General features: G+C 41.6%; 1 gene segment (V, D, J or C); it reads left to right on the top strand.

The window, feature by feature from the left end:
• Positions 1–58,428: 58,428 nt before the first annotated feature.
• On the top strand, positions 58,429–137,771 carry LOC144321269 (immunoglobulin heavy variable 3-23-like). The segment is given in 2 exon segments: positions 58,429–58,540; positions 137,350–137,771. Coding segments are annotated over 2 exon segments (453 nt in total).
• Positions 137,772–144,179: the final 6,408 nt, after the last annotated feature.

The raw sequence follows: 144,179 nt of genomic DNA, 5'->3' as shown, positions 1-144,179 counted from the left end.
CAGTCTCTTCAATAAATGGTGCTGGGAATATTGGACATGCACATGCAGAAGAATGAAGATAGAACACTCTCTTGCACCCTACACAAGGATAAACTCAAAATGAATGAAAGATATAAATGTGAGACAAGATTCCATCAAAACCCTAGGGGAGAACACAGTCAACAACCTTTTTGAACTCGGCCACAGTAACTTCCTGCAAGATACACCCACGAAGACAAAAGAAACGAAAGCAAAAATGAACTATTGGGACTTCATCAAGATAAGAAGCTTTTACACAGCAAAGGATTCAGTCAACAAAACTAACAGGCATCCCACAGAATGGGATATGATATTTGCAAATGACATATCAGATAAAGGGCTAGTTTCCAAGATCTATAAAGAACTTATTAAACTCAACACCAAAGAAGCAAACAATCCAATCCTGAAATGGGCAAAAGACATGAACAGAAATCTCACAGAGGAAGACATAGACATGGCCAACATGCACCTGAGAAAATGCTCTGCATCACTTGCCATCAGGGAAATACAAATCAAAACCACAATGAGATACCACCTCACACTAGTGAGAATGGGGAAAATTAACAAGGCAGGAAACAACAAATGTTGGAGAGGATGTGGAGAAAAGGGAACCCTCATACACTGTTGGTGGGAATGTGAACTGGTGCAGCCACTCTGGAAAACTGTGTGGAGGTTCCTCAAACAGTTAAAAATATACCTGCCCTACGACCCAGCAATTGCATTGTTGGGGATTTACCCCAAAGATACAAATGCAATGAAACTCCGGGACACCTGCACCCCGATGTTTATAGCAGCAATGGCCACGATAGCCAAACTGTGGAAGGAGCCTCGGTGTCCAACGAAAGATGAATGCATAAAGAAGATGTGGTTTATGTATACAATGGAATATTACTCAGCTATTAGAAATGACAAATACCCACCATTTGCTTCAACGTGGATGGAACTGGAGGGTATTATGCTGAGTGAAGTAAGTCAATCGGAGAAGGACAAACATTATATGTTCTCATTCATTTGGGGAATATAAATAATAGTGAAAGGGAATATAAGGGAAGGGGGAAGAAATGTGTGGGAAATATCAGAAAGGGAGACAGAACGTAAAGACTGCTAACTCTGGGAAAAGAACTAAGGGTGGTAGAAGGGGAGGAGGGCGGGGGGTGGGAGTGAATGGGTGACGGGCACTGGGGGTTATTCTGTATGTTAGTAAATTGAACACCAATAGAAAATAAATTAAAAAAATAAAAGAACTGATTAAACTCAACACCAAAGAAAAAACAATCCAATCCTGAAATGGGGAAATGACATTAAGAGAAAACTCACAGAGGAAGACATAGACATGGCCAACATGCACATGAGAAAATGCTCTGCATCAATTGCCATCAGAGAAATACAAATCAAAACCACAATGAGATAACACCTCACACCAGTGAGAATGGGGAACATTAACAAGCAGGAAACCACAAATGTTGGAGAGGATGCGGAGAAAAGGGAACCCCCTTACACTCTTGGTGGGAATGTGAACTGGTGCAGCCACTCTGGAAAACTGTGTGGATTTCCTCAAAGAGTTAAAAATAGACCTGTTCTATGACCCTGCAATTGCCCTGTTTGGGATTTACGCCAAAGATACAGATGCAATGAAACGCCAGGACACCTGCACCCCGATGTTTCTAGCAATGTCCACAATAGCCAAACTGTGGAAGGAGCCTCAGTGTCCATCGAAAGATGAATGGATAAAGAAGATGTGGTTTATGTATACAGTGGAATATTACTCAGCCATTAGAAACGACAAATACCCACCATTTGCTTCAACTTGGATGGAACTCGAGGGTATTATGCTGAGTGAAGTAAGTCAATCGGAGAAGGACAAACAGTGTATGTTCTCATTCATTTGGTGAATATAAATAATAGTGAAAGGGAATATAAGGGAAGGGAGAAGAAACGTGTGGGAAATATCAGAAAGGGTGACAGAACATAAAGACTCCTAACTCTGGGAAACAAACTAGGGGTGGTGGAAGGGGAGGATGGCGAGGGCTGGGGTGAATGTGTGAATGGGAATGTGAGGGGGGCACTTGACAGGATGAGCACTGGGTTTTATTCTGTATGTTGGTAAATTGAACACCAATTAAAAATAAATTTAGTAAAAAGAAAGAAAGAAAAAGAAAGAGAAGAAAGAAAGAAGATGAAAGAAAGAAAGAAAGAAAGGAAGAAAGAAAGAAAGAAAGAAAGAAAGAAAGAAAGAAAGAAAGAAAGAAAGAAAGAGATTCATCTATGAAGGCAAGACAAACAAGAGCAAAATTGAATTATTGCATCTCCATCTAGATAAAAAGCTTTTGCACATCAATAAAACAGTCAACAAAACTAAAATACAACCTACAGAATGGGAGCAGATATTTTCAAATTATCTATCAGATAAAGGGCTAGTATCCAAGATCTATAAAGAACTTATTAAACTCAATAGCAAAGAACAAAAGAATCTGAGTAGGCTCAGAAGGGTCAGTGAACTATAGAAAAAAAATAAACCTATTATTTCTATAAAAGAATTCTGTAGAAAAAAGAAAATCAAGGACTGGATGCAATTTATAATTACACCAGAAATCATCAGGTAATGAGGAAAATCCTAACCAAAGAGCCATGGTTGTATGGTCTGAACATTCCAGAATTAGAAGAATGAATATTGATAAAATATCTGTGCTACCAAAAGCCAGTGACATATTCAAAGCTATCTGTATTTAAATATCACCAGAATTTTTCAGAGAGCTAAAGAAAAGAATCAGAAAAATTTTAGGGAACCAAAAGAGCTCAAATAGCCAAAGCAATCCTGAAAAAGTAAAGCAAGGCTGTAGACATCCTGATTCTGGTTGTCAAGGTAAATTACAACGTTGTGATAATCAGTACTCTATGGCACTGGCACAAATACAGAAGTATAGATAAATAGAAAAGTTTGAGATCCCAGAAATGGAACCTGAAGTCTGTGGTCATAAATCCTGACAAAGAAGGAAAGCATATCCAATGGAATAAAAAGAAAGTCTCTTGAACAAATGGCATTGGGAATATTGGAGACCCACATGCAGAAGAATGAAAGGGGTCACTTTTCTTACATCATTCACAGCAATGGACTCAAAGTTGATGAAAGATCTAAATGAGTTGGGAAACCATCAGAATCCTCAGGAAAACACAGGCAGCATCTTTTCTACCTCATCTATAACCACTTCTAGACGTGTCTCCAGAGGCAAAGGAAAGAAAAGGAAAATGAAGCATGGGGACTTCATCAAGGAAAGAGCATTTTCACAGCAAAGGAATCACTCAGTCTAATTGAAAGGCAACCTACAGAATGGGAGAAGATATTTGGAAATGTCTTTTCAGATTAAAGGTTCGAATTCCTATCTAAAATGAATGTATCAAGCTCAACAGCCACCAGTATCTCCAATGAGAATAGAGCAGAAGTTGTGAAAAGACTTCCTATCTCCCTTTCTGATATTTCCTACGCATTAAAGATTCCTAACTCTGGGAAATGAACTAGGGGTGGTGGAAGGGGAGGAGGGTGGGGGGTGGGGTGAATGTGTGATGGGCACTGAGGGGGGCACTTGACGGGACGAGCACCGGGTGTTATTCTGTATGTTGGCATATTGAACACCAATAAAAAATAAATTTATAAAGAAAAGACTTCCTATCCTGTCCTGAGATCCCACATCACACCGTATATTAGGGAGCTCATCCTCATGCAAAATGAAATTCATTTGCTCTCACAGATTTGCCATATATCAAACAAAATATTAGAAGAAAGTATCTGACAGAAAAGAAGGAAAACATCAATGCCCCTAAGTCGAAGATTACCATATAAATGTTGCAATAATAAAATAAAAGATTTTAAAATCATTCAACAGGAATAAAATAATTTGTTTACATATACATAGTCAACGAGGAAAATCATTCCAAAAAAAAAACAGTTAAAGGTAGGTAATGAACTCAGGGAAAATTCAGGATATCAAATCAAATTAGACCATAAAATTAATTTCTACACACTAACAACCAAATTTCTGTATAAAATATACAAAACATTCCCCTTTACACTGGTAACAAAAATAAATATTTATGATTACACTTCTTTAAGGAGCGAAAATCCATTTAAAAGTGAACTATATTAATGAGAGACTTTCAAAATGACACAGAAATGCAAAGATAAATACGCTGATGGATTAGAACATCATAAATTCACTGTGCCATCAAAAGAATGTCATCTACTGTTGTGAAGTAATGCTTGTATATAACTTGTAAAGAATTGAATCAAAGACTGGAGCTGACTATATACTCAGAGGACATGCAAATAAGGCCCTCCCAACACTGATTAAATCAGCCCAGCCCTGACCCTAAAGCTGGAGAGGAGCCCCAGCCCCAGGATCCCCAGGTGGACACATTCAGTGCTCATGACACAACACAGACAAACTACCATGGAGTCTGTGCTCAGTTGGGTTTTCCTTGTCGCTATTTTAAAATGTAATTCATGGAGAACAAGGGACCTTGAGTCTGTGAGTGGAGGTGAGTGAGAGAAACGGGATGTGGGACAGTTTCCTGACAAGGATGTTTTGTGTCTGTAGGCGTCCAGAGTATGGTGCATCTGGTGGAGTCTGCGGGAGACGTGGTGAAGCCTAGGAGGTCCCTGAGACTCTCCTGTGTGGGCTCTGGATTCACCTTCAGTAGCTACAGCATGTGGTGGGCCCGTGAGGCTCCCGGGATGGGGCTATAAGGGGTCGCAGGTATTAGATATGATGGAAGTAGCACAAGCTACGCAGACGCTCTGAAGGGCCGATTCATCTCCAGAGACAATGCCAAAAACACACTGTATCTGTAGAAGAACAGCCTGAGAGCCGAGGGAGGACACGGCCGTGTATTACTGTGCGAGGGACACAGTGAGGGGACCTCAGTGCGAACCCAGACACAAACCTCCCGGTCGAAGGGGATCCGGACCACCAGGGAGTGCACACTCCTCACCACTTTTGTCTTCAAGGCCCAGGAGCAGGTGCAGAGGGAGGTTCTGGGCAGGTTTCCTGTCAGATCTGGGCTTCCTCTCCAAGGAGAGTTTCACCCAGGGAGCCCCTCTGAACACTTGATTGTGTGTTTACCTATTTAGCCTTTCTTAGAGACTTAGAATTCCACTATAGCACTTGCACTTACTTGTACTTAACTTTCCCTGACCCGAAGCATTGATCAATTACAAATAACTCCATTCATATCATCTGAACATTTTAATGAGTCGTATTGGCACTCTCTTTGGATCACAGGATCCCACAATAACTGTTATCTTGCACATCACGGTATTCAGTAATCTCCATTCAACACAAGAGAAAAGAGACATTCTAAAAAAATGTTAATAATGGCCTGGAAGTGAGAAAAATTCTCAGCATGACATGGTAGGGAGGTGAACTCTGAGGTCACACACACACACACACACACACAATCATGAGAGTATAAGGTTTAAATACCTTAGCCTTCATATCTGATGAGAGCCATGCAGGCCTCTCATCAAGTCATAAATGCCTGGACGGTGCCTGGGAGGTCACTAGCTTAGGGTGTGTGTTGTGAGTCAGTGGTGGGGACAGGATCCTGCTCCATGGCATTTGGGGAGGAGGTGGGGCCCCAGAGGAGCACTTAGGTCAGGAGGTGTAGCCTTTTTTTCTTTTCTTTTTTTTTTTTTTGAGGTGTAGCCTTATTATTCAATCAGGGCCCTAATACACGAGGACTGGGAAAGCCCTCTGCATCCTGGCCCCATGTGAGTTGATGGGGAATGGACGGGCTAGGACATGGGTGCTCTCCAGCCACCACATGTGTCTGCACCTGGACATCAGACGTCCCAGTTTCCAGATCTGTGAGAATGAGTGTCTGTGGTTTGATCCACCCAGTCCATGTACGATGTTTCAGGAGTTGGGACAGGCTAAAGTCATTTTCTTTGTTTAAATTGAATTTACCAATGTTTACTACATACTCAGTGCTCATCACATCATGTGCCCTCCTTAACTCCAATCACCCAGATCCCCCATCCCCCACCCCCTCCCTTCCAGCGACCCTCAGTGTTTTATCCCCAGAGTTAAGGGTCTCTCATGATTTGTCTTCTTCTGTAGTATTACCCAACTAAGTTTCACTCCTTCCTTTATGGGCTCTTTCAATATTTCCTATATTCCACATATGAGTGAGACCATATCATTGCCTTTCTGTGATTAATTTCTCTCAACATAATACCTCCAGTTCCACCCATGTTGAAGGAAATGTTATTTCATGTTTTTCATCATTTCTGACAGCTGTGCAATATCCTATTGTATATATAAACCACATATTTTGTATATTTTTATTGGAGCTCAATTTGCCAACATATACAATAACAGCCAGTACTCATTCCACCAATTGCCCACCTCAGTTCCTGTCATCCAGGGACTGCAAGTCCCGGACCATCTCCCATTCCACTCTCCTTGTTTTTTTTTTTCTTCTCGCATAGTTAAGAGTTTCTCATGTACCGTCACTGTCTCTGATAATTCCCACTCATTCTATCTCTTTTCCCCTTTATTCCCTTGCACTATTTCTTATGTTCTTTTTATGAGTGAAACTATATAATGTTTGTCCTTCTCTGAACCACTTACTTTATTAACATAATACCTTCCATGTCCATCCACATTGAAGTAAATGGTGGGTATTCATGGTTTCTAATGGCTGAGTAATGTCCCATTGTATATATAAACCACATCTTCTCTATGCATTCATCTGGCAATGGACATTGAAACTCCTTCCGCAGTTTCTTTATCCACTCTTCTGTAGAAGGGCTTCCTGATTCCTCCCACAGTTTGACTATTGTGGACATTGCTGCTGTGAATATTGGGTTGAAGAGATCGCTTAATTTCATTCAATTTGCATATTTGGGGTAACTACCCTGTAGTGTAGTGGCTCCATCATAGAGTGGCTCTATTCTCACATTTTCAGGACATTCCATTCTGTTTTCTGGAGTGGCTGAACAAGCCTGCATTCCCACAAAAAGTGAAAGAGAAAGTTCTACTTTCTGGATATCCTCACTTATATTTATTGTTTCCGGCCTTGTTACTTTATCCATTCTGAGTTGTATAAGTGAGAACTTAGTGTGGTTTTTATTTGTATTTCCCCGATGACAAGTCACGTGGATCACTTTTCTCATCTGCTTGTTGGCCATGTGTAGGTCTTCTTTGGAGAAATGGCTGTTTTTGCATTCTCTCCATTTCTTGAGTGGATTGTTTGTTTTTTGGGTGCTGACTTTGTTAAGGAAATATCTTGTCCTATTCTGTACGTTGCCTTTCATTTTGTCGCCTGTTGCATTGTTGTACAGATTCTACTTTGATGAAGTCTTAATAGTTTACTTTCCCTATGTTTCCCTGTTGTTTCCTAAGCCTTTTGAGAGGTGTCTTGATAGCAGTCACTGCAGCTGAGGACAAAAAGTTGCTACCTGAATTCTCCTCTTGGATTTTGATGGATTAGTGTCTCAGATTTTGGTACTTCATCCATTTTGAGATTGTGTTTGTTTTTGGTGTAGCTGAATGGTTCACATTCATTCTTATGCAGGTGGCTGTCCAATTTTTTTCAAATCCATATATTAATGGGATTTTTTTTAATTGGATATTTTTTCTTGCTTCTTGAGGAGTAGTTGACCATAGAGTTGAGGGTCCATTTCTGCATTCTCTGCTCTGTTCCATTGATCTATGTTTTGTTTTTCCCAATACCAGGCTATTTTGATGATAAAGACTTTATAATAGAGCTTGTCTGCAAATATTGATTTGCCCAGCAGCTGTAGGATGTTTCTTGGCCCAAATGTTTCTACCTATTTGGCAACTTAGGAAAGGAATTGAAGAAGACACAAAGTGATGGAAACCCTTCCGTGCATACGGATTTGAACAATGAATATTGTCAGGGCACCTGTGTTGCTCAGAGGTTGAGTGTCTTCAATTGGCTCAGGTTATGATCCTGGGTTCCTGGGATGGTGTCTTGTATCAGGCTTTTGGAAGGGAGCCTGTTTCTCCCTCTGCCTATGTCTCTACCTCCATCTATGTGACTCTCCTGAAAAAATAAATATTTTTCAAAAAAGAAAAATAATTATTGTGAAAATCTCTATGCTTCCCAGAACCTTCTACATATTCAAACAATCTTTATCAAAACATCCTGGACATTTTTTTTGCAGTGTATGAACATATAATCCTAAGATTTTTATGGCACACAGAGAGATATTAGGGACACATTGATGCTCTGGCATTGCCCTACTGTATTTGTTTTGAAAAGTATCCGTTAGCCTCCCTCATCCAGTGAAGGGTGCATTTCTCAGCAGGACTAGAACTAACCTGTTGCAAACCATAGGTATCTGTCAAAAAGTCACAGTGGACACACAGGAGAATAATGATACAAGAGAGTCAGAGATTCTCAGACACTTTGGAACTTCATTTTAAGGATGTTCTTTTATAACATTTCCAGAAGATGAGGATGTGATGACCTTGTGGGATTTTTGTCTCACCATAACCTTACAGGGTTGTGTTGTACTGATGGCTGTGACATATGTGCCTTGTCACTTATGAACATTTGGTGCCCTGTGTCCTCGTTTCAAACCCACCTGCATCTGTGCATCTCCCTCTGGACATGAGATCAGATTCCCTTTAGGATTTCCTCAATGAAACCCCCCAAGGGACCTACGTGACTTATTTACTCTTTATCATTGTATTTAAATGCAATCATTTTTGTCATGGGATACGCAACAACCAGGTCATGTCAATATCTAAGAGCCCTACCATCCTATTCCATAGTCTACCTGTGAACTTACATAGCAGTGAAGGTGTTTCAGGGAAAGTAAGTCCACTCATGGTCAGCAAGCAGGGGAGCAGCTCCGAATGCCCAGATGCAATGCAATAGTTGGCTTTGCCAATTTCACTAATATAAACACACAGCAGCTGTACTGAAACATGCACACTCAGAACATAACATGAGAGAATGGAGCAAGGGATGGAGCACACAGTTCCTCTGGCAGTGTGCAGCCCCTGGTCCTGAAATGCGCTTGGATGAATCTGTAAATTAAGAGTGCAGTTTGCAATGGATTGCTATAGTTTGCTATTGTTTTTTTTTCCTCTGTAGATGCTCACACCCTACCTTATTGAGGCCTGTTTTGGGGGTTTTGTGACTCTCTTCCTGGTTGTATCAGAGAGCTGTTCTGAACATGGCCTCCTACCTCTAGCCTGAGGTTGAATATTTGCACCCCCTCTCTTCAGGGAGCCCTCACAGGAGAGCCATCAAGCCCTTTCTGTCCTCAGTTTACACCTGAACCCCAAGTTCACCCTGCCTGTGTTTAAGCTGGCTTATCTTAGGCACATGAATGAGTCTCTAAATGTCAATATGAGGTATATGAGGGATTTCTGTGGTGTGGACCTGGGATGTTGCTCAGAGCAAGGGTCTCAGGGTCTCTTATTTTCTGCCTGCTGGTCTCAGGATAGAGGTCACAGGACCAAACAGGGTTCAGATTATGGAAACACAAATCACAATGCCTCCACTCAGACATAAGGTTTACCCGTCTCCAGAATCCTGTTCTTCTTAACCATCTATCACATGGTGCCACTTTTTCTTTGTAGGACTCAGGAGGACCGCACATCCTGGAAATTTCCCCACTTTGCCACTTGAGCACCATCATACCAGGTTCGTTCCACACAGGACCAGAATTCTTTTATTTATTTATTTTTTATTGGTGTTCAATTTGCCAACATACAGAATAACACCCAGTACTCATCCCATCAAGTGCCTACCTCAGTGCCCATCACCCAGTCACCCCCACTCCCACCCACTTCCTTTTCTACAACCCCTTGTTTGTTTCCCAGGGTTAGGAGTCTTCATATTCTGTCTCCCTTTCTGATATTTCCCACTCATTTTTTCTCCTTTCCCATTTATTCCCTTTCACTATTTTTTATATTTTCAAAATGAATGAGACCATATAATGTTTGTCCTTCTCTGATTGACTTATTTCACGCAGCATAATACCCTATAGTTCCATCCATGTTGAAGAAATTGGTGGCTATTTGTCGTTTCTAATGGCTGAGTAATATCCCATTGTATACATAGACCGCATCTTCTTTATCCATTCATCTTTTGATGGACACTGAGACTCCTTCCACAGTTTGGTTATTGTGGATATTGCTGCTATAAATATCGGGGTGCACGTGCAGGACCAGAATTCTAAAGATTCACACATTCCTCTCTTGTCCTTAAAATCCTTGACAGTAGCTTTTGCAAGCAACCTCCCTCCTACTGTCATCCCCATGGTCGACTCTCCCCTAAGTCAACACCTCACAGTTCCAACACTCCAAAACATGCTCAGTATCCTTTTATAAGATTCTATTTGCTTATTCATGAGAAACACACACACAGACCGAGAGAGAGAGATGTTCGGTATTCTTTTACGAGTCTTGCTGTTTTTATTCTTTCATCTCTGATCAATTTCTTCGATGTTTGAAATGATTCAATAACCATCCATCTGTTCCAGGGATGTGACAAGCCCTGAGTCCCCCAATCTTCTGACATCTTAACTCTTTCCTCCCATATGTTCTTATACTAATTCTTTCTGATTTATATGTTAGAGGTCCACTTTGAACTCTGTTAATTTGCTTCAGAACTTCCTAAACTTATTTCCCCCCAACTCTGATTCTGGATCCTATGGACTTATTTTTGTTTGTACAAGCCCATTGAATATTGTACAATTATTATATTATGTTGCAGGAAGTACATGTAGACATATGTGGTCCAGACATATATCGTCATCCAACAAGTGACATAAAGAGCAATGCACCTCCTAGCAGTGAGATGAGGCTTCTAAGAGGGCAGGTAGTGTCCCCAGGGACTAGAATTGCAGGAATATTATAGGCAAGACTCCATGTCTTTCTGAAGTGGACACAGGTGCCTTTTGGTTGGTGGGCTCTGCTGGCAGTCTTCCTGCTGCATATGATCCATTCAAAGTTGGAAAGTATTAGATTTGGAGATAGAACAGAAGTCGTGTGCACAGCCACAGGGTCAGGGGGACTGATCTGAGAAAACCAAAATTAAGGTTAATTAGAGCCACAGATTTAAATTGAATTCAAACTGAATTTCCTGCCACATTTGTTTTTTTTTTTTCATTTTTTTTTCTGCTCAATAGAATTTTTTTTTATTGGTGTTCAATTTACTAACATACAGAATAACCCCCAGTGCCCGTCACACATTCACTCCCACCCCCCGCCCTCCTCCCCTTCCAACATCCTGCCACATTTGTTATCAAAAATACCTGATAAATCTGTAGAAGTGTTCAAGGGTAGATATTTTTCTTCTCTTAGATGGATTATACTATTTGAATGTAAAGGAATTCATCAAAAACTTATAGTGGAAAGGCAGCATTATACTGTTCATTTAGGAGGGATAAGAAAATTAGGAATATAGGCTATACAATGGAAAATGTTCTTCCTGACACCAGTTTTTATATCCCAAACTCTGCATGAATGCAGCTCATTCTGCATCAGATAAGCTTATTAAAGCCATTACAGAAAATCACCGATTTGACTGGAGTGGAACACAGTGACTGAGTTGATAGAGAGTTACAAATCCAACTGCATTACCTGAAACGCTCTCAAATTCAGCTACATTCTAAATTTAGCAAAATCATGATCCTCAATACAGGAGGAGTCCATATTTCTAAGGAACCGTGCCAGTCTGTCATTCAGGTATTTCAAGAGGGCCAGTAAGTCCTGTGGAGAGGAGCACAGGCCAATATTCTGACTCACTGAAATGTGTAAAAGGACATATGAGAAACCCTCTACCATTTAAGGGGTAGGATAAAATCACTCTATGGGGACACATGACACGTAAAATCCAAGATTTATGTGCAAAAAACATTACAAAGTACTATGTGGACACAAAGTCTGAAGTCTGGAATATTACTTCATAAAAACATAGTTTCTCAAAGCAGTCAATATGAACACACAAAGGCAGTCACAACAGTTTGACAAGTAAGGCAAGAGGAGAACAGTTAGGACTTGAGATCAAGGAGTTATCAGGTAACATTTAAAACATGGTGTGGTGAAAAATGTCACTAAACAGTTATGAAAACTAAAGGAAAAAAGGTGGAGGAGGTCCTTTCATTGATCCTTCAGGTGTAGATATCAGATCATTGTGTGTGACCTCTACCATCCCCATGTTGAAACCTAAGGCCCATGAGATGGGAGGAGGAGGTGGGGCCTTGGGGAGCACTTAAGTCAGCAGATCAATCCCCAGGATGGGATCAGCAACCTTACCCACCAGGACTAGGAAATCTCCCTGCCTCCTGCCCCATGTGAGGTGACAGGGAAAGGACAGGCTAGGACGTGGGTGGTCTCCAGACACTGCATGTGCGTGCACCTGGACCTCAGATGTTACAGACTCCAGAAATATGGTAAATGAAGGTCTTTCTTTTGATTTGCCAAATCCATTTAGATGTTACAGCAGCCAGCACAGGCTAAAGTTTATTATTATTATTATTATTATTAATTATTTTTGTTATTATTATTAAATTTAATTAAATTTTCCAAAATTTACTATATACCCAGTGCTCATCACATCACGTACCCTCCTTAATACCCATCACCCAGTTACCCCATCCCCACCACAACCTCCATTCCAGTGACCCTCAGTTTAATTACCAGAGTTAAGGGACTCTCATGGTTTACCTTCCTCTCTAGTATTACCCTGGTCAGTTCCACTCCTTCCCTTTTGGTCTCTTTCAATATTTCTTATATTCCACATATGACTGAGGCCATATCATTGCCTATCAGTGATTGGTTTATTTTCCTCAGTGTAATACCTCAAGTTCCAACCATATGGACTTGAATTTTCCTTCATATTATACATAATTTCTAGCGGCTTAATTATACTTCAATTTATATATAAACCATATCTTCTTTATCGTTTTTCCTGTCGAGGCACACCATGATTCCTCCCAGTTTAATTATTGTGGACATTGCTGCTGTGAACATTGTGGTGCAGGTGACCCTTCACTTAACTATATCTGTGTGTCTGAAGCAAATACCCAGGATAGCAATGACTGGTTCATAGGGTGGCTCTTTTCTCAGTTTTAGAGGAAATTTGATTCCGTTATCTGAAAAGCCTGCACCAGCTTTCATTCCTACCAACAGTGCAAGAGTTCTCCCTTTCTCCACATCCTCTGCAATATTTGTTATTTCCAGCCATGTTAGTGTATCCATTCTGAGTTGTAGAAGGGGTATCTCCTTGAGATTTTCCTTTGTATTTCCCTGATGACAATTCATGTGGATCATTTTTCTCAGCTGCCTGTTGTCCGTGTGTAGGTCTTCTTTGGGGCAATGTCTGTAAATGTATTTTACCAATTTCTTGGCTGGATTGCTTGATTTTTTACCATGAATTTGTTATGCAAATATCTTCTTCTATTCTGTAAGTTGCCTCTCATTATATTGACTACTCCATTGCTGTGCAGATTTTATCTTGAAGAAGTCCCAGTAGTTCATTTTCTCCTCTGTTTTCTATGCCTTAGATGTATTGCCATTAACCGCTGTATTTCAGGTCAAAAGTTGCTGCCTGTATTTTCCTTTATGATTTTGACGAGTTACTGCCTCAGATTTTAGTCTTTCATTCATATTGAGTTTATCTTTGTGTCTGCAGTAGGAGAATAGTCTACATTCATGCATCTGCAAGTGCAGTCCAAGTTTTTAGCACTATTTATTGATGAGTCTGTGTGTTTTACATTGTGCATTCTTTCTTGATTCTGGAGGATTAGTTGATCATAGATTTGATTGTCCACTTCTGGCTTCTCTACTCGGTTCCATTCATCTATGTGCTGTTTTGTGCCAGTACCAGCTTGTCTTGATGATAAAGACTCAGTAAAACAGCTTGACCACAAACATTGTGATGCCACTGCTGTGGCACTTTGATTTTTTCCAACATTTTTCTACCTAATCAGCATTTTAAGAAATAAACTGAGGAAGACACAATGAGATGGAAAGTGATTGCATGCTATGGATTAGAAGAATAACTATTGTTGGGACACCTGTGTTCCTCAGTGATTGAGTGTCTGCCTTTGGCTCAGGTCAAACTCAGGGTCTGTGGATGGATCTCACAGCGGGCTCCCAGCAGGGATCCCACTTCTCCCCCTGACTATGTCTCTGCATCCCTCTAGGTGTCTCTCATGAATAAGAAAGTTATGAAATACTTTTTAAAAACAGAACTATTTTGACAATATATGCTACCCGAAATATTCTATACAGTCAATGCAATCTTTATCAAAACATCGTAGACTTTCTATACAGAGTTGAGACACACAGTCTTAGAGATGTATGGCTACCAAAGATTCTAGTGACACATGAACCCAACGCTGATACTCTTGCAACTTCAGACTGCATTTGTTGTGTCAAGAACCTTTTAAGCTCCCTCAGCCAGTCAAAGGTGTATTGCTCACATATTCCTTCCTGGAGTTAGGACTAAGCTGTTGTCAATCATAGAGATAACCCATGAGAAGATTCTCTTCTCTGAACCAGGAGAGGTGAACCATCCTCAGCAGCAGAACCGTCTGTAGGGCCCAGAAGGCTGTGCAAACATCCCATGTCAGTTCCTCACTAATTCACTGACTCAAACCCATTATCCTGGCCTTATATCTCCAAAACCCACGTCCTGTTGTGTAAGAAGCACAAGGGCTGCCTACTTTGATCATTGCGTGTTGTGTTCCAGGGAGCTCATGCACATGCAACATGAAATACATCTCCACTTAGGTCTGTCATATGTCTACAGAGTAATTAGTCCAGAAAAATAACCAGGTAGAAGAGAAGGAAACACTTACTGGGGCAACGACTGGAATTCCAATCCAGGACCTTTAGGAAACAAAGAATAAAAGATATTTAAATCCATAGATACAGAAAACAATACTTGTATCCATATGACATGATCTGTTGCAGGAACAAACCTGACAAGATCCAAAACCAAACCCTTAATTAATGAAGAACTTCAGGGAATCTATAAGATAAAAATCAACATACAAAATAAATCCAAGTATCCACACAGTAACAACTCATTATTTATAATTTATAATTTAAAGATTTCATTTAGTTACTCATGAGACAGACAGAGACAGAGACACAGGCAGAGAGAGAAGTCTGGGAGCCCCACATGGGACTTGATCTCTGGACTCCAGGATCACTCCCAGAGCAGAGGGCATATCTCAACCGCTGAGCCCCCCAGGCATCCATAACAATAGAGAATTTAAAAGGCAATTAGCAAAACCTTATTACATTGACACCGATGTTAAGAATATACTATGTAGGATTAAATATTCTGAAGGAGGCAAAATACTGTCCAATAACAGTACCTACATTGATGAAAGATTTTTAAAAAGTCATAAGGAAATGAAAAGGTATTTTTTCATAGATTTTAACACTTCATAATGTCACAAGACATTAGACAGTGGCCTACAGATGAAAGCAATCCTTGTTAATAACTTGTAAAGAACCAAATATAGGTATGGTGCTGATTATTTATTCAAAGGACATGCAAATAGGACCCTCCCTCCACTGATTAAATCATCCCAGGCCCAACCCTGCAGCTGGGAGAGGAGCCCCAGCCTGAGGATCCCCAGGTGATCCCATTCAGTGCTCATGACACAACACAGACAAACCACCATGGAATCTGTGCTCGGATGGATTTTCCTTGCCACTATTTTAAAAGGTAATTCATGGAGAACCAGAAACCTTGAGTCTGTGAGTGGAGGTGAGTGAGAGAAATAGGGGATGTGGGACAGTTTCCTGACCAGGATGTCTTGTGTCTGCAGGTGTCCAGGGTGAGGTGTAGCTGGTGGAGTCTGGGGGAGACCTGGTGAAGCCTGGGGGGTCCCTGAGACTCTCCTGTGTGGGCTCTGGATTCACCTTCAGTAGCTACTGGATGAGCTGGGTCCGCCAGGCTCCAGGGAAGGGGCTATAGTGGGTTGCAGAAATTAGCGGTAGTGGAAGTAGCACAAACTATGCAGACGCTGTGAAGGGCCGATTCATCATCTCCAGAGACAATGCCAAGAACACGCTGTATCTGCAGATGAACAGCCTGAGAGCCGAGGACACGGCCATGTATTACTGTGCAAGGGACACAGTGAGGCGACCTCAGTGTGAGCCCAGACACAAACCTCCCTGCAGAAGCTGCAGAAGGGGATCAGGACCACCAGGGAGTGCAAACTCCTCACTTTTGTCTCAAGGCCCAGGAGCAGGTGCAGAGGGGTGTTCTGGGCAGGTTTCCTGTCAATGCCTGGGCTTTCTCTCCATGGAGCAGTTTCCCCCTGGGAGCCTCTCTGGGCACAGGATTCTGTTCTTACCTATTCAGTCTGTGATTTAGATACAGTTCTTTTCTTTTCTTTTCCTTTTCTTTCTTTTCTTTTCTTTTCCTTTTCTTTCTTTCTTTTCTTTTCTTTCTTTTCTTTTCTTTTCTTCTTTTCTTTTTTTCTTCTTTCCTTTCCTCTTTTCTTTTTTTTTCTCTTTGTTTTTGGTAAAAATTATCCTTACATGCACAGAAGAGAAATTTGCTTAGATTTGCTTACTATTTTTCCTAAACATCGATTAATTAGAAATTCCTCCAAGAAAACTCAATTCTCTGTAAGAGTCACAGCTACAGATGCTGAGCATGACACAACCATCCAGGTCCATGGAAAATATTTTTAGCAGCAGCATAAATTCCTTGCTAGACATGAGGCTACAGAGGCTTCAACAATCAACAGTAGAGAAGAAAAATTTCTGAAGGGGTCCCTGTCTTGAACCACTCACTCAGTATCAATATTTGTGACAACCTGGGCAAGCTGAAGAACCCCAACCAGGACATATTGTGGTTGTGGCATCTGAAGAAAACACAAATGTACACACACACACACACACACACACACACGCACAAGAACGTTTAAAACCTTTATGCTGACATCATGTCTGTTGAGAAAAGTTTAGGCCACTCAGAAAGTAATAAGTGCTTGAATGGAGCCAAGGGAGGATAGAGGCTCAGGGTGTGTGTTGTGGGTCAATGGTGGGGATGGGGTCCTGGTTCAGTATTGGCTTGTGAAGGGTCAGTATTCCCCTGCATCAAATAAGAGAGAATCTGTGGGTTATTTTTGATTTCCCATGTTTGAGGTAGGAGGAGAAGAGGGAGGATTGGAGATCAAGGATCTAGAAGATAACGGACAATGGATGTGATGTGAGCAATAATTACAATCTATATTCCTGCATTTGTTGTCTTTGTCCTTATTTCCCTTTTCTTTTCAGTCCTTATTTTATATAATTGCTTTTTTAAGAGTTTATTTATTTATTCATGAGAAACACAGAGAGGAGAGAGAGAGGCAGAGACACAGGCAGAGGGAGAAGCAGGCTCCATGCAGGGAGCCCAACGTGGGACTTGGTCCTGTGTCTCCAGGATCAGGCCCTGGGCTGAGGGTGGTGCTAAACTGCTGAACCCCCCAGCTGCCCTATTTTCTATAGTTATATCTTATCTATCTCTGACTGAGTTCTCTCCTTCATCACCCGTCATATTGATCACCTCCATTGGGTTGGCATTTTGGTTATAGTATTTTTAATTTGGCCTGATTTGATTTTACTTGACGGTCTCAGTAGAAAAGAAGCCTCTCTTGTCTTCTCTGTAGTCTTATTTCCTTTTCCCAAATCCTGCTAGTGTTCTTTCAATCATGGTTTTAAATTCCAAATTACACATCTTACTGATATCTACATTTAGTATATTCCTTCCCTTGATATTCACATCTTGTTCAATCTCAGTAAATTCATTCCTTATTTCATTTTTGTCCCATAAAGTATAAAGAGAAGAAAGACAAAAATCAAAAAAACGAAGATCCTGGGTTTGTTTTGTTCTGCCTCTTGAAGGAATATATATCAGAAAATAAGTTAAAATAAAAATAAAATACATTAGCTTGAAAATATAAATAGCAACTCTGGGAAATTAACAAGGGGTAGTGGAAGGGGAGGTGGGCAGGGGGAAGGGATGAATGGGTGACGGGCACTGAGGAGGGCATCTGAAGGGATGAGCCCTGGGTATTACAATATATGCTGGCAAATCAAAGTCCAATAAAAATTATACAAAAATATATCAATAAATCAATGAGAAAAAAGAAAATAGAGATAGTAAGTATATATAGTACATTTATTAAAATAAATACATAAACCAAGAACAAAATAATGGTAATAAAGGAAAAAGAAATAAGTGAAATTAAATAATAAAATAACCAATGGAGAATAAAAGTGGAGCAGAAGCTAGAAATTGATTCATTGCCGTTTGGCTGCTTATTCCTTTCGAGAATTGCAATATTATTATAATATTTTGCCAGAAGTAATTGTAGACATATGTTGTCCATACACATAAGCGCATCCAATGTGTGACATAGGGAAAACCTCATCTCCTGGCAACGAGACTGGGGCTTCAAGGAGGGCAGGGATGCTCCCCAAGGACTAGAATTGCAGGAACACTATTAGTGGTACTCCATGTCTCTGTGCAGTGGAGACAGGTGCCATTTGGGTAGTGTGCCCTGCTGACAGTCTTCTTGATACATATGATCCATTTGGGGATGGAAAATGAAGGATCTGGAGACATTACAGAAATGTACTCTTTTTGCAGGGTTATGGGGACTATTCTGATAAAGAAAAATTGAGGTTGAAGAGCCACAAACTCTGATTGAATTGAAACTGTATTTTCCCACTGCTTTTGTTGTAAAAAGTACCTGATAAACCCTGCAAAGAGGTTCAAGGGTAGTATATGTTTTTATGTTTATTTTTATTTTCTTCTATTGGATTGAATTTAATAGTTGAAAGATATAGACCTTGTCCCCAAATCACCGTGGAAAGCTGTCTTACACTGTTAGATTTAACGGGATATGATACAGGAATACATTTGAAAGGAGAGAATGCAATAGGGCAGAGTCTATTATTGAAGGCAATATTTCTACATTTAAGGATTCCATAAGTACCACATCTCAGGGAGACAGAGATGCTTCATGAGTCCCTTTTCCATAAGCCAGTTGTTACCAGAAGGTATATCTATGAAAAATGGAACTCATACATTTCTGAGAGTTTTTATAATGTTACCATAAGGATACTGCTTTGACTCCCTTTCTAGAAGACTGTGGAGGTATGACCATGCGGTAATTGATTCTGAGTCACACCGTGCACAGCTGTCCCACCATGACTTCTATCAGCTGTGTTCACTTCCTACTGAGTGTAAAAGGTGGTACAACAAAGGATGGAAACACACTTCAAATATATTTTCATCTGCACTCCAATGTTTATAGCAGCAATGTCCACAATAGCCAAACTGTGGAAGGAGACTCGGTGTCCATCAAAAGAGGAATGGATAAAGAAGATGTGGTCTATGTATACAATGGAATATTCCTCAGCCATTAGAAACGACAAACACCCACCATTTGCTTCGACGTGGATGGAACTGGAGGGTATTATGCTGAGTGAAGTAAATCAGCCAGAGAAGGACAAATATTATATGGTCTCATTCATTTGAGGAATATAAAATATAGTGAAAGGGAGTATAGGGGAGAGAATATGACTTGTTTTGTAATCAGGTTTAAATTCTCCAATATTTTTCTCTTTTCCTGCCTTAACTAAAATATTATACCAATTCATCATTTTTAAGCTTCTTTCCTCTTATATATTCATATTTCTAAAATTACATGTCTTAAATATATTTTTCACTTTTTGAATCTCCTAAACATGTTCAGTTTAATTTTGGTAGATATGCAAGATATGAATTTCTGGATTTTGAGGTTCTTTTGGATATTTTTTTCTCTTTCATTTTGTTTTACATGGTGGAAGTCAGTGTCTTCTAACACATGAAAAAACTCACACAGAATCAAGTGAAACACCATGTTGGTTCATTCTGTGAGACTATATTCTATCTTCCTTTCCATTCTGTCCCCCCTTTTAACTTGTTTGTGTTTCTATGCTCAAAGATGGGTTTTCATATAAGTATTGTTGGTTTATATAACGTTGGGATTGAGCATCTTCTAAGTTACAGAACAAAATATACTCAAAACCAAGAGGATCAAACATTAGGTCCCCCCAGGTAGATTATAATCTATCTCCACCACCACTTCTTCACCTCCGCCATTCACACGACACCCTTTAACTTTCTGTCTTCTTTGTTTTAGGCTTTTGGGTTTTTTCATTACTATTCTTTTTTAAAATTGGTTTTCCCCTTTAGCGGACCTTTTGTTTTATTGTCTTCTTTTCTTCTTTTTCTTATATTTTCTGGTATGTGACTTCCTCAGAATCATCTACGGTGTAAATTACTTAGGACATGGTTGATATTTTTGACTTGGGCCACTCATACAGCCTCTCTGAACTGGACAAAATGACTAGAAGGAAGAATCCACGACAAGGAAACAACCGGAAGCAGTACTCTCTGACACAGAGTTACCAGACCATGGATTTAAATGTGATGAAAGAATTTCAATTCATATATTGTTTGTCCTTCTTCGAGTTACTTCACTCAGCATAATACCCTCCAGTTCCAACCACATCAAAGCAAATGGTGGGCACATTCTCTCTCAGTTTCCTTGTGTCCTGGAAGTTCTTTATCTCTCTTCTATTCTGAATGACAGCCTTATTGGATAAAGAATTTTTGGATGCATGGTCTTTTCATTTACTCCCCTGAATATAACATCCTGCTCTGTCTGACCTGCCACGTTTCTGTGAAGAGGTCTGATGCCAGGCAGACACTCCTACCCCTGAAGGTTAAGAACCTCCTGCCTCAAGCAGCTCTCATTATTTTCTCTTTATGCCTGAAATTTGCATTTTTCTCAATTAAATGATGATATGTTGATCTATTTTTATTAATTTTGAGAAGAGTCCACTCTACTTCTTGGACTCAAATGCCTGTTCCCTTCCCCTGATTAGAGAATTGTTCATCAGATTGACTTAAATATACCTTCTGGCCCTTTATTTTCTTCTCCATCAGGGATCCCAAAATTCTAATATTTTGTTCATTTTATGACATCACTGATTTCTCAAAGCCTCCTCTCATGGTCCATTAGTTGTGTTTCTCTCTTTTCCTTAGCTTCCATCCTTTCTATCACTTTGATTTCTATGTCACATTGTCTCTCTTCTGCCTCAGTTACCCTAGCTGTTAGAGCATCCAGTTTAGACTGCATCTCAGAATATTTTTCCTTGTGGCCTGATTATGTCTTATTGCTGCACTGAGATTTTCTACTGTCCTTTATGCCTCTTCCAAATATAGGTAGCATCTTTATACCTGTTCTCTTAAATTCCATCTCTGATATTTTTACTTTATCCATATCAACTAATTCTGCAGCAGAGAGCATTATCTCAGGTTCTTTCTTTTGTTGTGAATTCTTCCTATCCAGAGAAAATGGTTGCACAAGTGGGCACAATCAAAAATATCAACCACGACCTAAGCAAAATGCACACTAGAGAAATCAGAAGGGGTCAGAAATCGAGAAGAAAAGAAAAAAAGAAAAGAAAAGAAAAGAAAAGAAAAGAAAAGAAAAGAAAAGAAAAGAAAAGAAAAAGAATGAGGACATAAGAAAAGGTAAAGAGAAAAGAAGAATAAAAGATAGAAATGAAGGTGAAGAGAGAATACAATCTCATAGGGTAGACAAACAGGTTGATCTACTTGGTCCTAAGTGTATTTTGGTCTGTGTGTTATAAGACATTAAATTCCAAAACCATAAAGATTTGAAAACTTATATTTATACAAATACAAAGTTGAATAGAGAAAGGAAGACAAAAATGAACAGGTACTTATAAAATGTAAATGGAAACATGAAATGGAAAAAAAAGCCTCAAAACCAAAGAGTAAGTAAAATAAGAAATTAGATGAAAAGAGAGGGAACAAAAGTAATGGAAAATTTTAAACTGAAGGATAGGTGAACCTTGGGAAAAATTCTCAAGTTCTATAAGTATTTCCCCCACCACTGGAGTTTTGTGATCCTATCATTTCCATCAGCGTGCTTGTCACCTGTCTTCCAGGTGGCCTTCTGGGAAGGGATCTGTTGTGCCGATTCTCACGTGTCTTTCCCTGCGTGGAGCTGCACAGCCCTTGCCTGGGGGCCGGCCTCCGTGCAAGCTCTTTCTGTCGCTCTCTGTGACCTTTGTTCCCTGGGGGATTCCAGCACCTCTTTTGAGGAGGAAAACAAAACGGTGGCACCTGGATCTCCAGTTGCAGAGTTGAGAGATTGCTGTCCCCTCTCCTTAGTAAACACTTAAGGATGAGTGGTCTTCACTGTTGTGTGGCCTAACTCTGCAGACTACTGTGGATGAGCCCACACCTATGGTCTGTGGGAAGGCAGAGGGTCCCCATGTGTGCATTTTGCAGGGCCCCAACATGGAGATTGGTCACCTAATCCAGCATGCACCTGATCTACCCCTCTGGGGAAATGTAGAGGGTCATCTCCGTAATGTCCATTACAGGGTCCCCACACTGAAAGCAGTCTCTGGGTCATGGGCGCACCCATCTGCCCCTCCCAGGGAAAGGTGGAGGGTCCCCCAACCCTGTCCCTTACAGGACTCCAACACAGCCTGGTCACCCCATCCATGGGCAGCTCCAGGTATAAGGCCACCGGAGATGAGAACACCGTCCTGGGCTTGCCAACCTTGTTTCCCAGCTCTAATCCTGGGAACGCCACTGTGTCAGGCAGCCCTGTACCCTCTGTGACTTCTGGTTTCTTGAGACCACACTGTACCAACTCGGATTCTGATCTCTTTCACCCCTTGAGCACCTTTCAGGCCGGGACATCTCTCACTGGGAAGATTTAAAAAGGTTCCCATTTTACACTCAGAGGCTCTATCACTTTCCAGATTATGGAGCCAGCTGATGAAGTCCCCCATTTAACTTTTTAAAAAATTTTTTAAATAAATTTATTTTTTCTTGGTGTTCAATTTACTAACATACAGAATAACACCCAGTACTCATCCTGTCAAGTGCCCTCCCAGTGCCTGTCACACATTCACCCCCACCTCACGACCTACTTCCCTTCCACCACCCCTATTTCGCCTCCGAGGGTGAGAAGTCTCTATGCTCTGTCTCCCTTTCTGATATTTCCCACACATTTCTTCTCCCTTCCCTTATATTCCCTTTCACTATCATTTATATTCCCCAAATGAATGAGAACATACACTGTTTGTCCTTCTCTGATTGACTTACTTCACTCAGCATAATATGCTCCAGTTCCATTCATGTTGAAGCAAATGGTGGGTATTTGTCATTTCTAATGGCTGAGTAATACTCCATTGTATACATAAACCATATCTTCTTTATCCATTCATCTTTTGATGGACACCAAGGCTCCTTCCACAGTTGGGGTATTGTGGACATTGCTGCTAGAAACATCGGAGGCAGGTGTCCCGGCATTTCATTGCATCGGAAAATTTGGGGTAAATCCCAAACAATGCAATTCCTGGGTCGTTGGGCAGGTCTATTTTTAACTCTATGAGGAACCTCCACACAGTTTTCCAGAGTGGCTGCACCAGTTCACATTCCCACCAACAGCGCAAGAGGGTTCCCTTTTCTACGCATCCTCTCCAACATTTGTTTCCTGCCTTGTTAATTTTCCCTATTCTCCCTGGTGTGAGGTGGTATCTCATTGTGGTTTTGATTGGTATTTCTCTGATGGCAAGTTATGCAGAGGATATTCTCATGTGCATGTTGGCCATGTCTATGTCTTCCTCTGTGAGATTTCTCTTCATGTCTTTTGCCCATTTCATGATTTGATTGTTTGTTTCTTTGGTGTTGAGTTTAAGAAGTTCTTTATAGATCTTGGAAACTAGCCCTTTATCTGATATGTCATTTGCAAATATCTTCTCCCATTCTGTAGGTTGTCTTTGAGTTTTGTTGACTGTATCCTTTGCTGTGCAAAAGCTTCTTATCTTGATGAAGTCCCAATAGTTCATTTTTGCTTTTGTTTCTTTTGCCTTCGTGGATGTATCTTGCAAGAAGTTACTGTGGCCAAGTTCAAAATGGGTGTTGCCTGTGTTCTCCTCTATGAATTTGATGGAATCTTGCCTCACATTTAGATCTCTCATCCATTTTGAGTTTATCTTTGTGTATGGTGCAAGAGAGTTGTCTAGTTTCATTCTTATGCATGTGGATGTCCAATTTTCCCAGCACCATTTATTGAAGAGGCTGCCTTCCTTCCAATGGATATTCCTTCCTCCTTTATCAAATATTAGTTGACCATAAAGTTCAAGATCCACTTCTGGGTTCTCTATTCTGTTCCATTGATCTATGTGTCTGTTTTTGTGCCAGTACCACACTGTCTTGATGACCACAGATTTGTAATACAACCTGAAATCTGGCATTGTGATGCCCCCAGCTATGGTTTCCTTTCGTAAACTTTCCCTGGCTATTCGGGCTCTTTTCTTATTCCACACAAATCTCAAAATAATTTTTTCCAACTCTCTGAAGAAAGTCCATGGTATATTGATAGGGATTGCATTAAACGTGTAAATTGCCCTGGGTAACATTGACATTTTCACAATAGTAATTCTGCCAATCCATGAGCATGGAATATTTTTCCATCTCTTTGTGTCTTCCTCAATTTATTTCAGAAGTGTTCTATAGTTTTTAGGGTAAAGATCCTTTACCTCTTTGGTTTGGTTTATTCCTAGGTATCTTATGCATTTGGGTGCATTTGTAATTGGGATTGACTCCTCAATTTCTCTTTCTTCAGTCTCATTGTTAGTGTATGGAAATGCCATTGATTTCTGGGCATTGATTTTGTATCTTGCCACACTGCCAAATTGCTGTATGAGTTCTAGCAATCTTGGGGTGGAGGCTTTTGGGATTTCTATGTAGAGTATCATGTCATCGGTGAAGAGGGAGATTTTGACTTCTTCTTTGCCAATTTGAATGCCTTTAATGTCTTTTTGTTGTCTGATTGCTGAGGCTAGGACATCCAGTACTATGTTGAATAGCAGTGGTGAGAGTGGACATCCCTGTCTTGTTCCTGATTTTAGGGGAAAGGCTCCCAGTGCTTCCCCTTTGAGAATGATATTTGCTGTGGGCTTTTCATAGACGGCTTTTAAGATGTTGAGGAATGTTCACTCTATCCCTACACTCTGGAGAGTTTTGATATGGAATGGATGCTGTATTTTGTCAAATGCTTTCTCTGCATCTAATGACAGGATCATATTGTTCTTGGTTTTTCTCTTGCTGATATGATGAATCACATTGATTGTTTTACCAGTGTTGAACCAGCCTTGTGTCCCTGGGATAAATCCTACATGGCGATGGTGAATAATTTTCTTAATGTACTATTGGATCCTATTGGCTAGTATCTTGTTGAGAATTTTTGCATCCATATTCATCAGGGATATTGGTCTGTAATTCTCCTTTTTGGTGGGGTCTTTGTCTGGTTTTGGAATTAAGGTGATGCTGGCCTCATAGAACGAATTTGGAAGTACTCCATCTCTTTCTATCTTTCTGAACAGCTTTAGTAGAATAGGTATGGTTTCATCTTTAAACGTTTGATAGAATTCCCCTAGGAAGCCATCTGGCCCTGGACACTTGTGTCTTGGGAGGTTTTTGATGACTGCTTCAATTTCCTCCCTGGTTATTGGCCTCCTCAGGTTTTCTATTTCTTCCTGTTCCCGTTTTGGTAGTTTGTGGCTTTCCAGGAATGCGTCCATTTCTTCTATATTGCCTAATTTATTGGCATATAGCTATTCATAATACGTTTTTTTTTTAAATTTTTTTTAATTTCTATTTATTTATGATAGTCACAGAGAGAGAGAGACAGAGGCAGAGACACAGGCAGAGGGAGAAGCAGGCTCCATGCACCGGGAGCCCGACGTGGGATTCGATCCCGGGTCTCCAGGATCGCGCCCTGGGCCAAAGGCAGGCGCCAAACCGCTGCGCCACCCAGGGATCCCTCATAATACGTTTTTAAAATAGTTTGTATTTCCTTTGTGTTGGTAGTGATCTCTCCTTTCTTTTTTTTTTTGATCTCTCCTTTCTTATTCATGATTTTACTTATTTAAGTCTTCTCTCTCTTCTTTTTAATAAAGCTGGCTAATGGTTTATCTATCTTATTAATTCGTTCAAAGAACCAACTCCTGGTTCTGTTGATCTGTTCCACAGATCTTCTGGTCTCGATTTCGTTGAGTTCTGTTCGAATCTTAATTAACTCTCTTGTTCTGCTGGGTGTAGGATCTATTTGCTGTTTTTTCTCTAGCTTCTTCAGGTGTAAGATTAGCTTTTGTATTTGAGTTCTTTCCAGTTTTTGAATGGATGCTTGTATTGCCATGTATTTCCCCCTAGGACTGCTTTTGCTGCATCCCAAAGATTTTGATCGGTTGTATCTTCATTTTCATTAGTTTCCATGAAACTTTTTAATTCTTCCTTAATTTCCTGGTTGACCCTTTCATCTTTTAGCAGGATGGTCCTTAACCTCCACGTGTTTGAGGTCCTTCCAAACTTCTTGTTGTGATTTAGTTCTAATTTCAAGGCATAATGGTCTGAGAATATGCAGGGGACGATCCCAATCTTTTGGTATCTGTTCAGACCCGATCTGTAACCCAGTATGTGGTCTATTCTGGAGAAAGTTCCATGTGTACTTGAGAAGAATGTGTATTCAGTTGAGTTTGGATGTAAAGTTCTGTAGATATCTGTGAAAGCCATCTGGTCCAGTGTATCATTTAAAGCTCTCGTTTCTTTGGAGATGTTGTGCTTAGAAGACCTATCGAGTGTAGAAAGAGCTAGATTGAAGTCACCAAGTATAAGTGTATTATTATCTAAGTTTGCCTTAACTTTGGTTACTAATTGATTGATATATTTGGCAGCTCCCGCATTCGGGGCATATATATTGAGGATTGTTAAGTCCTCTTGTTGGATAGATCCTTTAAGTATAATATAGTGTCCCTCTTCATCTCTCACTACAGTCTTTGGGGTAAATTTTAGTTTATCTGATATAAGGATGGCTACCCCTGCTTTCTTTTGAGGACCATTCGAATGGTAAATGGTTCTCCAACCTTTTATTTTCAGGCTGTAGGTGTCCTTCTGTCTAAAATGAGTCTCTTGTAGACAGCAAATAGATGGGTCCTGCTTTTTTATCCAGTCTGAAACCCTGCGCCTTTTGATGGGGTCATTAAGCCCGTTCACGTTCAGAGTTACTATTGAAAGATATGAGTTTAGTGTCATCATGATATCTTCAGTCCTTGTTTTTGTGGATTTTTGCACTGAACTTCTTCTTAAAGGGGAATTTTAATAGTCCCCCTTAAAATTTCTTGCAGAGTTGGTTTGGAGGTCAGTTCATATTCTTTCAGGTCCTGCGTGTCTTGGAAGCTCTTTATCTCTCCTTCCATTTTGAATGAGAGCCTTGCTGGATAAAGTATTCTTGGTTGCATGTTCTTCTCATTTAGGACCCTGAATATATCCTGCCAGCCTTTTCTGGCTTTCCAGGTCTCTGCTGAGAGGTCTGCTGTTACCATAATATTCCTCTCCATAAAAGTCAGGGATTTCTTGTCTCTTGCTGCTTTAAGGATCTTCTCTTTATCTTTGGAATTTGCAAGCTTCACTATTAAATGTCGAGGTGTTGAACGGTTTTAATTGATTTTAGGGGGGATCTCTCTCCTTCCTGGATCTGAATGCCTCTTTCCCTTCCCAGATTAGAAAAGTTTTCAGCTATGATTTGTTCAAATACATATTCTGGGTCTCTGTCCCTTTCGGCGCTCTCGGGAACCCCAATTATACGTAGGTTTTTCTTCCTCAGGCTGTCGTTTATTTCCCTTAATCTATCTTCATGGTCTTTTAATTGTGTGTCTCTTTTGTCCTCAGTTTCCTCTTTGCCATCAACTTGTCTTCTATGTCACTCACTCTTTCTTCCACGTCATTAACCCTTGTCGTTAGGACTTCTAGTTTGCATTGAATCTCATTCAATTGATTTTAATTAATTTCTGCCTGATTAGATCTAAATTCTGCCATCATGAAGTCTCTTGTGTCCTTTATGCTTTTTTTTCTAGAGCCACCAGTAGCTGTATAATAGTGCTTCTTAATAGGCTTTCTGACATTGAATTGTAATCCAGGTTTTGTAACTCTGTGGGAGAGAGGACTGTTTCTGATTCTTTATTTTCAGGTGAGGTTTTCCTTGTAGTCATTTTGCTCATTGCAGAGTGGCCAAAAATAAGTTGTATTGGGAAAAGGAGAAAAAAGACACGAGAGAAAGAAGAAGAGAAAAGAGAAAAAGAAAAAAGAAAAAAGGAAGAAAAAAGAGAAGAGAAAGAGAAAGAAAAAGAAAGAAAGGAAAAAGGGTGGGGGAAGCAAACAAATCAAAAAGCAAAAAAAAAAAAAAAAAACACGGGGGAGTATCTTCTGATTCTGAATACTTTAAGTCCCTTGACTTCCCCAGGACCTTGTCCGTCTAGCTGGTCTTCTGGGGGAGGGGTCTGTTGTGCTGATTTTCAGGTGTTAGCACTTGGGGGAGCTGCTCTGCCCCTTGCCTGGTGCAGTGCTCAGTGGGGGTTGTTTACCCCGTGAGGTCCCAGGAGGAACAGCCCCAGTGGTGGCGGCCAGCTCTGGAGCCCTGGATTCAGCCCCTGCAGTAACTATGGAACTCTCCGTCTGCAGGGCCTGGATGCTCTGGGGGCGGGGCCACTGATCTGCTCATTTCGGGGCAGGAGCATCCTTGTGGTCCTATGCCATCCAGGCCTCTGACTGTCCTGGGGGAGGTCGGATCCTGGGCTTTGTCCCGGCGCCCAGTGCTCCCAGGCCTGGGCTGTTGGATTAGCGCTCCCAGCCGTGTAGCTCCCTCTATGGAGCCGGCGCCTGAGACCCTCGGAGCTGTTCCTGGAGCCACACAGCCCCCTCCGTGCGGAGCCTCTTCCTCTGCCAGAGCCACGCAGCCCTCTCCGTGGGGAGCCTCTTCTTCTGCCAGAGCCATCTCCTAGCTGCCCCCGGGGCTGCACACCCCCTTCCGCGGAGCCACCGCCCAAGCCCCTCCGAGTTGCTCCGGGTCCCGCCGTGCACGCTGCAGCCATTTAGGGAGCTCGGCACACTCTCCTGGGCATGCAGGTGTCTGTTAGTGTCCCAGGGAGCCTGAGAGCACCCCACCCTCCTGCATCCTGCTCTAACTCCCTGCGGGCGCCTTTCTGCCCAGGAAGATTGGTGCAGCTCCTGCTTCTCCGGGAGGGGGCTCTCCTGTCCTGTGCACACTCGCCCCGGCCTTAGCCTTGCTCCTCGTGGGGCTCCTCCCCCCTGGACACCGTTTGTTTATTTATTTCTTTTTCCCCGTCTTCCTACCTTGATAGAAGCGTGAACTCTTCTCACTGTAGCGTTCCAGCTGTTCTCTCTTTAAATCTCAGGCCAAATTCATAGATTTTCAGGATAATTTGAAGGTTATCTAGGTAATTTGGTGGGGACAGGTGATTTGGGGACCCTACTTTTCCCCCATCTTGCCCTTCCTCTTAACTTTCAATAATTGTTTGGGATTCACTGCTGTGCACCTCCTACCTTGAGGAAAGTGGAAACTTTTCTACTTGTAGAATTTTGGCAATTCTTTTCTTACATATCAGGATGAATTCAAGGGAGTTAGATGATTTAATAGCAGAATAGCTGAATTCAATGGATCAGTTGAAGTGAGCTCCTCTACATTTCCACAATCTTGCTTCCTGCCCCTTATAGTAAATATTTTTAGATGTCTGGAAATAAAGAATTAAATACATATATTTTGAGAAATCATAATCCAAAATGTTGGTATTTAACAATTTTAAAATTTGGAAAATATATATTTAATTTAAATATAGAAGCATAAATATATATTTTGGCAATATATCCATGGGTAAATATATAGCCCGTGTATTAAACATTTTAATAAATTGTTCTTTAAATAATTCCTAAATACTCTAATTTAACAATAGACAGTATATCAATCTTTTGAATAATCATTGTTGACTTGAATATTTCAACATTAGATAAACTTTTAATTTTTCATGAAATATGTACTCATTTTATTAGACCATTCCTAAGTCAAATCATTTCTATACGTGCTTCATGATTGTAGTATCCTGAGATTCTCATCTGCCCTCCTGCTTCTGCATGACTATAGTAATTGCTCCAAGGTCAATAGAACCAGGCTTCCCTCATACCTGTTCAAGGACTAGAGATCTATTTCTTCATGAATCTGGTGATGTCTTCAGGATCCCATAGTTCCTCATTATTGTCACCAGTCTCTTGTCCCAAACACAAAATATTATAATTCAGAGCCTAACTTGTGTCTCAGGCCTTTCCATGTGTTACGTCTTGTTTCAATTACTTTAAACTATAGGAGAACCCAGTTTCTCCATGTACAAGTCATGTTTCTCCAGAGAAACAGAGCCCATAACCCATTGGCTCACATGACTGAATAAACAGACAAGGCCCAGGATCTATGATCACAAGGTAGGGGCCCTGGAAAGCCAGTAGACTAATTCTCATCTGATTCTACATGGCTGTCTAGTCTGTGAACCTGGGGACCTGATGGTGTAACTCTCAGTCCTGGGGCAGGACGAGACCAATAATCCAACACAAATGTGAATGCAGGAAGGAACAATGATGGAATTGTTCCTCCCTCTGCCTTGTATTCTATTCAGAATCCTAATGGGTTGGATGATGCCAAGTCACATGGAGACAAGGAATGTACATACTGATCTGTTTGGCAATCATCATCCCAGATGTCCACAGAAACAACCACTACTCTGGGCACCCATGGCCTAGCCTCAGACACGTAGTTAACCATCACAGGTCAAGCTCCTCTAAATATGTATGTCCACGTGTACCTCCATAAATCATACTCATGTGTAAAGGAAGAAAATAACATGGTCATAATGTCACCTTATATGTGAGAGCGTTCTGAACAAAATCCAACTACACCAACCCCTTCTCCAGTTGAGGAGGTGAGGCTCCTGATTGATTTTTATTTGCCTCCTTGAAGTTCCCTAGATGAAATATTATGGTGTAAGAATTAGAATTGTTAAATGAAATAAAGTCTATCTGATATGTCATTTGCAAATATCTTCTCCCGTTCTGTAGGTTATCTTTTAGTTTTGTTGACTGTATCCTTTGCTGTGCAAAAGCTTCTTATCTTGATCAAGATCTATAAAGAACTTATTAAACTCAACACCAAAGAAACAAACAATCCAATCATGAAATGGGCAAAAGACATGAAGAGAAATCTCACAAAGGAAGACATAGACATGGCCAACATGCACATGAGAAAATGCTCTGCATCACTTGCCATCAGGGAAATACAAATCAAAACCACAATGAGAACCACCTCACACCAGTGAGAATGGGGAAAATTAACAAGGCGGCAGGAAGCCACAAATGTTGGAGAGGATGCAGAGAAAAGGGTACCCTCTTACACTGTTGGTGGGAATGTGAACTGGTGCAGCCACTCTGGAAAACTGTGTGGAAGTTCCTCAAATAGTTAAAAATAGACCTGTCCTATGACCCAGCAATTGCACTTTTGGGGATTTACCCTAAAGATTCAGATGCAATGAAACACCAGGACACCTGCACCCCGATGTTTCTAGCAGCAATGTCCACAATATCCCAAATGTGGAAGGAGCCTCAGTGACCATCGAAAGATGAATGGATAAAGAAGCTGTGGTTTATGTATACAATGGAATATTACTCAGCCATTAGAAATGACAAATACCCACCATTTTCTTCAACGTGGATGAAACTGGATGGTATTTTGCTGAGTGAAGTAAGTCAATCAGAGAAGGACAAACAGTGTATGTTCTCATTCATTTGGGGAATATAAATAATAGTGAAAGGGAATATAAGGGAAGGGAGAAGAAATGTGTGGGAAATATCAGAAAGGGAGACAGAGTATAAAGACTCCTAACTCTGTGAAATGAACTGGGGGTAGTGGAAGGGGAGGAGGGCGGGAGTTTGGAGTGAATGAGTGATGGGCACTGAGGGGGGCACTTGACGGGATGAGCACTTGGTGTTATTCTGTATGTTTGTAAATTGAACACCAATAAAAATAAATTTATTATAAAAATAAAATAAAATAAAGTCTATATATCATATGTTAAATGAAAAAGAAAGGGCAGCCCTGGTGGTGCAGCAGTTTGGTGCTGCCTGCAGCCCGGGGCGTGATCCTGGGGACCCTGGTTAGAGTCCTACATCGGGCTCCCTGCGTGGAGCCTGCTTCTCCCCCTGCCTGTGTCTCTGCCTCTCATTCTCTCTCTGTGTCTCTATGAATAAATAAATAAAAATCTTTTTAAAAAATGACAAAAAAAATAGAGGGAAGAAAACAAACAAAAAAACATATTCACAGAAAAAATAAGGAAATATGCATGATAACTACAGTCCTCATTCTGTAACATCATGAGAATAAAAGCTGCTGTGTGCACCTACCTTGTTCAACTGCCAAATATATATTCTCTTCTGTCAGTTTGCCCTAGAGTTTGTCCCATACATTTCCTGACAAGATTACTAAACGCTTAATCCCCAATCATCTTAACTTACTCATATATGGGTAGAGGAAATTCTGTTCCATACATCCAGGTGTTTCTGGGTGGTGGAGAATGTGGTGAGATTCGTAAGTACCACATTTAAGTATTGAATGAATATCATGCATAACCCTCTATGAACCAGGCTCACCTTCATTCTTGCTCAGAGAACTAACTGTAGGACTATCCTCATGAGACCACAGGTGCAGGTTGAGAGAGAAAATATAGGGGAGCACGACTGGGGACCATGGGCATTTGGAAACTACATCATGTGACATGCTGTGTCTTCAGGATCTCCTCAGACCCCATCTCTTCTCTCCTTCGATGAAAGAGTATCACTGTGCATGACAAATATTATGGCTTAATTATTCAAATAACACAATGATTTGTGTTTTTATGTTTATTTTTTGTGTATTTTTATTGGACTTCAATTTGCCAACATATATGATAACACCCAGTGCTCATCCTGTCAAGTGCTGTCAAGGGTCTTTTTGAGTCCATACAAATCTTAATATTATTGGTTCCAACTTCTGAAGAAAGTCCAAGGTATTTTGATAGTGATTGCATTGAACGTGTATATTGCCCTAGGTAGCATTGAGATTTTCACAATATTAATTCTTCCAATCCTTGAGCATGGAATAATTTTCCATCTCTGTGTGTCTTCCTCAACTTTCTTCAGAAGTGTTCTATTGTTTTTAGGGTATAGATCCATTACCTTTTTTGTTAGGTTTATTCCTAGGTACCTTATGCTTTTGGGTGCAATTGTAAATGGGATTGATTCATTATTTCTCTTTCTTCAGTCTCATTGATAGTGTATAGAAATGTCACTGATTTCTGGGCATTGAGTTTGTATCCTGCCACACTGCCGAATTGTTGTAGGAGTTCTAGAAATCTTGGGGTGGAGTATGCAAGGAGAGACAGTTTGACTTCTTCTTTGCCAGTTTGAATTCCTTTAATAACTTTTTGTTGCCTGATGGCTGAGCCTAGGACTTCTAGTACTATGTTGAATAGCAGTGTGGTGAGAGTGGACATCACTGTCGTGTTCCTGATCTTAGAGAAAAGTCTCCTAGTGTTTCCCCATTGAGAATGATACTTGCTGTGTGCTTTGGGTAGATGACTTTTAAGATGCTGAGGAATATTCCCTCTATCCCTACACTCTGAAGATATTTTTCTTATTTTTATATATTTTATTGCAGTTCAATTTGCCAGCATATAGCATAACACTTGGTACTCATCCCGTCAAGAGCCCCCTCAGTGCCTGTCGCTCAGTCATCTCCACCCCCCCTGACCACCTCTCTTTCCACCATCCCTTGTAAGTTTCCCAGAATTAGGAGTCTCTCATGGTCTGTCACCCTCACTGTTATTTCCCACTCATTTTCTCTCCTTTCCCCTCTAATCCCTTTCACTATTTTTTATATTCCCCAAATGAATGAAACCAAATAATATTTCTCCTTTTCTGATTGACATACTTCACTCAGCATAATACCCTCAGGTCCATCTACGTTGAAGCAAATAGTGGGTATTCTTCGTTTATAATGGCTGAGTAATATCCCATTGTATGCAGATACCACATCTTCTTTATCCATTCATCTTTTGATGGACACAGAAGCTCCTTCCACAGTTTGGCTATTGTGGACATTGCTGCTATAAACATTGGGGTGCAGGTGTCTCTATCTCCCACTTCATCTGTATCTTTGGGATAAGTCCCCAGTAGTGCAAATGCTGGGGGGTAGGGTAGCTCTATTTTTAACTCTTTGAGGAACCTCCACACAGTTTTCCAGAGTGGCTGCTCCAGTTCACATTCCCACCAACAGTGCAAGAGCGTTCCCCTGTCTTCATATCCACTCAAACATTAGTTGTTTTCTCAGGAATGGATGATGTATTGTGTCAAATGATTTCTCTGCATCTATGAAGAAGATCATACGGTTCTTGTTTTTTTTCTCTTGTTTATGTTATCGATCATGTTGATTGTTTTACAAATATTGAACCAATGTTGCATCATGGTGATAAATCCTATTTCATCATGAAGAAAAATCCACTTAATATACTGTTGGAGGCTATTGGCTAATAATTTGTTGAGAATTTTTACTTCCATGTACAAACAAAATCCTAGAGGAGAACACAGGCAACACCCTTTTTGAATTTGGCCACAGCAACTTCTTGCAAGATACATCTATGAAGGCAAGGAAAATAAAAGCATAAATGAACTTTTGGGACTTAACCAGGATAAAATGCTTCTGAAGCAAGAGAAACAGTCAACAAAACTCAAAGACAACCTACGGAATGGGATACTATATTGCAAATGACATTTCAGATAAATGACTAGTATCCAAGATCTATAAAAACTAATTAAACAAAACAGAAAAGAAACAAACAATCCAATCATGAAATGAGCAAAAGACATGAACAGGGCAGTCCAGGTGGCTCAGTGGTTTAGTGACACTTTCACCACAGGGCGTGATCCTAGAGACCCAGGCACAAGTCCCACATCAGACTCCCTGCATGGATCCTGCTTCTCCCTCTGCCTGTGTCTCTGCCTCTCTCTCTCACCTCTCTGTGTTTCTAATGAATATGTAAATAAATAATCATTTTTAAAAAGGACATGAACAGAAATTTAATAGAGAAATACATACACATGGCCAACCAGCACATGAGAAAATGCTCCACATCCCTTGCCATCAGGGAATTACAAATCAAAACCACAATGAGGTCCCACCTCACACCAGTGAGAATGGTGAACATTAACAAGACAGGAAACAACACATGTTGGAGAGGATGTGGAGAAAGGGGAACCATCTTGCACTGTTGGGGATGTGAATTGGTGCAGCCACTCTGGAAAACTGTGTGGAGGTTCCTCAAAAGGTTAAAAATAGATCTGCCCTATGACCCAGAAATTGCACTGCTGGGGATTTACCCCAAATATACGGATTTTTGTGAAATGGCAGAACAGCTGCACCCCAATGTTCATAGCAACTATGTCCACAATAGCCAAACTGTGGAAGGAGGCTTGGTGTCCATCGAAAGATGATGGATAAAGGAGATGTGATCTATGTATGTAATGGAATATTACTCAGCCATTAGAAATGTCGAATACAGGGATCCCTGGGTGGCGCAGCGGTTTGGCGCCTGCCTTTGGCCCAGGGCACGATCCTGGAGACCCGGGATCGAATCCCACGTCGGGCTCCCGGTGCATGGAGCCTGCTTCTCCCTCTGCCTGTGTCTCTGCCTCTCTCTCTCTCTCACTGTGTGCCTATCATAAATAAATAAATAAAAAAAAGAAATGTCGAATACACCATTTGCTTCAATGTAGTTGGAACTGGAGGGCATTATGCTGAGTGAAGTAAGTCAATCAGAGATGGACAATCATCATATGGTTTCACTAATATGGGGAATATAAGAAATAGTGAAAGGGATTATAAGGGAATGGAGGGAAAATGAGTGGGAAATATCAGAGAGGGAGACAGAACACGAGAGTCTCCTAACTCTGGGATATGAACAATGGGTAGTGGAAGGGGAAGTGAGTGGGAGGATGATGTGACTGGAAGATGGGCATTGAGAGGGGCAATTGATGGGATGAGCACTTGGTGTTTTACTATATGTTAGCAAATCAAACTCCAATAAAAATATACAAAAATAACAAGCATAAAAAATCCAAGATCAGATTACTTTATCTATGAATTCTACCAAATATCTTAAGAAGAATTAAGGCCAAAACATCTCTAAACCTTCCAATCAATTAAAATGGTTCATGATCAAATTCATTTAAGGAGGCCAGGATGACTCTGATGCAAGTCAAGGACCCTACAGGAAGGGACTCATGCACAATATCTCAGATACACATAAACACAAAAATCCTGGCATCCTGAATGCAACAGCACATGGAATGGATCATACAAGATGACCTAGAGAAAACCAGCCCTGGCATGCAAGGATCCTTCAATATACCCAGATCATAAATGGGGCCCACTATAGTAACAGAGCGAACAATTGGATGTACATCATCCTTTCCTTTGATGCCTACAACCATTTAACAAAATCCAATAGACTTTTATCTTCAAAACATCTTAACACTCAAGGCAGAAGAAGATTTTTGTCAACAAAATAGTGGTGATTTCCAAAAAAGCCACACCAACATCATATCTGACAGTGAAAAACTGAAGCCTGCCAGTCAAATCAATAGCCAGGCAAGGATGCTGATTCCCACCATGAGTATTCAACATGGTATCATGAAGGACAATAACCTGGACACCACAAACATGTCAGCTGGTACCCTAGGTTATTTTGAATAAGAGTCACCTGGTAACACCCAGAGGAGGCACACTGAGCCTCCTATATCTCTGTGATGGCAGGAAATAAATCACACATTGGATGTTCTTGTCTCTGTACCAGGAGGTGAGAATCATCCTCAGCACCGGAATAGGGAACTTAGGGCCCAGAAGGCTAGACCAACATCCCTTGTCATTTCCCTCACTAACTTACTGACCTAAACCCAAATCATCTCTTTAACTATCACCAAAACCAATGTCTTCTTGTCTAAGAGCCACAACAACTGCCTACTTTGGTCGTTTTCTGGATGTAGTATCCTAGGTATCCCATACACTTGCAAAATGAAGTACATTTCCCCCTAGATCTGTCTTATTTCTACTGAGTTGGTAGACCAGACAAAAAACCCAGGAGAAGAGAATGAAAATCTTTCTCCCACAACAATGGGAAGATCTAGACAGGAAATTTAGGGAATGATAGAAGGGTACTTACATCAAAATAGAGGAAAAATTATTTTTTTCCATATGACATTATTTCTATAAGGTCAAACTCTACAAACAAATTCTTAGACAAATGAATTATTTTAGGGAATAAAGAAATACAAGAAACATGGAAAATAAAGCCATGTTTCCACACATTAATGTGCTATCATATAAAAAGAAATTAAAAATAATCCCACTGACACTGGCATTAAAAATAAAGTATTTAGGATTAAACATCAGGATGAAGGCAAACAGGTTATTCTGTATGTTGGTAAATTGAACACCAATAAAAAATTAATTTATTAAAAAAAAGGATGAAGGCAAAACACTGAATACAAAAATTACCTACATTGATGGGAGATTTTTATTTTTTTATTTATTATTTTCTTAATTAGAGGCTTTTCAAAAGACATAAAGAGATGAGAAGGAAAATCTGTTCACAGATTAGCACACTTCATATAGTCACAAAACATTACATACTGTTGCCTGCAGATATAAAGCAATCCTTGTTAATAACACTTAAAGGATCATATCTAATTCTAGTTCTCATTGTATACTCAGATGATATGCAAACAGGGCCCTCTCTCCACTGATTAAACCAATTCATTCCCAACCCTGCAGCTGGGAGAGAAGCCCCAGCCACAGGATCCCCAGGTGACCCCATTCGGGGATCAGGGCAGAACACAGACAACTCACCATGGAGTCTTTGCTCACGTGGGTTTAACTTCTGGCAATTTTAAAAGGTAATTCATGGAGAACAAGAGACCTTGAGTCTGTGAGTGCAGGCGAGTGAGAGAAACAGGGGATGTGGGACAGTATTCTGACCAGGATGTCTTGTGTCTGCAGGTGTCCACATGAGGTGCAGCTGGTGGAGCCTGGGGGAGAACTGGTGAAGCCTGGGGCGTCCCTGAGACTCTCCTGTGTGGTCCCTGGATTCACCTTCAGTAGCTACAACATGGGCTGGGCTCACCAGCCTCCAGGGAAGGGGATGCAGTGGGTCGCAGGTTTTAACAGCGGTGGAAGTAGCACAAGCTACACAGATGCTGTGAAGGGTGAATTCACCATCTCCAGAGACAATGTCAAGAACACGCTGTATCTGCAGATGAACAGCCTGAGATCCGAGGACACGGCCGTGTATTACTGTGTGAAGGACACAGTGAGGGGACCTCAGTGTGAGCCCAGATACAAACCTCCCTGTAGAAGAGGATCAGGACCACCAGGGGGTGCACACTCCTCACCACTTCTGTCTTGAAGGCCCAGGAGCAGGTGCAGTTGGAGGTTCTGGGCAGGCTTCCTGTCAGGGTCTTGGGCTTCCTCTCCAAGGAGCAGTTTCCCCCTGGTAGCCTCTCTGAACAAAGGAATTTGTGCTTAACTATGCAAGGACTTATTCAGAAACTTAGTTTATATAGGAAAACAACTACTTTATATGCACAAGAGACAGAGTTGCTTATATCTATTAAATATTTTGCCTAAATATGAATAATATACAAATAACTCCATGTACCTCATTTTCTTGTCAGATCAGCAATGCAAGAGAGGTGGGCAGTGGGATGGGTGACATGGTGACAGGAACTAAGGGGGGCACCTGAAGTGTGGAGCACTGGGTGTTATACTATATTTTGGCAAATCTAACTCCAATAAAAAATATACATAAAAAAACAACCCAAGCACTAAAAAATAAACCTGACTTCTGGATAAATGAGAACAATGATTAAAGAGAAGCAGAAAAATTTATGAAGTGATAATAAACTTGGATCAAGGAATTGCCCAGACTCTCAAGTGCAAGCTGTCCTTTTACCAAGGTCACCAGCTGGTTCAGAAGGTCAAGTGTACACTGTGTACTCAGAGACCAGAGGCTTCTACTGGATCCATGAGGTTCCTCAGGGCGAGAAGCTGGATTGGTGGACATTCCACCTGCAGGGAATAACTCATGGATCCTTCAGCTGCTGGCGTCATCTCAATGGGTGTGTCTTCTACCATCCCTGTGGTGAAACCTAATGTCCAGGTGATGGGAGGAGGAGGTGGGGCCTTCGGGGAGCACTTAGGTCAGGAGATTTAGTCCCATTGTGAGACCTAGTCCTTTATACACCAGTACTGGGAAAGCTCCTTCACCCCGGGCCCATGTGAGGTGACAGGGAATTGAGGCTTAAGACATGGGCATTCTCCAGGCATCATATCTTCCTGCAGCTGGACCTCAGATCCCTAGACTCAAGAACTGTGGGAATGAGTGTCTATTGTTTAATCCGCTCTGTCTATGAAGTTCTTCCAGCCTGGGGCACAGGCTAAGACATTAGTGGCACATGAACCCAAACACTGATGCTTTGGTGTTTCCAGGAGTGATGACTGTGATGACCCTGAGGGATTTGAGTGCCATCATCTCCTTATGGAGTTGTGTCATACTGACTACTGTGAGTTGTGTGCCTCAGCTACTTTTAGCATTTGACTTTTAACTTTATATACAATCCCTTTTGTAAAGGGTCCTTGCACCATCCAGGTAACAGGACCTGGTGACGACAATATCTAACAGCTCTGCCATCCTATCCCATAGTTTACACATTAATGCAGCTGAGAGTGCAGTTGTGTCAGAAAGTTAAGTCCACCCATTATAACTCAGCCAGTGTGCCAGCCCCAAATGAACTTAACATGAGGAGTGGCCCAGCTTTGTCCAAAATCAGCATGATTTGTGCATTTATCTCCTTTTCCCATACTTGCACATCCAGGACTTTAATCATGAGAGGATGAAGGAGAGCGAGGAGCACAGAGGTTCCATAACACATTGGAGGCCCAGGACCTAGGTGGAGGTTTGATGAACGTGTAAGCAGACTTTGGGGCAGAAGGTTGTTCTACCTGCAACACAACCCTCCCTCCTGACTGTGTCCAGGATCCTGGTCAGCCCTTTGAAGACATTTTCCTCATGGGAGCAAGAGGAGCCAGGGCTTTTTGAATGAGATCCCAGAGAGAACATAGACATCTGAAAGGTCACTTCAGACCCTGCTCTCAGGAAATCCCCAGGAACTAGGACTCAGCTTCCCCTTTCCCAATTTCATAAAAAGTCGCGTCATATGTGCACGACCTCAGCTTGGAAATAGATGGTGCCCAGCCCTCATGTATATGCCTTTTGGTCCTCCTCACCTAGGACTTACCAATTTTCTTCATTTCTTACATTTTCTTACATCACTTCCATGGATACATGACGTCATGGACTCAACCTTCTGCACTGAGGTCCCAGCTGTCCTGAGAGCCAGGTACCATGGAAACTAGAGCAACACTTACAATCATAATAACACCTACGGTCAAGCTGAAAGGATCATTTACTCACCCGGGGCACATATGGTTCTTGGGAGGAACACTCTCAACTTAGTTTGAAAGGGTAGGGCCATTGGCCCCTTCCCACACGACAGGAGACACGGAGCCCCAACAACGCAGGCATTTCCATGGTTACTAGCTCCAAGATGAGCCCCCATCACCTTGCAGTCCCTAATTCCACATGGGAAGTACGAGGATAAGGGGGCATCTGGACATGTGCTTATGTGCTCCATCTAACCATCCTGGTTCTTCACTTTTTGTTCTTCATCCTCTGTGCTCCTCATGGACAGGTCCCTGCATGTGCTCTGATGATTTCATGAATTATAAATCTTTTACAAGGAAGTCATTCATCCCTGTTGCATATTTTATCATTCTCTCTCCCTCCTCTGCTTATGCCCCTCACCTCCAAGACTTGAGCACATACGTTAGTAGAGGAAAGAGTCTCAAAGCATTAAAACTAGCAAGCTCATGTTGTTTGACTTTCTATGTCTCAGAGAAATCCTGATATGATTTAGAGTTTTATTGTTGATGTATCAATTCTGTATTCATTGATCCTTATCTGGACATTTTTTGTACTCTAATATTAGCAGGTACACACATAATTAGCAATGATGGACTACCCATTTAAACTTTGCACTGAGGTGAGGGACTCAGCCTAAGGAAACAGGTTACATTCCTGTTTCTCTGAACACCCACAGATTTCTGCTGGCAGAGCTGATCATTTCCTCTTGTCCTCATGTATAGACAATGGTCCCTCAGTGGTGACCATTTCTCTCATGTTCCAGCTCCACTTGGAAGGCAAGAAAGCCCTCAATCCTGCACCCAGCTCTGCACCAGTTACAGAACACAGCTTTCTCACTGTATGTCTTGTGTTCAAGGAATGATACCAGCCCTCTGGAGTCCCCTGTGTAGGTTCCAGCTGAGACCCAGTCCCTCTAAATCACAGGCATTTACTCATGAGAATATTTGATGCCCCTCTGTACACAGGACCAACACACCAGTGTCTCAAAAGGGATTAGAGTTGAGGGGCTACAGAATGCCCATCTGTCTGAGGAGGAGAATGAAAGGGTTCAGGGAAAAAGTGACACCCCCTGAGGACAGGTCTCTCAAGATTCATACCAACCCCAGGTCCCTATGTCATGGACCTCGGACATTCCTTCCTTTTCATAGGGGTCTTGGCCAATACTTCTATCTGGTCGTGGTCTGCTGGCTTAACAGGAATGTCTATGAGGGTTCTGGCAGAAGCACAGAATCCAGGAGGACCTGCTGCCTGAGGTGCAAGGAGCAGGTGTCAGGAAGAGGGGCAATCAGCAGGAAGGAGTCCCATGAATGTACAGAACCAGAGCTTTTGGGCAAAGAGTTGTCATTAAGAAGCTGTGGCGACTCTCAGAGAGCTGACCCAATTCACCTTCCCTTCTTCTGTCCCACCCACCAGGCAACCTGGAGCATCTCCTGAGTCACCTGACACCGTGCAGCTAGTTATGCTCCTCCAATTATCAGAGTCACCACTTCCACAATCATGGGGTCACCACGCCCTCAGCTGTAGGCCAGAGATGGTCAATGCATGACGGCTCCTGCCCCTCCTCTCCTCCAGGACTATGTTTACACTTGGTGGTGTCCACCCTAAAGCACAGCAGTCAGCAAAGCCCAGAGTCCTTGCACTGACCGTGTCTCCTGTATGATGGGAATGAAACCAGTGTCTGGCCCAGGTCGGAGGGGACACACACCTGAACACATTAATATGCTATTTGCACAGCCCAATTGAACAGAACTGTGAGAACAACCTGGACAATCATACACTGTAGCAGTGACCAGAGTTCTCCCAGGTCCCAAAGCACTGCTCACCATGAAGAAGGCACAAGGGGACCATAAACACACAATATCAAGCTCTAGTGTGGAGGTATTGCATCCAAACCAGAAGCAGATTCTTCTCCTCCACTCTGGTTTTTATGTGCAGCTCTTCTCTTCTTGAAACCTGACATACACATGAGCCCCTCTGCACAGGTGAGACAGGAACTGATCTCCAAGAGGGAAACCCCCACTTCAGAGATCCTCCCCTGTCACTCAGGTAGGGGACACTGATCCAACATTCAGCAGTTCAGGAACCCTATTTCTGCATGATACCATTTATTTGCATCTGAGGAGCCTTCCCTGTCCAGTGATGTCCATGACCTCAAATCGTGGCCCTGGCTGTTCCTTCTGGCAAAGGGGATGTCCACAGCATTGATGTTTACTGAGACCTCCCTGTGGGTATGAGGCACAGTTCTGGAAGCAATGACATGGTGTGTCAGCCTGGGAATTATCATCTGAGGGGCAGGGCTGAGCCCTCGTATCCACAGACTTGCAGGACCCCAGGCATTGGGAGGACAGACAAACCCAACATGCACACACTTCCCTATATCTGCTTGAATCATATTTTCTTTAGTTGTGTTGACTTGAAACAAGCCACACACCCAGGCCCAGGGTCCAGGTGGAGGACAATGCCCATGAGCTGGATGCAGGGAAAAGGGCACAATGGGATCCTGACTCCAAATATCAGCTACAGTGTGTGTGTGTGTGTGTGTGTGTGTGTGTGTGTGTGTGTATCTTATTGGACAATGGAGTTGCAGTGCCCTGTGAGATGCATATGTCTTCATGAGAAGATAGATGTGACCTTTAGTAACCTAAAGGATATAAGGGGTTCTCCAAAGCCCTGAAAGTTCCTGGCCTCATGGTGAGTGTGGACTGTGAGTGCATCTGGGGCTACAGGGAAGTGTCTCCACCAGAATTTCAGAGGTGCTTTGCTTGGGGTCTCCCTGCAGACTGTGCATAGCTAGGAACCCAGATCACTATTGCAGGACATGTTAACTGAGCACATGGTGTCATGGGAGGAACTCTCTGAAGGCACAACACAGCATTTTGGGGGCAGAAAGATTTCCCTCATTCCCTTTTAGGTTTTTACGATAGGTTAAAAATTACTTGGACATAAGACAAACAGGAGAAAAATAGTATTAATCTTGCATGTATAGCAGCTTGTAAAATATAAAGACACAGAAATGTGAGCAAAGTAGAAAGGACTTACATCTATATAAAGGGTGGGGATTGGATGGCATGACAACAGATAGAAATGTGGATTGGAATATTTTTCCATCTCTTTGTGTCTTCCTCAATTTCTTTCAGAAGTGTTCTATAGTTTTGAGGGTATAGATCCCTTACATCTTTGGTTAGGTTAATTTCTAGGTATCTTATGCTTTTCGGTGCAATTGTAAATGGGATTGACTCCTTAATTTCTCTTTCTTCAGTCTCATTGTTAGTGTATAGAAATGCCATTGATTTCTGGGCATTGATTTTGTATCCTGCCACGCTACCGAATTGCTGTATGAGTTCTAGCAATCTTGGGGTGGAGACTTTTGGGTTTTCTATGTAGAGTATCATGTCATCAGCGAAGAGGGAGAGTTTGACTTCTTCTTTGCCAATTTGAATGCCTTTAATGTCTTTTTGTTGTCTGATTGCTGAGGCTAGGACTTCCAGTACTATGTTGAACAGCAGTGGTGAGAGTGGACATCCCTGTCTTGTTCCTGATCTTAGGGGAAAGGCTCCCAGTGCTTCGCCATTGAGAATGATATTTGCTGTGGGCTTTTCATAGATGGCTTTTAAGATGTCGAGGAATGTTCCCTCTATCCCTACACTCTGAAGAGTTTTGATCAGGAATGGATGCTGTATTTTCCATGCTCATGTATTGGCAGAATTAATATTGTGAAAATGTCAATGTTACAAGGGGCAATATACACGTTTAATGCAATCGCTATCAAAATACCATGGACTTTCTTCAGAGAGTTAGAACAAATTATTTTAAGATTTGAGTGGAATCAGAAAAGACCCCGAAAAGCCAGGGGAATTTTATTTTATTTTTTTTTAATTTTTTTATTTTGTTTATGATAGTCATACAGAGAGAGAGAGAGAGAGAGAGAGAGAGAGGCAGAGACATAGGCAGAGGGAGAAGCAAGCTCCATGCACCGGGAGCCTGACGTGGGATTCGATCCTGGGTCTCCAGGATCGCGCCCTGGGCCAAAGGCAGGCGCCAAACCGCTGCGCCACCCAGGGATCCCGCCAGGGGAATTTTAAAAAAGAAAACCATATCTGGGGGCATCACAATGCCAGATTTCAGGTTGTACTACAAAGCTGTGGTCATCAAGACAGTGTGGTACTGGCACAAAAACAGACACATAGATCAGTGGAACAGAATAGAGAATCCAGAAGTGGACCCTGAACTTCATGGTCAACTAATATTCGATAAAGGAGGAAAGACTATCCATTGGAAGAAAGACAGTCTCTTCAATAAATGGTGCTGGGAAAATTGGACATCCACATGCAGAAGAATGAAACTAGACCACTCTCTTTCACCATACACAAAGATAAACTCAAAATGGATTAAAGATCTAAATGTGAGACAAGATTCCATCAAAATCCTAGAGAAGAACACAGGCAACACCCTTTTTGAACTCGGCCATAGTAACTTCTTGCAAGATACATTCACGAAGGCAAAAGAAACAAAAGCAAAAAATGAACTATTTGGACTTCATCAAGATAAGAAGCTTTTGTTGACTGCAATTGCACTGTTGGGGATTTACCCCAAAGATACAAATGCAATGAAACGCCGGGACACCTGCACCCCAATGTTTATAGCAGCAATGGCCACGATAGCCAAACTGTGGAAGGAGCCTCGGTGTCCAACGAAAGATGAATGGATAAAGAAGATGTGGTTTATGTATACAATGGAATATTGCTCAGCTATTAGAAATGACAAATACCCACCATTTGCTTCAACGTGGATGGAACTGGAGGGTATTATGCTGAGTGAAGTAAGTCAGTCGGAGAAGGACAAACATTATATGTTCTCATTCATTTGGGGAATATAAATAATAGTGAAAGGGAATATAAGGGAAGGGAGAAGAAATGTGTGGGAAATATCAGAAAGGGAGACAGAACGTAAAGACTGCTAACTCTGGGAAACGAACTAGGGGTGGTAGAAGGGGAGGAGGGTGGGGGGTGGGAGTGAATGGGTGACGGGCACTGGGTGTTATTCTGTATGTTAGTAAATTGAACACCAATAAAAAATAAATTAAAAAAAAAGATAAGAAGCTTTTGTACAGCAAAGGACACAGTCAACAAAACTAAAAGACAACCTACAGAATGGGAGAAGATATTTGCAAATGACATATCAGATAAAGGGCTAGTTTCCAAGATCTATAAACAACTTATTAAACTCAACACCAAAGAAACAAACAATCCAATCATGAAATGGGCAAAAGACATGAAGAGAAATCTCACAGAGGAAGACATAGACATGGCCAACATGCATATGAGAAAATGCTCTGCATCACTTGCCATCAGGGAAATACAAATCAAAACCACAATGAAATACCACCTCACACCAGTGACAATGGGGCAAATTAACAAGGCAGGAAACAACAAATGTTGGAGAGGATGCGGAGAAAAGGGAACCCTCTTACACTGTTGGTGGGACTGTGAACTGGTGCAGCCACTCTGGAAAACTGTGTGGAGGTTCCTCAAACAGTTAAAAATAGACCTGCACTACGACCCAGCAATTGCACTGTTGGGGATTTACCCCAAAGATACAAATGCAATGAAACGCCGGGACACCTGCAGCCCAATGTTTATAGCAGCAATGGCCACGATAGCCTAACTGTGGAAGGAGTCTCGGTGTCCAACGAAAGATGAATGGATAAAGAAGATGTGGTTTATGTATACAATGGAATATTACTCAGCTATTAGAAATGACAAATACCCACCATTTGCTTCAACGTGGATGGAACTGGAGGGTACTATGCTGAGTGAAGTAACTCAGTCGGAGAAGGACAAACATTATATGTTCTCATTCATTTGGGGAATATAAATAATAGTAAAAGGGAATATAAGGGAAGGGAGAAGAAATGTGTGGGAAATATCAGAAAGGGGACAGAACATAAAGACTGCTAACTCTGGGAAACGAACTAGGGGTGGTAGAAGGGGAGGAGGGCGGGGGGTGGGAGTGAATGGGTGACGGGCACTTGGGGTTATTCTGTATGTTAGTAAATTGAACACCAATTAAAAATAAATTAAAAAAAAGCACAGAAATGTGAAGATAAATACGTTGATGGTTTAGAACATCATAAATCCACTGTGCCACCAAAAGAAAGTGATGTACGGTTGTGAAGTAATGCTTGCATATAACTTGTAAAGAATTGAATCTAAGACTAGAGCTGACTATATAGTCAGAGGACATGCAAATTGGGCGCTCCATATACTGATTAAACCAGCCCAGCCCTGACCCTCAATCTGCAGAGGAGCCCCAGCCCCAGGATCCCCAGGTGACACCATTCCGTGCTCAGGGCACAACACAGACATACCACCATGGAGTCTGTGCTCAGCTGGGTTTTCCTTGTCACTATTTTAAAAGGTAATTCATGGAGAACAAGGGACCTTGAGTATGTGAGTGCAGGTGAGTGAAAGAAACAGGGGATGCGGGACCATTTCCTGACCAGGATGTCTTATGTCTGCAGGTGTCCAGGGCGAGGTGCAGCTGGTGGAGTCTGGGGGAGACCTTGTGAAGCCTGAGGGGTCCCTGAGACTCTCCTGTGTGGCCTCTGGATTCACCTTCAGTAGCTTCTACATGAGCTGGTTCTGCCAGGCTCCAGGGAAGGGGCTACAGTGGGTTGCAGAAATTAGCAGTAGTGGAAGTAGCACAAGCTACGCAGACACTGTGAAGGGCCGATTCACCATCTCCAGAGATAATGCCAAGAACACGCTGTATCTGCAGATGAACAGCCTGATAGCCGAGGACATGGCCGTATATTACTGTGCAAGGTACACAGTGAGGGGACCTCAGTGTGTGTCCAGACACTCACTTCCCTGTAGAAGGGGATCAGTACCACCAGGGGGTGCGCACTCCTCACCACTTTTGTCTTGAAGGCCTAGGAGCAGGTGCAGATGGACATTCTTGGCAGGTTTCCTCTAGGGGTCTGGGCTTCCTCTCCATGGAGCAGTTTCCCCCAAGGAGTCTCTCTGAACACTTGATTGTGTGTTTACCGATTTAGTCTCTTTCTTAGAGACTTAGAATTCAAATATAGCACTTTCACTTCCTTGTACTTAACTCTTCCTGACCCAAAGTATTAATCAATTACAAATAACTCCATTCATGTCATCTGAACCTTTTCATGAGTCGTTTTGGCACTCTCTTTGGATCACAGGACTTCATGATAACTGTTGTCTTGCACATCACGGTATTCAATAATCTCCATTCAACACAAGAGAAAAGAGACATTCTACAAAAATGTTAATAATGGCCTGGGAGTGAGAAAAATTCCCAGCATGACATGGTAGGGAGGTGGACTCTGAGGTCACCCACAGACATACAATCACGAGAGTGTAAGCTTTAATTAAATACCTTCACCTTTATATCTGATGAGAGCAAGGCAGGCCTCTCATCACGTCATAAATGCCTGGATGATGCCAGGGAGGTCACTAGCTTAGGTGTGTGTTGTGGGTCAGTGTTGGGGACAGGATCTTGCTCCATGGGATTTGGGGAGGCGGAAGTGCCCCAGGGGAGCACTAAGGTCAGAAGGTGTAGCCTCATGATTCGATCAGGGCCCTAATACACCAGGCCTGGGAAAGCTCCTTGCAACCTGGCCGCATGTGAGGTGATGTGGAAAGGACGGGCTAGGACGTGGGTGCTCTCCAGACACCACATCAGTCTGCACCTGGACCTCAGACGTCCCAGATTCCAGATCTGTGAGAATGAGTGTCTGTTGTTTGATCCATCCAGTCCATGTACGATGTTCCAGGAGTTGGGACAGGCTAAAGTCATTTTTTTCTTTGTTTAAATTGAATTTACCAAAATTTACTACACACTCAGTGCTCATCACATCAAGTGCCCTCCTTAACTACAATCACCAAGTTCCCCCATCCCCCACCCCCTCCCTTCCAGCGGCCCTCAGTGTCTTTCCTCAGAGTTAAGGGTCTCTCATGATTTTTCTTCTTCTGTAGTATTACCCAACTAAGTTTCACTCCTTCCTTTATGGTCTCTTTCAATATTTCCTATATTCCACATATGAATGAAACCATATCATTGCCTTTCTGTGATTAATTTCTCTCAACATAATACCTCCAGTTCCACCCATGTTGAAGGAAATGTTATTTCATGTTATTCATCATTTCTGACAGCTGTGTAATATCCCATTGTATATATAAACCACATTTTGGGTATAATTTTATTAGAGTTTGATTTGTCAACATATATTATAACAGCCAGTACTCATTCTTTAAATTGTCCCCCTTAGCTCCTGTCATCCAGGGACCCCAACTCCCAGACCATCTCCCCTACCACTCTCCTTGTTTTCTTTTTATTTTCCCCATAGTTAGGAGTTTCTCATGTACTGTCACTGTCTCTGATAATTCCCACTCATTCTATCCCCTTTCCCCTTTACTCCCTTCCACTATTTCTTATATTCTTTGTATGAGTGAAACCATACAATGTTTGTCCTTCTCTGAATCACTTACTTCAGTCAGCATAATACACTCCACGTCCATCCACGTCGAAGCAAATGGTGGGTATTCATCTTTTCTAATGGCTGAGTAATGTCCCAGTGTATATATAGACCATATGTCCTTTATCTATTCATCTGTTGATGGACATTGAAGCTCCTTCTGCAGTTTCTTTATTGACTCTTCTGTAGAAGGGCATCATGATTCCTCCCACATTTGATTATTGTGGACATTGCTGCAGTGAACAGTGGGGTGAAGAGGTCTCTATATTTCATTACATTTGTGTATTTTGGGTAAATACCCTGTAGTGTAATGACTGAATCATAGGGTGGCTTTATTCTCACTTTTTCAGGACATTCCATTCTGTTTTCTGGGGTGGCTGAACAAGCCTGCATTCCCACAAAAAGTGAAAGAGAAAGTTCCACATTCTGGATATCCTCGCTTATATTTATTGTTTCTGGCCTTGTTACTTTATCCATTCTGAGTTGTATAAGTGGGATCTTAATGTGGTTTTCATTTGTATTTCCCTGATGACAAGTCCTGTGGATCACTTTTCTCATCTGCCTGTTGGCCATGTGTAGGTCTTCTTTGGAGAAATGTCTTTTTGTTCATTCTCTCCATTTCTTGACTGAATTGTTTGTTTTGTTGGGTGCTGACTTTGTTAAGGAAATATCTTGTCCTATTCTGTAGGTTGCCTTTTATTTTGTTGCCTGTTGCATTGTTGTACAGATTCTACCTTGAATAAGTCCTAATAGTTTAATTTCCCTATGTTTCCCTGTTGTTTCCTATGCCTTTTGAGAGGTGCCTTGATAGCAGTCACTGCAGCTGAGGTCAAAAAGTAGCTACCAAAAAAAAAGAAAAAAAAAGTTGCTACCTGAATTCTCCTCTAGGAGTTTGATGGATTAGTGTCTCAGATTTTGGTACTTCATCCACTTTGAGTTTATGCTTGTGTTTGGTGTAGCTGAATGGTCAATTCATTCTTATGCAGGTGGCTGTACAATTTTTTTCAGATCCATTTATTGATGAGACTTTTTTTCATTTGATATTTTTTCTTACTTATTGAGGAGGAGTTGCCCATAGACTTGAGGGTCCATTTCTGCATATTGTGCTCTGTTCCATTGATCTATGTGTTGTTTTTGCCATACCAGGCTATCTTGATGATAAAGACTTTATAATAGAGCTTCTCTGCAAATATTGTTTTGCCCTACAGCTGTAGGATTTTTTTTTGCCAAAATGTTTCTACCTATTTGGCTATCTATGAAAGGAATTGAAGAAGACACAAAGAGATGTAAAACCTTCCATGCTTATGGATTAGAGCAATGAATAATGTCAGGGCACCTGTGTTGTTCAGAGTTTGAGTGCTTGCAATTGGCTCGGCTGATCCTGGGTTCCTGGAATGGTGTCCTGAATCAGGCTTTTGGAAAGGATCCTGCTTCTCCCCCTGCCTATGTCTCTACCTCCATCTGTGTGACTCTCCTGAATAAAAAAATAAATATTTAAAACAAAACCAAAAATAAGTATTGTGAAAATCTCTATGCTGCCCAGAACCTTCTACGTATTCAAAGAAATCCTTATCAAAACACCCTGAACATTTTTCACAGAGTAGCAACATATAATCTTAAGATTATTATGACACACAGAGAGATATGAGGCAAACATTGATGCTGTGGCATTGCCCTGCTGTATTTGTTTTGAAAAGAATCCGTTAGCCTCCCTCATCCAGCGAAGGGTGCATTTCTCACCTGGAACTAGGACTCACTTCTTGCAAACCATAGGTATCTGTTAAAAACTCACAGTGGACACACAGAAGGAGAATAATGATACAAGAGAGTCAGAGATACCCAGACACTTTGGGACTTCAGTTTAAGGATGTTCTTTTATAACATTTTCAGAAGATAAGGATGTGATAACCCTGTGGAATATGTGTCTCACCATTAGCTTACAGGGTTGTGTTGTACTGATGGTTGTGACGTGTGCTCCTTGTCACTGGTGAACATTTGGTGTCCTGTGTCCTCATTTCAAACACACCTGCATCTGTGAGTCTCCCTCTGGAAGTGAGATCAGATTCCCTTTAGGATTTCCTCAATGGAACCCCTCAAGGGACCTACATGACTTATTTACTCTTTATCATTTTATTGAAATGCAAACATTTTCATCATGGGATATGCAACAACCAGGTAACATGACTTGGTCATGTCAATATCCAACAGCCTTACCATCCTATTCCATAGTCTACATATGAACTTACATGGCGGTGAAGCTGTTTCAGAGAAGGTTAGTCCACTCATGGTCAGCACGGCAGGGGAGCAGCTCCCAATGCCCGGAAGCATGGCAGTAGTTGGCTTTGCTGATTTCATTAATATTCATACACATAGCAGCTGTCCCGAAACACACACACTCAGAACATAACATGAGAGGATGGATCATGAGATGGAGCACACAGTTCCTCTGATAATGTGCAGCCCCTGGACCTTAGATGGGCTTGGATGAATCTGTAAATCACAGTGCAGTTGATAATGGATTGTTATCATTTGCTATTGGTTTTGTTTCCTCTGGAGATTCTCACACCCTACCCTGTTGAGGCCTGTTTTGGGGGTTTTGTGACTCTCTTCCTGGCTGTATCAGAGTGCTGTTCTGAACATGGCCTCCTACCTCTGGCCTGGAGTTGAATGCTTGCACCCCCACTCTTCAGGGAGCCCTCACAGGAGAGCCATCAAGCCATCCTGTCCTCAGTTTACAACTGAACCCAGTCTTTACCCTGCCTGTGTCTAAGCTGGTTTATCTCAGACACATGAATGAGTCTCTAAATGTCAATATGAGGTATTCCTGTGGTGTGGACCTGGGATGGTCCTCCGAGCAAGGGTCTCATGGTCTCTTACTTTCTGCCTGCTGGTCTCAGGATAGAGGCACAGGACCAAACAGGGTTCAGTTTATGGAAACACAAATCACAATGCCTGCACAGACATAATGTTTACCCATCTCCAGAATGCTGTCCTTCTTAACCATCCATCACATCATGCCGCTTTTTGTTTGTAGGACACAGGGGAACCACGGATCCTGGAAATTTCCCCACTTTGCCACTTGAGCACCATCATACCAGGTTCGTTCCATACAGGACCAGAAATCTGTTTTTAACTTATTTTTTATTGGAATGCAAGTCCTGCCCCCATCCTGTGTTGTCCTTCTCCACAGGAGATCTGGCCAGGTTCCCCTGCAGGAGTCTGGATCTGGGCTGGGGAAACCCAGGCAGACACTTACACTCACCTGCCCCTTCTCTGAGTTCTCACTGCGCATGTCAGTGAGGGTGTCACATGGGTCCATCAGCCTCCAGGGGAAGGCCCTGGAGTGAATGCCAAAGTCTGGAGGGAAAAGGCTGAGTACCACAGCCTGTCTCTGAACAGCACCAAGAGGTATAGAAAGTCCAAAACCTGAAAAGATAAATGATGTTTCACACAAGAACCACATCTATTCAACGTGATGAACAACCAGCTGTTGAGATAGAGCAGAGCATCTGCCATGAAATCACAAGTTCAGGGATCCCTGGGTGGCGCAGCGGTTTAGCGCCTGCCTCTGGCCCAGGGCGCGATCCTGGAGACCCGGGATTGAATCCCACGTCAGGCTCCCGGTGCATGGAGCCTGCTTCTCCCTCTGCCTGTGTCTCTGCCTCTCTCTCTCTCTCTCTGTGTGACTATCATAAATAAATAAAAATTAAAAAAAAAGAAATCACAAGTTCATGTTTGAGCATGAGAACAGAATTGCTATAGTTTATGAAAACAACACCATGAAAATCAATTCCCAGAATCTATATTTATATAATATGTAAACACTGAGTTACTAGAGACCAATTAGGGAACAGGTCAACACTGAGGAGACCAGGAAAAAAAACAAGACTTTTCAATATATTGTCAATGGAGAAACTATTCATAGGCAATCATTAATCATGAAATAGGAACGTTATAGATAAAATATCAATATGCATAATACCAAATATTAAGAATACACTTTGTGAAAAATCAACTAGATGAACCTGTTGAACAACCAGACTGATCAGATACAACAGAGCATCTTACATTAAATCACAAGTTCACGTTTGAATATGAGAAAAAAATTCGTACAGCTTACAAAAAGAGCAACATGAAAATCAATTGCCAAATTCTATATTCATATAAAAAAATAACACTGATATAGTAGAGACCAGTTGGGGGCAGGTCAACACTGAGGAGACCAGGAAAAAGAAAACAAGACTTTTCAATATATTGTCAATGGAGAAACTATTCATAAGCAATCATTAATCATGAAATCAGAATGTTATAGGTAAAAATCATTATGCATAACACCAAATATTAAGAATACACTTAGTGAAAATCAGCTACATTTTTCTACCCATGTATTTTTCAAGGTAATAAAATACAAGATATGGACCAAGAGAAAACTTGCCCAAATTTCATAACCACCAAAGAACTTTCACCTGCATATCATAATCATCCTCAAAACTCAGTGGAAAAAAACAACAGAATTCATGTGTAAAACAGGCAGATCTTTGTGTGGACATGTTATACAGGAGGGTACAGATACATGAAGTAAGCACAGGAGAGGACACATCCCACCAGGAACTTTCAGGGTAATTCACATCAACCACAATGAGTTGCCCTACACACTAATCATGAGGGCTCAGTTATGAAAGAAGCACTGACCAGAACATCCTGGGAAGCATGCAGGACACCTGGGCCTCAACCCTGAAAGTAGAAATGAAAAATGAAACAGAAGCCCTGGAAAATCATTTTTCTGTTCCTCCTGAAATTAAAGATGGATAACCTACCAGGGGACCTGGAAATCCCACTCCTCAGTGCTTGCTCCAGAATAAGGAAACCCAATGTTCTTGTAAAAATGGCATGTGATGAATTATAGTGTTTTCATTTCTGTTAGAATCCTAGAAACCCCCCCAAAAGCCTGCGTGATTTAAAGAATAATGCCAGTAGAAAACATCCACCAATGGGACGGGATTCTGCCATAAGAAGCCACACTATTGATGCATACACAGGACCCCAGGGGAACCTCAAGGACATGCTGTTCCATGAAGCTCAGCAGTCTCGCAGATGACAACCGTGCAGCCTGGGGCATTTGTACAGCCAAGCCAGGGTCACAATTGTTTGGTTGGGCTTTCTGTCCCTCTCTCTTCCCCAAGCCCAAATGATGAGCTCCTCTGCATCAGGCTGCATGCTCCCCTCCTGTGCACAATGTCCTCAGGTATGGAATGTCCACACACTGAAACAAACCAACTCTTGTCCTCTGATGGGGAGTTCCTGAGAGTCTGACGTGTGTTGTGATAGGAACTGTCCCCTCCAGCATCTCTGGCTCTGGCTCTCTCCTACAGCTGAGCAGGACTAGGTTAAGACAACTCCACTGAGTCCATCTGTCTCCTGCTACTGTTTCTCCCCACAACCTGAGGTCTAGTCCTTCCTCTCACTCAGGTGGAAATGAGGTCAAGTGTTTGAGAACAGAGTGAGGTCACAGTTTTAATCAGCTGTCCGCAGAGGATCCCACTACTGTTTGTTTTCTATAGAGGAATAAATATAGAAGAACTTGTCCAGATTAAAAAATCATATATTATATATTTATTTAGAGAGAAAGAGAAGGATAGGAGTCAGAGAAAGAAAATCTCAAGCGGATTCCCCATGACCAGAGCCTGACTTTGGGCTCAATTCCGGGATCCTGAGATCACGACGTGACTCACAAACAAGAGTTAGATCAAGAGTTAGATGCTTACCCATGTGAGTCGACCAGGCGACCCATCTTTGAGCAACTGTTTAAAGAGAGATTTGTGTTTGTTATTATTGTGTTTTGTCAGACTTTCTATTGAGGTTAAGATTCCTTTCTGTATTTTGGAGACTAAGTCTGTCTCAGTATATAGTTGAACACACTGTCTCCCATTTCATAGGCTATCTTTTTGCTCCAATAATATTTGTCCTGCACACTTTGTGCATGAGGTAGCCTCACTTATCAGTCTTTGTTTTTTTTTTACTGTGATTTTAATGTGATATCAAATAAATCATGAAACGCCTGGGTGGCTCAGCAGTTGAGCAACTGCCTTTGGCTCAGGGCATGATCCTGGATTCTGGGATCAAGTCTCCAGTGGGCCTCCCTGCATGGAGCCTGCTTCTCTCCTGCCTGTGTCTCTGCCTCTCTCTCTCTGTGTCTCTCATGAATAAATAAATCTTTAAAAAATAAATAAATCACAGCCAAGCAAAGATCATGATGTTTTCCCCTTAGTTTACATGTTTAAGTTCTAGAGTTGAGACTTCCACTTAACTCTTAATCACTTTTGAGATTTTCTGTGTCCTTGAATCTGTGTGATGTTTGATAAGGACCAAGTGTCATTATTTGTATGAGACTGTTCAACACCATTTGCTATAGAGACTATCCTTTCCCCACTGTATATTCTTACATATCCTATGGTTAAAGGATTTCTGACTGTATATGCACACGTTAACTTCTGGGCTCTGTAATATGGTCCACCATCTACATTGCTGACGTTAGGCAGTCACACACTGAAATGCTTAATGTGCGACTAAAATACATTTCTGTAGAGGGATGTGTGATGTCTGGCTATTGTTCTAATTTCTTAAACTTGTATGGTCACTCTCATGTGATTTTGTTTTCCATATGAATGTGGAGTTTTCCTATTATGTAAGAAAACAATTGATATTTTGATTAATTTAATCAACATTAAAATCATTAGAACAGAAATTATTTGTCTAATTGTATAGACAAATAAAAATTCTCAGGGAGATTTAATAAGTATATGGAAAAGAAAAATGAAATTTAACTCATAGACACTCTTTGAAAAGAGTTAAGCCTTAATAAATATAATCAGATTTCAAATAGAAGAAATAACTGACACAAAAAAAATAGAAAGGACCATGAAAAAAATTCTAATATTTTAACAATGCAAATAATGGATAACCAAGGCAAATTACAAAATTACTAGTATTATTAAGAAAATAAAACTGTTTCATGAAGAAATTTTTAAAAATGAACAAAACAGAACAAATAGGAAGCCTGAAACCATTATCTAAAAATCCTGCCTAAGGCAGGACAGGTCGCTCAGGAGTTAAGCACCACCTATGGCCCAGAACCTGATCCTGGAGACTCAGGATCCAGTCCCACATTGGGCTCTGGCATGGAACCTGCTTCTCCCTCTGCCTGTGTCTCTGCCTCTGTGTGTGTGTGTGTGTGTCTCTCCCATGAATAAATAAAATCTTTTTTAAAAATTCTGCCTCAAAAAAGACAATGAAAATTTAAAAAGAATAATGTAATGAAAAGGGCAAAATCAGATAGCTTTATCTACAAATATTCAAATATTTTAAGAAATAAGGCCAAAATGTTTCAATCTACTCCAAAACGTATTTAGAATGGAATGTGACCAAATTGATTTAAGGAGGCCAGGATGAGTCTGACAGCGAACCCATGCCAAGGACCCCACAGGAAGGGTCTCATGGACAATATCTCAGATGCACATAAATGCAAAATTCCTGGCATCTTGAATCCAACAGCCCATGGACAGATGGCACAGGATGACCTAGAGGGAATCATCCCTGGGATGCAAGGATGCTTCAACACACCCAGATCATCAATGGGCCCCTGTATTAACAGACTCAAGGATTGGATGTACACGATTCTTTCCTAGGATACCTAAAACCGCTTGAAAAAAATCTAACACGCTTTTATCTTCAAAACATCTTAACAGTCGAAGCAGAAGAGATTGCCTCCTATCTGATGGAAGTAGTCACATTTTATGAAAAACCCACAACCAATACTGCATTCAAAAGTGAAAACCTGGGCAGCCCTGGTGGCTCAGCGGTTTAGCGCCACCTTCAGCCCAGGGCCTGATCCTGGAGTCCCGGGATCGAGTCCCACGTCAGGCTCCCTGCATGAAGCCTGCTTCTCCCTCTGCCTGTGTCTCTGCCTCTCTCTCTCTCTCTGTCTCTCATGAATAAATAAATAAAATCTTTTTTAAAAAGTGAAAATCTGAAGCCCTTCTGTCAAGTCAGGATCCACAAAGGGGTCATTCCCACCCTCAGTATTCAACATATTATTCTAAAGGAGAATAAACTGTGCCACCCCATATATCAGCTGGTTCCCTGGATTGTTGTGAATAAAATCACACGAGAATCATCCAGTGGACAGAGAGGATGAACCCTTCTTTCACCCTGATGTAAGGAAATAAATCTCCCATGGGAAAATTCCCTTCCCTGAACCAGGAGGGGTGAACGATCCTCAGCACCAGAAACGTCTGTAGGGCCCAGAAGGCTGTGAACACAAGCCTTGTCGGTTCTTCACCAATTCACTGACCCAAATCCAGTATCCTGGCCTTATATCTCTACAAATCAACGTTTTGTTGGGTAAGAAGAAGAAGGACTGCCTAGTTTGTTCATTGTCTGTGTGTTGTGTTTCAGGGAGCTCATGCACATGCAACATGAAATACATCTTCGCTTAGGTCTCTCATAAGTCTACAGAGTAATTAGTCCAGACAAATAACCAGGAAGAAGGGAAGGAAGCCCATACTGTGATAATGACTGGAATTCCAAACCAGGAAGTTTATGAAACAAAAAATAAAAGATATTTAAATCAATAGATACAGAGAAATTTACTTTTATCCATATGACATAATCTGTTGCAGGGTCAAACATGCCAAGCTACAAAACCAAACCCTAAGGTAATGAACAACTTCAGGGAATCGATAGGATACAAAATCAACACACAAAGTAAATCTAGGTTTCCACACAGGAACAACTAATTATTTATATTTTAAAGATTTTATTGAATTATTCATGAAAGACACACAAACAGAGAGAGGCAGAGACACAGGAGGAGAGAGGCAGGCTCCATGCAGGGACCCCAATGTGGGACTGGATCTCTGGACTCTAGGATCACTCCCAGCACAGAAGGCAGACCTCAACCGCTGAGCCACACAAGCATCCCTAACAATAAAGTACGTAAAAGGTAATTAATAAAACCTTATTACATTGGCACCGGTGTTAAGAATGTAATAGGTAGGATTAAGTATCCTGAAAGAGGTAAAATACTGTCCACTAAAAGAACTTACACTGATGAGAGATTTTTAAAGAGTCAAAAAAATGCAAAGGCATTTTTTCATAAATGTGAACACTTCATAATGTCAGAAGACTTACACACAGTGGCCAACGGATGTAAAGAAATCCTTGTTAATAACTTGTAAAGAATCAAATCTAGGTCTGAAGCTGATTATATATTCAAAGGACATGCAAATAGGGCCCTCACTTCACTGATTAAACTAGTCCATCCCGACGTGCTGCTGGGAGAGGAGTCCCAGCCCCAGGATCCCCAAGTGACCCTGTTTAGGGATCAGGGTGGAAAACAGACGACTAAACATGGAATCTTTCCTTGGCTGGGTTTTCCTTGTCGCTATTTTAAAAGGTAATTCATGAAGAATAAGAGACCCTGAGTCTGTGAATGTAGGGGAGTAAGAGAAACAGGGGATGTGGGACAGTTTCCTAACCAGGATGTCTGTGTCTGCAGGTGTCCAGGGTGAGGTGCAGCTGGTGGAGTCTGGGGGAGACCTGGAGAAGCCTGGGGGATCCCTGAGACTCTCCTGTGTGGCCTCGGGATTCACCTTCAGTAGCTACGGCATGAGCTGGGTCCGCCAGGCTCCAGGGAAGGGGCTGCAGGGGGTCTCATTGATTAGGTATGATGGAAGTAGCACAAGGTATGCAGACGCTGTGAAGGGCCGATTCACCATCTCCAGAGACAATGCCAAGAACACGCTGTATCTGCAGATGAACAGCCTGAGAGCCGAGTACACAGCCGTGTATTCCTGTGCGAAGGACACAGTGAGTCGACCTCAGTGTGAGCCCAGACACAAACCTCTCTGTAGAAGGGGATCAGGACCACCAGGTGGTGCACACTCCTCACCACTTCCCTCTTGCAGGCCCAGGAGCAGGTGCAGATGGAGGTTCTGGGCAGGTTTCATGTCAGGGTCTGGGATTCCTCTCCAAGGAGCTGTTTTCCCCAAGGAGTTATCTAGGCAGATGATATGTGCATACTTATTCAGTCTTGATTTAGACACATCCGTTTTTTATATGAAAACAGCTATTATGCCATGCACAAAAGACGGCGTTTCTTTTTCTATCAATAGATTTCACAGTAATTTTATTTTACTTTTTTAATAATAAATTTATTTTTTATTGGTGTTCTATTTGACAACATACAGAATGACACTCAGTGCTCATCCCGTCAAGTGTCCCCCTCAGTTCCTGTCACCCATTCACCCCCATCCCCTCCCTCCTCCCCTTCCACCACCCCTAGTTCGTTTCCCAGAGTTAGGAGTCTTTATGTTCTGTCTCCCTTTCTGATATTTCCTACCCATTTCTTCTCCCTTCCCTTCTATTCCCTTTCACTATTATTTATATTCCCCAAATGAATGAGAACATATAATGTTTGTGCTTCTCCAATTGACTCATTTCACTCAGCATAATAACCTCCCGTTCCATCCACATGGAAGCAAATGATAGGTATTTGTCATTTCTAATATCTGAGTAATATTCCATTGCATACATAAACCACATCTCCTTTATCCATTTCTTTTGATGGACTCTGACGTTCTTTCCACAGTTTGGCTATTGTAGGCATTGCTGCTATAAACATTAGGGTGCAGGCATCCCGACGTTTAATTGCATCTGCATCTTTGGGTTAAATCCCCAGCAGTCCAATTGCTGGGTGGTAAGGCAGGTCTATTTTTAACTCTTGAGGAACCTGCACACAGTTTTCCAGAGTGGCTGCACCATTTCACATTAGATTTCACAGTAATTTTAATTTACATGATAATAGGTTATAGTAGGCATGTAAAACATAAATTACAAAAACTATTTTTCTAGATTTGTTAATGCAGGTAGAAACGTTGTAATATAAGATACATATATAAGATATATACGTTACACATATACGTTGTATACTTTATATATATATAAAGTATGTATATAAGATATTTATGTTATACTTATACATTGTATATAAGACATATATAAGACATATTAATTTATATCTTGAGTACATTGCACACTGTGGCAATCAATAAACATGTGAATTTGATGAGATAGTATAATAGAAAAGATAATTTGGGCGATAGGTAAACGTAATGATTCTAGAAAATATAGTCTTATGCAACTGGTTTCATAAGAAGGAGTAATACATGCTCTATTTATTTGGAATAAAAAAGCTAGGATAGGAATAACTGTATAATTTAGCAGAATGGTGACATTGTATTAATTTGCCAGCTATAATAAAATTTAGTATACAGTTGTATGATTTGCACTGGTACTATAATATTGAGTAATCTATAGCCCTTATTGAAATTTCACCAGTTTTCCAAATAGTTTTTTTTTTACTGCCCCAGAATCCAAACTATGATCCTAAATTGCATTTGGTTGCTGTTTTCTTTGTTTATGCTAACCTATGGCAGCTATTTAAGTCTTTCTTTGTCCTTCATGGCCTTGAAACATTTGATGAGTACTGTTCAGCTGTTCTGAAGAACGCTTCTCACTTTGGGTTTATTTGACCCTTTTGGATGATTAGATTAAGGTTTTGCATTTCTTGGCGATATCACAGCCAAAATGTGGAAGGAGCTTCGGTGTCCATCAAAAGATGAATGGATAAGGAAGATATGGTATATGTATACAAGGGAATATTACTCAGCCATTAGAAATGACAAATATGGGGATCCCTGGGTGGCTCAGCAGTTTGGTGCCTATCTTTGGCCCAGGGCACCACCCTGGATTCCTGGGATGAGTCCCACATCGGGCTCCTCGCATGGAGCCTGCTTCTCTCTCCTCCTGTGTTCTGCCTCTCTATCATAAATAAATAAATAAGTTTTTAAAGAAAATTTTTAAAAAGGGACAAATACCCACCATTTGCTTCAACGTGGATGGAACTGGAGGGTATTATGCTGAGTAAAATAAGTCAATTTGGAGAAGGACAAACATTATATGGTCTCATTCATTTGGGGGATATAAAAAATACTGAAATGGAATAAAGGGGAAAGGAGAGAAAATGAGTGGGAAATATCAGAGATGGAGACAGAACATGAGAGACTCCTAGCTCCAGGAAACGAACAAGGCATGGTGGAAGGAGAGGAGTGTGGGGGATGGGGGTGAATGGGTGACGGGCACTGAGGGGGCACTTGATGGGATGAGCACTGGGTGTTATTCTGTATGTTGGCAAATTGAACACCATAAAAAATAAATTCATTATATTCAAAAAAGAATCATAATTAACAATATATATATAAATAAAATAACATAAAGTAAAATAAAATAAAATAATAAAATAATTGGGTGAACCAGAATATTTATCTAATCTCAGAGCATCTCTCCAAATATAGTTATTATTTACAAGGGGAATAATAGTAAATCTACAGTGGAAAAACCCAACACACATTACCTTGATCAAGAATATCCTGAGAAAAAAAATATACCATGTATCCCCTGATATGATACATTGTCAAGAACACAACATCACTTCTGTGATATTGCCAAGACAGAGATTCTTGCAGTTGCTTACTATTTTCCCTAAATACCAGGTAATTGCAAATATTTCCATGTACATTAACTAAGCATTTCCCCGATCCGCACCTGCAATCATTGTGCATCACACGACCACCCAGCTCAAAGAGAAATTTGGTAGAAGCAGCATAAACTCCATGTTGGACATGAGGTTGCAAATGCATCAAATATCTAAAGCAAAAGAAGACAGACCCCTAATGGGGTCAATATCTTGATCCATGCACACAGCATCCATGTCAGTGACAGCCTGGGAAGGAAGCAGGATTCACACCAGGATGTTCTGTGAATGTGGAGTCTGAGCATCAAAACACACACACACAGACACACACACGCACACGCACACACACACAAGAGTATGAAAACGTTTTCAGCTTCATCATTGTTTCTGTTAAAAGCAGGCAGGCCTCTCAGCAAGTCAGATATGTTTGGATGGAGCCAGGGATAGACAGTGGCTCAGGGTGTGTGTTGAGGGAAAGTAGTGATGATGAGGTCCTGATCCAGGAGGGGATTATATGGAGTCAGTTTCCCACCAGTATCTGGGGACAGAACTCAAGGGCCCTTGCTGGATTTCCCATGGTGGGGAAGGAGGGGAAGAGGGAGGATTGGAGATCAAGGAGACAGCAGGCAATACTCAAAAATACGGTGTGATGACAAATTCCACTAAACAATTTTGAAAACTGAGAGAACAAAAGTGGAGGAGGACCTTCCACCTGCAGGGAATAACTCATGGATCCTTCAGGTACTCATATCAGCTCATTGTGTGAGTCCTCTAACAGCCACATGTTGGAACCTAATGTCCATGTGATGGGAGGAGGAGGTGGGGCCTCAGGGGACCACTTAGGTCAGGAGGTGCAGCCTCATTATGAGATCAGGGCCCTTATACACCAGGACTGGGAATGCCTCCTGCCCTTTGGCTCCATGTGAGGCCATCTGTTTACCATTTCCATCAACGTGTATGGAACTACAGGGTATTATGCCAAAGAAGTAAGTCAATCAAAGGACAATCATCATAGTTTCACTCCTATGTGGAATATAAGAAATATTGAATGGGATCATAATGGAAGGAAGGAAACTGTGTGGGGATAAATCAGAGAGGAAGACAAACCATGAGAGACTCCTACCTCTGGGACTGAGACAAAGGGTTGAAGAAGGAGAGCTGTGTGGTGGGACGTGGTTCCTGGGTGACAGACACTAAGGAATGCACGTGATGAGATGTGCACTTTGTGTTACTAAATGCTGGCAGATTGAACTTAATTGAAATATTGAATAAATAAATGAAAAATAAATTATTAAAGAGAGAACATTATGAGCAATAACATGCCAACCAATTCAGCAATCTGAAAGAAATGGATGCCTTCCTATAAATGAAGAAACAACCAAATCTGAAACAGGAATGAATAGAAAAGGAGTACAGACCCAAAAACAAGAAATGAAAATCAAACATATTTATATTCTTCTAACAATCAAAAGTTGGGACAGATGGCTGCCCATGGGAATGCACAAGCATTTAAAGATGATTAATGCGGAGGAGGGGCAAGATGGCCGAAGAGTAGGGTCTCCAAATCACCTGTCTCCACCAAATTACCTAGAAAACCTTCAAGTTATACTGAAAATCTATGAATTCAGCCTGAGAATTAAAGAGAGAACACCTGGAATGCTACAGTGAGAAGACTTCGCGCTTTTATCAAGGTAGGAAGACGGGGGAAAAAAAGAAATAAACAAAAGGACTCCAAGGGGGAGGAGCCCCGCGAGGAGCTGGGCTAAGGCTGGGGCGAGTGCCCCCAGGACAAGAGAGCCCCGTCCCAGAGACGCAGGAACTGCACCAACCTTCCCTGGCGGAAAGGGGCTCGCAAGGAGTTGGAGCAGGACCCAGAAGGGCGAGGATGCCCTTGGGTTCCCTGGGACAGTAACAGAGCAACTGCACACCCAGGAGAATGCGCTGAGCTCCCGAAGGGCTGCAGCATGCACAGCGGGACCCAGCGGGACCCAGAGCAGCTCTGAGGGGCTCAGGCGGCGGCTCCGCAGAGGGCTGCGTGGCCCCGGGAGCAGCTCAGAGGGCCTTGGGCAGAGGAAGAGGCTCCGTGGGGAGGGGGCTGCGCGGTTCCAGGGGGCTCGGGCGGCGGCTCCGCTGAGGGGGCTGTGCTGCCCTGGAGCCTGAATCCAACAGCACAGGCCCCGGAGCACAGGGCGCCGGGACACAGCCCAGGATCCGGCCTCCCCCGGGACAGGCAGAGGCCAGGAGGGCCCAGGACAACGAGGATGCTCCTGCCCCGAGCTGAGCAGATCAGCTGCCCGCCCTGGAGCCTCCAGGCCCTACAGACGGAGTTCCTGCTGGAGCTGATTCCAGGGCTGCAGAGCTGGCCCTGCCACTAGGGCTGTTGCTCCTGGGGCCTCACGGGGTAAACAACCCTCACTGAGCCCTGCACCAGCCAGGGGCACAGCAGTTCCCCCAACTGCTAACACCTGAAAATCTGCACAACAGGCTCCTCCCCCAGAAGAACAGCTAGACAGACAACTTCCAGGAGAAGCCAAGGGACTTAAAGTATACAGAATCAGAAGATACTCCCCCTTGGTTCTTTTTTTTTTTTTTTTTTTGATTTGTTTCCTTCCGCCACCCCCTTTTTTCTCCTTTCTTTCTTTTTCTTTCTCTTTTTCTTCTTTTTTTTCTTTTTTTTCTTCCTTTTTTTCTTTTTCTCTTTTCTTTCCTTCTTTCTCTCCTCTCTTTTTCTCTTTTTCCCAATACAACTTGCTTTTGGCCACTCAGCACTGAGCAAAATGACTAGAAGGAAAACCTCACCTCAAAAGAAAGAATCAGAAACAGTCCTCTCTCCCACAGAGTTACAAAATCTGGATTACAATTCAATGTCAGAAAGCCAATTCAGAAGCACTATTATACAGCTACTGGTGGCTCTAGAAAAAAGCATAAAGGACTCAAGAGACTTCATGACTGCAGAATTTAGAGCTAATCAGGCAGAAATTAAAAATCAAATGAATGAGATACAATCCAAACTAGAAGTCCTAACGACGAGGGTTAACGAGGTGGAAGAACGAGTGAGTGACATAGAAGACAAGTTGATAGCAAAGAGGGAAACTGAGGAAAAAAGAGACAATTAAAAGACAATGAAGATAGATTAAGGTAAATAAACGACAGCCTGAGGAAGAAAAGCTTACCTTTAACTGGTGTTCCCAAGGGTGCCGAAAAGGGCCAGAGGGCCAGAATATGTATTTGAAAAAATTCTAGCTGAAAACTTTCCTAATCTGGGAAGGGAAACAGGCATCCAGATCCAGGAAATAGAGAGATCCCCCCCCTAAAATCAATAAAAACCGTTCAACACCTCGATATTTAATAGTGAAGCTTGCAAATTCCAAAGATAAAGAGAAAATCCTTAAGGCAGCAAGAGACAAGAAATCCCTGACTTTTATGTGGAGGAGTATTAGGGTAACAGCAGACCCCTCCACAGAGACCTGGCAGGCCAGAAAAGGCTGGCAGGATATATTAAGGATCCTAAATGAGAAGAACTTGCAACCAAGAATACTTTATCCAGCAAGGCTCTCATTCAAAATGGAAGGAGAGATAAAGAGCTTCCAAGACAGGTAGCAACTAAAAGAATATGTGACCTACAAACCAGCTCTGCAAGAAATTTTAAGGGGGACTCTTAAAATTCCCCTTTAAGAAGAAGTTCAGTGGAACAATCCACAAAAACAAGGACTGGATAGATATCATGATGACACTAAACTCATATCTCTCAATAGTAACTCTGAATGTGAATGGGCTTAATGACTCCATCAAAAGGTGCAGGGTTTCAGACTGGATAAAAAAGCAGGACCCATCTATTTGCTGTCTACAAGAAACTCATTTTAGACAGAAGGACACCTACAGCCTGAAAATAAAAGGTTGGAGATCCATTTACCATTAAATGATCCTCAAAAGAAAGCAGGGGTAGCCATCCTTATATCAGATAAACTAAAATTTACCCTGAAGACTGTAGTGAGAGATGAAGAGGGACCCTATATCATACTTAAAGGATCTATTCCACAAGACGACTTAACAATCCTGAATATATATGCCCCGAATGTGGGAGCTGCCAAATATATAAATCAATTATTAACCAAAGTGAAGAAATACTTAGATAATAATACACTTATACTTGGTGACTTCAATCTAGCTCCTTCTATACTCGATACGTCTTCTAAGCACAACATCTGCAAAGAAACGAGAGCTTGAAATGATACACTGGACCAGATGGATTTCACAGATATCTACAGAACTTTACATACAAACTCAACTGAATACACATTCTTCTCAAGGGCACATGGAACTTTCTACAGAATAGACCACATATTGGGTCACAAATCGGATCTGAACCGATACCAAAAGATTGGGATTGTCCCCTGCATATTCTCAGACCATAATGCCTTGAAATTAGAACTAAATCACAACAAGAAGTTTGGAAGGACCTCAAACACGTGGAGGTTAAGGACCATCCTGCTAAAAGATGAAAGGGTCAACCAGGAAATTAAGGAAGAATTAAAAAGATTCATGGAAACTACTGAGAATGAAGATACAACCTTTCATAATCTTTGGGATGCAGCAAAAGCAGTCCTAAGGGGGAAAAACATCACAATACAAGCATCCATTCAAAAACTGGAAAGAACTCAAATACAAAAGCTAACCTTACACATAAAGGAGCTAGAGAAAAAACAGCAAATAGATCCTACACCCAAGAGAAGAAGGGAGTTAATAAAGATTCGAGCAGAACTCAACGAAATCGGGATCCTTGGGTGGCGCAGCGGTTTGGCGCCTGCCTTTGGCCCAGGGCGCGATCCTGGAGACCCGGGATCGAATCCCACATCGGGCTTCCGGTGCATGGAGCCTGCTTCTCCCTCTGCCTATGTCTCTGCCTCTCTCTTTCTCTCTCTGTGACTATCATAAATAAATAAAAATTAAAAAAAAAAAAAAAGAACTCAACGAAATCGAGACCAGAAGAACTGTGGAACAGATCAACAAAACCAGGAGTTGGTTCTTTGAAAGAATTAATAAGATAGATAAACCATTAGCCAGCCTTATTAAAAAGAAGAGAGAGAAGACTCAAATTAATAAAATCATGATGAGAAAGGAGAGATCACTACTAACACCAAGGAAATACAAACGATTTTAAAAACATATTTTGAACAGCTATACGCCAATAAATTAGGCAATCTAGAAGAAATGGACGCATTCCTGGAAAGCCACACTACCAAAACTGGAAGAGGAAGAAATAGAAAACCTTAACATGCCAATAACTAGGGAGGAAATTGAAGTAGTCATCAAAAACCTCCCAAGACACAAGAGTCCAGGGCCAGATGGCTTCCCAGGGGAATTTTATCAAACGTTTAAAGAAGAAACCAGGGATCCTTGGGTGGCGCAGCGGTTTGGCGCCTGCCTTTGGCCCAGGGCGCGATCCTGGAGACCCGGGATCGAATCCCACATCGGGCTCCCGGTGCATGGAGCCTGCTTCTCCCTCTGCCTGTGTCTCTGCCTCTCTCTCTCTCTCTGTGAGACTATCATAAATAAATAAAAAAAAATTAAAAAAAAAGAAGAAACCATACCTATTCTCCTAAAGCTGTTTGGAAAGATAGAAAGAGATGGAGTACTTCCAAATTCGTTCTATGAGGCCAGCATCACCTTAATTCCAAAACCATGGGATCCCTGGGTGGCGCAGCGGTTTGGCGCCTGCCTTTGGCCCAGGGCGCGATCCTGGAGACCCGGGATCGAATCCCACGTCGGGCTCCCGGTGCATGGAGCCTGCTTCTCCCTCTGCTTGTGTCTCTGCCTCTCTCTCTCTCTCTCTCTCTCTCTCTCTCTCTCTGTGACTATCATAAATAAATAAAAATTAAAAAAAAATCCTCAACAAGATACTGGCCAATAGGATCCAACAGTACATTAAGAAAATTATTCACCATGACCAAGTAGGATTTATCCCTGGGACACAAGGCTTGTTCAACACCCGTAAAACAATCAATGTGATTCATCATATCAGCAATAGAAAAACCAAGAACCATATGATCCTCTCATTAGATGCAGGGAAAGCATTTGACAAAATACAGCATCCATTTCTGATCAAAACTCTTCAGAGTGTAGGGATAGAGGGAACATTCCTCAACTTCTTAAAAGCCATCTACGAAAAGCTCACAGAAAATATCATTCTCAATGGGGAAGCACTGGGAGCCTTTCCCCTAAGATCAGGAACAAGACAGGGATGTCCACTCTCACCACTGCTATTCAACATAGTACTGGAAGTCCTAGCCTAAGCAATCAGGCAACAAAAAGATATTAAACGCATTCAAATTGGCAAAGAAGAAGTCAAACTCTCCCTCTTCGCTGATGACATGATACTCTACATAGAAAACCCAAAAGCCTCCACCCCAAGATTGCTAGAACTCATACAGCAATTCGGTAGCGTGGCAGGATACAAAATCAATGCCCAGAAATCAGTGGCATTTCTATACACTAACAATGAGACTGAAGAAAGAGAAATTAAGGAGTCAATCCCATTTACAATTGCACCCAAAAGCATAAGATACCTAGGAATAAACCTAACCAAAGAGGTAAAGGATCTATACCCTCAAAACTATAGAACACTTCTGAAAGAAATTGAGGAAGACACAAAGACATGGAAAAATATTCCATGCTCATGGATTGAGAGAATTAATATTGTGAAAATGTCAATGTTACCCAGGGCAATATACACGTTTAATGCAATCCCTATCAAAATACCATGGACTTCCTTCAGAGAGTTAGAACAAATTATTTTAAGATTTGTGTGGAATCAGAAAAGACCCCGAATAGCCAGGAGAATTTTAAAAAAGAAAACCATATCTGGAGCATCACAATGCCAGATTTCATGTTGTACTACAAAGCTGTGGTCATCAAGACAGGGTGGTACTGGCACAAAAACAGACACATAGATCAGTGGAACAGAGTAGAGAACCCAGAAGTGGACCCTGAACTTTATGGTCAACTAATATTCGATAAAGCAGGAAAGACTATCCATTGGAAGAAAGACAGTCTCTTCAATAAATGGTGCTGGGAAAATTGGACATCCACATGCAGAAGAATGAAACTAGACCACTCTCTTTCACCATACACAGAGATAAATTCAAAATGGATGAAAGATCTAAATGTGAGACAAGATTCCATCAAAATCCTAGAGAAGAACACAGGAAACACCCTTTTTGAACTCGGCCACAGTATCTTCTTGCAAGATACATCCACGAAGGCAAAAGAAACAAAAGCAAAAATGAACTATTGGGACTTCATCAAGATAAGAAGCTTTTGCACAGCAAAGGATACAGTCAACAAAACTCAAAGACAACCTACAGAATGGGAGAAGATATTTGCAAATGACATATCAGATAAAGGGCTAGTTTCCAAGATCTATAAAGAACTTATTAAACTCAACACCAAAGACACAAACAATCCAATCATGAAATGGGCAAAAGACATGAAGAGAAATCTCACAGAGGAAGACATAGACATGGCCAACATGCATATGAGAAAATGCTCTGCATCACTTGCCATCAGGGAAATACAAATCAAAACCACAATGAGATACCACCTCACACCAGTGAGAATGGGGCAAATTAACAAGGCAGGAAACAACAAATGTTGGAGAGGATGCGGAGAAAAAGGAACCCTCTTACACTGTTGGTGGGAATGTGAACTGGTGCAGCCACTCTGGAAAACTGTGTGGAGGTTCCTCAAACAGTTAAAAATAGACCTGCCCTACAACCCAGCAATTGCACTGTTGGGGATTTACCCCAAAGATACAAATGCAATGAAACACCGGGACACCTGCACCCCAATGTTTATAGCAGCAATGGCCACGATAGCCAAACTGTGGAAGGAGCCTCGGTGTCCAACGAAAGATGAATGGATAAAGAAGATGTGTTTTATGTATACAATGGAATATTACTCAGCTATTAGAAATGAGAAATACCCACCATTTGCTTCAACGTGGATGGAACTGGAGGGTATTATGCTGAGTGAAGTAGTAAGTCAGTCGGAGAAGTACAAACATTAAATGTTCTCATTCATGTGAGGAATATAAATAATAGTGAAAGGGAATAAGGAAAGGGAGAAGAAATGTGTGGGAAATATCAGAAAGAGAGACAGAACGTAAAGACTGCTAACTCTGGGAAACGAACTAGGGGTGGTAGAAGGGGAGGAGGGCAGGGGGTGGGAGTGAATGGGTGACGGGCACTGGGGGTTATTCTGTATGTTAGTAAATTGAACACCAATACAAAATAAATTAAAAAAATAAAAATAAAAATGATTAATGCCTATCCTGAAAATATTCCAAAAAATAGAAATTAAAGGAAACTTATAAGTTCATTTTTTGTGGATAGTATTTCCTTGACCTCAAACGCAGACAGAGATCCAACTGAAAAGGATAATTACTTACTAATATCCTTGATGGATATGGATGCAAAATTTTCACAAAGATCCTAAGAAAGAGGATCCAACAATACATTAATAGGATAATTTACCATGACCAAATGGGTTTAAGTTCTGGTCTGCAGCGGTGCTTCAGTATCTGCAAATCAAACAATGGGATTTGAGCCGTTAATAAAAGAAAATATAAGGACCATTTTGTCCTCTCAATTGATGCCCAAAAACTTTTGGCAAAAGATATTATACTTTCTTGATAAAAACATGTTGCTGTGTAAAGATAGGGAGACATCCTCAACATCATGAAAGCCATTTACAGAAGGACATGGAGAATGTCATCCTCAAAGGAAAACTTGAGAGCTTTTCCCCTAAGATCAGGAACAGGACAGGGATACCCACCATCACCACTGTTCTTCATCATAGTGCTAGAAGTCCTAGCCTCATCATCATAAAACAAATATAAGGAAAAGTCATCCCAATCAGCAAAGAAAAGTCAAACTTTCACTCTTCACACACAGGTTACTTTAAGTTCAAATCCCAAAATTGCTTTGAAAAAATTGCTAGAACTGATACCAGAATTCAGTGACATCTGAATTGTATTGTAAAATCAATACAAGGAAGTCATTGGATTTTCCATATACTGCAAATGAAACAGAAAAAGAGAAAATCAAGGGATTGATGCAATTTATAATTGCTCCAGAAATCATATAATGATGAAAAATCCTAAGCAAAGAGGGATGGATGTACAGACTAAACATTCCAGACACTTATGGAAGACAGAAAGGAAGACACAAATAGATTGAAAATATTTATTCTCATAGATTAGAATAAATATTGATAAATATTGTTACTTGCTCTCTACCAAGAGCAAGTAACACATTCAAAGCGGATGTATAAAAATATCACAAGCATTTTTCACAGACCTTGAGCAAACAATCTGAAAACTTTCAGGGAACCACAAAGACCTCAACTAGCCAAAGCAATCCTGAAAAAGTAGGGTAAAGCTGGAGACATCATGATTCTGGTTGTCAAGGTAAATTACAACATTGTGATCAGCAGGACAGTATGGCACTGGCACAAATACAGACATACAGATACATAGAAAAGTTTGAGGACCCAGAAATGGACCCTGAGATCTAAGGTCAAAATATCTTGAAAAAGCAGGAAACAATATCTAATGGAAAACAGAAAAACTCTTCAACAAATGGTTTTGAGAATTTTGGAGTCCCACAAGCAGAAGAATGAAAGGGGACACTTTTCTGACATCATTCACAACAATGGACCAAAAACTGATGAAGGATCTAAATGTGAGTCAGGAAACCATCAGAATCCTCAGGAGAACACAGGCAGCACCTTTTCTACCTCAGGTGCAACCACTTCTAGACGTGTCTCCAGAGACAACGGAAAAAAAAGGAAAATGAAATATGGGGACTTCATCAAAGAAAGAGCAATTTCACAGCAAAGGAATCACTCAATGTAATTAAAAGGCCACCTACAGAATGGTAGAAGATACCTGGAAATATCTTATTAAAGGTTCGAATTCAAATCTGAATCAACTTATCAATCTCAACACACACCAAAGATATTGGATAACCGAGTCAAATTACAAATTACTAGTATTTTCAGTAAAATGAAACTGTTTCATGAAGAAATAAAAAATGAGCAAAACAGAACAGATAAGGAGTCTGAAACCTTATTAAAAATTTTCCCAGTTGCAGCCCAGGTGGCTCAGGGGTTTAGCACCACCTTCAGCCCAGGGCCTGATCCTGGAGACCTGGAATCAAGTCCCATGTCAGGCTCCCCCCATGGAGCCTGCTTCTCCCTCTGTCTGTGTCTCTGCCTCTTTCTCTGTATCTCTCATGAATAAATAAATAAAATCCTTAAAAAATATTTTGCGTCAAAGAAGACAATGAAACTTAAAAAAAAAAAAAGTAATGAAAAGGCCAAAATCAGATGGCTATATCTACGAATACTCAAGATATTTTAAGAATTAAGGCCAAAACATTTCAATGTCTTCCAAAACCTAATTAAAATGGAGCATGACCAAATTGATTTAAGGAGGCCAGGATGACTCTGACAGCACACCCACACCACGGACTCCACAAGAAGGGTCTCATGGAGAAAATCTAAGATGCACATAAATGCAAAAATCCTGGCATCCTCAATCCCACAGTGCATGGATAGATCGCACAGGATTACCTAGAGGGAATCATGCCTGAGATGAAGGAATGCTTCAACATGCCCAGATTATGAACAGGGCCCCTGTATTAACAGAGGGAAGGATTAGATGTACATAATTCTTTCCTATGATGCCTAAAACCGCTTGACAATGTCTTAACATGCTTTATCTTCAAAATATCTAAACAGTCGAGGCACAAAAGTTTCCCTCCATGAATTAGTCCCATTTATGAAAAACCCACAACCAACACTGCATTCAAAAGTGAAAACCTGAAGCCTTTCTGTCAAGTCAGGACCCACACAGGGGGTCATTCTCACCATGACTATACAACATGTTATACTGAAGGAGAATAAACTGTGCCACCCCATATGTCAGCTGGTTCCCTGGATTATTGTGAATAAAATCACACAAGAATCATCCAGTGGACAGAGAGGCTCAACCTCCTATATCACCCTGATAGACAGCAATAAATCTCTCATGGAAAAATTCCCTTCTGTGAACTGGGAAGGGTGAATCATCCTCAGCACCAGAAATATCTGTAGGGCCCAGAAGGATGTGCAAACAGCCCTTGTCAGTTCCTCACTAATTCACTGACCCAAACCCAGAATCCTGGTCTTATATCTCCACAAACCCAAGGTCCTTTTGGGTAAGGAGCACAAGGGCTCCCTACTTTCTTCATTGCGTGTTGTGTTCTAGGGGGCTCAGGCACATGCAACATGGAATACATCTCCACTGAGGTCTGTCATATGTCTACAGAGTAATTAGACCAAACAAATAACCAAGAAGAAGAGAAGGAAGCCCGTACTATGGCAATGACTGGAATTCCATTCAAGGAAATTTAAGAAACAAAGAATAATAGATACTTAAATCAATAGATTCAGAAAAAAAATTGTATCCATATGACATGATCTGTTGCAGGTCAAACCTAAGAAACTCCAAAACGAAACCCTTACTTAATGAACAATTTCAGGGAATATAGAGGATACAAAATCAACATACAAAGTAAATCAAGGGGATCCCTGGGTGGCGCAGCGGTTTGGTGCCTGCCTTTGGCCCAGGGCACGATCCTGGAGATCCGGGATCGAATCCCACATTGGGCTTCCGGTGCATGGAGCCTGCTTCTCCCTCTGCCTGTGTCTCTGTGCCTCTCTCTCTGTGACTATCATAAATAAATAAAAATAAAATAAAGATTTAAAAAAAAAACAAAGTAAATCAAGGTTTCCACACAGTAACAACCAATAATTTATATTTTAAAGATTTTATTTACTTATTCATGAAAGACACAGGCAGAGAGAGAAGCATGACTCAACTTCTCCAGCAGACTTCATGCTGGGACCCGGATGTGGAACTGGATCTCTGGACTCCAGGATCACTCACAGAGCAGAAGGCAGACCTCAACCACTGAGCCACCCCAGCATCCCTAACAATAAAGTATTTAAAGGTAATTTATAAAAACATTACATAGACACCAGTGTGAGAAATATAATATGTAAAATTAAATATCCTGAAGGAAGTAAAATACTGTCCACTAAAAGTACCTAAATTGATGAGAGATTTTTAAAAGTCATAAAGAAATGCAAATGTAATTTTTTCATAGATTTGAACACTTCACAATATCAGAACACATTACACAGAGTGGCCTACAGATGTAAAGCAATCCTTGTTAATAACTTGGAAAGAATCAAATCTAGGTCTAGTGCTGATTATATATTCAAAGGACATGCAAATAGGAGCACTCATTAAACCAGCCCAGCCCTGACCCTGCATCTGGGAGAGGAGACCCAGCCCCAGGATCCCCAGGTGACCCCGTTCAGGGATCAGGAGAGAACTCAGACAAACCACCATGGATTCTGTGCTCAGCTGGGTTTTCCTTGTCGTTATTTTAAAAGGTAATTCATGGAGAACAAAAGACCTTCAGTCTGTGAGAGGAGATGAGTGAGAGAAACAGGGGATGTGGGACAGTGTTTTGACCAGGATGTCTTGTGTCTGCAGGTGCCCAGGGTGAGGTGCAGATGATGGAGTCTGGGGGAGAACTGATGAAGCCTGCAGGATCCCTGAGACCTCCTGTGTGGCCTCTGGATTCACCTTCAGTAGCTACTGGATGTACTGGATCCACCAAACTCCGGGGAATGGGCTGCAGTGGGTCGCAGGTATTAGCACAGATGGAAGTAGCACAAGCTACGTAGACGCTCTGAAGGGCTGATTCACCATCTCCAGAGACAACGCCAAGAACACGCTCTATCTGCAGATGAACAGCCTGAGAGCCGAGGACATGGCCATGTATTACTGTGCAGACACAGTGAGGGGACGCAAGTGTGAGCCCAGACACAAACCTCCCTGTAGAAGGGGATCAGGACCACCAGGGGGTGCACACTCCTCACCACTTCTGTCTTGAAGGCCCAGGAGCAGGTGCAGAGGGAGGTTCTGGGCGGGTTTACTGTCAGGGTCTGGGCTTCCTCTCCAAAGAGCTGTTTCCCCCCAGGGAGCTTCTCTGGACCAGGAATTTGTTCTTCACTATTTGGCTTCTGATTTGAAAACTTAAATTCTTTAGGAAAACAGCTACTTTATATGCATAGAAGATAGAGTTGCTTACATTTATTTACTCTTTCCCCAAATATGAGAAATATACAAATATCTCCATGTACCTCAAAGACTAGATGAACCCGGGGATCCCTGGGTGGCTCAGTGGTTTAGCGTTTGCCTTCAGCCTAAGCCATGATCCAGGAGTCCCGAGTTTGAGTATCACATCAAGCTCCCTGCATGATGCCTGCTTCTCCCTCTGCCTGTGTCTCTACATCTTCTCTCTCTGTGTGTCTCATGAATAAATGAATAATTTTTTTAAAAAATAGGGACCTACAATCCATACACAAAAACATAATACCTGATGTATGGATAAATGAGAAATATGATCAGGGAGAAGAGGCAAAAATGATGATGTGATTATAAAAGTGGACTGAAGACTCACCCAGAAGATGAAGTGGAATCTATTGCCTTCCAAGTTATCAGCTGATTTTGAAGGTCATGTGTGTCCTTGTGCAGGGACCAGAAGCTTCCACTGGATCTATGGGGATTCTCAGGGTGAGGAGCTCAATTGGAGGAGCCTTCCACTTCCAGGATATAAATCATTGATCCTTCAGGTGCTGGTATCAGCCCAATGTGTGTGATCTCTACCTTCCCCATGTTGAAACCTAACGCCCTTCTGATGGGAGGAGTTGGTGTGGCCTTAGGGGAGCTCTTAGGTCAGAAGGGTGCAGCATCAGTATAGGACCAGGCCCTTATACATCGGGACTGGAAAGCTCACTGCCCCATGGCCCTATTTGAGTCGACAAGGAAAGGATGGGGTAGGAAGTGGGCGCTCTCTAGACACCACATCTGCCTGCACCTGGACCTCAGGCTTCCCAGACTCCATAACTGTGGGAATGAGTGTCTGTTGTTTAATCCACACAGACCAAGTACAATGTTCCATCAGGGGGCACAGGCTAAGATATTGGTGACGCGAGAATCCAAGCCCTGATGATCTGGTCTTTTCTGCTGCATTTATTGTGGTAAGTCCCTGATAAGTTCCATCCATGGGGTCAAGGGTGGATTTCTCACATGTCCCCTCCTACACAGAGGATGAACCTGTGGACACTCCTAGGACTCTGTGATCAAGTCCCAGTGGACATGGTGGGAGAACCTTTAAACAGGGAGCAGGGGGCTGGGAGATTGTGGAACGTTAGTGTAAGGATGATGATTTATCAACCTTTCCAGAAGATGGGGATGTGCTGACCCTGTGGGACCTGAGTCTGAGCATCACCGTCCAGATGCTGTTAGACTGATGTCTGTGAGGTGAGGACAGCAGTTCCCTTTCTGCTTTCATGATTCCTTCTTTGCCTGCATATTTTGTGAGTTTGAAAATGAAATGCCTTAGAGAAGGTGGAATCTGTTGAATTTCATGAGAGTATCTGAGCTTCCTGGATGTTGAGGTCTCTGTCCTTCTGATTAGGGAGCTTTTCAGGAATTATTTCACTGAATAAACCTGCCACCATTTCTCAGTCTTCATTTTATGGGCCTCTTATCAAAGGAATGCAATTGTTTCCTAAGCCACTGAGTTCCCTGTCTATGTTTGGGGACAATTACTTTGTTTCCTTATACTGTTCTTTCATGATTTTCCACAATATTATCTTCTATTTCTCCAATATGCTGTTCTTTAATCCGTCCTCTTTTTCATGCATTTGGGACAGCATTTCTGTAATATCAGTTTTAATTTTGGGCTGACAACAGCTTATTTCTTTTATCTCTACAACAAATGATTCTTGAGTGTCTTCAATGTTTGTTCAAACCCAGTTGTATCTTGAAAAGCATTGTTTTAGATTCCAACCTGCTATGTAATCTAAGTACCTTTAACCAGCCATATCAACTGGGTGGATTTCTATGATGAACACATAGAACGAAATGAAGTCTAAACAATTTTCCTCTTTGCTGCTTATTCTAATTGTAGTAGCTTCAGGAAGTAGTTTCCTTCCCTGCCCCAGCCCCACAGCTAAATCTTCCCAACACAACACTCCACACCACCTACAATCCAAAACGTGTCGAATTTCAATTTGCAATTTGCAATTTTTGTTCTCTCATCCCCCAATTGATTTCTTGTTAGCTCAGAATTATATGAAAAATATCCAGCTGTGTTCAGGGATGACACAAGCCCAGGGTCCCCTGCAGGTCTGACATCATAACTCCTCTCCCCTTGTGTATGTTAGCAAAGAAGATCTGAAATTATACAAGGAGGCAATATGCATGACACCTACAATCCTCATTTTAGTAAACAAATGAGAATACAAATTGTTAATTGACCTTCCTTCTTCATCTACCAACTACATATATTCTTTGATTTCAGCAACCCTTAACCTTGTCACAGGCTATTACCTGAAAGGGCGACCAACACCTTCATCCTGAAGGGTCTCTGCTTGGTCTACTCCTTACAGGCTATTGGTACCTACTTAGCGATCTAATCCCATCTTGAAAGGAAATTCCACTCGTCTCAAAAGCCAGCTGCATCAGGGATGTGAAGACAATTTTAGTCTACTGAGTTCCACTCTTTATTTTTTTTTTCTGAGTTCCACTCTTAAGTGATGCCTGAATATCTGCAGAATCATCTGTGGAGGAGGCTCCACTTTTCTTTCCCCTTTCAAATAATTTCTTACTCTTTCCATGAGTTCATATGTGCAGGGTGTGACTGAATGCACTGGAGCAGGACTGGGCTCCATGGGGATTTGGAAGCTCCTTAATGGGACATGCTGTGTCCTCAGGATTGCTCCAGAACCCAACACTTCTTTCATTTGGTGATGGAGATGCACTGTGCATGCCCCAATCTTGGGCTTAGGTGCTCAAATACAACTCACTTCAAGATGGAAAGCTCAGTTTCCATGCTAAGCTAGGGACACAGGCTTCCTGCTGTAGATTCTAAGATCCAGAAACAGCCTGACAGCTTTCTCTATAGATGAACCATGATCAGCAGAGTTTAGCAGGGGTTTTCCCGCAAAATTTGAAGACCATCAATCTGAAATGCCCATAGGGGACTTCTAGAGCACTTCAGATTTTATGCAGCCCAAATAGGAATGGTGAATAGGCATGTTGGGAGCATCACCAACCCTACATCCTCCATGTCCTTGATGATGGCACTATTCTCAGGAGTTCTTTAAGAAACATGTAACAGATTAATGTTCTATTCCCTGGAAAGAGGTAAATGATAAATGTAAATATAATGATCCTCACAATAGAACACATCTCCACCTATTGACTAAATTACTGAATTGAATAAATTAAACTATGACAATACTAAATGTCATCAAGGTTGTACAGAAAGTAAAACTCTTTTTAATTATGATCTCTGATCTCATCTGGATAAAATATATATAATTAGATCCTAGGAAAACAGAGCTTGACAAGAACCATGATCTATCGGCTGCATCCCGGAGACACAGAGTCAATGTTGGTGTAAATAATTCTGATCTGTTGTAATGAGAACCAGGGAAGGTCATGTGTGTTGCTCAGTCTAACAGTAGAGATGATAACATGAGATGAACAGCACAGACATTGAGACAAATAAATTAGATGACTTCTACCTTCCATGGATATTCTTGTATTCATGGATTCAATGAGTTGGGGGATGCTCCCTATGATTCCGGATGGAAATATACTTTATAAGTCCAAGGATACAATGGTCATCTCACCTGGAAACCATCTCACTTCTAGGGAAATGCAAGGCTTCTCCACAAATCATGTAGAGCACAGGTAAGTCAGTGGATACACATGCCTCTTTGTAGTTTGGGGGATATATTACTCCCTGAACTCTGCTTTATCTCTTTTAAATATTTTATTATTTACTCATGAGAGACCCGGAGAGAGGCTGAGACACAGGCTGAGGGAGAAGCAGGCTTTCTCTCGGGAGCCTGAGGTAGGACTCACCCCCAGGACTCCATAATCCTGACCTGGGCTGAAGGTTGAAGCTCAAACATGAAGCCACTCAGGTGCCCCAGAACTCAGTTTTCTTAGCGACCTCCAAAATGGGTGTTTTTCAAAATCCTCAGTACTTTCTTGTTTGAAAGATAATGTGAGGGATCCCTGGGTGGCGCAGCGGTTTGGCATCTGCCTTTGGCCCAGGGCGCGATCCTGGAGACCTGGGATTGAATCCCACATCGGGCTCCCTGCATGGAGCCTGCTTCTCCCTCTGCCTGTGTCTCTGCCTCTCTCTCTCTCTGTGTGACTATCATGAATAAATAAATAAAATCTTTAAAAAAAAAAGAAAGATAATGTGATATGTAAATTCATTTAGCCAACATACAGCATAACACTAAATTCTCACCACATCAGATGTCCTCATTAACAACCATCACCCAGTTACCACATATGATGTGACAAATACAGGGTGGTATACTCTGGTATACTGTATGCTGGCAAGTTGAATTTAAATAAAGAAAAAATGGTTAAATACTCCTTCCACCTTGCACATTTCATGCAGACAACAACAGATTATCTCTCCTTGTTTTATACTGCATTTAACAAAAATCTTGGCCATTTATGCCAGTCATCTTTAAAGATTTTCATATCTTTAGATAATTTTCATTTCAAAATGAAAAAAGAAAAATACTTTAACTTCTCTAAGATGGTGTTATTTTTATTTAGCCTTTTGTGGTGATAATGTTTCTTTTAATGGACATGAATTAAATCATTTAGGGTCAATCATTTTAGCCTTAGACTGTAGGCCGACCCACCTTATTCCATCCTTTGGATATTTGGAACACCTGTATTTGATGCAAAAAATAAATGCCTGTTTTTAAAGTTAAAACAAAAAAACAGAAATTTTGGGATAACTACCTTCTGTGTTACCTGGAAACTCGAAATCTCACTCTGCCATTTATCACACAATATTATAATCTTTTTTTTTACAATATCATAATCTTATATCCCTCTTTCCCTTGATCCAGCACTTCTATGCACTCAAGAGCTCTTTTAATGTAGAAAGTCCATTGAGTATGATACAATCATTATATGATTTGCAGGAAGTGACAGTTGCCACCTGAGGACCATGCACACAATCTCATTCTTGTCTCCAATGACGTAGGAGCTTCATGGGGGACAACAGATGAGCTCCAATAGAACCGAATAGCAGGACTATTATTAACACCACCCTCTATCACCGTTCAGTGGATGTTTTGGCCAGTTTGAGGGTGTGGACTGCTGGCAGTCTTCCTGATGCACACGATCCATTCAGTGACGGAAAGACCTGCAAATGGATATATAACAGGAGCCCTCTGCTCAGACTGCAGGGTTATGGGGATCAGTCTGAGAAAACCAAATACTGATGGTAATCAGAAGCACTCCAACATAGCAGTTTCTCTAACCATCTACCTTCTTCTCTGTGTTAGAAAAGCCAGTTATGATTCCTCCTACAAAAGGAACAGTTTTTTGAGGAAGAGGTTATATAGTGTGGATAGTCTGGTACCTCAGAGACTGTCTCTAGTGTGTGCTGCATGCACTGGGCTCTTCTGTTTTGGCATCTTTTTCCATCAGGTCATACTTACAGAGACTCTCCCTGTCTGCAGTGGGCAGTGTGTGATCCTTGGCCAGGATGTGACGAGTTTTAACTGGGTGTGGTCTGCTCTGCTTGATAAATGACACCTGGTAACACCTCCACTAGAACGGAGGCCTTACAGAATTCTCTGGTCACGATATGTGGGTGGACAGGGGTACAGCCACTCCAGGAAGCAGTATTAAGTTTACGCAGAAAGTTAAAAACACAGCCTTAGCATGAACCAGTAAACAAAGACCTAAAAATTCACACAAAAAATACAGAAAATCTGGCTTACAAGGAACCTCAAACACCTATGTTTATAGATTCATTATTTTCAAGACAAAATATGAAAACAGCGCAAGTGTACATTGTCAGATGAATAAAAAAGATAATAAAGTGTGTTTCTCTTCAAACAACATGATGCAGGGACATGGTAAACAGTTTTTTAAGTCTGGGGAAACACAGAAGAGTCCTCAATTTCTGAATACATAATCATAGTGCCTATAACCAAATTGCCAAGGATAAGCTCCAGGATCAATTGATATTTTCATGGCAATATATGTGAGTGTACAAGTACAATGATCTCCATGCCATTGATGAGGACACGGCTGTACAACACATCCTTTTTTGGTCACATTTTATGGAATTAATTATTTTAATAATCATTCCACTCTTGTATCTTTATTTAGAATTCCCATTCATATGTACAGAGAGAGGAGGTGTAAATGCCCCTGTGGTGGTTGAATACACAACATCTCCATCAGCTCTGTGAGTCTCTGTCAAGGTTTCTACTTGTCTCCATTTTTGTGTGACCAAGAGACCTGGTATCCACACATCACTCAATTGGCACTTCTGCAAATTCCAGAAACCTACAAATCTCATGTCCAGTTCCTTCCTGGAAGTGGTTCAGGGAGGATCCAGGTCCCATGGTGGGGAGCACAGCCAAGACACTGGGACTCACTTAAAACTGCTGTGTGGTCTCAGACACTCACACAAGCTCTCTTCTGCAGTGAATAGTTATACACCTGTAAATGGTGGTAAATTGTTATGTTCATAACCTATCTTGAGTGTATATGTGGGAAAATGGAAGATAATTGATAAGTAATCAGGCATCAAATGAGGTTGGAGAAAGCACAATTTACTGACACATATCCTGTCTGCAAAACTCTGCCATGATGCATACATGTGTTCTGAGCAACTAGTATCATAAGGATGCTAACTGCTAAATTTGATACGTACTCAGAAGACATGCAAATAGCGCCCTACCTCTACTATTAAACCAGCCCAGCCTGAACCCTTAGCTGGGAGAGAAGGCCCAGCCCCAGGAACCTTAGGTGACCCCTTTCAGGGATTGGGACAGAATACAGAGAACTCACCATGCAGTCTGTGCTCAGGTGGGTTTTCCGTGTCGCTATTTTAGAAGATAATTCCTGGAGAGCAGGGATCCCTGGGTGGCGCAGTGGTTTGGCGCCTGCCTTTGGCCCAGGGGGTGATCCTGGAGACCCAGGATCGAATCCCACGTCGGTCTCGCAGTGCATGGAGCCTGCCTCTCCCTCTGCCTATGTCTCTGCCTCTCTCCCTTTCTCTCTCTGTGACTATCATAAATAAATAAAAAATTTTAAAAAATTCCTGGAGAACGGAGACCTTGACTATGTGAGTGGAGGTGAGTGAGAGAAACATGATGTGGGACAGTTTCCTGACCTGGATATCTTGTGTCTGCAGGTGCCCAAGGTGAGGTGAAGCTAGTGGAGTCTGGGGGAGACCTGGTGAAGCCTGGGGGATCAATTAGACTCTCCTATGTGACCTCTGGATTCACCTTCAGGAGCTACTGGATGAGCTGGGTCAGCCAGGCTCCAGGGAAGGGGCTGCAGTGGGTCATATGGGTTAATACTGGTGGAAGCAGAAAAAGCTATGCAGATGCTGTGAAGGGGCGATTCACCATCTCCAGAGACAATGCCAAGAACACGCTGTATCTGCATATGAACAGCCTGAGAGCCCTGTATTATTATGTGAGTGACACATTGAGGGGACTTTAGTGTGAGTCCAGACAGAAGTCTTCCTGGTGAAGGGAATCAGGACATGTTGTGATGGTCACCAGACATTTGATGGAAGAGTTGACTCATTCCATTGTACACCATGCCCTGATATTACACATGTTAAAAACAGTAATTTAAATAAAATATGTAAAATTAATTACAACTTAAACAGTTTTAAGTCCCTTAAATTCAGAGTCTAACTCAAGAAGATGTTTATAATAACAAAATATTATATTATTCAGGGATTTATTAATTACTAGCTCTGTGAAACTGAAGAGTCAATACACTATCAAGGGGCAAATTCTTGATCTGAATAGTATATAATGAGTTATACTATGAAAGATAATTAATCTTTCTATTTTAAGGTTTTATACAGTATTTTCTTTGATTTGAGATTAGAGTGTCTACTTTCATATACTGATTTTGACTGCTCATTTTGTTTATTTTAAAATTAAATTATTGGTCTTCTGTTTAATTGCTTTCTATATGAGGGAAGGAAGAACATAAGAACTGATAAACATTAACATATTATCCATAACTCAACTCTATTCAATTAAATCAGTAAAACCAGGAAGCTCCTGGAAAGGTGCAGATGATGTCCTGTGAGGAGCAGGACTAATGTCCATTCCTGAGACTCTGAGCATGGAAGGGCTGATCCCCATGTCAGGTGTCGTGGAAGAAATGAGGATCTGTTGGAGGTGGTTGAGGGTGATGCCGTGTGCTGCATATGCCTAACTCTATTGACCTTTACACTTCAAAAAACTTAAGATCTGAAAAGTGACATAGTGTTTTTTTCCTGAAATACAGCAATGAAAATGGGAATGTTTAAGAACTGACAGAAAATCTATCGTAGAATATATGTTAAATATTTTTAAAATGTCTCTATGCTTTAATATTTTCATCTAATTTTGCTAGAAAGAGAGAAATTACACCTCAAATTTCATAACCATTGGGATATGGGGTAATGAGATTATATATGTTTGATTGATCCATTTTATCCCTAACAGGGTTCAGATATTAATTAACCAAATCCATCATGACTCCACTGTGATAACATGTGGGTTGTAATTCAAACCACAGCTGCTTTTCCTAACTCACCCAAGCCCACACCTCACTTTCAGCCTGTCCAGACACCCATCATCCCATGATTGTTTGGTGACTTCCTGCACTAATGGAAAAGGCCTGTTAATATGGGGTGCTGCTGGATACTCACGAAGCATGGACAAGTGTTCACAGGCATTATCTGATGTTCCTATTCCTCTATAGGGAATCGGTCGGAGGTCAATGATTTTTCCAGCTGCTATTCCCCTGACCTTCAGCACCTGTCACCAAACATGTATTCCTGTTTCTAATTCAAAAATTTTAAATTAATGTCTAGTTCTATATACTAAAATCCCTCTACTTCCCCTGGAGCTTCACAACAACCCAGCAATTGCACTGCTGGGATTTACTACAAAGATACAGATACAGTGAAAGCCCAGGACACCTGCTACCCAATATCGACAGCACATTTGTCCACCATAGCTGAACTGTGGAAGAGCCTCGGTGTCCACTGGCAGATGGTGGACAAAGAAGATGCGGTCTATGTATACAATGGACTATTCCTCAGCCATTAGAAATGACAAATACACACCATTTGCTTCAACGTGGGTAGGAGTGGAGGGTAGCATTTTGTGTGAAGTAAGTCAGTCAGAGAAGGACAAACATTATATGGTTTCATTCATTCAGAGAATATAAGATATAGTGAAAAGGAATAAAGGGGAAAGGAGAGAAAATGAGTGGGAAAAATTAGAGAGTGATAGAACATGACAGACTCCTAAGTCTCAGAAACGAAGAAGAGGCATTGGAAGGGGAGGGGTGCGGGGCCAGTCTCCCTGCTTGGGAGTTAGTAAGTGTAAGAAAACACAAGATAATGTTGACAATTTAAAAGTGAAAGTACCCAAACTAATAAAATCATGAATAAATGAAGAGAAATCACAATGAACACCCAAGAATTATAAGCAAGTATAAGAAGAAATTATGAGCAGTTTTAAGCCAACATACTGGGTGATCTGGAGAAACAGATGCAATCCTAGGAACATAAGGACAAGGAAAACAGAAATAATAATGAATGGACAAGCTGCACAGAACAATTACCTGGAAATAAAAATCATTCAGAATTAAAAGTATCCCAAAAGCAAGATGACACGTACAGATCGTTCACCAGGGAAATTCCACAAGAACAATCAATATCTATTCTTCTAAAACTATTCCAAATAATATAATTTAAAGGGAAAATGCCAGACTCATTCTGTGATGCCAGTATTACCTTGACCCCAAACCAAACATTCCAGTAAGACGGAGAATTATAGAACAATACCATTGATGAATCTGGATGCAAATTTCTCACCAAAATCCTAACCAGCAGGATCCAACAGCATATTAATAAGATTATTCATGAAAAACAAAAGGGCTTAATTCCTGGGCTGCAAAGCTGGTTCAGTATGTGTAATCAATCAATGTGATAATCACATTAATAAAACAAAGAATAAGTGCCATTTTATCCTCTTAACTGATGCCCAAAAATAATTTGACAAAACAAATTATTCTTTCTAATAAAAACCTTTTCCTGGGTAGGGATAGGGGGATACACCCAAATTCATAAAAGCCATCTACAGAGGATACACAAAGAATCTCATCCACAGCATGGAAAACCTGAGAGCTTTTCTCCTAAGGTCAGGATCACGACAGGAATGCGCACTGTCATCACTGGTATACAACATAAAACTAGACATCTAGCCTGAGCAATCAGACAAAAAAGTGGATAAGTCATACATATCAGCAAATAAAAAATCAAACTTTCATTCTTCATAGACAACAAGATACTTTAAGGACAAACCTCAAAAACAATATAGAAAAATTGCTGGAACTAATACAGGAATTCAGCAAAATAAAAATAAAAAGATTCTGACTCAGCAAAAGAATGTTGAAAAAACCCAAAGAAGAAGATATCACAATTGGGGATTTCAAAATTGTGATAGTGAAGACAGTATAATAGTGGCAGTAAAACACGCACATAGGTCAATGGAATAGAATAGAGAACCCAGAAATAGACACACAGCTCCTTGATCAACTCATCCTCGACAAAGTACAAAAGACAATCAACTGGAAAAAGGAAAATCTCTTGAACAAGTGGTGTTGGGAACATTGGACAGCTACAAGTAGAAGAATGAACCTGGGGGGAGGAGCAAGATGGCGGAAGAGTAGGGTCTCCAAATCACCTGTCTCCACCAAACTACCTAGAAAACCTTCAAATTATCCTGAAAATCTATGAATTCGGCCTGAGATTTAAAGAGAGACCAGCTGGAATGCTACAGTGAGAAGAGTTCGCGCATCTATCAAGGTAGGAAGACGGGGAAAAAGAAATAAAGGAACAAAGGCCTCCAAGGGGGAGGGGCCCCGCGAGGAGCCGGGCTGAGGCCGGGGCGAGTGTCCCCAGGACAGGAGAGCCCCGTCCCGGAGAAGCAGGAGCTGCACCGACCTTCCGGGGGGAAAGGGGCTCGCGGGGAGTTGGAGCAGGACCCAGGAGGGCGAGGATCTCCTCGGGCTCCCGGGGACACTAACAGAGCAACTGCACGCCCAGGAGAGTGCGCCGAGCTCCCTAAGGGCTGCAGCGCGCACGGCGGGGCCCGGCGGGACCGGAGCAGCTCGGAGGGGCTCGGGCAGAGGAAGAGGCTCCGTGCAGAGGGGGCTGCGCGGTTCCAGGAGCAGCTCGGAGGGGCTTGGGCGGCAGCTCCGCGGAGGGGGTTGCGCGGCCGGGAAGCGCGAATCCAACAGCGCAGGCCCCGGAGCACAGGGCGCCGGGACACAGCCCAGGATCCGGCCTCCCCCGGGACAGGCAGAGGCCGGGAGGGCCCAGGACAGCGAGGAAGCTCCTGCCCCAGCTGAGCAGATCAGTGGCCCCGCCCCGGAGCCTCCAGGCCCTGCAGACCGAGTTCCTGCCGGAGCTGAATCCAGGTTTCCAGAGCTGCCCCGCCACTGGGGCTGTTCCTCCTGCGGCCTCACGGGGTAAACAACCCCCACTGAGCCCTGCACCAGGCAGGGGCACAGCAGCTCCCCCAACTGCTAACACCTGAAAATCAGCACAACAGGCCCCTCCCCCAGAAGATCAGCTAGACTGACAACTTCCAGGAGAAGCCAAGGGTCTTAAAGAACACAGAATCAGAAGATACTCCCAGGTGGTTCTTTTTTTTTGTTTTGTTTTGTTTTGTTTTGCTTTTTGATTTGTTTCCTTCCCCCACCCCCTTTTTTCTCCTTTCTTTTTCTTTCTCTTTTTCTTCTTTTTTTTTCCGTTTTTTTTTCTCTTTTTCTTCCCTTTTTTTTCCTTCTCTTTCTCTTTTCTTTCCTTCTTTCTCTCCTCTCTTTTTCTCTTTTTCCCAATACAATTTGCTTTTGGCCACTCTGCACTGAGCAAAATGACTAGAAGGAAAACCTCACCTCAAAAGAAAGAATCAGAAACAGTCCTCTCTCCCACAGAGTTACAAAATCTGGATTACAATTCAATGTCAGAAAGCCAATTCAGAAGCACTATTCTACAGCTACTGGTGGCTCTAGAAAAAAGTATAAAGGACTCAAGAGACTTCATGACTGCAGAATTTAGAGCTAATCAGGCAGAAATTAAAAATCAATTGAATGAGATGCAATCCAAACTAGAAGTCCTAACGACGAGGGTTAACGAGGTGGAAGAACGAGTGAGTGACATAGAAGACAAGTTGATTGCAAAGAGGGAAACTGAGGAAAAAAGAGACAAACAATTAAAAGACCATGAAGATAGATTAAGGGAAATAAACGACAGCCTGAGGAAGAAAAACCTACGTTTAATTGGGGTTCCCGAGGGCGCCGAAAGGGACAGAGGGCCAGAATATGTATTTGAACAAATTTTAGCTGAAAACTTTCCTAATCTGGGAAGGGAAACAGGCATTCAGATCCAGGAAATAGAGAGATCCCCCACTAAAATCAATAAAAACCGTTCAACACCTCAACATTTAATTGTGAAGCTTGCAAATTCCAAAGATAAGGAGAAGATCCTTAAAGCAGCAAGAGACAAGAAATCCCTGACTTTTATGGGGAGGAGTATTAGGGTAACAGCAGACCTCTCCACAGAGACCTGGCAGGCCAGAAAGGGCTGGCAGGATATATTCAGGGTCCTAAAGGAGAAGAACATACAACCAAGAATACTTTATCCAGCAAGGCTCTCATTCAAAATGGAAGGAGAGATAAAGAGCTTCCAAGACAGGCAGCAACTAAAAGAATATGTGACCTACAAACCAGCTCTGCAAGAAATTTTAAGGGGGACTCTTAAAATTCCCCTTTAAGAAGAAGTTCAGTGGAACAGTCCACAAAAACAAAGACTGAATAGATATCATGATGACACTAAACTCATATCTCTCAATAGTAACTCTGAATGTTAACGGGCTTAATGACCCCATCAAAAGGCGCAGGGTTTCAGACTGGATAAAAAAGCAGGACCCATCTATTTGCTGTCTACAAGAGACTCATTTTAGACAGAAGGACACCTACAGCCTGAAAATAAAAGGTTGGAGAACCATTTACCATTCGAATGGTCCTCAAAAGAAAGCAGGGGTAGCCATCCTTATATCAGATAAACTAAAATTTACCCCAAAGACTGTAGTGAGAGATGAAGAGGGACACTATATCATACTTAAAGGATCTATTCAACAAGAGGACTTAACAATCCTCAATATATATGCTCCGAATGTGGGAGCTGCCAAATATATAAATCAATTATTAACCAAAGTGAAGAAATACTTAGATAATAATACACTTATACTTGGTGACTTCAATCTAGCTCTTTCTATACTCGATAGGTCTTCTAAGCACAACATCTCCAAAGAAACGAGAGCTTTAAATGATACACTGAACCAGATGGATTTCACAGATATCTACAGAACTTTACATCCAAACTCAACTGAATACACATTCTTCTCAAGCGCACATGGAACTTTCTCCAGAATAGACCACATATTGGGTCACAAATCGGGTCTGAACCGATACCAAAAGACTGGGATTGTCCCCTGCCTATTCTCAGACCATAATGCCTTGAAATTAGAACTAAATCACAACAAGAAGTTTGGAAGGACCTCAAACACGTGGAGGTTAAGGACCATCCTGCTAAAAGATAAAAGGGTCAACCAGGAAATTAAGGAAGAATTAAAAAGATTCATGGAAACTAATGAGAATGAAGATACAACGGTTCAAAATCTTTGGGATGCAGCAAAAGCAGTCCTAAGGGGGAAATACATCGCAATACAAGCATCCATTCAAAAACAGGAAAGAACTCAAATACAAAAGCTCACCTTACACATAAAGGAGCTAGAGAAAAAACAGCAAATAGATCCTACACCCAAGAGAAGAAGGGAGTTAATAAAGATTCGAGCAGAACTCAACGAAATCGAGACCAGAAGAACTGTGGAACAGATCAACAAAACCAGGAGTTGGTTCTTTGAAAGAATTAACAAGATAGATAAACCATTAGCCAGCCTTATTAAAAAGAAGAGAGAGAAGACTCAAATTAATAAAATCATGAATGAGAAAGGAGAGATCACTACCAACACCAAGGAAATACAAACGATTTTAAAAACATATTATGAACACCTATACGCCAATAAATTAGGCAATCTGGAAGAAATGGACGCATTCCTGGAAAGCCACAAACTACCAAAACTGGAACAGGAAGAAATAGAAAACCTGAACAGGCCAATAACCAGGGAGGAAATTGAAGCAGTCATCAAAAACCTCCCAAGACACAAGAGTCCAGGGCCAGATGGCTTCCCAGGAGAATTTTATCAAACGTTTAAAGAAGAAATCATACCTATTCTCCTAAAGCTGTTTGGAAAGATAGAAAGAGATGGAGTACTTCCAAATTCGTTCTATGAAGCCAGCATCACCTTAATTCCAAAGCCAGACAAAGACCCCGCCAAAAAGGAGAATTACAGACCAATATCCCTGATGAACATGGATGCAAAAATTCTCAACAAGATACTGGCCAATAGGATCCAACAGTACATTAAGAAAATTATTCACCATGACCAAGTAGGATTTATCCCTGGGACACAAGGCTGGTTCAACACCCGTAAAACAATCAATGTGATTCATCATATCAGCAAGAGAAAAACCAAGAACCATATGATCCTCTCATTGGATGCAGAGAAAGCATTTGACAAAATACAGCATCCATTCCTGATCAAAACTCTTCAGAGTGTAGGGATAGAGGGAACATTCCTCGACATCTTAAAAGCCATCTATGAAAAGCCCACAGCAAATATCATTCTCAATGGGGAAGCACTGGGAGCCTTTCCCCTAAGATCAGGAACAAGACAGGGATGTCCACTCTCACCACTGCTGTTCAACATAGTACTGGAAGTCCTAGCCTCAGCAATCAGACAACAAAAAGACATTAAAGGCATTCAAATTGGCAAAGAAGAAGTCAAACTCTCCCTCTTCGCCGATGACATGATACTCTACATAGAAAACCCAAAAGTCTCCACCCCAAGATTGCTAGAACTCATACAGCAATTCGGTAGCGTGGCAGGATACAAAATCAATGCCCAGAAGTCAGTGGCATTTCTATACACTAACAATGAGACTGAAGAAAGAGAAATTAAGGAGTCAATCCCATTTACAATTGCACCCAAAAGCATAAGATACCTAGGAATAAACCTAACCAAAGATGTAAAGGATCTATATCCTCAAAACTATAGAACACTTCTGAAAGAAATTGAGGAAGACACAAAGAGATGGAAAAATATTCCATGCTCATGGATTGGCAGAATTAATATTGTGAAAATGTCAATGTTACCCAGGGCAATATACACGTTTAATGCAATCCCTATCAAAATACCATGGACTTTCTTCAGAGAGTTAGAACAAATTATTTTAAGATTTGTGTGGAATCAGAAAAGACCCCGAATAGCCAGGGGAATTTTAAAAAAGAAAACCATATCTGGGGGCATCACAATGCCAGATTTCAGGTTGTACTACAAAGCTGTGGTCATCAAGACAGTGTGGTACTGGCACAAAAACAGACACATAGATCAGTGGAACAGAATAGAGAATCCAGAAGTGGACCCTGAACTTTATGGGCAACTAATATTCGATAAAGGAGGAAAGACTATCCATTGGAAGAAAGACAGTCTCTTCAATAAATGGTGCTGGGAAAATTGGACATCCACATGCAGAAGAATGAAACTAGACCACTCTCTTTCACCATACACAAAGATAAACTCAAAATGGATGAAAGATCTAAATGTGAGACAAGATTCCATCAAAATCCTAGAGAAGAACACAGGAAACACCCTTTTTGAACTCGGCCACAGTAACTTCTTGCAAGATATATCCACGAAGGCAAAAGAAACAAAAGCAAAAATGAACTCTTGGGACTTCATCAAGATAAGAAGCTTTTGCACAGCAAAGGATACAGTCAACAAAACTCAAAGACAACCTACAGAATGGGAGAAGATATTTGCAAATGACATATCAGATAAAGGGCTAGTTTCCAAGATCTATAAACAACTTATTAAACTCAACACCAAAGAACAAACAATCCAATCATGAAATGGGCAAAAGACATGAAGAGAAATCTCACAGAGGAAGACATAGACATGGCCAACATGCATATGAGAAAATGCTCTGCATCACTTGCCATCAGGGAAATACAAATGAAAACTACAATGAGATACCACCTCACACCAGTGAGAATGGGGAAAATTAACAAGGTAGGAAACAACAAATGTTGGAGAGGATGCGGAAAAGGGAACCCTCTTACACTGTTGGTGGGACTGTGAACTGGTGCAGCCACTCTGGAAAACTGTGTGGAGGTTCCTCAAACAGTTAAAAATAGACCTGCCCTACGACCCAGCAATTGCACTGTTGGGGATTTACCCCAAAGATACAAATGCAATGAAACGCCGGGACACCTGCACCCCGATGTTTATAGCAGCAATGGCCACGATAGCCAAACTGTGGAAGGAGCCTCGGTGTCCAACGAAAGATGAATGGATAAAGAAGATGTGGGGGGGGAGGAGCAAGATGGCGGAAGAGTAGGGTCTCCAAATCACCTGTCTCCACCAAACTACCTAGAAAACCTTCAAATTATCCTGAAAATCTATGAATTCGGCCTGAGATTTAAAGAGAGACCAGCTGGAATGCAACAGTGAAAAGAGTTCGCGCATCTATCAAGGTAGGAAGACGGGGAAAAGAAATAAAGGAACAAAGGCCTCCAAGGGGGAGGGGCCCGCGAGGAGCCGGGCTGAGGCCGGGGCGAGTGTCCCCAGGACAGGAGAGCCCCGTCCCGGAGGAGCAGGAGCTGCACCGACCTTCCCGGGCGGAAAGGGGCTCCAGGGAGTGGGAGCAGGACCCAGGAGAGCGGGGATGCCCTCGGGCTCCCGGGGACAGTAACAGCAACTGCGCGCCCAGGAGAGTGCGCCGAGCTCCCTAAGGGCTGCAGCGCGCACGGCGGGACCCGGCGGGACCCGGAGCAGCTGAAGGGGCTCGGGCGGCGGCTCCGCGGAGGGGGCTGCGCGGCCCCGGGAGCAGCTCGGAGGGGCTCGGGCAGAGGAAGAGGCTCCGTGCGGAGGGGGCTGCGCGGTTCCAGGAGCAGCTCGGAGGGGCTCGGGCGGCGGCTCCGCGGAGGGGGTTGCGCGGCCCGGGAGCGCGAATCCACCAGCGCAGGCTCCGGAGCACAGGGCGCCGGGACACAGCCCAGGATCCGGCCTCCCCCGGGACAGGCAGAGGCCGGGAGGGCCCAGGACAGCGAGGACGCTCCTGCCCCAGCTGAGCAGATCAGCGGCCCCGCCCCGGAGCCTCCAGGCCCTGCAGACGGAGTTCCTGCCGGAGCTGAATCCAGGTTTCCAGAGCTGCCCCGCCACTGGGGCTGTTCCTCCTGCGGCCTCACGGGGTAAACAACCCCCACTGAGCCCTGCACCAGGCAGGGGCACAGCAGCTCCCCCAACTGCTAACACCTGAAAATCAGCACAACAGGCCCCTCCCCCATAACACCAGCTAGACGGACAACTTCCAGGAGAAGCCAAGGGACTTAAAGTACACAGAATCAGAAGATACTCCCCGGTGGTTCTTTTTTTGTTTGTTTGTTTTTGTTTTTGTTTTTGTTTTTGTTTTGTTTTGCTTTTTGATTTGTTTCCTTCCCCCACCCCCTTTTTTTCTCCTTTCTTTTTCTTTCTCTTTTTCTTTTTTTTTTTTTGTTTTTTTTTTTCTTTTTCTTCCCTTTTTTTTTCTCTTTCTCTTTTCTTTCCTTATTTCTCTCCTCTCTTTTTCTCTTTTTCCCAATACAACTTGCTTTTGGCCACTCTGCACTGAGCAAAATGACTAGAAGGAAAACCTCACCTCAAAAGAAAGAATCAGAAACAGTCCTCTCTCCCACAGAGTTACAAAATCTGGATTACAATTCAATGTCAGAAAGCCAATTCAGAAGCACTATTATACACCTACTGGTGGCTCTAGAAAAAAGTATAAAGGACTCAAGAGACTTCATGACTGCAGAATTTAGAGCTAATCAGGCAGAAATTAAAAATCAATTGAATGAGATGCAATCCAAACTAGAAGTCCTAACGACGAGGGTTAACGAGGTGGAAGAACGAGTGAGTGACCTAGAAGACAAGTTGACAGCAAAGAGGGAAACTGAGGAAAAAAGAGACAAACAATTAAAAGACCATGAAGATAGATTAAGGGAAATAAACGACAGCCTGAGGAAGAAAAACCTACGTTTAATTGGGGTTCCCGAGGGCGCCGAAAGGGACAGAGGGCCAGAATATGTATTTGAACAAATTCTAGCTGAAAACTTTCCTAATCTGGGAAGGGAAACAGGCATTCAGATCCAGGAAATAGAGAGATCCCCCCCTAAAATCAATAAAAACCGTTCAACACCTCGACATTTAATTGTGAAGCTTGCAAATTCCAAAGATAAAGAGAAGATCCTTAAAGCAGCAAGAGACAAGAAATCCCTGACTTTTATGGGGAGGAGTATTAGGGTAACAGCAGACCTCTCCACAGAGACCTGGCAGGCCAGAAAGGGCTGGCAGGATATATTCAGGGTCCTAAATGAGAAGAACATGCAACCAAGAATACTTTATCCAGCAAGGCTCTCATTCAAAATGGAAGGAGAGATAAAGAGCTTCCAAGACAGGCAGCAACTAAAAGAATATGTGACCTCCAAACCAGCTCTGCAAGAAATTTTAAGGGGGACTCTTAAAATTCCCCTTTAAGAAGAAGTTCAGTGGAACAGTCCACAAAAACAAAGACTGAATAGATATCATGATGACACTAAACTCATATCTCTCAATAGTAACTCTGAATGTGAACGGGCTTAATGACCCCATCAAAAGGCGCAGGGTTTCAGACTGGATAAAAAAGCAGGACCCATCTATTTGCTGTCTACAAGAGACTCATTTTAGACAGAAGGACACCTACAGCCTGAAAATAAAAGGTTGGAGAACCATTTACCATTCGAATGGTCCTCAAAAGAAAGCAGGGGTAGCCATCCTTATATCAGATAAACTAAAATTTACCACAAAGACTGTAGTGAGAGATGAAGAGGGACACTATATCATACTTAAAGGATCTATTCAACAAGAGGACTTAACAATCCTCAATATATATGCTCCGAATGTGGGAGCTGCCAAATATATAAATCAATTATTAACCAAAGTGAAGAAATACTTAGATAATAATACACTTATACTTGGTGACTTCAATCTAGCTCTTTCTATACTCGATAGGTCTTCTAAGCAAAACATCTCCAAAGAAATGAGAGCTTTAAATGATACACTGGACCAGATGGATTTCACAGATATCTACAGAACTTTACATCCAAACTCAACTGAATACACATTCTTCTCAAGCGCACATGGAACTTTCTCCAGAATAGACCACATATTGGGTCACAAATCGGGTCTGAACCGATACCAAAAGATTGGGATTGTCCCCTGCATATTCTCAGACCATAATGCCTTGAAATTAGAACTAAATCACAACAAGAAGTTTGGAAGGACCTCAAACACATGGAGGTTAAGGACCATCCTGCTAAAAGATAAAAGGGTCAACCAGGAAATTAAGGAAGAATTAAAAAGATTCATGGAAACTAATGAGAATGAAGATACAACCGTTCAAAATCTTTGGGATGCAGCAAAAGCAGTCCTAAGGGGGAAATACATCGCAATACAAGCATCCATTCAAAAACTGGAAAGAACTCAAATACAAAAGCTAACCTTACACATAAAGGAGCTAGAGAAAAAACAGCAAATAGATCCTACACCCAAGAGAAGAAGGGAGCTAATAAAGATTCGAGCAGAACTCAACGAAATCGAGACCAGAAGAACTGTGGAACAGATCAACAGAACCAGGAGTTGGTTCTTTGAAAGAATTAATAAGATAGATAAACCATTAGCCAGCCTTATTAAAAAGAAGAGAGAGAAGACTCAAATTAATAAAATCATGAATGAGAAAGGAGAGATCACTACCAACACCAAGGAAATACAAACGATTTTAAAAACATATTATGAACAGCTATACGCCAATAAATTAGGCAATCTAGAAGAAATGGACGCATTCCTGGAAAGCCACAAACTACCAAAACTGGAACAGGAAGAAATAGAAAACCTGAACAGGCCAATAACCAGGGAGGAAATTGAAGCAGTCATCAAAAACCTCCCAAGACACAAGAGTCCAGGGCCAGATGGCTTCCCAGGAGAATTTTATCAAACGTTTAAAGAAGAAATCATACCTATTCTCCTAAAGCTGTTTGGAAAGATAGAAAGAGATGGAGTACTTCCAAATTCGTTCTATGAAGCCAGCATCACCTTAATTCCAAAGCCAGACAAAGACCCCGCCAAAAAAGGAGAATTACAGACCAATATCCCTGATGAACATGGATGCAAAAATTCTCAACAAGATACTGGCCAATAGGATCCAACAGTACATTAAGAAAATTATTCACCATGACCAAGTAGGATTTATCCCTGGGACACAAGGCTGGTTCAACACCCGTAAAACAATCAATGTGATTCATCATATCAGCAAGAGAAAAACCAAGAACCATATGATCCTCTCATTGGATGCAGAGAAAGCATTTGACAAAATACAGCATCCATTCCTGATCAAAACTCTTCAGAGTGTAGGGATAGAGGGAACATTCCTCGACATCTTAAAAGCCATCTATGAAAAGCCCACAGCAAATATCATTCTCAATGGGGAAGCACTGGGAGCCTTTCCCCTAAGATCAGGAACAAGACAGGGATGTCCACTCTCACCACTGCTGTTCAACATAGTACTGGAAGTCCTAGCCTCAGCAATCAGACAACAAAAAGACATTAAAGGCATTCAAATTGGCAAAGAAGAAGTCAAACTCTCCCTCTTCGCCGATGACATGATACTCTACATAGAAAACCCAAAAGTCTCCACCCCAAGATTGCTAGAACTCATACAGCAATTCGGTAGCGTGGCAGGATACAAAATCAATGCCCAGAAGTCAGTGGCATTTCTATACACTAACAATGAGACTGAAGAAAGAGAAATTAAGGAGTCAATCCCATTTACAATTGCACACAAAAACATAAGATACCTAGGAATAAACCTCACCAAAGATGTAAAGGATCTATACCCTCAAAACTATAGAACACTTCTGAAAGAAATTGAGGAAGACACAAAGAGATGGAAAAATATTCCATGCTCATGGATTGGCAGAATTAATATTGTGAAAATGTCAATGTTACCCAGGGCAATATACACGTTTAATGCAATCCCTATCAAAATACCATGGACTTTCTTCAGAGAGTTAGAACAAATTATTTTAAGATTTGTGTGGAATCAGAAAAGACCCCGAATAGCCAGGGGAATTTTAAAAAAGAAAACCATATCTGGGGGCATCACAATGCCAGATTTCAGGTTGTACTACAAAGCTGTGGTCATCAAGACAGTGTGGTACTGGCACAAAAACAGACACATAGATCAGTGGAACAGAATAGAGAATCCAGAAGTGGACCCTGAACTTTATGGGCAACTAATATTCGATAAAGGAGGAAAGACTATCCATTGGAAGAAAGACAGTCTCTTCAATAAATGGTGCTGGGAAAATTGGACATCCACATGCAGAAGAATGAAACTAGACCACTCTCTTTCACCATACACAAAGATAAACTCAAAATGGATGAAAGATCTAAATGTGAGACAAGATTCCATCAAAATCCTAGAGGAGAACACAGGCAACACCCTTTTTGAACTCGGCCATAGTAACTTCTTGCAAGATACATCCACGAAGGCAAAAGAAACAAAAGCAAAAATGAACTATTGGGACTTCATCAAGATAAGAAGCTTTTGCACAGCAAAGGATACAGTCAACAAAACTCAAAGACAACCTACAGAATGGGAGAAGATATTTGCAAATGACATATCAGATAAAGGGCTAGTTTCCAAGATCTATAAAGAACTTCTTAAACTCAACACCAAAGAAACAAACAATCCAATCATGAAATGGGCAAAAGACATGAACAGAAATCTCACAGAGGAAGACATAGACATGGCCAACATGCATATGAGAAAATGCTCTGCATCACTTGCCATCAGGGAAATACAAATCAAAACTACAATGAGATACCACCTCACACCAGTGAGAATGGGGAAAATTAACAAGGCCGGAAACAACAAATGTTGGAGAGGATGCGGAGAAAAGGGAACCCTCTTACACTGTTGGTGGGAATGTGAACTGGTGCAGCCACTCTGGAAAACTGTGTGGAGGTTCCTCAAAGAGTTAAAAATAGACCTGCCCTACGACCCAGCAATTGCACTGTTGGGGATTTACCCCAAAGATACAAATGCAATGAAACGCCGGGACACCTGCACCCCGATGTTTCTAGCAGCAATGGCCACGATAGCCAAACTGTGGAAGGAGCCTCGGTGTCCAACGAAAGATGAATGGATAAAGAAGATGTGGTTTATGTATACAATGGAATATTACTCAGCTATTAGAAATGACAAATACCCACCATTTGCTTCAACGTGGATGGAACTGGAGGGTATTATGCTGAGTGAAGTAAGTCAGTCGGAGAAGGACAAACATTATATGTTCTCATTCATTTGGGGAATATAAATAATAGTGAAAGGGAAAATAAGGGAAGGGAGAAGAAATGTGTGGGAAATATCAGAAAGGGAGACAGAACGTAAAGACTGCTAACTCTGGGAAACGAACTAGGGGTGGTAGAAGGGGAGGAGGGCGGGGGGTGGGAGTGAATTGGTGACGGGCACTGGGTGTTATTCTGTATGTTAGTAAATTGAACACCAATAAAAAAAAAATAAAAATAAAAAAAAAATAAATAAAAAAAAAAAAAAAAAAAAAAAAGATAAAGAAGATGTGGTTTATGTATACAATGGAATATTACTCAGCTATTAGAAATGACAAATACCCACCATTTGCTTCAACGTGGATGGAACTGGAGGGTATTATGCTGAGTGAAGTAAGTCAGTCGGAGAAGGACAAACATTATATGTTCTCATTCATTTGGGGAATATAAATAATAGTGAAAGGGAAAATAAGGGAAGGGAGAAGAAATGTGTGGGAAATATCAGAAAGGGAGACAGAACGTAAAGATTGCTAACTCTGGGAAACGAACTAGGGGTGGTAGAAGGGGAGGAGGGCGGGGGGTGGGAGTGAATGGGTGACGGGCACTGGGTGTTATTCTGTATGTTAGTAAATTGAACACCAATAAAAAAAAAAGAAGAATGAACCTGGGCCACATTCTTAGACTCCACACAAAGATAAACTCAGAGTAGATGAAAGACCTAAATGTGAGGCAAGAAATCAACAAAATCCAAGAGATTTTGTGACCTCAGATGCAACAGTTCTTGGTACTCAACTCACCAAAGGGCAGGAAAACAAAATAAAAAATGAATTCTATGGACTACATTAAGGAAGGAGTTGTCGTACAGCTATGGAGACACTCAACATAATTAAAAGGAAACCAAATGAATGGGAAAAGATATGGATGCCTGTGTAGCTGGAACATCTGTCTTTGGCTCAGAGCATAATCCCAGGGCTCTGGGATTGAGACCAGCATGAGACTTCTTGTGGGGAGCCCACTACTCCTTCTGCCTATGTCTCTGCGTCTCTGTCTCATGAATAGATAAATAAAATCATAAAAAAGAATGGGAGAAGATATTTGCAAATCTATCTTCAGATTAAGGCTGGTTTCTAAAATCAACAAATAAAATATCAAGGTAAACAAACACAAGGGGAAAAGTAAAGTCAGAAATGGGCAGAAGACATGAAGAGACACCCTGTCCTGAGGTGAGTTGCCGACTCTCAGTTTATATGAGGTAGGTCATCCACATGCAAAATGAAATTATTGTCTCCTCTAGGTCTGCCTTATATCAACTGCATGACTAGATCAGACAATGGATCCAAAAGACGAGAGAGAAATATTTTCTGCCCCAGACTGGAGGACCTACCAGAAAACCTGGGAAGAAAACTACATAAAGAAAAAGAAAAATTGGTAAACTGGAAAGAAAGTAATTTGTTTGCCTATAACAATGTCTTCAGAGAGTCAGTGAGTAAAAACCTCACATAAAATCTGGAAGAAATAACTTAGAGCTCAGGAAAAATCAGGATATAAAATCAGCAAATAAAAGAAAGATATGTTTCTACAAACTAACAACAAATTACCTACACAAAATTAACATAATAATCCACCATAACTGGTTTCAAAAATAAATATTTAGGATTAAAATTTATTAAGGAGATAAAATATTCTATGGAAAATTACCTATATTGATGAGAGTCTTTTGAAACTGCACCCAGAAATGCAAATAACTCCACTTACACGTTAGAAATTTCTTTAGTCATAGTGCCAGCTACACAAATTTCTATAGAATTCTGAAGCAACACTTGTTGTGAATTTAAAGACTCGAATGTAAGTCTGAAGCTGGTTATATAGCCAGAAGACATGCAAATAGGGTCCTCCCTCCACTGATTAAACCAGGCTAGCCCCGAACCTGAAGCTGGGAGAGGAGCCCCAGCCCCAGAATCCCGAGGTGACCCCGTTCAGGGATCAGGACAGAACACAGGCAACTCACCATGGAGTATGTGCTCAGCTGGGTTTTCCTTGTCGCTATTTTAAGAGATAGTTCATGAAGAACAAGAGACCTTGTGTATGTAAGTGGAAGTGAGTGAGCGAAACAGGGGATGTGGGACAGTTTCCTGACTAGAATGTCTTGTGTCTGCAGGTGTCCAGGGTGAGGTGCAGCTGTTGGAGTCTGGGGGAGACCTGGTGAAGCCTGGGGGGTCCCTGAGACTGTCCTGTGTGGTCTCTGGATTCACCTTCAGTAACTATGGCATGAGCTGGGTCTGCCAGGCTTTGGGGAAGGGGCTACAGTTGGTCGCAGCTATTAGCTAAGATGGAAGGAGCACATACTACACAGACACTGTGAAGGGCCGATTCACCATCTCCAGAGACAATGCCAAGAACACGCTGTACCTGCAGATGAACAGCTTGAGAGCTGAGGACACGGCCGTGTATTACTGTGAGAGTGACACAATGAGGGGACCTCAGTGTGAGCCCAGACACAAACCTCCCTGTAGGAGGGGATCTGGACCACCAGGGGATGCACACTCCTCACCACTTCTGTCTTGAAGGCCCAGGAGCAGGTGCAGATGGAGGTTCTGGGCAGATTTCCTGTCAGGGTCTGGACTTCCTCTCCATGGAGCAGTTTCCCCCAGGGAGCCCCTCTGAACACTTGATTATGTGTTTACCTCTTCAGTCTCTTTCTCAGAGACTTAGAAATTCAAGTATAGCAGTTGCAGTTACTTGTACTTAACTTTTCCTGACCCAAAATACTAATCAATTACAAATAACTCCATTCACATCATCTGAACATTTTCATGAGTCCCAGTGACACTCACTGTAGATCACAGGACCCCAGGCTAACTGCTGTCTTGCACATTATGGTGCAGAGGAATCGCCAATCAACACAATAGAAAAGAGACATTCTACCAAAATGTTAATCGTGTCTGGGGAGTGAGAGATATTCCCAGTATGACATGGTAGGGAGTTGGACTCAGAGATAACTCACACACATACACACAATCACGAGAGTATAACCATTCATCACCTTCACCTTCATGTCTGATGAGAACCAGGCAGGCCTCTCATCATGTCACAAATGCCTGGGTGGTGCCAAGGAAAGACACTGGCTCAGGGTGTGCATTGTGGGTCAGTGGTTGGGACAGGGTCTTGCTCTATGGGATTTGGGGAGGAAGTGGGGCCTTAGGGGAGCACTTAGGTCAAGAGGTGCAGCCTCAGGATGGGATCAGGGCCCTTATACACCAGGACTGGGAAACCTCCTTGCACACTGATCCCATGTGAGTTGATGGGGCAAGGACGGGGTAGGACTTTCCTGCTCTTCGGAAACCACATCAGCCTGCACCTGGACCTCACACATCCCAGATTCCAGATCTGTGAGAATGAGTGTCTGTTGTTTGCTCCACCCAGCCCATGTACAATGTTCCAGGAGTGGGGACAGGAGAAGTCCTTTTTCTTGACTGGATTCATTGTTTTGTTGGCTGCTGAATTTGTTAAGGAAATATCTTGCCCTATTCTGTAGGTTTTTCTTTGTTTAAATTGAATTTACCAATATTTAATACACACTCAGTGCCTACTACATCCTGTGCCCTCCTTAACGCCCATCACCCAGTTGCCCCATCCCCACCCTCTCCCTTCCAGCAACTCTCAGGTATTTTTTTCCCTGAGTTAAGTGTCTTTCATGATTTGTATTCCACTGTAGTAGTACTCCACTAAGTTTCACTCCTCCTCTTATGGTCTCTTTCAATATTTCCTATATTCCACATATGAGTGAGACCATATCATTGCCTTTTTGTGATTGATTTATTTCTCTCAATATAATACCTCCATTCATTTTGAAGGAAATGTTATTTCATGATATTCATCATTTCTGACAGCTGTGTAATATCACAAAATATATATAAACCACATCTTTTTTTTTCTCCTGTTCATGTATTCTCCCCATTTCTTGACTAGATTCATTGTTTTGTTGGCTGCTGAATTTGTTAAGGAAAAATCTTGTCCTATTATGAGGGTTGCCTTTCATTTTGTCACCTGTTGCATTGTTGTACAGATTCTATCTTGATGAAGTCCTAATAGTTAATTTTTTTCTTTGTTTCCTATGCCTTTTGAGAGGTGCCTTGGTAGCAGTCGCTAAAATTGAGGACAAAAATTTGCTACCTAAATTTGCCTCTAGGATTTGGATGAATTACTGTCTCATATTTAGGATTTTCATCCATTTTGAGATTGTGTTTGGTGTAGCTGAATGGTCCACTTTCATTCTTATGCAGGTGGATGTCCAGATTTTTCAGAACCATTTATTGATGAGAGTTTCTTTCATTCGATATTTTTTTTCTTGCTCCTTGAGGAGTAGTTTTCCATAAAGGTGAGGGTCCATTTTTGTGTTCTCTCCTCTGTTCCATTGATCTATGTGTTGTTTTTTCCAGTACAAGCCTATCTTGATGATAAAGATAAGTTGCACTTATAAAGACTTTATAATAGAGCATGTCTGCAAACATTGTGATGCCCTCCAGTTGAAGTTTTGTTTCTGTTTGTTTTCTCCCAAAATGTTTCTACCTGTTTGATGACTTAGGAAAGGAATTAAAGAAGACACAAAGAGATGGAAAACATACCATGCTTATGGATTAGAACAATGTATATTGTCAGGACACCTGTGTTGCTCAAAGGTTGAGTGTCTGCAATTGGCTAAGGTTGTGATCCTGGAGTCCTGGGATGGTGTCCTGCATCAGGCTTTTGGAAGGGAGCCTGCTTCTCTTTCTGCCTATGTCTCTGCCTCTGTCTCTGTGACTCTCCTGAATAAATAAATTAATCTTTAAAACAAAGACAAAAATAAATACTGTGAAAATCTCTATGTTGCCGAGAACCTTCTACATATTCAAAGCAATACTTGGGAAAGAATCCTGGACATTTTTCACAGAGTATGAACATATAATCCTAAGATTTTTATGGCAGACACAGATATTAGGGAAACATTGATGCTCTGGCATGACCCTGCTGTATATGTTGTGAGAAGTATCAGTTAACTGCCCTCATCCAGTGAAGTGTGCATTTCTCACCTGGAACTAGGAATAACCTGTTGCAAACCATAGGTATCTGTCAAAAAGTCACACTGGTCACAGAGAAGGAGAAGAATGATACAAGAGAGTCAGAGATACTCAGACACTTTGGAACTTCAGTTTAAGGATGTTCTTTGATAATGTTTCCAGAAGATGTGGGTGTGATGACCCAGTGGGATTTGTGTCTCACCATCACCTTACAGGGCTGTATTGTACTGATAACTGTTAGGTGTGTCCCTTGTCACTGAATGAACATTTGGTGCCCTGTGTCCTCATTTCCACCCACCTGCATCTGTGACTATCCCTCTGGACATGAGTTAAGTTTCCTTTTAGGATTTCCTCAATGGAACCCCTCAAGGGACCTACATGACTTATTTACCTCTTATCATTTTATTTAAATGCAATAATTTTTGTCATGGAATTTGCAATAACCAGGTAAAATGACCTGGCTATGTCAATATCTAACAGCTCTACCATCCTATGTCATAGTCTACATGTGAACTTACATGACAGTGAAGCTATTTCATGCAAGGTAAGTCCACTCATAGTCAGCAAGGCAGGGGAGCAGCACTGAAAGCCCAGAAGCAGGGCATTGGCTGGCTTTGACGATTTCATCAACATTTGTACAAATAGCAGCTTCCCCAGACATGAACACTCAGAAAATAAGTGTGACAGGATGGAGCAAGGGATGGAGCACACAGTTCGTTTTGTAGTATGCAGCCCCTGGACCTGAGCCGGATAACATGGATGTCTAAATGCACAGTGTAGTTGGCAATAGATTGTTATCATTTGCTATTGGTTTTATTTCCTCTGTAGATGCTCTCACCCCACCTTGTTGAGGCCTGTTTTTGGGTTTTGTGACTGTCTTCCTGGCTGCATTGGAGAGCCTTTCTGAACATGGCCTCCTGCATCTAGCCAGGGATTGAATGTTCACACCCTTGAGTCTTCAGGGAGCCCTCCCAGGAGCCATCAAGCCCTTTCTGTCCTCAGTCGACATCTGAATCCTGTGTTCACCGTTCCTGTCTCTGAGCTGCTTTATCTCAGGCAGGATTATACTGTTAGTTTAGGAGGGATAAGAAAAATAGAAATATAGGCTATACAATGGAAAATGTTCATTCTGATACCAGTTTATTATATCCCAAACTCTACCTGAAGGAGCTCATTCTGCATCAGGTAAGCTCATCAAAGCGATTACAGAAGATCACAGATTTAACTGCAGTGGAACACCTTGACTGAGTTGGTAGAGACTTACAAATAGAAATGCATTACTTGAAACCCTCTGAAATTCAGCTAAATTCTAAATTTAGCAAAATCATGCGGTCCCCAATACATGCGGGATACATTATTCTACATAACCCTGCCACTTTGTCATTCAGGGGTTTCAGAGGGGCAGTAAATCCTGTGGAGAGGAGCACAGGCCAAGAATCTGGGGTTAGACTCACCTGAGAATGTGCACAAGGACACATTAGAAACCCTCTACAATTTAAGGGGTAGGTTCACATCACAGTGGGGGGAAACATGACACCTACAAACCAAGAGATATATGCAAATACAAATACAAAGTACCACGTGGACACAAAGTCTGAAGTCTGGAATATTACATAATAAGATCCATAGTTTTTCAAATAAGTAAATATGAACATACAAAGGCAGTCACATGTCTGATCACAACAGTTTCACAGAATGATCCCCTGCTGAGTATATACTGAGATGACATGTATATAGGGGTCTCTCTCTATTGAATAAAACATCCCAGACATGATCCTGCATCCGGGAGAGAAGCCCCAGCCCCAGGAACAATAGGTGACCAATTCATTGATCAGGACAAAACAACTCACCATGGAGTCTGTGCTCAGCTGGGTTTTCCTTGACACTATTTTTAAATATATTTTTATTTATTTTCTGTTTGAGTCAATTTGCCAACATAAGGCATATCACCCAGTGTTCATCACATGAACAGAAGAATGGGCATTTTTAAGAACTGACAGAAAAGCTATCATAAAATATATGTTAAATCTTTTTAAAAATGTCTCTATGATTTTGATATTTTTATCTAATTTTGTTAGAAAGAGAGAAATTATACCTCAAAAGTTCAAAAACATTTAGATATAGGGTAATGAGATTGAATATGTTTGATTTACACATTTTATCCCCAACTGGGAGCAGATATTAATTAACCAAAACCATCATGACTCCACTGTGGTAACATGTGGGTTGAAATTGAAACCACACTGGCCTTTCCTAATTCACCCATGCCCACACCTCACTTTCAGCCTGTCCAGACACCCATCATCTCATGACATCCCTGTTTGAGGACTTCCTGCACTAATGGAAAAGGCCTGTTAATACGGGGTGCTGCTGGATACTCAGAAAGCATGAACAAGTGTCTACTGACATTCATCTGAAGCTACTATTCCTCTACAGGGAATAGGTCAGAGCTCAACGATTTAAGTTAACTCTGTGCTGTTCCCCTGATTTCACCACCTGACACAAAAAATGGATTCCTTTTTCTAATTCAATATTTTTAATTTAATGTCTAGTTCTATATACTATGAATCTCCCAACTTCCCCTGGAGCTTTCCTACAATCCAGCAATTGCACTACTGGGATTTACTACAAAGATACAAATACAGTGAAAGACCACAACACCTGCACCCTGATGTTTATAGCAACAAAGTCCAGAGTAGCCAAACTGTGGAAGGAGCCTTGGTGTCCATCGAAAGATGAATGGATAAGGAAGATGTGGTCTATATATACAATGGAATATTACTCAGCCATTAAAAATCAAGAACACCCACCATTTGCTTCAACATGATTGGAGCTGTAGGGTATTATGCTGAGTGAAGTAAGTCAGTCGCAGAAGAACAAACATGTGGTCTCATTCATTCAGGGAATATAAAAAGTAGTGAACGGGAGTAAAGGAGAAAGGAGAGAAAATGAGTGGGAAATATCAGAAAGGTCGACAGAACATGAGAGACTCCTAACTCTGGGAAAGGAACTCTGGGAAGGAACTCTGGGAAGCGGTAGTTGTAAGGGAGGTTGGCGGGGGTAGGTGTGACTGGGTGACGGGCAATGAGGGGTCACTTGATGGGATGAGCACTGGGTGTTATACTATACGTTGGCAAAGCTAACTCCAATAAAAAATAATTAAGAAATAAAATTTAAAAAACAAATGAACCTTCAGATAATTAGGAATAATCCTAACCAAAGAGGAAAGTACCTATAATCTAAAAATTCTAAAGTATGTATGAAAGACATTAAAGAAGACAGAAATATATGGAAAAAAGTCTATTCTCATGGATTGGAAAAATAAATATTCATATGATGTTTATGCCACCAACAGCAATTTTTGCATTCAATATGAACCCTAACAAAACACCACCAACATTTTTCTAGGGAATGGAACAAGCCTAAAATTTGTAAATAAACAGAAAAGATTCTGAGTAAGCAAAAGAATGTTCAAACAAAAAACAAATCAAGGCAGCCCGGGTGGCTCAGCGATTTAGCACTGCCTTTTGTCCAGGGTGTGATCCTGCAGACAGGGGACGAGTTCCTTATCAGGCTCCCCACATGGTCCCTGCTGTTCCCTCTACCTGTGTCTCTGCCATTCTGTTTCCCTGTGTCTCTTATGAGTAAATAAATAAAAACTAAAAAAAAAAGCAAAAGCTATACAATTCCGGATTTCAAAGATGTGATAATCAAAACAGTATAATAGTGGCAGTAAAACACGCACATGGTCAATAGAATAGAATAAAGAACCCATAAATGGACACACAGCTCTATGGACAACTTATCCTCAACAAAGTACAAAAGACTATCAACTGGAAAAGAGACAATCTCTTCAACAAGTGGTGTTGGAAACATTGGACAGCTGCAAGTAGAAGAATGAACCTGGGCCATTCTTACACTCCACACAAACATAAACTCAGAGTAGATGAAAGACCTAAATGTGAGGCAAGAAACCATCAAAATCAAGGAGATTTTGTGACCTCAGCCACAAACATGTTCTTGGTACTCGAATCTCCAAAGGGAAGGGAAACAAAAGTAAAAATGAACTCTATGGACAACACCAAGGAAGGAGCTGTCGTACAGCTGTGGAAACACTCAACATAATTAAAAGGCAACCTAACAAATTGGAAAGATAGGGATGCCTGTGTAGCTTCAGCATCTGTCTTTGGCGCAGGGAGTCCTAGAGCTCTAGGATTGAGACCAGCATCAGGCTCCTTGTGGGGAGCCCACTTCTCCCTCTGCCCGTCTCTGCATCTCTCTCTCTGTCTCTCATGAATGAACAAATAACATCTTCCAAGAGAATAAAAACAATGGGAGATTTGCAAATATATCTCCAGATTATGGCAGGTTTCCAAAATCGAAAAATAAATTGCCAAACTAAACAACCACAAAGTGAAATGGGCGGAAGACATGAAGAGACACCCTGTCCTGATTGAGTTGTCGACTCTCACTTTATATTAGGTAGGTCATCCACATGCAAAATGAAATTTATTGTCTCCTCTAGGTCTGCCTTATATTAACTGCATGATTAGAACAGGCAATGCATCCTGAAGACAAGAAGAAAATACTTTCTGCCCCAGACTGGAGGACCTGCCAGAAAACGTAGCAAGAAAACTACTTAAAAAAAAAGAAAACTTGGTAACCTGGAAAGAAAATAAAGAGTTTTTCTATGACAATATCTTAATAGAGTCAACGAGTAAAAACCTTACATAAAAACTGGAAGAAATAACTCATGAGCTCAGAAAAAAATCAGGATATAAAATCAGCAAATAAAATAAAGATATATTCCTACAAAATAACAACAAATTACATATACAAAATAACAAAATATTCCGATTTACACTGGCACCAAAAATAAATATTTAGGATTAAATTTTACTAATAAATTGAAATTTCTCCAGAAAATGACCTATATTGATGCGTGTCTCAGATTTCAGTATTTCATTATTTTGAGATTATCTTTGTGCTTTTTGTAGCAGAATGGTCCACTTTCATTCTTATGCAGGTGGCTGGCCAATTTTTTTCAGATCCATTTGTTGATGTGTCTTTCTTTGATTAGATATTTTTTTCTTGCTTTTTGAGGAGTAGTTGCCCATAGAGTGAGGGTCCCTTTCTGTGCTCTCTGCTCTGTTCAATTGAATTGATCTATGTGTTGTTTTTGCCAGTACCACGCTATCTTGATGATAAAGGCTTTATAATAGAGCTTGTCTGAAAACCTTGTTATGCCCTCCAGCTGTAGTTTTGTTTCTGTTGTTGTTGTTGTTGTTGTTGTTGTTTTCTGTTGTTTTTTTTTTTCCCAAAATGATTCTACCTGTTTGGCAACTTAGGATAGAAATTGAAGAAGACACAAAGAGATGGAAAACATTCTGTGCTTACAGATTAGAACAACGAATATTGTCAGGGCACCTGTGTTGCTCAGAGGTTGAGTGTCTGCAATTGGCTGTGGTTGTGATCCTGGGGTCCTGGGATGGTGTCCTGCATCAGGCTTTTGGAAGGGAGCCTGTTTCTCCCTCTGCCTCTGTAACTCTCCTGAATAAATAAATAAATCTTTAAAACAAAAACAAAATTATTTTGGATCCCTGGGTGGCTCAGCAGTTTGGCGCCTCCCTTTGACCCAGGGTGCCATCTTGGCGTCCCAGGATTGTGTCCCACGTCGGGCTCCGGGCATGGTCCTCCTTCTCACTCAGACTGTGTCTCTGCCTCCCTCTCTCTCTCTATCATTAATGATTAAATAAAATCTTTAAAAAAAAACAAAAATAAATCCTGTGAAAATCTCTGGTTGCCCAGAACCTTCTTCATATTCAAAGCAATCCTTGTGAAAGCATCCTGGACAGTTTTCAGAGTATGAACATATAATCCTAAGATTTTTATGGCACACATAGAGACATTCGGGACACATGGATGCATTGTCATGACTCTGCTGTATTTGTTGTGAGAAGGATCATGTAACCACCCTCATCCAGTGAAGGGTACATTTCTCAACTGGAACTAGGACTAGTCTTTTGCAAACCATAGGTATCTGTCAAAAAGTCACTGTGGACACACTGAACAGGAGAACAATGATACAAGAGAGTCAGAGATACTCAGACACTTTGGAACTTCAGTTTAGGATGTTCTGTTATAACGTTTCCAGAAGATGAGGATGTGATGAACCAATGGGATTTGTGTCTCACCATCACCTTACAGGGTTGTGTTGTACTGATGGCCTTTAGGTGTGTCCCTTGTCACTGGATGAACATTTGGTGCCCCGTGTCCTCATTTCAACCCACCTGCATCTGTGACTCTCCCTCTGGCCATGAGATCAGTTTCCCTTTAGGATTTCCTCAATGGAACCCCTCAAGGGTCCTACACGACTTATTTGGCCTTTATCATTTTATTTAAATGCAATCATTTTTGTCATGAAATTTGCAACAACCAGGTAACATGACCTGGTTATGTCAATATCTAACAGCTCTACCATCCTATTCCATAGTCTATGTGTGAACTTATATGATAGTGAATCTATTTCAGGGAGGGTAAGTCCACTCATAATCAGCAAGGCAGGGGAGCAGCTCTGAATGCTCAGAAGCAGGGCATTGGTTGGTTCTGATGATTTCATCAACATTTATACAAATAGCAGCTGTCCCCAGACATGAACACTCAGAACATAGATGTGAAATGATAGAGCAAGGGATGGAGCACACAGTTCCTCTTGCAGTGTGCAGCCCTGGACCTACTGGGCTTACATGGATGTCTAAATGCACAGTGCAATTGGCAATGGATTGTTATCATTTGCTGTTGGTGTTGTTTCCTCTATAGATGCTCACACCCCACTTTGTTGAAGCCTGTCTTGGGGTATTGTGACTCTTCCTGGTTGCATTGGAGAGCCGTTATGAACAGGGCCACGTACCTCTAGCCTGGGATTGAATGTTTGCACCCCGGAGTCTTCAGGGAACCCTCATAGGAGAGCCATAAAGCCCTTTCTGTCCTCAGTTGACATCTGAATCATGTGTTCCCCATACCTGTGTCTGGGCTGGTGTATCTTGACACATGAATGGATCTCTAAACGACAATATAAAGGCTCTGTAGTGTGGACCTGGGCTCGTCCTCTGAGGGCTTGTGTCGAATGAGGATCTAGTTTCTGCCTGCTGGTTTCAGAATAGATGTCACAGGACCACACAGCGTTCAGTTTATGGAAACAAAGCACAACGCCTGCACTCAGACCCAATGTTCACACGTCTATAGGTTCCAGTCCTTCTTAACCATGCATCACATTGTGCCACTTTTTCTTCTTGGCACTCAGGGGGTCCTTAGATCCAGAAATTTCCCTATTTTTCAATTTGAGCACCATTATGCCAGGTCCATCCCCCACAGGAGTAGAATTGTACAAGTTCATACAATCCTCTCTAGTCCTTAAAATTCTTGACAGTAGATTCTGCAAGCAACCTCCCTCCTGCTGTCATCCCTACAATAGTATCTCCCCAATGTCAACACCGCACAGCTCCAGCACTCCAAAACCTGCTCAGTATTCTATTAGGAGTCTTTCTGTTGTTGCTTTTTCAACTCTGATCGATTTCATGGATGTTTGAAATGATTCAATAACCATCCAGCTGTTTCAGATATATGACAAACCCTGAGTCCCCTAAACCTTCTGACATGTTAACTTCTCTCTCCCTTATTTTCTTATACTAAAGATGGTGTGGTTAATTTTTTCTGATTTATATGTTGGAGGTGAACTTTGGACCCTGGTGTTTTGTTTCAGAGTATCGTAATCTTATTTTCACCCCTACTCTGATTCTGGATCCTAAGGACACATTTTTGTTTGTACAAGCCTACTGAGTATTGTACTAATATTATATTATGCTTCAGGAAGTAATTATAGACATATGTGGTCCATGCACATAAGGTCATCCAACAAGTGAGATAAGGAGCAATGCACGACCTAGCAGTGAGACTGGGGCTTCAAGGAGGGCAAAGATGCTCCCAAAGGACCAGAATTGCAGGAATATTATTGGCAGGACTCCAGGTCCCTGTGCAGGTGACACAGGTGCCATTTGGGTGGTGGGCTCTTCTTGAAGTCTTCTTGATGCATATGATCCATTCAAAGATGGAAAGGGGGGTACCTGGGTGCACAGCAGTTTTGTGCTGCCTTCAGCCCAGGGCCTGATCCTGGAGATCAGGGATCGAGTCCCACATCAGGCTCCATGCATGGAGCCTACTTCTCACACTGCCTGTGTCTCTGCATCTCTGTGTGTGTGTGTCTCTCATGAATAAATAAAACATTAAAAAAACAAAGATGGAATGGGATAGATTTGGAAACAGAACAAAAGTCCTGTATGCACCCCACAGGGTCAGGGGGACAGATCTAAGAAAACCAAAATTATGGTTGATCAGAGCCACAAATTGAAATTGGTTTGAAACGGAAAATTCCTGCTACATTTGTTATCAAAAATAGCTGATAAATCCATAGAAGAGGTTCATGGTAGATAGTTTTCTTCTCTTAGATGGAATATAGTATTTGAATGTAAAAAGAATTCATGAAAAACTTACAGTTGCAAAGCAGCACCATACTGTTAGTTTAGGAGGGATAAGAAAAATAGAAATATAGGGTATACAATGGAAAATGTTCGTTCTGACACAAGTTTATTATATCCCAATCTCTGCTTGAATGAGCTCATTCTGCATCAGGTAAGCTCATCAAAGTGATTACAGAAGATCACAGAGTTAACCGCAGTGGAACACAGTGACTGAGTTGTTAGAGACTTACAAATAGAACTGAATTACCTGAAACCCTCTGAAATTCAGCTAAATTCTAAATTTAGAATTGCAGGAATATTATAGGCAAGACTCCGTGTCTTTGTGAAGTGGACACAGGCGTCTTTTGGTCGGTTGGCTCTGCTGGCAGTCTTCCTGATGCATGTGATCCATTCAAAGTTGCAATGTGTTAGATTTGGAGGCAGAAGACAAGTCCTGCACATAGCCCATAGGGTCAGGGGGAATGATCTGAGAAATTCAAAATTAAGTTTGATTAAAGGCATAGATTGAAAAGAATTGAAACTGAATTTTTCTGCCACATTTGTTATCAAAAATACCTTTTATAAAAATACATCATTTTTTTAATAATAAATTTATTTTTTATTGATGCTCAATTTGCCAATATACAGAATAACACACAGTGCTCATCCCACCAAGTGCTCCCTTCCGTGCCCATTACCCAGTCACCCCAACACTCCGCCCACCTCCCCTTCCACTACCCCTTGTTCATTTCCCAGAGTTAGTTTTCTCTCATGTGTCACCCTCACAGAAATTTTCACTCATCTTCTCTCCTTTCTCTTTATTCCCTTTCACTAATTTTTATATTCCTCAAATGAATGAGACCATATAATGTATATCCATTTCCAATTGACTTTTTTTAAATTTTTTAAAATTTATTTATGATAGTCACTTACAGAGAGAGAGAGAGGCAGTGACACAGGCAGAGGGAGAAGCAGGCTCCATGCACCGGGAGCCCGACGTGGGATTCGATCCCGGGTCTCCAGGATCGTGCCCTGGGCCAAAGGCAGGCGCCAAATCGCCGCGCCACCCAAGGATCCCTCCAATTGACTTTTTTAATCAGCATAGCACCCTCCAGGTCCATCCACATCAAAGCAAAAGGTGGGTATTTGTCATTTCTAATGGCTGAGTAATATTCCATTGTATACATAGGCCACATCTTCTTTGATACAATAATATTTTTATTTATTTTATTTATTTTTTATAATACATTTATTTTTATTGGTGTTCAATTTGCCAACAAAGAGAATAACACCCAGTGCTCATCCCGTCGAGCGCCCTCCTCACTGCCCGTCACCCATTCACCCCCAGCCCCTGCCCCCCTCCCCTTCCACCACCTCTAGTTCATTTCCCAGAGTCAGGAGTCTTTATGTTCTGTCTCCCTTTCTGATATTTCCCACACATTTCTTCTCCCTTCCCTTATATTCCCTTTCACTATTATTTATATTCCCCAAATGAATGAGAACATATAATGTTTGTCCTCCAATTGACTTACTTCACTCAGCATAATACCCTCCAGTTCCATCCACGTTGATTTCTAGCAGCAATGTCCACAATAGCCAACTCTGGAAGGAGCCTCGTTGTCCATCGAAAGATGAATGGATAAAGAAGATGTGGTTTATGTATACAATGGAATATTACTCAGCTATTAGAAATGACAAATACCCACCATTTGCTTCAACGTGGATGGAACTGGAGGGTATTATGCTGAGTGAAGTAAGTCAGTCGGAGAAGGACAAACATTATATGTTCTCATTCATTTGGGGAATATAAATAATAGTGAAAGGGAAAATAAGGGAAGGGAGAAGAAATGTGTGGGAAATATCAGAAAGGGAGACAGAACATAAAGACTGCTAACTCTGGGAAACGAACTAGGGGTGGTAGAAGGGGAGGAGGGCGGGGGGTGGGAGTGAATGGGTGACGGGCACTGGGTGTTATTCTGTATGTTAGTAAATTGAACACCAATAAAAAAAAAAAAGGAAATGACAAATACCTACCACTTGCTACAATAATATTTTTAAATAAAATAGTTTTATTTTTTGTTACATTGAATTAGCCAACTTATACTACATACTTCTTTTCTGATGTTCAATAATCCATCAGGTGCTTGTAACAGTATTGATGACATCATTTACCCTCTTTAATGCACATCACACAATGACCCAATAGACCCACTAACCTCCCCAGTATTATACCTCATTCTGTTTCCTATAGTTAATGGTTTCTCATGTTCTGTCCCCCTCTCTAATGATTACCAGGCTTGCCAGCATTAGCCAATGTTACTTTGAAAGGTTATGTATATTCCACGTTAGACAGAAATGATATGATAATTGTCCTCTGATTGACTTATTTTACTCAGCAAAATACCCTCCAGTTCCATCAATGTCAATGTAAATGGTAGGTATTTGATATTTCTGACGGCAGAGTAATATCCCATTGTATATACTACACATGATATTTATCCATTCTTCTGTGGTGGACATCATGTCTCCCTCCACAGTTCGGCTATTGTGGACTTTGCTGCTATGAACACTGGGGTTCAGGTGCCCTTTGCATCACTACATCTGTGTGCTTGGGGTAAATACCTGGTAATACAATTCCTGGAGCATATGCCATTCACAACAAAGGAAAGAACCAGAGGTAATACTCTCTGCCATAGATCTAATTAAGAAGGATAAAGTAAAAAATAAGAGCTCAAATACAGGATATTAATTTTAAAGTTTCTAGGGATCCCTGGGTGGCGCAGCAGTTTGGCGCCTGCCTTTGGCCTGGGGCACGATCCTGGAGACCCAGGATCGAATCCCACGTTGGGCTCCCTGCATGGAGCCTGCTTCTCCCTCTACCTGTGTCTCTGCCTCTCTGTCTCTCTCTGTGTAACTATCATGAATAAATAAATAAAATCTTTAAAAAAAATTTTTTTAAGTTACTAGTTGCATTTCAGGATAGCTAAAACACACTACATTATAACTTAATGTAGAAATGAATCAATTCAGTTGTAAATTAAAAGTAATCAATGTGAGATAGAGTCTAAACTAGATGCAGTAACAGCCATGGTAAATGAGGTCGAATGGAGCATAGGTGACATCGAAGACAAGGTGATAGAAAGGAATGAAGGTGTGGAAAGTAGAGACACACAAATAATGGACCATGAGAGGCTTGAAAAATCACTAGTGCCATTAGTTTAAACTAAATTAAAATATTTGGGGCCCATGAAGGGAAGGAAGAGAGAGAAGGACAGAATGTATATTTGAGAAAATCATAGCAAAGACTCTTTTTCTTTCTTTTTTTGAAAGATTTAATTTATGTATTCATGAGAGACATAGAGAGGCAAAGACAAAGGCAGAGAGAGGAGCAGGCTCCATGCAGGGAGCCTGATGTGGGACTTGATACTGTGTCTACAGGATCATACCCTGGGTCAAAGGCAGGTGCTGAACAGCTGAGCCACCCAGGAGTTCCAGCAGACTCTCTCTTTTTCAATAAAAAGACACATCCAGGTTGAAAGTGAGGGAGAAAACTCCAACTAATCATGTCAATGGACGTCAAGAGGAAGGAAGAGGTGCAATGCTTATAGGAGCTGATCTAGAATTTAAAACAAAACCTATAATAAAGGATGAAGAAGGATACTATATCATAAAAATTGTTTATCCAACAGAAGATCTACCTTTTCAAAATATTCACACTGCTAACTTCATAGAAGACAAGTGCACAAACCAATTAACCCTCAACTTAATGACACTCATGGCTACTATTACCTTTACAGTGGGGACTTCAATGTCCCCTGATATCAGTGAGAATCATCTAAGCAGAAGCTCAACAAGAAACAAGGGATTTGAGAGACATACTGGATCAGACATACTTCACAAATATATCAGGGCATTTTTCCCAAAGGAGAGTACACGTTCTTCTTTATTGTACATGGAAAATACTCCAGAATTGATCATACACATGGTCACAACTCATGTGTCAAGTGGTACAGAATGGTTGAATTCACTCCATGAATAGGTTCAGACCAATATGCTATGAAACAAGTCAAAACCAATAAAAACATGGAAGGCCCCTAAATGACAATGTGATACTACCTCACACCAGTGAGAATAGGGAAAATTAAGAAGATATGAAAGAACAAATGCTGAAGTGGATGTGGAGAAGGGGAACCCTCTTGCATTGTTGGTGGGAATGTGAACTGTTGCAATCACTCTGGAAAACTGTGTGGAGGTTCCTCAAAGAGTTAAAAATAGAACTGTCTTACGACCCAGAAATTGCACTGCTGGGGATTTACCTCAAAGATATAGATCCCGTGAAATGCCAGGACACCTGCTCTCCCATGCCTATAGCAGCAATGTCCAGAATAACCAAACTGTGGAAGGAGCCCTGGTGTTCATCGAAAGATAAATGGATAAGGAACATGTATTCTATATTTACAATGGCATATTCCTCAGTCACCACAGCGGAGGAATACCCACCAATTGCTTCACCGTGAGTGGAACTGGAGGGTATTATGCTGAGTGATGTAGGTCAATTGGAGGACAAACATTATATGGTCTCATTCATTCAGGTAATATAAAAAATGGTGTAAAGAATTATAGAGGAAATGAGGGAAAATAAGTGGAAAAAATTAGAGAGGGTGATAAAATATGAGGGAATTCTAAATCTGGGAAACGAATAAGTGGTAGTGGGAAGAGAAGTGGATGGGGGCATGGGGTGACTGGGTGAAGGGCATTGAGGGGAACACTTGACCAGATGAGTCTGGGGTGCTATGCTATATGTTGGAAATCAACCTTCAATTAAAAAATATATAACAAATAAATAAACATACATAAAAGGACATCTTATTGAAGAAGAAATGAATCAATGAAGAAATTAAAGAATTTAAGCAAAATTTCAATCAATGAACATTAAATCACAATCATACAATCCAGTATGTCTCTCAAAACCCTTGTTTCCTGGTAAAGCTCTGGGACACATCAAAAGCCATCCACAAAGGGAACAACAGAGCAACACAGGTCTTCTCCAGGACCTGATTAAAATGGGAGCATATCCAGTGCATTAGCAGAGTGAAGATTAGGGTAAAACATATTGCCAGGCTACTGCTCCCCATGTTTCCCCCCACTCCACCTGCATGGGCTCCCTGCTCAGTCATGGGCTGGTGAAGATGGATGGGTAGACATGTGGACACCTGTGTCTCAAATCTGTGCACATCAAGATATCCATGGACGATTGTTAACAGAGTGTAAACATCGTGCACATACCTCTAGAACATGGACATGACGTCCCACAAAAAGGCTCACTGTTCCTCCTACACAGATTCAATACCCATGCTGCTGGACGCTATGTCCTATCACATGAGGCAGGACACTTATGAGGATTGATAGCAAATCGAACTCCAATAAAAAGTATACATTAATCAATTAATTAATTAAATTATCTTATAAATTAAAAATAGCATATATTTTTATTTTTCACACCCTTTTTGAACTTGGCTGCAGCAACTACTTGCATGATTCATCTATGAAGGCAAGAGAAACAAAAGCAAAATTGAATTATTGGGACTCCATCAAGATAAAAAGCTTCTGCACATCAAAAGAAACAGTCAAGAAAATGAAAAGACAACCTACAGGATGGTAGCAGATATTTGCAAATGATCTATCAGATAAAGGGCTAGTATCCAAGATCTATAAAGAACTTATTAAACTCAACAGCAAAGAACAACATAATCCGAGTAGGCTCAGAAGGGTCAGTGAAACTGTAGAAAAAAAAGAAAAATAAACCTATGATTCCTATGAAAGAAATCTGCTCTGCAGCAAAAGAAAATCAAGGACTGGATGCAATTTATAAGTGCACCAGAAATCATCAAATGATGAGGAAAAATCGTAACCAAAGAGCAATGGGTGTATGGTCTAAACATTCCAGAAAACGTATGAAACCCAATAAGGAATATACAAGTAGATAGAACATATTTATTCTCATATATTAGTAGAATGAATATTGATAAAATATCTATGCTACCAAAAGCAAGTGACACATTCAAAACCATCCGTATTAAAATATTGCCAGAATTTTTCAAAGAGCTAGAGAAAACAATCACATAATTTTTAGGGAACCACAAAGACCTCAAATAGCCAAAGCAATCCTGAAAAAGTAAAGCAAGGCTGTAGATATCCCAATTCTGGTTGTTGAGGTAAATTACAACGTTGTGATCATCAGGACACTATGGCACTGGCACAAATACAGACGTATAGATAAATAGAAAAGTTTGAGATCCTAGAAATGGAACCTGAAGTCTGTGGTCATAAATCCTGACAAAACAGGAAAGCATATCCAATGGATAAAAAGAAAGTCTCTTCAACAAATGACACTGAGAATATTGGAGACCCACATGCAGAAGAATGAAAGGGGACACTTTTCCTACATCATTCACAACAATGGACTCAAAGTTGATGAAGTATCTCAATGAGTCAGAAAACCATCAGAATCCTTAGGAGAACATAGGCAGCACCTTTTCTACCTCAGCTGCAACCACTTCTAGACGTGTCTCCAGAGGCAAGGGAAAGAAATGGAAAATGAAGTATGGGGGATCTCTGGGTGGCGCAGCGGTTTGGCGCCTGCCTTTGGCCCAGGGCGCGATCCTGGAGACCCGGGATCGAATCCCACGTCGGGCTCCCGGTGCATGGAGCCTGCTTCTCCCTCTGCCTGTGTCTGCCTCTCTCTCTCTCTCTCTCTCTCTCTCTTCTCTCTCTGTGACTATCATAAATAAATAAAAAATTAAAAAAAAAAAAGAAAATGAAGTATGGGGACTTCATCAAGAAAGATCATTTTCACAGCAAAGGAATCAGTGTAATTAAAAGGCAGCCTACAGAATGGGAGAAGATATTTGGAAGTGTCTTATCAGATTAAAGGCTCAAATTCATATCTCAAATGAATATATCAAATAAAATGAATGTATCAAGCTCAACAGCCACCAGTATCTCCAATGAGAATTGGGCAGAAGTTGTGAGCAGACTTCCTGTCCTGTCCTGAAATCCCACATCACACCATATATTAGGGAGCTCATCCTCATGCAAAATGAAATTCACTTGCTCTCGTAGATTTGCCATAGATCAAACAAAATATTAGAAGAAAATGTCTGACAGAAGAGAAGGAAAACATCAATGCCCGCAATTCAAACATTACCGTAGAAATGAGGCAATAATAAAATAAAAGATTTTAAATTCATTCAACAGGAATAAAATAATTTGTTTACATATACATAGTCAACGAGGAAAATCATTCCAAAAAAAAAAAAAACTTAAAAGTAAGTAATGAACTCAGAGAAAATTCAGGATATCAAATCAAAATAGACATTTGCAAATGACATATCAGATAAAGGGCTAGTTTCCAAGATCTATAAAGAACTTATCAAACTCAACACCAAAGAAACAAACAATCCAATCATGAAATGGGCAAAAGACATGAACAGAAATCTCACAGAGGAAGACATAGACATGGCCAACATGCACATGAGAAAATGCTCTGCATCACTTGCCAGCAGGGAAATACAAATCAAAACCACAATGAGATACCACCTCACACCAGTGAGAATGGGGAAAATTAACAAGGCAGGAAACAACAAATGTTGGAGAGGATGTGGAGAAAAGGGAACACTCATACACTGTTGGTGGGAATGTGAACTGGTGCAGCCACTCTGGAAAACTGTGTGGAGGTTCCTCAAACAGTTAAAAATAGACCTGCCCTACGACCCAGCAATTGCACTGTTGGGGATTTACCACAAAGATACAAATGCAATGAAACGCCGGGACACCTGCACCCCGATGTTTCTAGCAGCAATGGCCACGATAGCCAAACTGTGGAAGGAGCCTCGGTGTCCAACGAAAGATGAATGGATAAAGAAGATGTGGTTTATGTATACAATGGAATATTACTCAGCTATTAGAAATGACAAATACCCACCATTTGCTTCAACGTGGATGGAACTGGAGGGTATTATGCTGAGTGAAGTAAGTCAGTCGGAGAAGGACAAACATTATATGTTCTCATTCATTTGGGGAATATAAATAATAGTGAAAGGGAATATAAGGGAAGGGGGAAGAAATGTGTGGGAAATATCAGAAAGGGAGACAGAATGTAAAGACTGCTAACTCTGGGAAACGAACTAGGGGTGGTAGAAGGGGAGGAGGGCAGGGGGTGGGAGTGAATGGGTGACGGGCACTGGGGGTTATTCTGTATGTTAGTAAATTGAACACCAATAAAAAATAAATTAAAAAATAAAAATAAAAAAAAACAAAAAACAAAATAGACTATAAAGTTAATTTCTACACACTAACAACAAATTTTTTGTATAAAATATACAAAACATTCCCCTTTACACTGGTATTAAAAAATATTTATGATGACACTTACTTAAGAAGAAAAAAATTCTCTTAAAAATGGACTATATTAATGAGAGACATTCAAAAGGCACAGAAATGCAAAGATAAATACGTTGATTGAAGTATATCATAAATCCACTGTGCCACCAGAAGAATGTGATCTACCGTTGTGAAGTAATGCTTGTATATAGCTTGTAAAGAAATGAATCTAAGACTGGAGCTGACTATCTAGTCAGAGGACACACAAATAAGGATGTCTCTACACTGATTAAACCAGCCCAGCCCTGACCCTAAAACTGGAGAGGAGCCCCAGGCCCTGGATCAACAGTTGACACCATTCAGTGCTCATGACACAACACAGACAAACCACCATGGAGTCTGTGCTCAGCTGGGTTTTCCTTGTAGAAAGTAAATTACCTTTTATAAGGTAATACATGGAGAACAAGGGAACTTGAGTCTGTGAGTGGAGCTGAGTGAGAGAAACAGGGGATGTGGGACAGTTTCCTGACGAGGATGTCTTGTGTCTACAGGTGTCCAGGGTGAGGTGCAGCTGGTGGAGTCTGGGGGAGACCTGGTGAAGCCTGGAGGGTCCTGAGACTCTCCTCTGTGTCCTCTGTATTCACCTTCAGTATCTACTACATGTGATGGGTCTGTCAGGCTCCAGGGAAGGGGCTGCAGTGAGTCGCATACAGTAACAGTGGTGGAAGTAGCACTAGGTACACAGACGCTGTGAAGGGCTGATTCACCACCTCCAGAGACAATGCCAAGAACACACTGTATCTGCAGATGAACAGCCTGAGAGCTGAGGACACAGCGGTGTATTACTGTGCAGGTGACAAAGTGAGGGGACCTCAGTGTGAGTCCAGACACAAACCTCCCTGTAGAAGGGGATCAGGACCACCAGGGGGGGCACACTCCTCACCACTTTTGTCTTGAAGGCCCATGAGCAGGTGTAGATGGAGGTTCTGGGTAAGTTTCCTGTCGGGGTCTGGGCTTCCTCTCAGAAACAGTTTCTCCCAGGGAGTCTCTCTGAACATTTGATTGTGTGTTTACCTCTTCAGTCTCTCTCCTGGAGACTTAGAATTTAACTATAGCACTTGCACTTACTTGTACTTAACTTTTCCTGACCTGAAATATTAATCAATTACAAATTACTCCATTCATGTCATCTGAACATTTTGATGAGTCGTATTGGCACTCCCTTTGGATCACAGGACCCCAAGATAACTGTTCTCTTGCACATCATGGTATTCAGTAATCTCCATTCAACATAAGTGAAAAGAGACATTCTACATACAAAAATGTTAAAAATGGCCTGGGAGTGAGAAAGATTCCCAGCATGACATGGTAGGGAGGTGGACTCTGAGGTCACTCACACACACACACAATCATGAGAGAACAAGCTTTAAATACCTTCACCTTCATATCTGATGAGAACCAGGCAAGCCTCTCATCACGTCATAAATGCCTGGATGGTGCCAGGGAGGCCACTAGCTTCGGGTGTGTGTTGTGGGTCAGTGGTGGGGACAGGAACCTGTTCCATGGGATTTGGGGAGGAGGTGGGGCCCTAGGGGTGCACTGAGGTCAGGAAGTGCAGCCTCATGATAGGTCCAGGGCCCTTATACACCAGGACTGGGAAATCTCCCTGTATTCTGGCCCCATGTGAGGTGATGGGGAAAGGACGGTCTAGGACCTGGGTGCTCTCCAGACACCAGATGTGTCTGCACCTGGACATCAGATGTCTCAGATTCCCGATCTGTGAGAATGAGTGTCTGTGGTTTGCTCAATCCAGTCCATGTACAATATTCCAGGAGTTGGAACAGGCTAAAGTAATTTTTTCTTTGTTTAAATTGAATTTACTAATATTTACTACACATTCAGTGCTCATCACCTCACGTGCCCTCCTTAACTCCAATCACCCAGTTTCCCATTGCCCACCCCCTCCCTTCCAGCGACCCTCAGTGTTTTTTCCCCAGAGTTAAGGGTCTCTCATGATTTGTCTTCCTCTGTAATATTACCCCACTAATTTTCATTCCTTCCTTTATGGTCTCTTTCAATATTTCCTATATTACACATATGAATGACACCATATCATTGCCTTTCTGTGATTAATTTCTCTCATCATAATACCTCCAGGGCCACCTATGTTGAAGGAAATGTTATTTCATGTTATTCATCATTTCTGACAGCTGTGTAATATCCCATTGTATATATAAACCACATTTTGAGTATATTTTTTATTGGAGTCCGTTTGCCGACATATAGACAGTACTCATTCCGACAATTACTCCCCTCAGCTCCTGTCATCCAGGATCCCCAATCCCCCGACCATCTCCCCTTCCACTCTCATTGTTTTTTCCCCCATACTTAGGAGTTTCTCATGTACCGTCACTGTCTCTGATCATTCCAACTCATTCTATCTCCTTTCCCCTTTATTCCCTTGCACTATTTCTTATGTTCTTTTTATGAGTGAAATCATAAAATGTTTGTCCTTCTCTGAATCACTTACTTCACTCAGCATAATACCCTTCACGTCCATCCACGTTGAAGCAAATGATGGGTATTCGTTGTTTCTAATGGCTGAGTAATGTCCCAGTGTATATATAGACCGTATCTCCATTATCCATTCATCTGTCGATGGACATTGAAGCTCCTTCCACCATTTCTTTATCCACTTTTCTGTAGAGGGGCTTCATGATTCCTACCATGGTTTGACTATGTGGACATTGCTGCTGTGAACATTGGGGTGCAGGGGTCCCTTCATTTCATTAAATTTACGTATTTGTGGTAAATACCCTGTAGTTTAGTGGCTGCATCATAGGGCGGCTCTATTCTCACTTTTTCAGGACATTCCTTTCTATTTTCTGGAGTGGCTGAACAAGCCTGCATTCCCACCAAAGGTGAAAGAGACAGTTCCACTTCCTCAATATCCTCGCTTATATTTATTGTTTCCTAGCCTTGTTACTTTATCCATTCTGAGTTGTATAAGTGGGATCTTAGTGTGGTTTTCATTTCTATTTCCCTGATGACAAGTCATGTGGATCATTTTTCTCATCTGCCTGTTGGCCATATGTAGGTCTTCTTTGGAGAAATGGCTGTTTGTGCCTTCTCTCCATTTCTTCACTGGATTGTTTGTCTTGTTGGGTGCTGATGTTGTTAAGGAAATATCTTTCCTATTCTGTATGTTGCCTTTCATTTCGTCGCTTTTTGCACTGTTGTACAGATTCTACCATGATGAAGTCCTAATAGTTGGCTTTCCCTATGTTTCCCTGTTGTTTCCTATGCCTTTTGAAAGGTGCCGTGGTAGCACTCACTGCAGCTGAGGACAAAAAGTTGCTACCTGAATTCTCCTCTATGATTTTGAAGCTTTTGTGTCTCAGATTTTGGTACTTCATCCATTTTGAGATTATGTTTGTGTTTGCTGTAGTTGAATGGTCCACATTCATTCTTATGCAGGTGGCTGTCTAATTTTTTTCAGATCCATTTATTGATGAGGCATTTTTTCATTAGATATTTTTTCTTGCTTCTTGAGGAGTAGTTGCCCATAGAGTTGAGGGTCCATTTCTGCGTTCTCTGCTCTTTTCCATTGATCTATGTGTTGTTTTTGCCAGTACCAGGCTATCTTGATGATAAAGACTTTATAATAGAGCTTTTCTGCAAATATTGTTTTGCCCAACAGCTGTAGGATTTTTTTTGGCCAAAATGTTTCTATTTGGCGACTTAGGAAAGGAATTGAAGAAGATGCAAAGAGGTGGAAAAACTTCTGTACTTATGGATTAGAACAATGAATATTGTCAGGGCACCTGTGTTGCTCAGAGTTTGAGTGCCTGCAATTGGCTCAGGTTGTGATCCTGGGGTCCTGGGATGGTGTCCTGCATCAGGCTTTTGGAAGAGAGCCTGCTTCTCCCTCTGCCTAAGTCTCTACATCCGTCTGTGACTCTCGTGAATAAATAAAAAATATTTAAGACAAAATGAAAAATAACTGTTGTAAAATTTTCTATGCTGCCCAGAACCTTCTACATATTCAAAGCAATTTTTATCAAATCATCCTGGACATTTTTTCGCAGAGTATGAACATATAATCCTAAGATTTTTATGGCACACACAGAGATATTAGGGACACATTGATGCTCTGGCATTGCCCTGTTGAATTTTTTTGAAAACTATCCATTAGCCTCCCTTTTCCAGTGAAGGGTGCATTTTTCACCTGGAACTAGGACTAACCTGTTGCAAACCATAGGTATCTGTCAAAAGTCACAGTGGACACACAGAAGGAGAATAATGATACAAGAGAGTCAGAGATACTCAGACACTTTGGATCTTCACTATAAGGATGTTCTTTTATAACGTTTCAGAAGATGAGAATGTGATGACCCAGTGGGATTTGTGTCTCTCCATCACCTTACAGGGTTGTGTTGTAGTGATGGTTGTGACATATGTGCCTTGTCACTTGCGAACATGTGGTGCCCTGTGTCCTCATTTCAAAACCACCTGCATCAGTGACTCTCCATCTGGGCATGAGTTCAGATTCCCTTTAGGATTTCCTCAATGAAACCCCTCAAGGGACCTACATGACTTATTTACTCTTTATCACTCTTTATCATTGTATTTAAATGCAATCATTTTTGTCATGGGATAGGCAAAAACCAGGTAACATGACCTGGTCATGTCAATATCTAACAGCCGTACCATCCTAATCCATAGTCTACATGTGAACTTACATGACGGTGAAGCTGTTTCAGGGAAGGTTAGTCCACTCATGGTCAGCAAGGCAGTGGAGCAGCTCCAAATGCCCAGAAGCAAGGCAGTAGTTGGTTTTGCCAATTTCACTAATATTTATACAGATACCAGCTGTCTCCAAACACGCACACTCAGAACATAATGTGAGAGGATGGAGCAAGGGATGGAGCACACATTTCCTCTGACAGTGTGCAGACCTGGACCTGAGATGGGCTTGGATGAATCTGTAAATTCACAGTGTAGTTGGCAATGGATTGTTATCATTTGCTATTGGTTTAGTTTCCTCTTTTGATGCTCACACCCTACCTTGTTGAGGCCTGTTTTCGGGATTTTATGACTCTCGTCCTGGCTGCATCAGAGAGCTGTTCTGAACATGGCCTCCTACCTCTATCCTGGAGTTGAATGTTTGCACTTCCAGTCTTCAGGGAGCCCTCACAGGAGAGCCATCAAGCCCTTTCTGTCCTCAGTTTACAACTGAACCCCATGTTCACCCTGCTTGTGTCTAAGCTGGTTTATCTCTGGCACATGAACGAGTCTCTAAACGTCAATAAGAGGGATTTCTGTGGTGTGAACCTGGCATGGTACTCTGAGCAAGGGTCTCATGGTCTCTTACTTTCTGCTTGCTTGTCTCAGGATAGAAGTTACAGGACCAAACAGGGTTCAGTTTCTGGAAACACAAATCACAACGCCTGCACTCAGACATAATGTTTACCCATCTCCAGAATCCTGTTCTTCTTAATCATCCATCACATGCTGCCATTTTTTCTTTGCAGGACTCAGGGGGACCGCAGATCCTGGAAATTTCCCCACTTTGCCACTTGAGCACCATCATACCAGGTTCACTCCATGCAGGACCAGAATTCTTTTTTTTTTAATTGGTGTTCAATCTGCCAACATACAGAATAACACCCAGGGCTCATCCCATCAAGTGCCCACATCCGTGCCCATCACCCAGTCACCCCCACCCCACCCACCTCCTTTTCTACCACCCCTTGTTCGTTTCCCAGAGTTAGGAGTCTCTCATGCTCTGTCTCCCTTTCTGATATTTCCGACTCATTTTTTCTCTTTTCCCCTTTATTCCCTTTCACAATTTTTATATTCCCCAAATGAATGAGACCATATAATGTTTGTCTTTCTCCGATTGACTTATTTCACTCAGCATATTACCCTCCAGTTCCGTTCACATCGAAGCAATTTGTGGGTATTTGTCGTTTGTAATGACTGAGTAATATTCCATTGTATACATAGACCACATCTTCTTTATCCATTCATCCTTCGATGGACACCGTTTTTCCTTCCACAGTTTGGGTATTGTGGACATTGCTGCTATAAATTCGGGGTTCAGTGCAGGATCAGAATTCTTAAGGTTCACACGTTCCTCTCTTGTCCTTAAAATCCTTGACAGTAGCTTCTGCAAGCAACCTCTTTCTTACTGTCATCCCAATAGTTGACTCTCCCCTAAGTCAACACTCCACAGCTCCAACACTCCAAAACCTGCTCAGTATTATTTTTTAAGATTCTATTTGCTTATTCACAAGAAACACACACACACACACAGATACTCAGTATTTTTTATGAGTATTGCAGTTTATATTCTTTCATCTCTGATCAATTTCTCCGATGTTTGAAATGATTCAATAAGCATCCAGCTATTCCAGGGATGTGACAAGCCCTGAGTCGCCCTAATCCTCTGACATCTTAACTCCTTCCTCCCATATTTTCTTATACTAAAGATGGTGTGTTGAATTCTTTCTGATTTATATGTTGGTTGTCCACCTTGAACTCTGGTATTTTGTTTCAGAATGTCCTAAACTTATTTCACCCCCGACTCTGATTCTGGATCCTATGGACTTATTTTTGTTTGTACAAGCCTATTCAATATTGTACAATCATTATGTTATGTTGCAGGAATTACATGCTGACCTATGGGGTTCATACACCTAAGGTCATCCAACAAGTGACATAAAGAGGCAATGCACCTCCTAGGAGTGAGATGGGGCTTCTAGGAGGGCAGGTAGTTTTCCCACGGACTAGAATTTCAGGAATATTATAGGCAAGACTCCATGTCTTTGTGAAGTGGACACAGGCACCTTTTGGTTGGTGGGCTCTTCTGGCAGTTTTCCTGATGCATATGATCCATTCAAAGTTGGAATGTGGGGATCCCTGGGTGGCGCAGCGGTTTAGCGCCTGCCTTTGGCCCAGGGCGCGATCCTGGAGACCCGGGATCGAGTCCCACATCGGGCTCCCGGTGCATGGAGCCTGCTTCTCCCTCTGCCTGTGTCTCTGCCTCTCTCTCTCTCACTGTGTGCCTATCATAAATAAATAAAAAAAAATCAAAGTTGGAATGTGTTAGATTTGGAGACAGAACAGAAGTCGTGTGCACAGCCACAGGGTCAGAGGGACTGATCTGAGAAAACCAAATTTAAGGTTGATTAGAGGCACAGATTGAAATTGAGTTGAAACTGAATTTTCCTGACACATTTGGTTTTTTCCTTTTATTTTATTATTTTTTAATAAATTTATTTTTTATTGGTGTTCAATTTGGCAACATACAGCATAACACCCAGTGCTCATCCTGTCATGTGCCCCTTCAGTGCCCACCACCCAGCCACCACCACCCCCACCCTCCTCCCTTCTACCACCCTTACTTCTTTTCTCATAGATAGGAGTCTTCCATGTTCTGTCTCTCTGATATTTCCTACCCATTTATTCTCCCTTCCCCTCTATTCCCTTTCACTATTATTTATATTCCCCAAATGAATGGGACCATATAATGTTTGTCCTTCTCTGATTGACTTATTTCACTCAGCATAATACCCTCCAGTTCCATCCACATCGAGTCCAATGGTGGGTATTTGTCATTTCTAAGGGCTGAGTAATATTCCATTATATATATAAACCACATCTTCTTTACCCATTCATCTTTCAATGGACACCGAGGCTCCTTCAACAGTTTCCTGCCACACTTATTATCAAAAATACCCGATAAATCTGTCGAGGGGTTCAAGGGTAGATATTTTTCTTCTCTTAGATGGAATATACTATTTGAATGTAAAAGGAATTCATCAAAAACTTAGAGTGGAAAGGCAGCATTACACTGTTTATTTAGGAGGGATAAGAAAAATAGACATATAGGCTATACAATGGAAAATGCTCATCCTGACATCAGTTTATTATATCCCAAACTGCATGAATGTAGCTCATTCAGCATCAGGTAAGCTTATCAAAGCCATTACAGAAAATCACAGATTTGACTGGAGTGACACACATTGACTGAGTTGATAGAGAGTTACAAATCCAAGTACATTACCTGAAACACTGAAATTCAGCTATATTCTAAATTTAGCAGAATCTTGTGATCCTTGATACAGCAGGGGTCCACATATCTCAGGAACCCTGTCAGTCTGTCCATCAGGTGTTTCAAGAGGGCCAGTAAGTCCTGTGGAGAGGAGCACAGGCCAAGATTCTGACTCACTGAAATGTGCACCAGAACATATGAACAAAACCTCTACAATTTAAGGGGTAGGATAAAATCACTCTATGGGGACACTTGACACCTAAAAGCCAAGATTGACATGCTAAAAGCATTACAAAGAACCACGTGGACACAAAATCTGAAGTCTGGAATATTACTTAATAAAATCATAGTTTCTCAAAGCAGTCATTACGAGCACACTAAGGCAGTCACAGCAGTTTGACAAGTAGGGCAAGAGGAGAACAGGTAGGACTCGAGATCCAGGAGTTATCAGGTAACATTCAAAAACATGGTGTGGTGAAAAATGCCACTAAACAATTATGAAAAATAAGGGAAGAAAGTTGGAGGAGGTCCTTTCATTGATCCTTCAGGTGTAGATATCAGCTCATTGTGTGTGACCTCTACCATCCCCTTGTTGAAACCTAAGGCCCATGAGATGGGAGGAGGAGGTGGGGCCTTCGGGAGCATGTAAGTCAGCAGTTGGATCCCCATGATGGGATCAGGAACCTTATTCACCAGGACGTGGAAATCTCCATGCCTCCTGTTCCATATGAGGTGACAGGGAAAGGACAGAATAGGACGTGGGTGCTCTCCAGACACCACATCTGCATGCACCTGGACGTAAGATGTCGCAGACTCCAGAACTATAGGAAATGAAGGTCGTTCTTTGATTTGCAAAATCCATTTAGATGTTACAGCAGCCAGCACAGGCTAAAGTTTTCTTCTTCTACCTTTTCTTCTTCTTCTTCTCCTTCTCCTCCTCCTCCTCCTCCTCTTCCTTCTTCTTCTTCTTCTTCTTCTTCTTCTTCTTCTTCTTAATAATAATAATTATTATTTTTATTATTACTATTATTATTTAATTAAATCCAATTTTCAAAAATTTACTATACACCCAGTGCTCATTACATCACGTACCCTCCTTAATGCCCATCACCCAGTTACCCCATCCCCACAATAACCTCCCTTCCAGTGACCCTCAGTTTAATTACCAGAGTTAAGTGACTCTCATGGTTTACCTTCCTCTCTAGTATTACCCCGGTCAGTTCCACTCCTTCCCTTTTGGTCTCTTTCAATATTTCTTATACTCCACATATGACTGAGACCATATCATTGCGTATCAGTGATTGGTTTATTTTCTTCAATATAATACCTCAAGTTCTAGCCATGTTGATGTGAATGTTCCTTCATGTTATACATAATTACTTGCGACTTAATTATACTTCAATTTATATATAAACCACATCTTCTTTATCCTTTTTCCTGTCAAGGAACACCATAGTTCTTCCCAGTTTAGTTATGGTGAACATCGCTGCTGTGAACACTGGGGTGCAGGTGACCCTTCATTTAACTATATCTGTGTCTCTGAAGCTAATACCCAGTATAGCAATGGCTTGTTCATAGGGTGGCTCTATTCTCAGTTTTTGAATAAATTTGATTCCATTATCTGAGGAGCCTGCACCAGCTTTCATTCCTACCAACAGTGGAAGAGTTCTCCCTTTCTCCACATGCTCTGCAATATTTGTCATTTCCAGCCGTGTTAGTGTATCCATTCTGAGTTGTAGAAGTGGTATCTCCTTGTGATTTTCATTTGTATTTTCCTGATAAAAATTCATGTGGATCATTTTGCTTTTTTTAAATAATAAATTATTTTTTATTGGTGTTCAATTTGCAAACATACAGAATAACACCCAGTGCTCATCCCGTCAAGTGCCCCCCTCAGTGTCTGCCACTCAGTCACCCCCACCTGCCGCCCTCCTCCCCTTCCACCACTCCTAGATCATTTCCCAGAGTTAGGAGTCTTCCATGTTCTGTCTCCCTTTCTGATATTTCCTACCCATTTCTTCTCCCTTCCCCTCTATTCCCTTTCACTATTATTTATATTCCCCAAATGAATGAGACCATATAATGTTTGTCTTTCTCCGATTGATTTTTTTCACTCAGCGTAATACCCTTCAGTTCCATCCATGTCGAAGCAAATGGTGGGTTTACCTCCTGTAGGAATACATATCACATATGTATACCTCTTGCAGGAATACATATCATAAAATTTTCTTTAAATAAATAAAATGAAATTAGAAAAAATAAGTATACAATATACATATAATATAAACATTAAAGAGAAAATTTAAGAACAAAATAATGATGTGAAGATTAATTACATTAAACAAGTAAGGAAATTGGGAAGACAAAAGAGAGAAATGGTCATTCTAAGTAGACAAATATCTGATTCTCTGGGAAAGGAGATGAACGATATATGGAAGAAGCACATAACACAAAATTATAGTACAAATACACCAAGGTCCTACGTGGAGCCTCAGGTGGAAGCTGTCCTCTCCCCAAGGTCACCAGCTGGTTCTGAAGATCAGGTGTACACTGTGCACATGCAGAGACCACAAACTTTTACTGGACCCATGAGGATCCTCATGGTTAGGATCTGGATTGGAGGAACTCCCACCTGCATAGAACAACTCCTTGATCTTTCAGGTGCTGATATCAGTTCCCTGGGTGTGACCTCTACCATCTGCATGCTGAAACCTGTCGCCCATGTGATGTGAGGCAGATGTGGAGCCTTAGCGGAGCACTTAGGTCAGAAGGTGTGCAGCCTCATGATGGGATCAGGTCCCTTATACACCAGGACTGGGAAAGCTCCCTGCACGCTGGACCAATGTGAGGTGACAGGGAATGGACAGGCTAGGATGTGGGTGGTCGCCAGACACCACATATGCCTACTCTTGGACCTCAGGGTTTCCAGGCTCCAAGTCTATGGGAATGAGTGTCTGTTGTTTGATTCATCAAGTCCATGTAGGATGTTCCAGCAGGGGAACCAGGATAAGGTCGTTTATATTGTCTTTATTTAAATGCAATTTGCTAGCATATTGTATAACACACAGTCCTCTTCACATCACATGCCCTCCTTAATGCTGATCTGTTGTGCCCAACATTGCAAATCTGAGAAACCCCCAAGGAGCCGACACCGATGCAAGTGCAAGAGGGTTTATTAGCAAGCTCGAGCTTGGATCCCAGTATACCCAACACAGTGGAGCAGGAACTCTGACCCCGAAGTGGGTTACAGCTGTGTTTTTTATGGGCTGGTCTAAGGGATTTTCAGAAGTGGTGGAGGAATTTCTCAAGTTTTGTTTACATTCTGATATGGGGCTTTCAAGGGCATGGAGCTCTGTTCTCATTCTAATATGGAGCTTTCTGCCACTGGCTTGGGCCGTTGTCTTGTGATATGGGATTCCCTGCTGAGGACATTCTGCAGTTTTTTCTGTAAAATTCAGCTCTTCTTTACAGGGGTCTTAGATGGCTGTACTTGTGATAATGCTAAACTTGAGGTGGAATGGCCTTAAATTTTCTCAGCCTCCACATTTCTCCCTCACAGAGGAACCTAAGGACAGACCCAATCGTGGGTCCACGTTGGTCTCCGATTGAGCCAGGGGAATGATTAAACCATGATTCAAACCAACCTTGTTGCTGTTCTTGCTCCCGTTTATGTCTAGCCAAACCTTTTCTGACTTTTGCCACAGATTCCCGGACCTTTCCTGAGTGGCCAGTAAAGAAGCAACACTCCTCTTTTGGGGCAGCACATAACCCCCCTCCTTGCTTGCGAAAGCCTCTCTACACTTAAGATGCTCCCATCTTTTTAAACCTTAAAAGACTTTAAAAGTAAGGCTGAATTGGGTTCACATTTTTAAATGGCTAATGGAGATTGGTTCTGGCATGAAGAGGACAGGCATAAGCAACATTAGTGGAGAAAGTGAGAACGGTGCAGTCTTAGCTTTAGGGGATTGTGGCCTTTCCATTCTGGAACAAAGTCCATGATAATGGCGTGTGGGTCAGCTGGCCAGACGTGGGGGTAGTGGACCCAGGGAGTAATCCCATCGACCTTGAGAGCATTTGGTGTGGTCAGGATCACAATGTAGTGTCCCTTCTAATGAGGTTGAAGTGTCTGGTGTTGGCATCTCCTCACCTACACCCAGTCACCTGGCCGGTATCCTTGGGGACCCAGAGGTCGCCCAGTCTTTTAGAAGGCCCTCAGTTATGGTCACAACTGCTCATGGATTCGTTGTAACATTTGGAGGGAGAAAAGGAGTTGGTGATCATCAAATTCAGCAAGCACCTCAGGTTTTAAATTGGATATAATAGGTGGAGCAAGACCCAACATGATCTTGTAGGGAGTCAGTCCGATCTTATACAGGAAGTTCCTCACCCTATATGGGGCGAAGGGGAGGAGAGTCACCCAGTCCCCGCCAGTCTCCAGGGCTAATTTAGTTAAAGTCTCCTTTAATATTCTGTTCAGGCTCTCTACCTGTCCTGAGCTTTAGGATCTATATGCACAATGTAATTTCCAGTCTGCCCCAAGTGCTAGTGCCACTCCCTGTGTTACCTTAGAGACGAATCCTGAGCTGTTGTCTGATCCAATCTTAACAGGAAAACCATACCTCAGTTTTTTTACCCAGTGGCTCTCTTCTTTGCAATAAGCAGATTGGTTTTTGTTCAGCTTAGGGCACTCCTGACGGGGACCAGGGCCATCCTCCTTACATGTCCCTGAAGCCAGCTTCTTGAGGTGCCTCAGTCGTTCCCGTGGGTCCTCCGTGGTTGTGGCCAGCAGGATCTTGGCCAGGTTTCAGGTCTGCTGGTCACATAGTTTGGCTTGTTTCTCTTCCAGACTTTCTCTATTATTATAGACTCTTTCTGCTACTACTACTAAGTCCTGTAATCTCTTCTCTCCTAGTCTCTCTACTCCTGCAATTTCTTTTTAATGTCCAAAGTAGCCTGGTTAACAGAAGCCATGATAATTGCAGCCTTTGTTTCTGGGGCTTCTGGGTTCATAAGGGTGTACTGCCTAAAAGCTTCCATGATTCTATCTAAGACGGCTGCTGGACTCTCATCCTTACCTTGTCTCACATCATATACCTTGGCCAGATTGGTAGGCTTGCAAGCGGCAGACTGGAGACCTGCCATTAGAGTCTGGCGGTAGACCTGGAGCCTCTCCTTACCTTCAGCTGAGTTGTAGTCCCAGGTGGGGCGGGATAGAGAGAAGGCAGCATTTATGAGGTCTGGGTTTTGAGTCAGCTGTCTGTCCTCTCCCAGGACAGACTTCCAGGCTTCCATCTGAATTCGTTCTCTCTCTTCGGTGGTGAAGAGATCCTGCAAGAACTGTTGTCAGTCATCCGAAGTAGGCTGGTGGGTAAAGAGAATAGTATCTAAAAGCCCGATTAGATCTCTTGAATCTGGAATCTCCAACCAGGCACATGCACATGAGAATCAGCACAGCAACCCCCACCCGCAGAATGCCAGCTGTAAGGTCAGAAGAGCAGCAAGTTCTTGACCAGCAGCGCTGGAAACCTAGAGAGGTATAGAGAAGGATTTACAGTATATAGAACTAGATGGTACTCTTCCTTCTTTTCCTGTTTACTTTTGGTTTTTTCCCCCTTTTTAATTCTTCTTTTCTTTTTTTTCTCTCCTTTGTGATTCTTGGAATTTATTGTTTACTACTTAGTTTTAAAATTTGATTTTCAGTTAAGGGGATCTTTTGCTTTATTTCATTCCGTAATTTGTTTTCCATTCCTGGCCTCCTACTTTGTCAGAATTATCTAGGGTGAAATTTACTCAGGTTGTGGTTAATATTCTTAATGCAGCCCGCTGAAACAGCCACTCTGCACTGAGCAAAATGACTAGACAGAAGAAATAACCACAAAAGAAAGAAACAGAAACAATACTCTCTGCCTCAGACTTACAAAATTTGGATTACAACTCATATTCAGAAACCCAATTCAGAAGCATAATTGGAAAGCTACTAGTGGCTTTGGAAAAAAGCATAAAGGATTCAAGAGACTTCATGAATTCAGAATTTACATCTAATTAGACCAAATTTAAAAATCTCAATCAAATGAGATGCAATCTAAAATGGAAGTGCTAATGATGAATCTGCTTTTTTAATAATAAATTTATTTTTTATTGGTGTTCAATTTGCCAACATACAGAATAACACGCAGTGCTCATCCCATCAAGTGCCCACCTCAGTGCTAATGATGAGTCTTAATGACATAGAAGAAAGAGTGAGTGACATAGAATACAAGTTGATAGCAAGGAAGTAAGCTGAGGAAAAAAAACGGAAAATAATTAAAAGAACATGAGGAAAGGTTAAGGGAAATAAATGATGGGTGTACACACTCCTCACCACTTCTTGTCTTGAAGGCCCAGGAGCAGGTTCAGATGGAGGTTCTGGGCAGGTTTCCTGTAGGGCTCTATATCTTCTCCATGGAGCAGATTCCCCCCAGGGAGCCTCTATAGACTCAAGATTCTGAGTTGACTTCTTCAGTGTGTGATTTTAAAATTTGTTTCTTTATAAGAAACAGTTATTTCTATATTCACAGAGCACACAGTGGCTTACACTTCTTTAGACTTGTCACTAAATAGGAATAAATTACTAATATCTCCATGTTGAGGATGTCCAAAATAGGTCAACCTATATATGCACCTATAAAAAAATCGATGTAGAGAGAAACAATATGAAATATTGGGAAATGGTTAGTGATCTCAAGAAAGCAGCACAAATCATGAAATGATAATAGAAGATGCCTGAGGTACTACCCAGGGTCTCAGGTGGAACCTGTCTTCTCCCAAGGTCACCAGGTGGTACTGAAGGTCATGGGTACACTGTGCACAGAGACCAGAAGCTTCTACTGGATCCATGTTTATCCCCAGGATGAGGAGCTGGATTGGAGAACCTTCCACCTGCAGGGAATAACTCATTGACCAGTCAGGTGCTGATATCAGTTCCCTCTGTGTGACCTCTACCATGCCCATGTTGGAACCTAATGACATTGAAATGGGGAAGGAGGTGGAGCCTTAGGGGAACACTTAGGTAAGGAGGGTGAAGCCTCAGGATAGGACCCTATCAAAACACCACCAACATTTTTCTAGACAATGCAACAAGCCTAAAATTTGTAAATAAACAGAAAAGATTTTGAGTGAGCAAAAGAATGTTGAAACAAAAACAAATCAGGGCAGCCCGGGTGGCTCAGCGTTTTAGCACTGCCTTTTTGTCCAGGGCTTGATCCTGCAGACCTGGGAACAAGTCCCATATCAGGCTCCCTATATGGTGCCTGCTGCTCCCTCTGCCTGAGTCTCTACCACTATCTCTGTATCCCTGTGTCTCTCATGAGTAAATTAATAAAAACTTAAAAAAATGAAAAAGCCATCAGAATTCCAGATTTCAAAGTTGTGATCATCAAAACAGTATAATAGTGACAGTAAAGCATGCACATAGTCAATGGAATAGAAAAAGAACCCATAAATGGACACACAGCTCTATGGCCAACGTATCCTCGACAAATTACAAAAGACTATTGATTGGAACAAGGGCACTCTCTTGAACAAGTGGTGTTGGGAACATTGGACAGCTGCAAATAGAATGAACCTGGGCCACATTCTTACACTCCACACAAAGATAAACTCAGAGTAGATGAAAGACCTAAATGTGAGGCAAGAAACTATCAAAATCAAGGAGAATTTGTGACCTCGGCCACAAGAGGTTCTTCATACTCGAAACTCCAAAGGGAAGGCAAACAAAAGTAAAAGTGAACTCTATGCACTACATAAAGGAAGGAGCTGTAGTACAGCTGTGGAAATACAACATAATTAAAAAGCAACCTAACAACTGGAAAAGATAGGGATGCCTGTGTAGGTTGAACATCTGTCTTTGGCACAGGGAGTATAGAGCTCTAGGATTGAGACCAGCATTAGGCTCCTTGTGGGGAGCCCACTTCTCCCTCTGCCGGTCTCTGAATCTCTCACTCCATCTCTGATGAATAAATAAATAACATCTTCCAAAAGAATAAAAACAATGGGAGAAGAGATTTGCAAATCTATCTCCAGATTAAGGCTAGTTTCCAAAATCGAAAAATAAATTACCAAACTAAACACCACAAAGTGAAAACTACAATAAGAAATGGGCAGAGGACATGATGATTCACCTTGTCCTGATTTGTGTTGTAGACTGTCACTTTATATTAGGTAGGTCATCCACATACAAAATGAAATGTATTGTCTCCTCTAGGTCTACCTTGTATCAACTGCTTACCCGAATGATGCACATGCAATGAAATGCCGGGACTCCTGCACCCCGATGCTTAGAGCAGCAATGTCCACAATTGGTAAACTGGAGAAGGAGACTCGGTAACCATCGAAAGATGAATGGATAAAGAAGATGTGGTTTATGTATACAATGGAATATTACTCAGCCATTAAAAATGACAAATAACCACCATTTGCTTCAATGAAGATGGAACTGGAGCATATTATGGCTGAGTGAAATAAGTCAATCGGAGAAGGACAAACGTATGGTCTCATTCATTTGGGGAATATAAATAATAGTGAAAGGGAATAGAAGGGAAGGGAGAAGAAATGTGTAGAAAATATCAGAAATGGAATTAGAACATGGAAGACTCCTAACTCTAGGAAATGAATTAGGGGTGGTGGAAGGGGATAATGGAGGGGGGAAGGGGTGAATGGGTGAAGGGCACTGAAGGGGGCACTTGACGGGATGAGCACTGGGTGTTATTTTGTATGTTGGCAAATTGAATACCAATAAAAAAAATTATTATTTAAAAAAGGCTGCAATAAACATAGGATGCATTTAAAAAACAAATAGAACAGACAATGCATCCTGAAGACAAGAGGAAAATGCTTTCTGCCCTGGACTGGAGGACCTACCAGTAAACGTAGCAAGAAAACTACATTAAAAAACAAAGAAAAAGTGGTAACCTGTAAAGAAAATAATTAGTTTTCCTATGACAATGTCTTAATAGAGTCAATGAGTAAAAACGTCACATAAAAACTGGAAGAAATAACTCATGAGCTCAGCAAAAGAATCAGTATATAAAATCAGCAAATAAAGACTGCTAACTCTGGGAAACGAACTAGGGGTGGTAGAAGGGGAGGAGGGCGGGGGGTGGGAGTGAATGGGTGACGGGCACTGGGGGTTATTCTGTATGTTAGTAAATTGAACACCAATAAAAAATTTAAAAAAATAAAAAAAATAAAATCAGCAAATAAAATAAAGATATATTCCTACATAATAAATACAAATTACATGTACAAAATTTAAAAAAAATGATCTGATTTCCACTAGCACCAAAAATAAATATTTAGGATTAAAATTTATTAACAAGATGAAATATCTCCAGAAAATGTCCTATACTGATGTGTCTTTTGAAATGAATCAAGAAATTCAAAAATAACTGTCATTAGAACTTCATATAGTCAGAGGGTCATCTACACAAATTGCTATAGAATTGTGGTGCAACACTTGTGTTGGCTTTAAATACACGAATGTAAGTCTGTAGCTGGTCATATGGTCAGAGGACATGCAAATAGGGCCTTCCCTTCACTGATTAAACCAGCCCAGTCCCGACCCTGCAGCTGGGAGAGGAGCCCCAGCCCCAGGAACCCCAGGTGACCCGATTCAGTGATCAGGACACAACACAGACAAATTACCATGGAGTCTGTGCTCAGCTGGGTTTTCCTTGTCGCTATTTTACAAGGTAATTCATAGAGAACCAGAAACCTTGAGTCTGTGAGTGAAGGTGAGTGAGGGAAAGAGGGGATGTGGGACAGTTGTTTGACCAGGATGTCTTGTGTCTGCAGGTGTCCAGGGTGAGGTGCAGCTGGTGGAGTCTGGGGGAGACATGGTGAAGCCTGCGGGGTCCCTGAGACTGTCCTGTGTGGCCTCTGGATTCACCTTCAGTAGCTACAGCATGAGCTGGGTCCGCCAGGCTCCTGGGAAGGGGCTGCAGTGGGTCGCAGGTATTAACAGCGGTGGAAGTAGCACATACTACACAGACGCTGTGAAGGGCCGATTCACCATCTCCAGAGACAACGCCAAGAACACAGTGTATCTGCAGATGAACAGCCTGAGAGCCGAGGACACGGCCATGTATTACTGTGCAAAGGACACAGTAAGGCAAACTCAGTGTGAGCCCAGACACAAACCTCCCTGTAGAAGGGGATCAGGACCACCAGGGGGTGCACACTCCTCACCACTTGTGTCTTGAAGGCCCAGGAGCAGGTGCAGAGGCTGGTTCTGGGGAGGTTTCCTGTCAGGGACCGGGCTTCCTCTCCATGGAGCAGTTTCCCCCCAGGAGCCCCTCTGAACACTTGATCATGTGTTTACCTATTCAGTCTCTTTCTTAGAGACCTAGAATTCAAATATAGAACTTGCACTTACTTGTACTTAAATTCTCCTGACCCGAAATTTTAATCAATTACAAATAACTCAATTCACATCATCTGAACCTTTTAATGAGTCCTAGTGGTGATCACTGAGGATCACAGGACCCCAAGCTAACATGCTGTCTTGCACATTGCGGTATAGCAGAATCCCCAGTCAACACAAGAGTAAAGAGACATTCTACAAAAATGTTAATAACAGCCTGGGAGTGAGAGAGATTTCCCGCATGACATCATGACATGGTAGGGATGTGGACTCAGAGGTCATTCACACAAAGCGCGCACACACACACACACACACACACACACACAATAACAAGAGTATAACCATTCATCACCTTCACCTTTATGTCTGATGAGAGCCAGGCAGGCCTCTCATCAGGTCATAAATGCCTGGATGGTGCCGGGGAAGGACACTGGCTCCGGGTGTGTGTTGTGGGTCAGTGGTGGGATGGGGTCCTGCTCCAGGAGGGGCTTGTATGGTGTTAGTGTCCCAACTGCATCAAAAGAGGGAACTCCTCGGTTACTGTTTGATTTCTTATCCTTTGGGTGCAGGAGAAGAATGAGCAAGGAATGTCAGGGAGGTAACAGGCAGTAAAGACTGCACATGGTGTGAGGAATCATTTCACTAAACAAGCATCAAACTGGAAGGAAAAAAGAGAAACATGGTCATTCTCGGTAGACAGATGTCTGAATCATAAGGAAAGGAGATGAATAATATATGGAAGCAACACGAAACTTTAAATAATACTACAAATAGGCCAAGATCCTTCTCAGGTCTCAGATGGAAGGTGTCCTCTCCCCAAGGTCACAATCTGGTTCTGAAGGTCATGTATACACCATGTGCTCATAGACCAGAAGCTTCTACTGGATCAATGAGGAACCTCAGTGTGATGAGGTGGATTGGAGAAACTTCCACCTGCAGGGAATAACTCATGGATCCTTCTGGTGCTGATGTCAGATCACTGTGTGTCACCTTTACCATGCCCATGTTGGAACCGAAAGTCCATGAGATGGGGAAGGAGGTGGAGCCTTAGGGGAACATTTAGGTAAGGAGGTGCAGCCTCATGATAGGATCAGGGCCCTTATAAACCAGGACTGGGAAAGTTCCCTGCACCCTGGCCCCATGTGAGGTGATGGGGAAAGGATGGGGTAGGACGTGGGTGCTCTCCAGAGACCACATCTGCCTGCACTTGGACCTCAGACTTCCCAGATTCCAGATCTGTGAGAATGAGTGCCTGTTGTTTGATCGTCCCAGTCCATGTATGATGTTCCAGGAATTTTTTCCATTTTTTTCTTTGTTGAAATTGAATTTACCAATATTTACTACACACTCAGTGCTCATCATATCACATCCCCTCCTTAACTCCCATCACCCAGTTCCCCATCCCACACCCCCTCTCTTCCAGCGACCTTCAGGTTTTTTTCCCCCAGAGTTACGTGTCTCCCATGATTTGTCTTCCTTGTAATATTACCCCACTTAAGTTTCACTCCTTCCCTTATGGTCTCTTTCAATATTTCCTATACTCCACATATGGGTGAGACCATATCATTACCTTTCTGTGATTAATTTCTCTCACTATAATAGCTCCTGTTCCATCCATGTTGAAGGAAATGCTATTTCATGTTATTCATCATTTCTGACAGGTGTGTAATATCCCATTGTATATATAAACCACATATTTTGTATATTTTTTTGGAGTTCGATTTGCCTACATATAACAGCTAGTACTCATTCCGTCAATTGCCCCCCTCAGCTCCTGTCATCCAGGTACCCCAACCCACCATCCAACTCCCCTTCCACTACTCCTTCCTTTTTTCCCCCATAGGTAGGAGTTTCTCATGTACTGTTACTGTCTCTGATAATTCTCACTCATTCTATCTCCTTTCCCCATTGTTCCCTTGCACTATTTTTATGTACTTTGTATGTGTGAAACCATATAATGTTTGTCCTTCACTGAATCACTTACTTCACTCAGCATAATCCCTTCCAGTTCCATCCACATTGAAGCAAATGGTGGTTATTCGTCATTTCTAATGGCTGAGTAATGTCCCATTGTATATATAAACCACATCTTCTCTAAACATTCATCTGTCGATGGACACCGAGGCTCATTCCACATCTTCTTTATCACTCTTCTGTAGAAGGGAATCATGATTCCTCCCACAGTTTGGCTATTCTGGACATTGTTGCTGTGAATATTGGGGTGCAGGGGTCCCTTAATTACATTAAATTTGCATTTTTGGGGTAAATAACATGTAATTCAATGGCTGTGTCCTAGGGTAGCTCTATTCTCACTTTTTCAGGACATTCCATTCTGTTTTCTGGAGTGGATGAACAAGCCTGCATTCCCACCAAAAGAAGAGAAAGTTCCACTTTCTCAATATCCTCGCTTATATTTATTGCTTCCTGCTTGTTACTTTATCCATTCTGAGTTGTGTAAGTGGGACCTTAGTGTGGTTTTCATTTGTATTTCCCTGATGTCAAGTGTTCCTGCTGGATTTCCCATGGGTGGGGCAGGAAGAGAAGATGGGGTGTTGGAGATCAAGGAGCGAGCAGGTAACACTCAAGAATACTGTGTGATGACAAATTCCACTTAACAATTATGAGGGAACAAATGTGAAGGAGGACCTTCCACCTGCAGGGAATAACTCATGGATCCTTCGGGTGCTGATATAGCTAACTGTGTGTCATCATATCTACCATCCTCAGGTTGGAACCTCACATCTATGTGATGGAAGAAGGAGTTGGGACCTTAGGGGACAATGAGGTCAGGAGATGGAGACTCATGATGCGATCAGGAACCTGATCAGGAACCATCAGTACATGGAAAGCTCAATGTCCCCTGGCCCCATTTGAAAGGGGGAGAAAGGACATGCTAGGACATGGGTGCTCCAGACACCACATCTGCCTGCACCTGGACCTTAGACTTCCCAGACTCCAGAGCTGTGAGAATGAGCGTCTGTTGTTTAGTCCACTGAATCTGGGAATGTGGTGACATCACCCAGAAACACTTAAACAGGGTCTCACCTCTTATTTGTCCTATACTAGTCTGTTATCTAGTCATTTGCAAATATTTTCTCCCAATCTGTAGGTTGTCTTTGAGTTTTGTTGACGGTATCTTTTGCTGTGCAAAAGCTTCTTATCTTGATGAAGTCCCAATAGTTCATTTTTGCTTTTGTTTCTCTTGCCTTCATGGATGAATCTTGCAAGAAGTTACTGTGGCCAAGTTCAAAAAGGGTGTTGCCTGTGTTCTCTACGATTTTGATGGAATCTTGTCTCACATTTTGATCTTTCATCCATTTTTTGTTTGTCTTGTGTTTTGTGTAAGAGAATGATCTAGTTTCATTCTTCTGTACATGGCTGTCCAATTTTCCAAGCACCATTTATTGAAGAGACTCTTGTTTTTTCCAGTGGATAGTCTTTCCTGCTTTGTCGAATATTAGTTGACCATAGAGTTCAGTGTCCACTTCTGGTTCTCCATTCTGTGCAATTGATCAATGTGTCTGTTTTTGTGCCACTACCAGAATGTCTTGATGATCACAGCTTTGTAGTAGAACTTGGAATCCAGCATTCTGATGCCCCAGTTCTGGTTTTCCTTTCAGTATTACCATGGCTATTTGGAGTTTTTTCTGATTCCACACAAACCTTAAGTTGATTTGTTCCAACCCTCTGAAGAAAGTCTGAGGTATTTTATAGGAATTGCATTGAACGTGTAAATTGCCCTGGGTAGCTTTGACATTTTCACAAAATTAATTCTTCCAATCCATGAGCATGGAATATTCATCAATATTCTTGTTTCTTCCTCAATTTCTTTCAGAAGTGTTCCATAGTTTTTAGGGTATAGAAACTGTACCTCTTTGGTTAGGGTTAATCCTGGGTATCTTATGCTTTTGGGTGCAATTTAAGATTTTTTTTCATGCCTTAACATTTCATTCTTTTATCTCATTGCTAGTGTACAGTAATGGAAGTGATTTCTGGGCATTTATTTTGTATCCTGCCACACTGCTGAATTTCTGTATGAGTTCAATCAACCTTGGGGTGGAGTCTTTTGAGTTTTCTAGATACAATGTCATGTAATCTGCGAAGACAGAGGTTTTGACTTCTTTTTTTTTCTTTTTTGGTTTCGACTTCTTGTTTGCCAATATGAATGCCTTTTGTTTCTTTTTGTTGCCTTATTGCTGAGGCTAGGGCTTCTAGTACTATGTTGAATTGCAGTGATGAGAGTGTATATCCCTGTCTTGTTTCTGATCTTAGGGGAAAGGCTCCCAGTGTTTCCCCATTGAGAATGATATTTGCTGTGGGCTTTTCGTAGATGGCTTTCAAGATGCTGAAGTATGTTCCCCTTATCGCTACGCACTGAAGAGTTTTGATCAGGAATGGATCCTGTATTTTGTCAAATGTTTTCTCTGTTTGTATTGAGAAGATCCTATGGTTCTTGTCTTTTTTTCTTGTTGATATGATCTATCATATTCATTGCTTTACGAGTGTTGAACCAGCCTTGCATCCCAGGTATAAATCCCATTGGTCATGGTGAATTATTTTGTTAATATTCTCTTGTGTCCTATTGGCCAGTGTCTTGTTGAGAATTTTTGCATCTGCGTTCATCAGGGTTATTGGTCTATAATTCTCCATTTTGGTGGAGTCTTTGTCTAGTTTTGGATTTAAGGTGATTCTGGCCTCATTAAAAGAGTTTGGAAGTATTCTGTCCCTTTCTATCTTCCAGAACAGCTTTAGTAAATACGTATGGCTTCTTCTTTAAATGTTTGATAGACTTCCCTGGGAAGCCATCTGAACCTGGATTTTTGTGTCTTCGGAGATTTTAGACGACTGCTTCAATTTCCTCCTTGGTTATTTGCCAGTTCGGGTTTTCTATTTCTTCGCATTCCAGTTTTGCTCATTTGTGGTTTTCCAGAAAAGCATTAATTTCTTCTGGATTGCCTAATTTATTGGCATAGAAGTGGTCCTAATATGTTTTTAAAATCGTTTGTATTTCCTTCCTATTGTTTGTGAGCTATTGGGACATCATCAAGATAAAAAGCTATGCACAGCATAATAGTCAACAAAACTCAAAGCCAACCTAAAGAATGGGAGAAGATATTTGTAAATGACCTATCGGGTGAAGGGCTAATATACAATATCTTTTAAAAAAGTTATCTAGGTTAGTTGCTGGTATGAGGTGAGTTGAGAACCCTTACTCCTCCATGATCTTGCCCCCAACATTGTATGTATGTATGTATGTATATATGTATGTATGTATTTATTTATAGACAAAGTGACAAAATAGTTTGAGGGTAACAGAAAATCTCAAGATTCTTCAATGAGCACAAAGCCTGACCAGGTGCTTGATCCAAGGAACCTGTATCATAGTCTCAGCAGAAATCAAGAATCAATGGTTAACTGAATGTTTCCCCATGGGCAACATCCTTGGGCCAATTTTTTTAAGAGTACATTTATTTATTCATGAGCGACACACAGAGACAGAGACATAGGTAGAGGGAGGAGAAGCAGACTCCATGCAGCGTGCCTGATGCTGGACTTGTCCCCAGTACTCAGATATCATGCCCTGACCCAAAGACACACACTCAACCACTGAGGTACCCAGGTTTACTGCCGCAATATTTTAAACAAAGAATTTTTTCTTCCCTGAGAGACATACAGCGAGAGACAGAGACAGAGGCAGAGGGAAGAGCAGGCTCCATGCAGGGAGTCCAATGTGGGATTCGATCCTGGGACTCCAGGGTCATGCCCTGGACCTAAGGCAGGCACCAAACTGCTGAGCCACCCAGGGATCCCTACCAAGTGATTTTAAACCAGAATCAATACCTATTCTTCTGAAGCTATTCAAATAATAGAAATTGAAGGAAAACTTCCAGACTCATTCTCTGATGTCAGCATTACATTGACCCCCAAACTAAAGACCCAGCTACTAAGGAGAATTACAAACAATTGTATTCATAAATATGGATGCAAAAGTCTTACCAAGTTCCTAACACTAAGATCCAACACTACAAAAATACTAACCAGAGAGGAAAAGGATCTATAGTCTCAAACTTCTAGAACACTTATGAAAGAAATTGAGGAAGACACACATAGATTGAAAACATTCTATTCTCATGGATTGGAGTTATAAGTATTGATAAAATATCTATGCTACCAAGAGCAATTGACACATTCAATGAAAACCCTATCAAAATACCATGAACTTTGTTCTAGGAAATAGAAGAAACAATCCTAAAACTTGTAA

This window comes from Canis aureus, chromosome 9 (genome assembly GCF_053574225.1).
Source record: "Canis aureus isolate CA01 chromosome 9, VMU_Caureus_v.1.0, whole genome shotgun sequence".
Lineage (NCBI taxonomy): Eukaryota > Metazoa > Chordata > Mammalia > Carnivora > Canidae > Canis > Canis aureus.
Note: the sequence above shows the minus strand (reverse complement) of the source record. Positions and strands in the feature narration are given on the sequence as shown.